The sequence below is a fragment of the Pistacia vera genome, unplaced genomic scaffold, assembly GCF_008641045.1.
Source record: "Pistacia vera cultivar Batoury unplaced genomic scaffold, PisVer_v2 Contig591, whole genome shotgun sequence".
Taxonomy (NCBI): Eukaryota; Viridiplantae; Streptophyta; class Magnoliopsida; order Sapindales; family Anacardiaceae; genus Pistacia; species Pistacia vera.
This window is the reverse complement of record NW_022196436.1, coordinates 579254-721572: the sequence shown is the minus strand read 5'-3', so window position 1 is coordinate 721572 and position 142319 is coordinate 579254. Positions and strand designations below refer to the sequence as shown.

The window sequence follows — 142319 nt, the reverse complement described above, 5'->3', positions numbered from 1 at the left end:
TCAGAGTCATTGCCAAACAACGACATTTGGCTAAGCTGGAAACTTGGTAAAGCTCTATGAGGTAGTTAAACTCATAGAGGTGATCCTGGGAATCAAAATTCTCATTGAATGCTCGCATATCAGACATTCTACACCTTGACGGGAGAGGAGTAGCTAACACTGCTGGAGAAAAGGGGGACGCTTCAACGGTTTGCCCACGCTCATTCTGCTGAGCTCTAAGCTGATCCAGAGTTGTTGTAACTCCTCAATCTGAGGAAGCAAAGCTATCTGGGGATCGCTTTTCGCAATGTAGGTTCGACCCTCACGATTGCGGTTGAGAAAATACCGTAGGTCAGACTCTTCCTCAATTCAGACAAAGCCTTCGGCATGCCTCGACACATGTTGGCTGGAGCCATGTGTAGGCATTAAAGGACCATGAGAGTTATCCCGACCCGTTTTGCTGCCCGGGTCATGGGTCAACTGGTCCAACCAGTTGGATCGGCCGGTTGGACCGATGATGTCAACGACAATTTTATTTTTAAAAAATTACATATTAATCCCTTAAATTTTAGTATATTACAAAAATTTCCCTTAAAAAGTTCAAATTAGTCCCTTAAATTTTTATTTATTTCAAAAATGCCCCAATAAAATTATCAATTAATCCCTAAACTTTTGACATATCTCCCAAACACCCCTATAAAATTACAAACTAACCCTTATAATTTTGAAATATTACAAAAACCCCCCTAAGACCTGAACCTGACCGGAGAAGCTTTCGGGTCCCGGTCCAATCAGTTCGACCGGTCGAACCGGTCTGATTTTTAAAACAGAGCTCGTGTATGGTGGGCATTTTCCCCGTGGTGATGGTCGGGACCAGCACGCCGGCAATGAAAGGAATCTCCCAACCTTGCACTCTTTCGAGGGTGCCAATGTGATGTGGCATGAGACGGCTCATGATGTGACATATCGCCAAGTCGTAAAGCCACAGGTATTCTACTTGCTTCACGATCAGCATTCATTGGTCCCTTTGAGCCCTTTGGCCCATTATCCACCACCTGCTTTCCCTTGTCTTTGTGCGCTGTAGTGCACGCAGCATGGGCTTTTGCCCGTTTCCATGCTTTAGCACGACCTACAGGCATATTTGGCGGTGGCACCGCCTTATCAGAATTGGGCAGTATGACCTGATTCAAATGGTCTAGCTTTCGACTAATCGTTTCGAGAGTATTGTTGAACCTCTCCAGGTAACTCCTCACAGCTGGATCGAGCTGTGAGCTTGAGGGAAAATCCGTCGTGGTATTCTGCGGAATGGGAGGTACTTTAGAAGAAGTATCGTCCTGTACCTGGGGGATCTCCTTGGGGTTGGGGCTAGTTTGCTCGATTTTGAAACCATGAGCCATTTGTCAGCAAACAGAGTTGGTTGATTAGAGATTCTTGATGAAGAGCGGATGCTAAATCACGTCCTCTTTTTAGCGTCAAACTGTTGATGCTTGATTTTGATACTAATGATTCACACGTGCAAAGTGCTAAGTTGGCTTAGAAATTACACATGAATGAAAAATGCAATGATGTAAATGAAAGATGATTTTTAAAGTGGTTCAGATGCTTAAAGCGAATCCTATGTCCACTGTTCTTTTTATATATATGAGGATACAGGAGGTCGTGTATAGTGTATAGCGAGCAGAGGCACAAGTGACTGATTACTCAGAGAGAATATCAAGTCAGTCTCTTTCTCGTAGGTTATTTGTGTTTTGAGAGTAAAATGTTACAATCAGAATGTGGGTTTCTTATCAAAATCCCGAAAATGAGAGGGGGAGCCCTCTATTTATAGTAGAAGGTTTCAAGGTAATGATTACAAGTTTGCAAGTAGGCAGGTGTAGTACAATTCCTACCGTGCTTCCCATTGGCTGATTACATAGCCGATATCCTCAAATCGCATAGGGCTTGGACAGGTGGATGACTCTCATCCACTCGTAGATAAAGCTTGAGTCAGCCAAGTTGATGACAACTATACTCTTTTTGTCTTCTGACGACGTGGCAGCAACTGGACAGCACAAAGTCTTCTTAAACTCTGATTGGTACTAGTTGACGTAAGCTCGCGTTAGCCCTGATTCTTTAGGCATAACAATATTTAAAGTTAATCACATAATTTATAGTCATCAATTTCATAGGATGACTCATAAAAGATCTACAATCAATACTTAATATCTTATACATGAATTTTTTATTTAAATTACCATGTTATAAACTTTAATTAAACTTCGCAAAATGTTAAAAAAAGATGGAGCGTGATCACAGTTTCCAGGTAGCGCGTGGAAAAGGAAAGGGATTGATATTGTGTCTGAAGAACAAACGACCAACTCCTTAACATCCGAGTTTCCCTTCCCAGATTGACTTGGTGCCATTAATCATTATTATATTAATTTTTTATTATATTTTATTTATTTATATTATTTAACTTATCCAAAAAAAGAGAATTCAACTTCATCTTCATTTGATCACTCCTTCGAATTTTTGTTTAGTTTCCTTCCACAAAAATTATTCCCAAAACATTTACAAACATTCCCTTTGTTGACTCAACTATTCCTTTGCAGCCGCTTGATTCATTGAAATTTGTTTTTGTTTCTTGGAACTGTAAGAACCCTTTTGAAATCTTGTTTTTATAAAGCAATTTATGGGGTAATATCATTGATTGTTTTGCTTTTGGTGCAATATATATTTAATTGATGCAGTTATTTATGTATTTTCCTTTTATTGTTCCTTCAATATAATGTTGTTTAATTTGATGTATTAATTTAATTTTTGTTTCATTTGTTTTCTTGTTAGATATTTATATTGGCTGATATAAAGGAGGAGGTAACAAAATGGCTGTTCTGAGATTGTAGCAGTGATTGATTGATGATTTAGATCTTATATTTGGAGGCTGGAGATGTCAATTCAGCACGAAAATTCTAATGTTGAGATTGTTACAGGTACTTTTTTTTGGGGGCGTCAAATGAAATTGTCTTTGAGCAATGTTATTTGTGAGAATATATATGTTTATTTGCTCTTTGTTTCTCTGCCCTTCAATACTTTGTAACTAATTGAACAAAAATTATGAGTGGAATGACCAAACATGATTTCTGTTGCCTGCCCAAGTGGGTATGGTGAAAAGGTTCGATTATTTCTGTGATTTTGTATAAATAATTGGAAGAAAACAGGTCGTATGAATTTATGATAGCTATACTGGAAATAAGGAATATGCTTGCTTCAGGATTAAGAATTTATTCTAAACGTGTCGGTTTTGGGAATGGTGGTGGCATTGTTACGGATACAGCCACTAGTTGTTCTAATGGTGTGAGAAACAAAGTTGACGAGCCTAAATAAATACAGGTTTGTAGCAGCGTATGGTGTAAAGATGAGAAGTTAATGCAAGTGCTAGAACTTGAACTGGTTTTTGAGTTTGGTTAAGTTTTTTTGAAAGGACATGGTTCTCTGCATTAATCAAGTTTCAATCAATGGATTTTGTTTTTTGGATGGGTTTTTTATTTGCTTACCTCTCCTTTCTTTTGTCATTATATAGAACCAAATCTCTGTTCTCCGGTCCACAATGGCTGTTGAATGTAATTGTTAAGACTTGAGTCCCAAAATCAACCTCCATTCTCAATTCTAATTTTCCGGGATATGCCCTTTGGATATTGATGGAAAGATGCATTGGCCATTACTTGAAACCATGCACCTATATGATTTCACAGTCTCTTCAGTGTCAAATTGTTGTGATCATTGCCATTGGATATGTTCTTGCAGTTTCGATGTTTCACATTTGTTAGTTGACATATAATCACGTTATTAAGTCGAAGAAGACAATCCATTGTAGTTACCTTTCAATGTTCAATAAGACAGTCAGTCATAGATCACTTTTTTTTTTTCCTTTTTTTTTTTTGATACCGAGAGTGTTCGGGCCAGTTTGTGCACAACTCAGCTAATCCTCCGAGGCCCTGAAGTTAACGATCAGGTAAGCCTCCAGTGGCCACCCCTATTAGCAGTTAAGGTGGATTGAACTCAAGATCTCTTGAGTAATATACCCAAGAGTCTTAGTTAATTGCTCGACCACCCGGTGGTGGTTAAAGTCATAGGTCCCTTTTGTTAGGTATACTTAATGATTTGATTGTAATTTGTTTGTTATGACAATTACAAGTTACAGTTGTTTTGTGATTATATAAATTATATGTGTGGAATTCGTATGACCAGGTTCTCGCCTGTGTGATCTCTTAAGTTCAGGAACACAAAGATGGAGAGGGCAAAAAGATCAACCAATAGATTCCGGTACCTTGAACTTTAATCTTAGGTTCTTTTTTCTTGTCTGGATCCATGTAGAGTAGTTGGCATTAAATCATATATGAATGAAATAGTTATTGCAAAACTGCAGATTAAATATATGAAACATGAAACCTATACAATCAGATATGAACATTCTGTATGATCTATTTATAGTGAACATAAAATTATAGAAGTTGCTAACATTACTTAGAAAATTAAAGAGTAAGTTCATTACCATGATAACATAAATCCATTTATTGACTGGATCTATATCCTGGAATTTGTTTTTAAAAATCCTGTATGATCAATAGCCTGGAACTTGTTTACATATACACAGGACCAAAGTGCCTACTGAGCTGAAGTGGTTAAATGTTAAAACCGTGTAAAAATATGTGCTTCAAGAGACCTCTAATGGAACCTGGCCAGGCTATGGATGGACAGGCCACCTGCTCAAACTAAATTTTGGGCTAAGAGTTGCCTTGAACTTCAGTTTACACAAGCCATTCAAGGCACACTGATCCAATTATTAGGCCAAAGAGGCCTTTTGGCCATTTCAGTTTGTATGCACCTCTATGTTTAATCTGGTACCTAAATTCTGGGACACATAAGGGCATATGCTTATTTGTATGGTAACCAAGGATGGACGACAAATAATCCTTTATAAAACCCAAGAGTAAAAATATATATCTTTTAATCTTCTACTGAAATTGCTCTATCTTAGATTGTAATTGGGGTGATAGAAGATGGTTCCACCATCCAAAACTATAGGCATGAAATCATATAACTTCCACAAAATCACGGAACAAGACTGAAAGCAGCCCAACGTGCAGGGTCTGTTCAGTATTATGGGAGTATGATAGCTTGTTATTTGGTTTTTATTGAGTTGAATTGTGTTTAGTTAGTTTGTGTCTCTTGTTGGAGCCATGAGATTTTAATTAAAGGGCTTTTGCCTCCACCGTTGGTAGTTCTTGTCATTAGCTTTTCTCTTGAGGTCTCTCCACTATTTGTTGATGCGATTGTATGATAGTTTTGCCTTCACTTAATTTGGTAGTGAATTATATCGTTAAAGTTATTTACTAATCGGAGGTTTAGATTCTTAATTCTCTCTATATCCAGAAACTTTTTCTTTTCATTCAACATTCTTACAAGATCTTAGACTAAATTATTTAGAGTCAAATAAATTACCAAAGACTCTAAACACTATTATTTTCCTGACTAATATTCCTTTAAAGAAGCTCTGAATTAGGTAATATTTGAAAAATCATAATGCAGGCCCTGCAGTAAGATCCTGTCAGAAGAAACTTGCAAATAATACATGCCATTATCGTTTGTATTTGCTCTTTAATTGAACATAGCTGCAAGACTGTTTATGTTCAATAAGCCTTTGATCCTCATGACCAACCATAAATGCTTTCTTTATTGCTTGTACTTTCTATACGGTACTGAAAATTTGTTGACATACACAATCATATGCTTGCCACCATTGAAGGAACGTGTGCTTATTTTGTTCTTCCGAAGAAAATCATCCTCTCTTTGGCCCTTCATTAAACTGTCCTGAGATAGAATTTTAATTAACCTTGTTGATCTATTTTAGTGCTTATTTCGCATTAACCAGGTGCACAAGGAAAGCTGGAGAATCTTTTGAGTCAATCCAGTAATAAGTTTTGTGCAGATTGTGGATCTCCAGATCCAAAATGGGTGTAAGTATCATGTCAGAATTAGACAAAATATTTTATCATTATCTTCTGTATTTCATTAATGTTTGAAGGTACACTTAGGTGTTACCATATCTTTACTATCAGTATTTTTTATTTATTTATTTATTTTTTCTATTTAACTTTTCCTGTGGTGTTGGTTGTTGGTGTTTGGATTTGATGTCTATGAAGTGTTCCCATGGATTATAGTAAGTGAATGGGTAAAATAAATTTAATTACACTATCACCAATCAATTCTACATATAGGTATACCACGATAAGCAATAATAATGATAACTTCTGGCATATTAGATATTTTTAAAATTAGATGCATTTTTTGGACCTTTACCTACAAGCTTTTTGTCATGTGGCTTTCTAGTATAATATCAATGCCAGGTTGACCAAATGATTTGTGTTCGAATTACCCCATTGCATTAATTAAATTATAATAAGTTGTGGTTATAGTCATGATTGTGTTTGGTCCATGCACAAGTGCACGTTAGAGGGCTTGGTACAAGTTAAATACTATTGTTAGGCTTTTACTTAACAGTTTAAACTTCTTTTAATTAAGTGGCTTTTCGAACAAATATGAATCTTGACATCATGGAAAATCTAGAAACTGTTTCGTCAATATGAATATGAAACGGATTGAATTATGCAGCAGCTGGATTATAGGTAAAGGAAATGTGAATAGGTATCTACTAATGTTTTTATAGTCTTATCTAAGCATTCTTGTATCTCCTCTTGTTTTTCCTATAGAGGCATTCATCTTATCTTGATATATTGGCAATCACGTTTTGTGCATTAACTTATGTTTTACTTATTCACAAACTATGATATTCAAACCCTCCTTTTTCTTCAGATGTTATAGATGTACCATCTCTAATTTTGACTTAGTTCGAGTCTGCAACTCTTAGATTATTCTTCTTCAATTGAATTTTTTATCTCACTTGGACACATTTTCAGCATATAATATAATGTACTATTCTTTCATGGCACTTGTTCTCCCTGTATTTTGTTCTTAATATCTTTCCCAATTTCTATGACAGTATCTCATATTATTGTGTTTTTTTTGCCCCAGAAAGTCCCTCACTTCTTTTGTTGCTTTTGCTTCATTGTATCATTTCATGCAATTCAGATCTTTGAGTATTGGAGTATTTATTTGTATCAAGTGTTCTGGCGTTCATAGAAGCCTTGGAGTGCACATATCAAAGGTATGGATTCCAATTTGTGGCCTCTGATCAGATCTTGTAGAATAGAGTTGCCACTAGTCAGCACGACTTTTCATCAGCCTATATGTGCATATGTCTTATATTTTATCAACTTACTACCTTAAGTGAACTTGAAAGAAAGACACAGCTGATATGTATGTTGTGCAGAGACTTACAAAAATGAATTTGCTATCTAATATTAACTACTTGAGGTCAAATTATGGTCTTATCTTCGTGGTCTGAAGTTTATAACGACATGTGGTTGAGAAGCTCAACTCTTTATAAATAAAATTTCATTATATTGTACACGACCAGGTGGAATCTGGATAAGAACCTGTTATGAACCTTGTCCAGCAGCTCACTGGTCAAATAAACTATTTCATTAATCAATAATAGAAGTTGTTAAAGTAGTTTTTATCCCATCAAATTTTTTCCCTAGATTGAGCTGGCTGATTTATTCTTCCCTAACATGGACTCTGTCTAATCGCTACCACAAGCCAGTTGTGTGCCAAGGTGGATTACAGTTTCTGGAGCTCATTATATATAGAACTTGAGATACGATAGCTCATTCTTGAAACTAATATAAGGGAATGAGGGTCTGTGGAGACGTGAAAAGTCTGGACATTCTTGTCTGTGTTTTATATTACAGTGTAAATAGTTTTAATAGATATCATCTATTGAAGCTTGACACATAGTGTGTCAAATCACTTGAGTCATTTATGTTGATATTTCATAGGATCCTGGTTTGAGGTTTCATTAAAAGTTCTTTCCTTCTGTCTGATCAATCGTGGAAGGCTGTTGTTGCTTCTCTCTCTCTCTTTTTCTATCATAGTTATTTTGCACTTAGATATCTCATTGATTTGAGATTATCTCAGGTCATATCAGTAAACCTAGATGAATGGACAGATGAACAAGTTGACGCTTTGGCAGAAATCGGTGGCAATGCTGTAGTGAACGAGAAATATGAGGCTTATATTCCTTATAATTTAAAAAAACCAAAGCCAGATTCATCAATAGAGGAGCGGTCTGATTTCATCAGGTATAGAAGTACAAATTTTTTCATTCCTTTCGTATGAGAAACCAAACCATTCTAATTCGCTATTGTATATCTTGAACACTCAGGAGAAAGTATGAGAAGCTACAATTTTCAAACTGTGATGATCACACACTACACTGCCCATTCCCATCTCCTCATAGACGTTCATCATCCTCCCCAGCTAGTTCTTCGGCCTGTTGCACTTTGAATGACAAGAAACAGTATGAAAAACAACCAACCAGACATCGTATTGGAAATGCATTTCGTAACAGCTGGGGAAGGAAAGAGACTAACAGTAAGCCGACAAAGAAGAACAACTCATTGGTAATGATTTTCTTTTTGAGTAATGCTATGTTTGTAAAGTCGTCATCAATTGTGGGATGTCAAGTCTCTCTTAGGAGTGAACTACTCAAAAGAAAATTCTGTAACAATTTTCTTTTAACAACTTTTTTCTAGAAAAAGTAGTTGTATACAGTATCAAGTCTTCTAACAAATGCATCTTTAATTCTTATGTGCGTTGTGTAACGAATCCCACATTGAAAACGTATTGGGGAGGTCTTGGGCTTATAAATGGGGGGAATCTTTCTACCTAATACGTTAACCTTTTGGGTGTAAAACTCCTAGCCCGTGACAAGTGGTATCAGAACAGATCCGATCCGTTTTTCGATGTCTCACCAAGCGCCCATGTAGGGGCGTCCACGTGTGATTGTAGGTCCACACAAGATTGAGGTGGACGGGTAGGCAAAGGGCTCCACCTGTGACGAGAGCGTCACAGGATTGGGTGAGGGAGAATGTAACGAATCCCACATCAAAAGTGTATTGGGGAGGTCTTGAACTTATAAATGGAGGGAGTCTCTCCACCTAATAGGTTAGCCTTTTGAGTGTGAAACTCTCAGCCCATGACAGTTCACTTTGATAAAAATAACATATCTAAAATTTAATGGAGTTGGAAAAGGAAATATTGTTTTTGGTGGACAAGCGAAGAGAGGAATCACTAAATAGCAGGATATTGTTTTAGATGATTTAAACTTGATCATGCTTCCAGTCAATCCATGTATAACTTTGTAAAAAAATTCTTAACTTGATATGTTAACTATCTGGGTTACCAATTTAGTTGGAAAAGAGAATGTATCACAGAAGTGAAGCAGAAAGTACTATATTTCTACATTTTATATTACTCACAATGTCTTAACTGCTTTTATATGGCTACTCAATCACAGTGATTTCAATTGCTGTTTACAGGCAAGTATGGTCGAGTTTGTTGGATTAATTAAGGTCAATGTGGTTAAAGGCATTAACCTGGTTATTCGGGATGTTGTAACTAGTGACCCGTATGTCGTCCTAGTACTGGGTCAACAAGTGAGTCTTTTTTATCTTCATAAAATCCTTAATGATGTTGTTATGTTCAACTGAAGCAGTAAACTTATTTTATCCTTGATCTCTTGTCACAGACGGTGAGGACACGTGTCATAAAGAACAATCTGAATCCTATTTGGAATGAAAGACTAATGTTGTCGATTCCAGAAAACATTCCTCCTTTAAAAGTGGTAAATCTACTTTACTGATTATGTGATTGAAAGTCGGGTAACAGCAGAAAGGAAAACATTCATAGAACTATCTGCTCACTTAAGTCTAATGCTGTGAAATTCTTGTAGCGCACATTGCAATTTTGTGCTGATATTAGTCAACCTTTCTTATTATTCTGTGCCAAAAACATGCTCTGCTCTCGTGGTTAAGGAAGGAAGAATACATCCTGCATTTACAAATTTAAATGCTACACCATGATGATAAGATGCACTTAGAAATGTTGTGAACAAATAATTTAAACTCTTAAAAATATATTATTGAGTTGCTTGAACAGCTAAGAAAGTGATGAATCTATAGAAATGCATTATTTTTAACTCTGCTCGTTGGCCAAGCAGATTGAATAGGTAGAAAACTACATCAAGTTTGAGCATGTTAAACTACATGATGTTCGTAGAATTAAAATAAAATTACTGTTCTTCTCACCTTTTTTTTTCTTTTTTTGGCTTGATTATTTGGATCCTTATCAATTATTTGATGCAGCTATACTTCTTTCTAACCCAACAATGATGTTTATAAGCTTTGTTATTTATTCTTCAATTCAGTTTGTTTACGACAAGGATAAATTCTCATTCGATGACTTTATGGGGGAGGCCGAAGTTGACATTCAACCCTTACTGGCTGCTGCAAGAGCCTATGAGAGTTCGACAATGTATGAGTCAGTAGATTTCAAGAAGTGGGTATCATCCTTAGTGGAAGAAGGTGTCATAAGTCTTGTAGATGGGAAGTTGAAACAGGAAATTATTCTGAATCTGCAGAAAGTTGAAAGAGGTGCAATAGAAATTGAGCTTGAGTGTGTTCCTCTTACTCAATAACACAGAAACATATTTATTGCAATTATAGAACTTGTACACAAATTGTATTCTAGTAAACTTTTTTTTTTTCAACTTTTTCTTAGCCTTTCTATTCACTGATAGCTGATAACTGAAAATGAATTCATAATTATACAATATATTATTCCTAAATTTGCCCATTTATAAAGTATTTTTCATCCTTTTTACTCAGAAGCTTTCTATTTCATAACGTTAGAAACTGTTTTCATTTTCATCATACAACTAAAACCACTGGAAATACGACCAAAAAATTATTTTCAGTAACTAGCCAATTCATCTTTATCAATTAGAGTGAACCATGGTTCTTGCCCTGCTCTGAAAGGAGTCCTACGGCTGAATAAGGTATTCTAGGCTTTATATTTTTTGCATTTACAGTATATGGGTACTGGCATTATAACCATTTTCGTCATAATAATTCTTTCCTTAAAAGACGAAATCATGCATCTGAAATTGAAGTTGCAAATCCAGAACTATTACAAAGCTTTCTTTGTAACAATAGTTTTATTTTTAAAAAAAAAAAAAACCAAGTAATGAAAAGGTTTTGAAAAGAGTGGACACATGTTTTTAATTTAATTACTTCATGTTCCATTCGTTTGATGAAGAGTAAACTTATTTGAATAATGGGGTAATTTTATTTGCTCTTTAAAAGAGATTGTTAAGAAGCAAGCACTATAGGAAGTTTTAAAAAGTAAAGGGATTTTTTTTACTTCTATTGGGGGATTTTTGATAATCTAAATGAGGGCTTTCAATAATTTGATGGGATAATAATATATGAGATTTACTGCTCCAGGTGGAATACTTGAAATCGTTAGAATTTGAAGTAATTCTTCATGTATTTTGTACGGTCTACACTAACCCACTACTTTGCATTTTTGTTTATTTGCTGTGTAGTTTTGTAACATCTTCACGAGGTTTGCTTAATGAAGGAATTGAGATTTGACTTGAGAAAATGGATGATGATCGGAGGGGAAGGAGCAGAGTTTATGTGGAGACTGGAAGGAGTTATTATTGTAATCGAAAGAGTCTTGTTGCCAAGAGTAGGGGTAGTTCTTGGAAGGAAAATGATTCTCTTCTTAGATTTACGTTTGAGACTTTCATTATCAGTTGAGGCAAGCGCTGGTATGCATTTGATTTTGAGAGATTTTTTCTAGATTGATTTGACTGTGTGAAAAAAAACAAACAAATCTCATTTTGCTTTGTTTGGTTTAAAAGAAATATGGACAAGTAAACAAAAAAGAAATTGAATACAGTAAATGTTCCTCAAATTCAAGACATTGCCCCCGGAATAGCTCTGCTGAAAATGACGAATTTAATCATAGCAAAGCATCCTAAACTAATCATTTACTACCATCCAATCCATCTTTACAATGGTATAAAACCAAACACAAGAAGGTTTTCACTATATGGCATTATACACAAAAGAGAAGCAATAAAAGTTTAAGATCAAAGCCTAAAGTTATATACAAATCATAATATGGTTGAGTAATTTGATATCAACAAACAAGAATCTGAACATTTGAATTAAAGTACCAATCCCTTCCGAAGGAATTCAGGATCCACAACCGGAACCTCGGGCACAAAAACAACCCCATTTAATTACAATACATCTTTTGCAATATTTGCTACCCCATTACAGTAACAAAGCACTAAAATATTTACATCCCATACAGGAGAAATACTCTCCCTACGTAATTTTAAGTACAGTAGACACATTATTTCATAGCACTGATCTGCGAGACAGTAAACATTACCTGAATGTTCCCGAGCTGGAGAACACAAAAGAAAACACACCTGATGAATCCAAAGAGCCATATTTGGATCCATACTTATATCAAGAGAGCTAAATGCAAACAGTAAAGCACGATGGCCATGGCGATCACAACTCACGAGCAGCAATCAGGGCACCTAATCAAGCCATTTTCATTACATTCCAAACACCGTTTAAGCACCTCTTCCTCTTCATCAAACAGTTTTCTACTCCCACTACAATTCCCACAAGGCACAAACCTCACATCACCACAACTCCCGCAAACAAGCCCCGGTTGCCGTCTCGGAAACCCTTCAAGAACCCTAGCCAATTCACCAGTTTCGTACATACTCTTCAAAATATCAGCTCCACCAATATACTTTCCCCTTATAAAAACCTGGGGCAAACCCACTTTCTTCCCCCCAAATACGCTCTGTAACTCCTTCTTATAGGCCGAATCCATCGAAATATCTCTCTCATCAACCCAAATTCTAAACCCTCTAAATATCATTCTAACCGCATAACAATCCTCATAAGTTCTTCTAATTCCTCTCAAACTCGTCAAATACACAACAATTCGATCTTGGGTACCCGGTAATCTAATCAAAGATTCATCATTATAACATAAAGATTTCATGGGTTTTAAAGATTTTACGTTTTGAGTCTCAGCTTCGATCAAATTTATAGGTTTTTCGGGTTTCTTAGACTCAAATAAACTGCAGAGTTGTTTGACCTTACCTTTGATAGAATTGCTAGCTGAGAAAACTGATCCCACAGAATTGTAAAACTTGTTGATGGAAACAGCTCGATTAAGAGAGGCATAATTGAGTTTAGGGTTAGAATCAACGGTGGGTTGCAAGGTAAAGGATCGATTAAAGAGTTTGCTTGAGATTTCGAGATTATTATCGGATTCCGCCATGGACCCAGATAAATAAACAATGGAATTGGACAAAGAATAAAGATTTTTTGTCCGGGAATATTTGGGAGAAAAATTTGTTCGGGGGAGAAAGGGGATTTGTGAAAAATGAAAGATTGTTTGGATGGTTTGTTTTGATTGTTTTTGGTTGCTTTATTTGGGGATTAGGATTGTTGGGATTAAGCTGTTTTTGTTGTGAGACATAAATGTGGACCAGCTGCTTAGCTACAAAGTTTAGAATTTTGTTGCCTTTTTCCCTTTTTCTTTTTTAATTACAAAACTTCCCTATGCTTTGTTCTAATTTTAAAACACCCTCAATAGTTTGACAATTTTTAAACCACCTTTTTTTTTTGGAAAAATTTATTGAAAAACAATAAGGTAAATGAAACCTGGACAGGGGTCTAAATACAGTAACTTCAACTGAACCTATAACGAGATAAATGTCAAATATCATGGTGAAATTCATTTGCAATAGAGTAAGGGGGTTTGTCCCACCATTGCAAACTTGAATAAAAAAGACAAAATTGATCAGATATAACATTAACTTCTCTAAAGATATGGGAGCACATATTTTTCATGAAAGAAAAGCAATTATAACAACTTTTGTGTAAGACCAAAAAGATCGAAAATATAATTAGATGAATTAATATAAAAAGTTAGAGTTAATAAATGTATATTAAATAATGATTAATGACAAAAGCAATAAAAGATTCTATAAACTCTTTGCATTCTTTATAAACATAATAATTGTATTTAGTATGTAATTAGTGAAGTCAAAAAAACCATACCATAAGAATTTGCCGTCAAAATACTTAGGAGTGAAATTTAAGAGAAGTTAATGATAATTAAATGAAACTGAAAGGGGAATGATGATAATTCGTATAATATTGGTGTGTTTAAATAAAATAGTAAAGGTGAGAGAAAGTCAACATAATAATTAGTTTTAATAAAAAGGAAAGGATAGTGGGTGATGGTGAGGTGACATCCTCCATGCCCATGGTCCACCGCCTTGTTTGAATGACGCGGTTTACCTTGCTCCAATTTTATTTTTCTAACTTTTTATTTGTCCACTTTTGCATCCTTATCACACTCTAACGTTTCACCTTTATGCTTAATTATAAGGGAGACGACTTATAACTACCTAATTTTTTTTGAAATGATAAGTTGATACCCAAAAGGTTTTGAAACGATAATGGATACCTTCCTCATGTTCGTTAGTGATTTTGGTTAGATAATAGTGAAAAGACTAAAACCCTGAAAGTTTAATTTTTAGTTTTTTAATAATTTAAAAACTTCTAAAAAACCCCTAGGTTTGCTAATTTGACTAACAGCACACAATATATATTTTGTAAAATAACAAAAACACCCCCGCCACCCCGCAGTCCAGATTCCGACCACCGCCGGAATCTGGCCGGAAAATTGTGTTATGACACAGACCCGTCGGATCTGTGTCGTAACACACCGATCTGGCCTTTTTCGGCCTCGACGGCCAGATCTGGCCTTTTCCGCCAGATCATCCACGGATCTGGCCGGAAAATCCAGATCGACGTGTTACGACACAGATCCGATGGGTCTGTGTCTAACACAATTTTCCGGCAAGTTTCCGGTCTCGACCGCCAGCTCTGGCCGTAGATCTGGTCTTTTCTGGCCAGATCAGCCACGGATCTTGCCGGAAAATGAAGTCTACGCGTTACGACACAGATCCGATGGGTCCTGTGTAGTAACACAATTTCCCGGCCAGATTCCGGCGGTGGTGGCCGGAATCTGGCACTGCGGGGGTGGCGGGGGTGTTTTTGTTATTTTATAAAATTTTTATATATTGGGCTGTTTAGTCAAATTAGCAAACCTAGGGGGTTTTTTAGAAGTTTTTAAATTTATAAAAAACTAAAAATTAAACTTTCAAGGGTATTTTAGTCTTTTCACTATTATCTAACCAAAATCACTAACAGAACATGATGGAAGGTATCCATTTATCGTTTCAAAACCTTTTGGGTATCAACTATCATTTCAACAAACCTTGGGTATGCATAAGTCGTTCGGCCTAATTATAATATCCTCTTTTATTTATTCATATTTGTTTATTTCGTTTTTCTTTTTGTGTAGTGTTAAACTTTTTTATTTCCTCCAGAAAGTATTAAAAACATCTTATCATAGATTTTTATAATTTTATAAGGTAGTGTTTAAAATTTTTTGTAATGAATTAATACGAACTGATCTAACGAAGAGAAAAATATAATATACCTTTATTAAAAACTATCAAAAAAACTGTTTTGATGTTAATCACCAGTGCGATTTAAATTAAGCAAATATTGCAATAAAAAATTAAACATATAGTTAATAAAATTTCAATGACAATATATATTTTGATTTAAATTCAAATTATGTTTTTAACTTATAATAAAACATCATGAATCATATAATTATATTAATTATTTACACTTTAAATTAATATTATATTAATCAGATTCAAATATTGAAATATATAGTTTCATTCATTGTAAAATTCTCTTTTCTCTTTACGTATTATAACCATTCATGAATTTTAAATTAAAATAAATGTATATGTTTTGGTAATTAATTGATTTTCTTTTATTACCCAATATTTTGTTGAAACTTGACAATTTTTATCTTGTTCATATCGTGTCATTGGTTGAATTTTCACAAATTGTGCCCTTAATTTCTAATATTTTTAAGATTTTAGAAATATATTTTAAAAATATAAAAGATATTGTTTGATTTTAAAATAAATTTTTTTAATTTTTTATTTTCCTTCTCCAGAACATAATCAATCTTACAAATAATAGAAAAATGTTAAAATAACACAGTTTCTTTTTGCGCTTAGAAAATTATTTTTATAATATATTATCACGTTTTTTTTTTTTTCTTTTATTAAAAAACATTATATTCAAAGTTTAAAGTTATTTTTTAAGTGATGTGAAAACTGATTTTTCATGTTATAATAAGGTGATTGTTATATTATGAGATTCTACGTTACACACTAACATAACAGAATTACAACTTAGGACATGTAATAACATATTGTAGGGGCAGGATTTATAAGGAAAGTTGGGTTCATTGTCAATTGGGCCAAAATTGGAATATTATTATTATTATTATTATTATCAGGGTGTCCGATTAGTTTGCGCACACCTCGACTAATCTCTGGACCCATTAAATACCCTACAAACCTAATGTTTCAAGCGTTACGAGCTCGTTTCACACTCAAAAGATTAACCTATTAGGTGGAGGGACTCCACCCATTTATAAGTTCAAGACCTCCCCAATAAGCTTTTGATGTGAGATTCGTTACACAATGTAAGTTACAAATATGGTAGATGGTCTCAAGGTTCGAATAAAAAAGTTAATGAAGAGAACAAATTTTCATACTTGCCAAATCAACCCGTTGGAGTTTAAAATTGGAATACTTACTGATTAAAAAAGCCAAGTCATTCAAATATAAAATATATTAATATTATTAAATAGAAATTATATAGGATATGATTTGTTAAATATTAATTAAATAGTTAAGTTTGGCTGACCTTGGATTATTGTTTAAAAAGTTGTTAGATATGTTATGTTGGTCAATAAGTTTGTGGTTATAAGTTGTAATTAATAGAAAAATATTATTGAAACCCACAAGAAAAGAGTGACGATATCTAATAAAAATATAATTCTAAATTGACATATCATTCCGTGTTATATACTTGTATCAACAATTTATGAGTAATACTACACCAACAATTTTTTTTTACAAACTTTCTCTTATAATCTTAACGTGGTAGCTCGCAATTAATTAGTAGGATCTATGTGGGATCTATGTACGATCCGTTATGAACTGATCAATTACGAACTGTCACGTCAAGATTGTAAGAGAAAGTTTGTGAGAGAGGGTTGTTGTTATAGTATTATTCATAATTTATTTATGTATCTTGTTATTATATATTATAAAGGTTCCTGATGAGTTGTAAATATAATGCTTCAAATGTCATATGATGATTAATAATAGTGATACCTTACGTTTATATATAAGAAGCTTCAAGAAATTTTCTCTAGAAGCTTTTTAACATAATAAAAGCTTTCTAATATACATAATTTATTTTTGGTATATTTTAACAATAAAAGAAATCTTATTTTGTGTGGCTTAATTACATCAAAAGGTAGTGGACGTTCACTTTTTTCTTATTAAAGATATCGAACTATTTCTTTTTCCTGTTAAAGGTATCAAACTATCAATTATTTTTATTAAATGTATCAAATTTGTACACCTTCAAATACTTTAGAGATGATCTCTAACACCCTTGAAAGTAAATGACGTAGATTTTTTTAATTTTAAAATGTGTATGTAGAAATTTATAAGGGTTGACATGTACATGTAGCGCAAACATGAACTTTTTAGGATTAATGTGTACATTTTCATATTTTAAATTCTTCAATTTACCCCTTCCTCCAATTTTAATTCGACAAAAAGCACAAAATGCACCCAAAATAACCAAAACCACCTGGAACGAAAATATTTAAATAACAAAATGCACAAAATGCACCCACTAATTTCATAAATGCAACAAAAGCCCCAACTCTGTTAGGCTATGAAAGGTAAAATACGTCTTTTCAGTTTTCTGTCTAATTTTTTTTTTATCATTTATCTTCTTTTTTTTATTCCTCTGCCCTCCCTTTCTTTCTTTTTTCTCATTTCCTTCCCCACTTATGCCCTTTCTGCAATCATCTTTTCATTTTCATTTTCATTTTCATTTTCTATACCAGTGAATCAAATCAAAACTCTAACACAAATCAAATCAGAACCTAATCAAAGTACAAATGAAACCCTACATCTAGCACACAATCACAAATCAAGCAAAAATCAAATTGGGTACCAAAAAATACTGAAAAAACAAACCCAAATCTTGAACCATTAAGAAATCCAAATCTTAAATCATGAGTGGTGGAAGAAGAAGAAGTAGGGGAGATGGAAAGAAATAGGGAAAACAAATACCGATAAAAAAAAAAAAAAAAAGAGACTGGGCAGAAGAAAATGAAGAAGAAGTAGTGGAAGTGGAAAGACAGAGAAGAAAATCTAAGGAAAGGCCTAAAAAAAAAGAAGCCTGGACAGAAGAAGAAAAGAGATAGTGAAAAGAAATAAAGAAAAAAAAAAAAGAAGAGATAATGGGTTTTAATTAGGACAAGTTTTCATCCTGATAGGTTTTATTTATTCTGGTTAGTTTTTATGGTTTTGATTGAAATAATAAAAAAAAAAGTTAATTTAAGATTTTTTAGATTATAAATGTCTAAGTCAGTCTTAATTGCTTCGTCAAAATATCTAATCAGCACACAGAAATTACCATGTTAATAATTTTTGATAGAAAAAAATATCATGTCATCAATATTTAAAAAAATATGAAAGTTTGATACCGTTAATGTAGGACAAACTTAAGGTTGTGTACCTTTAATAGAAATAATTGGATAGTTTTGGTATCTTCAATAGGAAAAAAAAAAAATAGTTATGTACCTTTAATAGGAAAAATTTGATAATGCCATACTTTATTATATAATTAAGTCTTTTAAAAGTTAAAATACTTTTAAAAATAATCTAAAACTATTGATATATGGAAATTTTATAAAATCACCAAACGAGTCTACTTAAATACTTGGAAACCCTTTTTTTTTTTTTTTTTCTTTTTACAATAATTTTATAGCTAAAATAGGTGCAAGTACAAATGAATTAATTAAAGGAAGTGATCTTTGATTAGTTTAAATTTTTTTAATATGATTTAATTAGTTAATTTTTTTTTAACATAATATAATTGTAAACATCTTTATAGTATTAGTGATACTTTATATAGTAATAATCTTTATATAGTCATAAAAAATTTTAATTTCAACTTGAGAGAGTTATAAATAAGAATAAACTTTACATTGTAATAAGTTATAATTTTCTAATTCTCGTGTTAAATATATGCTATGTTACATTAAAAGTTTAAGATGAAATAAAAATATTTATCTAAAGTTATTTGAGACAATGATTTATGTTTTAGAGTTATTATCACATCTTTTAACTTACGGGTATATAATAATTCGTTAGCATGGACACCTTCTTGTTGAAGTTCAAATATTTCTAGCTTCTCAAGTATATTTAGAGCTTTTTGGCACGAAACTTTTTGTATTTTCATACTATCAGCTTTAGGATTATTTTCTTTATTTTCTTGTCTAATTGCAGCAATGACTATTAAAACTATAAATTGAAATCCTAATACATGCTACTAAAGCGTGAATTATAAAATAAGAAATTAAAACAGTAATTTTTGTAACTACACATCTATTAAGTTATAACATTTTTATAGTAATAAATTAATTTAATCCCACCATTATGACTATAGAGCAATTTTATTGTATTATTGAACAAGCTTTGTCATCAACATATGTTCATGAATAGTTGTGATTTTTTCAAATTTTTAACAAAATATTATTCTAGTTAACTTAATACAATTAATTATAAATATTCTAAAATCATAAATCATATTCCATCTACAAAAATAGATACAACCTAACTTTAAAAGGTTTAAATTATCAACCAAATGTTGATTTTTAAAATTAAGTATAACAACTTAAAAGATAAAATTCATCAAAAACTCCGCAATATTTTTCTTATGGTTTGATAATGTCATAGAATATAACAATAAATTTAGTTTTAATTGATCTTGTAACTTTAGTTTTAATTGTTTTCAAATTATTAATGTATAATGTATGATCTATTAATAATTGCAATCAAATCCAAATCCAAACTGTTGTGCGGTAAATTCATACAATATGGATTCACGTCACGTATCACTCTATCTAAGATTTACTTCACTTGTAATTATCCAAGCTTGCTTGATACCAATCTTGACTCGCGCCAGTAGAGCCAATTCAAAGAACAAGGCTGCTATCAACCAGGCTGAGGAGACTTTTGTTGAAATTGGGAGTAAAAATAAAATAATCAAGCAGCATGGCAGTATTGGAAGACTTTGCAAAAATCAAACAATAATACTATGCTTATTCACGATATTACTAACCATTTTACTATCTTATGTAAATATAAAACATAGTACAGATATCATACGCATAGTACAGGTACCATATGTAATTTTAACAAAGGATAGTAAGATCGTGAGTAAGCATAGCATTACTCAAAATCAAAACACTTTGGACAATGTTGTACACTCGTCGGGCCAAGCTTTATTCTCGCTACTACAGACTTGTTGCTACCTTGAGTTGAGACCTCGAGCTACGAACTTGATGGCCAGATTTGCACTCACCAAAACATGTTCAACCTTCAACAACTACAAAATAAAAATCTAACTCAATCTTATTAGGCAAACTAATAATAACATTGACAAAATTTTATACCCTACCATACGTGTAATATGTTTTTGAGAAGGAGGCATATAAAATTGAGAGGTAGAAATTGATGAACTACTTTGATCTGAAGTTGAACCAACAATTTTTTATTTTGTTTGATAATCTTTAACTAAATCAATAGAAAGTTTTTTTAGCCCCCTAAATATGAAAAGAAGAATCATCACCATAAAGCAAATTCAGATAATATTCAATCAATTTCTGCTTAGACCTAAGATCTAACAAAATTGCCCACAACCAATAATACTTATCAAATTTTTGTATCATGTTTGATTCCATATTTTGTATCTCTTCTTAGTTAGATAAAAGCAAATCATCTAACGATAATCTAATCTCACAAACATGACCAAAAAACAAATTACAATGCATCATAAAACATCTTTAAATTTTCTTCCAAAATGGTGGCCAATTACTGATCGTTTTCAAGTGGCAAACATTATTAATTTGCCTTAACCTAGAGAAAATATTTTTATATTCCAATGCAATAGAAATCAACAAATATATGGAATTCCACTTAGTTTTGCAATCACTATTCTTACCACATATATTGCCCAAACGACGATCAAATTCGTCAAACTTTTCTGCCTTTTCGTGATGTTGTCCAAAATACAACAGTATCATAAATTCCATCAATTACATCACCAATCACATTTAACACTTCTTTGACAATGGAATTAAAATATGCACACAACAATGGATGTGAAATAGTTACCCACCAAAAAATTAAGTCATTAAAAGGAAGCTTCTCTAAAAGAAATTTAACGGTGTGATTATTTGTGCCATAATTATCTACTGCCAAGGCAAATAACTTATGTTCAATGTTCAATTCCTTTAAACATTGCATTAGCGTATCTGAAAGCACCTCAAATCATGAAGATTATGTGAGCATAATTTTATCTGAAAAGTCAAATGTTCAAACCTATGAAAATTAAAATACGAGATTGTTGGTTTATTTTTTAATATAGAAGATTTTATTAGGAATAACTGTTTTGACCATGTCTTCCTCCTCAAATGATGAAGATTATGTGAGCATAATTTTAGACTTAAAAAAACCAATGATAACTTTTATTCTCTTATCCAGCAGCAGATTTTTTTGGACATATTTGATTATTATTTGATTTTTTAGAGAGTATAAATGCGGGAAAACTTCTCTTGTTAAAAAGTAAGTTTTTATAAAACCAAAAGTTCTCTCTGTGTTTAATTATTGATTATTGGGCATTAACAAAGTAGTGTAAAATTCTATCTTCTTGCGTTGTGTAGACATAAGAAGAGTACAAAGATAATTTGGACTGTTGTATTCATAAGACGCGTGTCGGGGAGTCTGCTGCACCGAAAATTCAATCGCTAGAGGCACAAAATCATCTTAAAAGAGTGACATCTGTAACGTGTCTCATCCTAATCTGCCTTCGGTGGTATTGTTTCGGTATTTTGGGTTCAAGAGTTGAGGTAAATCTGTATCACTCCATAGTTTCTTTTATTAAACTAACAATTTAAGACGATTTCGAGATGGCTATGGAGAATGCTTCTGCAACTGTGACCACATCCAATGATCAATAAACCTTTTAAGTTTTATGGAGCAAACTTCAAATGTTGGAAATTAAAATTTTCTTTTATTGAACGCTGATGAAAGCTGCTTATGTGTTGGGAGGGGAGGGGAGAAACTAAAAGCAAAGCTTACACCAATTATTGCTAGTGCATCAGACATCGAAATTACCAACGTGACTGCTGCGTCCACAAGCTCTGTTGATGATGGTAAAATGATAAAATGGGAAGATGATGATTACTTGTGCAAAAATTATATTCTCAATTGTTTGACTGATGATTTATATGATAATTATAGTTGAACTTTTACTTCTGCTAAATCTATTTGGGAAGCTCTGCGAAAGAAATATGATTTAGAAGATGCTGGTAATACAAAATATATTGTGTCAAGGTATTTTAAGTTTCAGATGGTAGACGATAAATCTGTCGTGACCCAAACTCATGATCTTCAATAGATTGTGCATGAAATTATTGCTGATGGTATGGATATTAGTGAGCAATTTCAGGTGGCAGCTATTATTGACAAACTCCCTTCTTCATGGCAAGACTTCAAAGGTATACTATGACACAAGACTAAGGAATTTTCCTTGGAAAGTCTTATAACCAAACTTCGAATTGAGGAGGAAGCAAGTTTATCCGACAAGAAGGATGAGACAAACGAAAGTGAAATTTCCAAGGTACACATGACTTCTACTCCTAAGTGTAAGTCTAATACGAGGAATTTTCAAAAGAATCAAGCTGTTTTAAAACTACATCGACAGAATATGAAACAAAAGTCTAACTCGACTCATAGTGGCCAAATGAATAGAGATCCTCTAAACCACAGAATAATAAACTTGGTGCTTGCTTTGTGTGCGGCATTGCTGGGCATTTAGCTCGTAATTGTAGATTCTGGAAATGTAGTTCTATTGATCAGGCCAACATGATCGAAGAGCCTTTTGTGGCTGTGTTAATAGAGGTGATTTATGTTGGTGGTTCAGAGGGATGGTGGGTAGATACTGGTGCTTCTAACATGTGCTTTGATCGAGACTGGTTCAAAGTGTATGTCCCATAGGATAATGAAAGAATGGCGTTACTTGGCGATTCACATACTACTAGAGTTATGGGTACTGGTGAAGTAGAGTTGCACTTCACATCTGGTCGCACTTTGTTGCTAAAAGATGTCTTGCATACTCCTGATGTGAGAAAAAAGTTAGTTTCTAGTTTTCTATTGAATAAAGTTGGTTTTAGGCACGTTATTGAGTCTGATCAGTATATTATTACCAAAAATGGTACTTTGGTTGGAAAAGGGTATGCCCTTGATGGTATGTTTAGGCTTGATGTTGAAATGAATGCATTTACATCTTTTGTTTATATGCTTTCTTCTGTGAATGCTTGACATGCTAGACTTTGTCATATTACTGGTAAATATGTCACAAATATGGGTAGATTAGGATTAATTCCTAAATTGCAAAGTGAGAATTTTGATAAGTGTGAATCTTGTAGTATGGCTAAAATAACTAAAAGAACACATCGATCTATTGAGAGAAATTTTGAGTTATTAGGTTAATCCATTCATATATTTGTGAAATGGAAGGAATTTTAACCAATGATTAGAAACTCGACCCATATAGTGACCTGACAAGGCCAGTAGGTCACGGGTCGAGCGGTTTAACCGGTTTGATCGGTGGGTCAAACCAATGTCCAAATGTTTGAAATCTAACAAAAATACCCCTAAAAATTATTGTAGGTCTCTATAGGTTCGAAAGCTTGCAAAAACACCCCAAACACCACCGTCGACATCGGCAAATATGGCTTGTTTCCTGTGAAGACAACACTCATTATCACCACGAAAACACTTCCCTTAGCCTCCTAACCAAAACCCATCTTACCCCTCCCCCATTCGCTTCCTCAATCACCAGCAATAGCGAGCTTTTTCTAGTGACATTGTTTTGTGATTTTTGGTTGATTCACTCACCAAAAATCGATGCCGTTGCTACCATTCCACTCACCAGCCATTCCTTTTCAGACGCCCTAACATTCCAGCCTTTAATTGTTTACGGATTGATGTCTAATTTCTAGGGTTTTGCATGAATAGGAGATTTTGTAACCTGACTCGATGAAGGCACCGGGTCATGGTTGAATGATTCAACCAGCCGGGGTAGGCCGGGTTCCTAATCACTAATTTTAACTCGTGGTGGCAAGAGATACTTATTACTTTCATTGACGATTTCTCAAAATTTACATATGTTTATTTGGTTAAAAATAAAAGTGATGCTATTGATGCCTTTAAAACATATGTGAATGAAGTTGAAAATCAATTCGAAAGGAAGATAAAAAGACAAAGAAGCGATAGAGGTAAAGAGTATAATTCAATTAGTTTTGACTCCTATACTGAATCTATGGGTATAATTCATGAAGTTACACCTCCTTACTCACCATAATCTAATGGAGTAGCTAAACGTAAAAATAGAACTTTAATTGAATTGACAAATGCGATGTTAATTAGTTTTGGTGCTCTTGTTAATTTTTGGGGTGAAGCAATTTTAATTGCTTGCTATTGTTTAAATAGAATACCTCATAAAACTAATAATACTACTCCTTTTGAATTGTGGAAGAAAAGGAAACTTAATTTGAATTACTTTAAAGTTTGGGGCTGTCTTGCTCATTTTAGGTTGTCTTATCCTAAAATTCATAAATTAGGCTCTCCTGATATTGAATGTGCTTTTGTAGGTTATGCTTTAACTAGCAAAGCCTACAAATTTTTTTACCCAAAAAAATAATGTGATTGTTGAGTCTTTGGATGCTGAATTTTATAAGGATAATTTTCCTTATAAATTGAGAAATAGTGGGGGACCGATATGTTATGATACTGGTATATCTATACCAAAGAGTGTCAACGATCTTGACATTAGTGTTGAACCAAGGAGAAGTAAAAAGGGCAAGAGTAGAGAAAGACTATGGGCCTAATTATTATATTTATAATATTGAGAGTAATCCTACTACGTTAGAAGAGGCCCTAGTGTCTCCCGACTTTGACCTTTGGAGAGAAGCCATTAATAATGAGATAGATTCTTAATTTCCAATAATACATATAAATTAGTGGAGTTACCTCCTGGTTGTAAAAGTGTTGGTTGTAAATGGGTTTTGAAAAAGAAACTTAACCCCGATGGCTCTATTGATAGATACAAAGCCAGACTCGTTGCAAAAGGTTTCAAACAAAGGAAAGACATTGACTTCTTTGATACCTATTCACTAGTTAGTAGATTAACATCCATTAGAGTTTTGTTTGCTATTACAGTAGTACATAAACTCGTGATCCATCAAATAGATGTTAAAACTGCATTTCTAAATGGTGATTTAGATGAAGAAATTTATATGGATCAATCGGAAAGTTTCATAACCTTTGGTAATGAGAAAAAAAGTGTAAGTTAATGAAATCTCTTTATGGTTTGAAAGAAGCTCCAAAGCAGTGGCATGATAAATTTGATAGTTTTGTGTTGAATAATGGTTTCAAGATAAATGAAAGTGATAAGTGTATTTATTATGAATCCATAAATGATTTGCAAGTCATTATATGTTTGTATGTTGATGATTTATTGATTTTTGGCTCTAATGAAAATATTGTGTTAGAAACAAAAAGCTTGTTGAGTAATGAATTTGATATGAAAGATTTAGGTAAGGCTAATGTCATTATGGGTATTAAAATAATTAGAGATAATGAGAAAATGTATCTAGATCAATCTCATTACCTAGAAAGGATTTTGAAGAAATATAGGGTGCGTTTGGTTTCCTATTTTTATCCATATTTCCAATCCTATTCTCCAAATAATGTTTGGCTTATTCCAGAAATATTATCCTATTTTTTAATTACTTTTAGACCCCATAAGGTTATTAATTTCACTAAATACCCCTGAAAAAAAGTTTAAAAATTAACAAAAATACCCCCATCAACCCATACTTGCCAGATTCCGGCAACCACCGTCGGTGATAGCCGGAATCTGTACAACGGCCTACCTACTGACCATAAATGGCCGGAAGTTCACCGATCTGGCCTTTTCTGGCCAGATCCGTGGTCTGGCTGTCAGCGACTGCCAAAGAAATGGTCGTCGTTGATGGTCAACGATGGCCAAATCTTGGCCGTTGTTGACCGAAAATGACGGCCACATCTTTGGCCGTCGCGTCGTTTTGGCCTTTTCCAACCGTCGACGGCCACAGCAGGCCATAGATCTGGCATTTTTCGGCCAGATCCGTGGTAGATATGGCCGGAAAAGGCCATAACGACACATTACGGCACAGATCCGACCGGTCTGTGCCGTAACAAGATTTTCCAGCCAGATTCCAACGGTGGTGGCCGGAATCTGGCACTGCAGGTGGTGGGGGTGTTTTTATCATTTTATATATTAGGGTCTTTAATTAAATTAGTAAACCTAAGGGCTTTTTAATAAATTTTTAAAGTTTACCTCGTAATACTCCCCTATCCAACAACCCAATACTATCCCCAAAATCCTATCCAAAATACTAAACCAAACGCACCCATAAATATTCTAACTGTAATGGAGTAAGCACTCCTTTTGACCCTAATTTTTGACTTTTTCCGATGGAGCATGAATTTGAAATTGTTGATCGAAATGGATATGCTAGCATTGTTGGTAGTCTTAGATATGTTGCAGATTGTACTAGACCTGACATTGCTTATGCTATATGCTTCGTAGATTTACTTCTAAGCCTAATTTGAGTCATTGGAATGCTATTAATTGAGTGATGAAATATTTGAAAAAGACTATGAATTATTGTTTGCATTATAAGAGGCATCCTTTTGTACTTGAAGGGCATAGTGATTCTGGTTGGAACACCTTATTTGGTGATTCAACGTCAACCACCGATTATATATTTACCATGGGTGTTGGGGCTATTACTTGGATATCCAAGAAGCAACATATTATTTCACAGTCAACTATGGAAGCAGAGTTAATCTCTTTGGCTTCTGCTAGTGAAGAAGCCAGTTGGCTCAAAGATCTCTTATCTGAGATGATTGTGGGAAAAGCCAATTCCATCTAATTTAATTCATTGTGATAGCACTGCCTTTATAGGAAGAACACGAAATAAATATTATAATGGAAAATTGAGATCCATTAGGAGAAAACACAGTACTTTGAGATCTTACCTAACGAATGGTACCATAAATATGGATTATGTAAGATCGAATGAAAATTTGGCTGATCCATTAACCAAAGCTCTATCTTGAGATAAGTTTGGAATACATTGAGGGGGATGAGACTTAAGCCTATTAAAGATTAAATTAAATATTAGGATACCCAACCTAAGGATTGAAGATCCCGAGAACTAGGTTCAAAGGGAAAAATGAATCATAGAGTAATTTGTAGTACTATGCACATATGACTTTATTCTTTGTCCATCCCTATGGTGTGGTGCGTAAGAGCATGTGATGGTAGCGAAAGGTTGAGTATAATCTCTTAATAGTGTCTATAGCTCATTAGAGTGGGATGTTGGATTATAGGAGCATCCTTGAGAGACAACTACCTATATGAATGATGAAAGTGAGGTCGCTTTCCAAGAGAATCAGGCTAATTCTCTAAGACATTCATGAATTGGATAAAGCACATGGCCGTAAAAGTTCTAGCTTAAAGAACTCCTATGATACCTGAAATTTTATGTGTTCTAAGTAGCTATTGTGCCCATTGTTTTAAAACTCGGCCTGGCTGGTTAGCCGGCTGGGAGAGTCTAAAAATTGGAGGGCCTATTTGATCGAGATTCACTTGGGGTTGGACCTGGGGTACTGTAGTCACTGTTTTAAAAACTGGATCGGACCGGCTGGTCGGACCGATTGGACCGGGAACCGGCAGCTTCTCTGGTCTGATTTAGGTCTCAGGGGGGTTTTTGAAATATTTTAAAATTATGAGGGTTACTTTGTAATTTTATAGGGGTATTTTGGAGATATATCAAAAGTTTAGGGATTAATTGGTTATTTTATTGGGGCATTTTTGGAATAAATAAAAATTTTAGGAACCAATTTGAACCTTTTTAGGGGAATTTTTGTAATATATTGAAATTTAAGGGGTTAATATATAATTTTTAAAAAATAAAATATTGCTGACGTCATCGGTCCAACTGGCCGGTCCAACCGGTTGGACCGTGACTCGGACAACAAAATGGTTTGCCCTCCGGTCCAGGTTTTAAAACAATGACTGTAGTAACCCGCCAGTACAACCGTTTTTTTTTTTTTTTTTTTTGTTTTTAAACCAGGTGAATGAAATTGGCAAAAACGATGACTTTTGGCCAGCAAAAATGGTGACTTTTGGCCAACAAAACGGTGACTTTTGGCAGCAAACATGAATAAGAGTTAGGGGGTTTTAAAGGGTGGATCACGGTGAGTCGAGATGTGGTGTTTGATTAAGTTTTAGTTGCCAGAATTGCCAGAATTTGTCCAAGAAATGACGAAACCCTAGCTTCTGATTGCCGGCGATTGGTGGGTGGAATGGCTTGGGAACTTTGAGGGGTTTGTAGGGGAGTAGCTAGTGAGTCTAACAGTGGTGGTGGTTGAAGTTTTTGTCACTCAAAACAATCAGAATCTAGCAAAAGACAGTCGAAAAAACGTGTTTTCTGTCACCAACGATCGACAAGTGATTAGAGGGGATAAAGTTATGGTTTTGAAGAGGAAATATGGGGGTTCCAGTGGTGGTGACGAGGGTGATTTTGGGTGAGAAAATAGCTGGAAAAAGGGGAAAGAAGGCTGATGTCAACGCATGCTAGAAACAGTGACTATGCTAACATGCGTCGATTCAAAAATTTTGAAATTTTTTTTAGGGGACACATCATCGGTTTGACTCACCAGTCAACCCGGGACCCGGCTTCTCTGTCGGGTTTAGCCTTGGGTTGGTTTTTAAAATATTGGTTGTGCCCTTAAGTTGTCTTGGTTCAAGATGTGATCACTTTGGTACTAGTACAATAATTTTTTATGGACTAAGCAATTGTTCAAGCCATTGGCACCATTGTAATTTATAACATTTCTGTTTATACCTGGCTAATCTATAGTTTTTTTTTTTTTTTAATTTGTCTTTATTAAATAATAAGTGGGGGATTGTTGGTTTATTTTTTAATAAAGAAGATTTTATTAGAAAAAACTATTTTGACCATGTCTTCTTGCTCAAATCATGAAGATTATGTGAGCGTAATTTTAGACTTGAAAAAGCCAATATTAACTTTTATTCTCTTATCTAGTTGTAGATTTTTTTTGGATATATTTGATTTTTTAGAGAGTATAAATAAGAGAAAACTTCTCTTGTTAAAAAACAAGTTTTAGTAAAACAAAAAGTTCTCGCTGTGTTTAATTATTGATTATCAGGTATTAACAAGGTAGTGTAAAGTTCTATCTTCTTGTGTTGTGCAATTGTAAGAAGAGTACAAAGATAGTCTGGGCTATTGTATTTATAAGACGCGTGCCGAGTAGTCTGCTGCATCGAAAATTCAATTGTAGAGGCACAAAATCGTCTTAAAAGAGCAACATTTGTAACATGCCTCATCCTAATGTGTCTTTGGTGGTATTGTTTCAGTAACTTTTTTGGGTTCAAGTAGTTGAAGTAAATATGTATCATTGCATAGTTTCTTTTATTAAACTAACATATTTCATATACATTCAAACCAATATAGGGTTATGTTATTAAAAATTTGATAATTAATAATTAAATGAATTTGGACTTAGTACCTCAAAATATAACTTTTTTGTAAATTTCAGGAGTTGCCTACTGTTGTATGTGATTTTGCTAGAAAGCTCGCAGACCTCCAGAGCTTGTAGAGATGTAGTTTGACCCAGAATCAACTTGATCCAAGAACAAGCTTGACCCAGAATCAGTACAATCCAGAGTAAGCTTGATCCAATTGAAGCTCGTCATAGCGACCAATCCTAACAGCCGTTTGACATATCAAAGATAAGCTTTAATCTTGGATATTTCAGAAGGGATAAGATCAGCACCATTGGCAGCGCAATCTAAGCGCTCAATCACGAAGATCACGGGATTGCATGCCAAATCTGATCGCAATCCTAAACTTATCTATCTTTCCTTTTACTAAAACTTGTATAAATACCCCCTCAAACTATAGCAATTTATTCTAGGCATTCTATTTATTTCTCTTGTAAGCTTTCTAAAGCAATAAGAGAATAGTTGATGTAGGCTTAAGTTCTAACTTGCCGAACCACTTTAAAATTTGTTTGTGTTCTTTATTTTAACGCACTTTTATATTATAATGCTGATTTTCCTTAAATCACGCACACATCGATTTCGATTCCATCAAGGTCAATTGGATCTCTTTGGTTGGAACAAGTTTTTGTATCAACATTTTGGCATCAGAAGAAAGGCCCCTGACTAGCTTTCTTATTTCTGACAAAGGCAGGCAATTTCAATGAACAACTGATCACCTGAAATCCCCAATGGCTCGTACGAGATCCAAGGCAACCATTGAAAACAATGAAGATGTGAAAGCTACCCACCAAGAGGTGAATTAGACCACTGATCATGGCCAACCACCAGTACCACCGATGCAGCAGGACACCAATTAGTTGGGGGCATGAACCTCTAACCTAGAAAAGGGCCAACTGATGGAAATGATAAAGTCGCTAGTTGTACAGGTGGTTCAACAGAATGTGGTAGAGTTAAGGAATGAGTAGCATGCCAACTAAAACCTCAATTAGCCACACTTCACAGAGCCTACTCCCAACAGGCAAAATAACTCAGTTGGTGACCAATCTGGCTTGTCAGCAACAAGGAGCGATCATCGATGAGAATGGGCACATTTTACTCACGAGTGCAAATCTCAGGAATAAGTTAATCCCAGGAGGCAACCAAACAAGCAGCCCATGAGGGAGAATGAAACAACGGTTGTTAGAGGAATTCTCATCCTAAGTGATGAAATGTCTAGCAACAACATACCAGTTTTAATACATGCCAAAGAGAAGCTCAAACCTTGCAATCACACGCAGTCAGCCATGTATGCCAATCCGGCAATAACCGATGTTTCAGTTTTAACCAATATCACTAGCAACAAGCTAAGGAGTATGACAACACCTACTACCCCAGCCATCATGATTCCACCTCTCACACTAATGTGCAAGACAAAGTAGGCTCGCAAGTGATCATTCTCAAGGCTCATCCGCTCAAGGTAAGATTGAACAAAGCTTGCGAGTAGAATCCTCTGCATAATGAGGATTTAGATCAGGTGTAGAGAATGCTCAATGATCTGAGAGTCCACTAGAATAATTCGATGGAAGAGATAACAAGCTCTCCATTCATGGAGGAAGTCCATCAGGCACCACTTCCTTAGGGATTCAGGGTGCTAGAGAATAAGTTCAATGGGAAAGGAGATCTCAGAGACCACCTAGATACCTTCAACAGCCTGATGGAATTACATCAAGTCTTTGACTTGGAAAAGTATCACTGTTTTGCAATCACTTTTGTAGGAGATGCCAAGAGGTGGTACAAAAGGCTTAAGGCGAACTCAATCCAGTCATGGCAGTAGTTCTCCTCGCTCTATCTCTAGCAATTCCAAATGAGGAGACAGTTCGCCATGCCGCTCAGTTACTTGAGCAATATTCGTCAAGAGAAAGACGAATCTTTGACCTTGTATTTAACGAGGTTCTAGAATAAGTAGTCCAAAGTTGTAGACGCTCTAGAAGATTCAATTTGGACCTTATTGATCGCTGGAATAAGACCATAAATGGAGTTGTGGAAAGAACTCTAAAGTAAAAACTATGTAAGTTTGGCCAAATTTTACCATATGGTAGCCAAACATCAATGAGTTAAGAGCTCATAGTAGCCTTAGCCGATAGCTTTTCAAGAAGAGCCTCCGACTAGTGGCAAGACCGCCTATCAGATAAAAGGTGAGGCCAAGATTGAGGTGATAGGGACCAAAATAGGTTCCAGAAAAGGCAACGAACAAGTCATCATCGAGAGAGACAACCTTTTCCTCGATATGCAAAGTATACTCCTTTGGCGGAGGATGTAGCTCATATCTACGAGGTCTAAGGCTAGAAAGTCGCCTCCCCCAAAGAAAATGAAGGGAGTACCTAGTAGAAGGGATCGGCAAAAGTATTGCAAGTTCCACAAAGATATTGGGCATAACAACAACAATTGCAGAGCTCTAAAAGATGCAATTGAGAACCTGATAAAGAAGGGTCATTTGAAAGAGTTTGTCAAGGGAAACCAAGCTCCCAACAAGCAAAATGGCCAGAGTGGACAACCTCAACCACCCCTACTGGTCAACGATGTCATGGTAAGAATGATCTACGGGGGAGCTGAAGTTGTAGGCAACTTTAGGCATGCTCGTGGACAATATGCACAAGATGCTAAGACAGACTCAGTTCCCAAAGTATTGAGTAGCGAAACAAGGCCACCAAAGCAATCTAAGACAGAAAGTGAAGTAATAGGCTTCATAATAGAAGAAAGCGACCTGGTACCTTGCCATAACCATGATATGATCATAATCGTGACGAGAGTTGATAACGGTAGGGTTTATAGGATAATGGTTGACAACAAATTGTGGTCAACGTCATCTTCTTATGAGCTTTCCGAGAAATGAGGTTCACCGAGCAAGATTTGAAACAATGCCAATCACCATTGTATGATTTCACTGGAGACAACCTAGTTCCCAAAGGAACAATAGACCTACCTGTGACTCTAGGGGAAGAGCCCTAGATAATAACAATCATAGCAAAATTCTTGGTAGTTGGGCTAATGTTATACTGGGAAGGCCACTTTTGGATGACCTGAATGTAGTCTCCTCGGTTCGATGCTAGGCAATGAAGTTCCCCATTCTGGATAGAATTGGAGTGGTTAAAAGTTGTCAAAAAGATTACAGGGAGTGTTATAATAAAGCATTGACTGCAGCTCAAAAGTGGTCTCTTCCAAAGACCATGGTCATTATAGATATCGACCCTAAGCTCGGGCCCCTAAAAGATACAATTGATGCTCGCATCCATAAAGAAGAACTAACACTTGGGCTGACTGAGGAGCTACGCGAGGTTCCTATCAACAGGAATATCCAATTCGTATTCTGAAGATCGGAAATAACCTGGGCAATGAGTTGGTAGATTGGTTGGTGGGGTTCTTAAAAAGGAATCTTGATGTGTTCGCTTGGGTGCATGCAGACATGGTGGGGATCAGCCCTGAGGTGATGTGTCACCGGTTGAACGTCGACCTAAAAGCTCGACCATTCAGGCAAAAGAGAATGTTGATGGATTCTGAGCGATCTCAAGCACTCAATGATGAAGTTGATAAACTCCTGAATATCAACTTCATCAGGGAAGTAAAATATCTGGATTGGCTTGCCAACTCAATATTAGTGAAGAATCGAATGGCAATGGTAACCGGGTAGAGGTATAGCTGGATGAATTCAATCATTGCCTATTTGAAAGACAAAACAATCCCTAAAGAGAGAAATAAGGCTAAAACCCTCTAGGCAAAATTAGCTCGCTTCACCCTTATTAATGAGAAACTGTACAAGCGAGGTTTCAACACTCCATTGTTGCGATGTGTTGACCACGAAGAGGCAAACTATATCCTGAGAGAAATCCACGAGTGGATCTGTGGGAATCACGTCAAGGGGCAATCTTTAGCATACAAAGTACTTTGACAAGGATATTATTGGCTGATAGTTCACAAAGACACAACCGATTTTGTTTAGGAATTTGATAAATGTCAAAGGTTTGTCGACATTCCACGAGCTCCACCCTAAGAGCTCACAACTTTGACAAGCCCATCGTTGTTTGCAATTTGGGGAATTAATTTGATAGGCCTGTTACCTTAGGGAAAAGGGGTAGTGAAATTTGCAGTAGTCGCAGTCGACTATTTCACTAAGTGGGCAGAAGCTAAACCTTTGGCAACAATAATGTTGAACAAGCTGAAGGACTTTGTCTACAAAGTATCATCCGTAAGTTCAAAATCCCACACACTATTATCACTGACAATGGAAAACAGTTCGATTGTGATGACTTCTAATCATTTTGTGAGAGGCTTGGCATAAAGAAAAGTTTCTCAACCGCCTATCAACCTCAAACCGACAGATAGGTCGAAGCGGTAAACAAAGTGATCAAGCACACTATGAGAAAAAGCTTGACTCCCTTGAAGGAAGATGGATAGATGAGCTACCTGACGTCTTATGGTCGTACAGAACCTTGACTAGAAGCTCAACAAGCAAGACCCCATTCTCACTCGTTTATGGGTGTGAGGCAATGGCCCCGGTTGACGTTAGAGTAAGTTCATTATGGAGAGAAATCTTCAACAAAGATAACAATGAAGAGCTCCTATGCTTAAAGTTAGACCTAATTTAAGAGCATCGAACTAAATCCTAGCTAAGAATAGCCTCGTATTAGCGAGTGAAAAAATACTTCGACTCGAAAGTAAGAAACAAAAATTTCTAGGTTGGGATCTAGTCTTAAGAAAAGTTTTTCTCAGAGCAGAAGATGTGAACTTGGGGGCATTTAGGCCCAAATGGGAAGGTGTTTTTAGGATCTCAGATAAGCTCGCACCAGGAACCTTTCACCCAAAACATTTAAACGGCATAGCCGTCTTGCGAGCATGGAACGCCGAGCATCTGTGGAGGTATTACTAATGAGTAGCTTGGGTCTAGTTTGTTAGTTTTAAATTTATGATTTTAATTGTTAACGTAAGTTGTAAAGCCATTTTGTGGTCGATATGTTTTCAATAAATAACAAGTATTATTCAACATTCATTTTGTATTTTAAGTGTGCATTGAGATCGCAATTAGAATGGTTACTGTTGAAGAAACTTGAAGTTTAAAGCTCGAAAAGGCGACCTAGTTGTATAGCCAAGCCATAATTCAAGCTCAACAAGGGTGTATTCCCCAACCTGACAAAAAAGAAACTCAGATAACAATTGAGAAAAGCACATCAATGAGCAAGTAAAAAATAACTCATTGACTAAGACTTGAGACGAGCAACTAACGTTAACTCAACGTCGTTGCAAGAAAAGACTCTCAAGGTTTTGTCAAAAAGTTCTTAAGAAAGCGGACAACACATAATTTAAGAGCAAAATTTGATTTTATTAATTAGTTCGGTCAGACGGACTACTATGACTTCGTAAAGGAATTATAAATAGCAGTAGAGAAAAACCAAAGAATATACTTGCAAAAATTTCCCTTCATTAATTGTTCAACAAACATTACAAAGGGAGATGAAGGAAAAAAAATAACATTCAATAAGACTAGCACTATCAAGCCTAATCTAGTGCTAGAGTTGAAGGAGGATTTATAGGTGGCTTTTTCGGAGCAAGAGTGTCCTTTGCAACCTCGGGGATGTCAGTGGGAGCCGAGATTAGAGTAGGCGAGGTCGCATCCTCGATCATAAGCTTCTTATCGACCTCATCCTCACCATGCAAGCCTTTATTAGACTTGGAGCTGTTCAAATAGACAAACTCGAAGTCTGTAGCTTCTACCTTCATCCTCTCTACCTTTATTTGATATTCCAGAGGAAGAAAGGAGAAGTCAAGTAAGGGATGGGCCTCTGCACTGGATAAAAAAGACCAATGTATCTCAGGCATGTTGTGCGACGTCTTTTGTCAGATGATTAACCTCTGGTGTAGGCCTCTTCACAGTCCACTCGGGCAAGAGCAAACTCTCTGTCCCAAGAGGACAAGTCTTTCTCCAACCTTGTTGTTGGAGCCCCGTTGCTGCTATTAGTTTTTGGTTGCGCTCTCCTTGGCAACCTAGACTTGGGAAAGCTTAACAGTGAACACTTATCTGCGAACTCCCTCTCCTTGATAGCCAAGGCATTAGCTTGTTGTTTTTTTAGCTGGTTAGGCTCGTCCCTCAGCTTGGTAGCTATGCTTGTAGTACAAGAGAGCAGCTCATGAGGGGGCCATGATTTGTATTACTCATAGATCCTCACGGTCACAGCTCCCCTTACCACGTTTGTACCTATAGCGAGATGCTTTGGAAGCTCGTCGATCAACCTATTGATCTCGGCTTGAACTTAGCATCCATCTGTTCTTCATTGCAATGTCATGAAGAGATCCTCCTCTCACTCGCTGGCTCAAGGGCCTTAATCGTCGGAGCTGGTTTCTTCATGGCTGACCCTTCACAAGGCACAAGGCTTTAGCAACACCTTCTTCAAGCCTACTGTAGGCTTGATAGATTTCTTTTACAAGCCCTCTGCTAGCTTGATCATGTTCTTCTTCAAGCCTTCCTTTGGCTCAGGAACTTTCTTTGTCGAGCTCTTTTGAAGCTCAAGAGTGTTTTTCTTTGCAACCACCTTAGTGGCAGTTGCAAGCTTCTTGGAGCTTGGAGCCCTTTCAAGCTCACCCCCAGTCCTCTTTACTGGGGGTCACGAGGTTCCAACCCTTGCATGTTTGGTTGCAACCTTGGGCTATTTTTTCTTGGCAGTGTGAGCTGCCATTTTCTTCTTTAGGTTTTAAGGCCTCTTGGTCCACATGTCTATAGGAAGAACGAATGCATTAGCATATAAAGAAGAAGAATGTGAAAAGGTGAGCTATTTCACACTTACCTTTCTCAAAGATTGTTGGAAAAAGTGTCGAATCTAGGCAAAACCCAAAATTCTCTCAAATGAGGAAGCGTGATTAGCTTCATCACGTCGCGACAACTCTCAGGAAGGACTCTAAAAGCCCGTAATGGTCTTCAGTGGTCTGTGACGACATTAGTTTGCTCGACGTTCTTTGCAAAAGGAGACAAGGACAATTAGAAGTCGACCAATAAATACTTAACAATAAGAAAGAAGCAAGAATACTGATGGGCTTTATCGGCAAAAGAGCCATCGCCCCCAAAGCAATATAAAAAGTACTAGGAATCCCAATTTCCGAGCTTATTGGGGACATTGACCAACCCATCCAAATGGGTCTTTCTCGCTTTGAAGAGGTAGAAAGTGTCATCCTGACCTTTCTTCAGTTTTTACAGATGGACGAAGTCCGCTACAGAGAGCTCCCTTATTTTTTCTAAATTGTAGGTAATGTACATGCCTACCATTATTATATAAGAATTCCCCGTCAACTGAAGGGAAGCGACGTTGAAACAATCCAAAATGTCAAAAATGAATAGGTGAGGTGGGATAGACATTTCACACCTCAAGAGAGTCTCAAAGATCACCACCCAACCTATTGGGGGGGGGGGGGGGGGGGGTTCTTACACAAAAAATCTCTCAGAGCACGAAGAAAGTATTCGATCAGGATTGCATAACTCTCCCTTATCTGCTTAAGATTATTTATGGTGATCTACGAGGTTAGATCTTTTCTAAACCTAGATTAATGCAGGGCGCTCACATCAAGGGTTTCTTTGCTCAGGTTTAGCGAGTTTTCAGCCCCACTACTCATGGTCTGCTCATGAGCCTCAGCAGTGAGCTCATCCCGAGCTCTCTCCCCACTACCAACCGAAGTTGCTGGGGAGCCCTCTAAGAACATCCTTTCAATGTTAACATCATGGGAAAACATGCTTGACTAGCTCACTTGTGGATACCTGAAACATGAAGAAACAAGGGTCAAATGTCAAATAATGAGCAACCTATCCACACTTGCCTCCAGTTTAAGCATCTGAAAAGCTCTCATAAAAAGAGACCTAAAGCTAGACCCAAAAGCTTGAGCAAGCTATCAAGATTCTCAACAACCAACAGAGAATTTTGATGAAGGATTCTAGCGGCCGCTCTTCAAAATGCTCTTAAAACTCAAGTCAGAGGGTTTTTAAACTTGAAGAACTAACTCGGCCGTGACAATGGCCACCTCGACAGCTATAAACTTGAAGAAAATCAAGGAAAGTAGGTGCAAAGGGGACTTACTGAAATGCACATGATAGGAAGGCTTGCCAAAAAGTCGCCGTGAAAGCAAACTGTAAATGCTAGCAAAGAAGAAGAAGAGTAAGTGAAATGAAGGTTTTCAAGATTTGCAAGAATGGAAAAATAAAGGCAAACAACCCGTTTTATAGTGGCAAGCGGGAAGCCAAGACGGTGAGAGTCAATCTAAGCCATTGATTTGCAACGAATCTCAACCCTCAATTCACCGAGCAATCTTGACCGATCAATGGTTACACATGGCAACTATCCGTAAGGGGCGATCAATCGTTGGATTGAGTAATGATAACCGCTGGCACACGTCACCTTGACTCCATGAGTAACAACACATGTCGTTTTAGTTATGTGTGTGGCTAGCTGTAATAGTCCATGCGTGACAAAATGTAACTACAAAAAGTCGGCCACATTAAATGCGACGTGCTAGCACAGAAATTACCTTTATGCCCCTCATTTCACATTTCGAATTTGATAGCATTACAACAAGAAGCTAAGTCTCAGTCACATCGGGTGAAGCTAAGGTCGAGTGATGAAGCTCGGATAACCTCAATGACCTATGTGCGAGCTAAACCGGCGAAGGAATTCGATTTGAGCAACAAATCAAGCAACTTCAGTCTTCAAAGCTCAACATGATCTTCGAACATTGGGGGACAGATGTTTTGTGTGATTTTTCCAAAAAGCTCATAGACCTCAGAAGCTCGCAGAGATGTAGTTCGACCCAAGAACAAGCTCGACTCAGAATCAGTATAATCCAGAGTAAGCTCGATCCAGTTGAAGCTCATCATAGCGACCAATTTGAACAATTGTTCGATAGATCAAAGATAAGCTTCAATCTCAGATATTTCAGAAAGAATAAGATCAACACTATTGGCAACGTAATCTTAGCACTCAATCACAAAGATCACAAGATTGCATACCAAATTTGATCGCAATCCCGAACTTATCTCTCTTTCCTTTTACTAAAACTTGTATAAATCCCCCTCAAACTATGAGAGAGGGGTTAGCAATTTGTTCTAGGCATTCTCTTGTAAGCTTTCTAAAGCAATAAGAGAATAGTGGATGTAGGTTTAAGTTCTAATTTGCCAAACCACTTTAAAAATTGTTTGTGTTCTTTATTTCAACGCACTTTTATATTGAATTGTTGATTTTCCTTAAATCACACACATACCGTTTCCGTTTCTATCAAGGTCAATCGGATCTCTCTAATTGGTACGAGTTTTTGTATCAACACCTATAAATTGTGTTACGATCGCCATGTACCCCATAATTTGAGTGGCAACAATCCATACGTCAACTGTTATTGCAATTCTACCATTTGATTCTAATACACTCATTGCCTTCTCCATCTCCTATTTATACATATAATGTATTTCCTTTTTAATTCTATTACGTGACACTGGCTTTCATGATGGCTAAAAGGAAGATAAGACATCTTTAAACTCTTGATGTTCAGCACAAATTAAAGGGTACTCATGCATAACTATCATGTGTGTAATCTTTCTCTTGGTAACATTTGGATCAAAACTATAAGTAGAATGTTATGATCTGAGACTAATTATCAACCTTAACCAAATAATCAAAGTAACCAAAACACATACACACACACAAATCGAAAGATCAACACCAAAATTTTTACCGTGCTTCACCTATCCAAACAGGATAGACTACATTTACGTTGAGCTCCAAAATAAAGGGGCTCTCTGTACTAATTAATCAAAGACTACAAATTACAAACAATCACAGAACACACTTCGCTCAACAATCTCACCATTCTTCACTTAACACACACTGTGTAATTTCTACCAAAGAGAAACTCATACTGGAATCTCTAACCATGAAAGAAACGAAACCCTTAAAGAATGATCAAGCTAATTACTCAAGAAACTACACAAATTGAACAAGAAATGAAAAAACCCTAGTCGCTAATTGTTGAAAGTGAAAGTGTGTTGATTAAATGAGAAAAGGAATGCTTTTATATGACTGAGCGGGTGGCTTCATGGCAACTGTTGGATCAAGTGGTGAAGCAACTCTGTAGATCATTCAAGTGTAGAACCAATAAAACAACAGCGTACAAAACTAATTCACACAGCATTGTTTTAGGCTTCACATTTAACATAGACAAATTAATGTTTCCTCTCTCATCAACTTCTTGTTTCAAAGTCATCATATATTGCATAATTGAATATTGTTTTTGCATATTACATGACTTCATATGGTCATGCAAATGTAATTGGGGTTTACGTAGCAGAATAAAATTAAATTTTTTTCCCCAATGTTTATCGAAACCCAAGATCAAGGGTGTTTGATTATACATATTCAAACAACAAATAAATCCACATGCAAGGATTTAGAAAAGCTAACTCCAGTAGGCGACTCCTTCAAATTCTCTAAAATCCTTCGCAAGCCAATTCAAGGAAAGAATTGTGTTCTCGGTATCCACATGAAGGTAGGATCAAATTCAATTGATTTGTTTTCTAGAACAAAATCAATTGATTCAAGGTTTTATGAAAAGGACAAAAGAAGAATTAAGAGAATCTCTTAATTCTCTTTCAAAGGGGCGGCCAAAAACTAAAAGGGTTCACCAAACCCTAATTTTCAATCATGCTTTTATAGCATGAAAAAGCCTATTCCATATTGGAATAGGATTAACCCTGTTCCTTAGTGGAATAGCTTAATTGGTATTAATTAATTAATAATAATAATAATTAATTAATCAATTTACATATTAATATTAATATATAAATTTATAACTTTGCAAATTTAATTCCAATATAAATATTGGACATAGGCAACAACCTCAGCAAATTTAATTGTACGATAAAATTACCCAAATACTCTTTTGCCTAAAAAGACGATAATGCCCTTTCACCTAAAAGGACGAAAATGCCCTTATTCATTATAAACCTCGAACTGCCTTCTAAGTGTGTTGCTCCCTATCATGTTCGCAGTGAATAGTATCGTGATTAACTATCAATTAATCGTCTCACTATACACAGACCAAGATTGGCCTGTAGCAAGACATCATGGTCACCTAACATGAAGAGATTAGCGAAGAAATGATACATGTCAATGGTATGGTTACCGTGCAATCAAATCCTTTCATCATTTGTTATCCCATCAGGTTGAGGCATAGAAATAGTGTCAACCTCAGATGTTATTCTGATGCGTTAGAATCTGATTATTGGATTAACGACCAAAATAGAATTGGATTGAGCAACAACTCAATCCCACTATGACCATAGATATTTGTGTCATATCCATTTAACCAAATTGCGCAGTGGGATAACTTTCTCCCATACCTAGGAGTGATTAATCTTTTATTAATCCACCATAGCCCCAATATACTTCTCAATGCAACCAATCACTACTGTATTGATAGCCCTAGATAGGATTATGTTAGGCTAGTGTCAAACTACACCAATAGGTATACAAGATGCTTTGGTGATCTCAAATTTAAGGATCACATGCATCACCATCTGTTAAAAGATTTATTTCATAGACACTAGGGTTACCATCTATATGAAATCCTTTGGTGGGTTAGTCTAGTAAACTTGCAGACAACAAGAACCTATGCGTCGCACCAAGTTATCACCAAATGACTTTTACATATGAGATCTGTCACTACCTTTCTGTAGGGCCGTTCAACGCTATGATAGCTTTATCATATTATCTATGCCATTGGTCAGAATAATACTGAGGCTACATATATTTCTAGAATGGACACCATATGTGATTATATAGTCCTCACAATCAAGATTTATAACACTTGGTCTGCCGTCATAGTTTTACCATTCTAAGGACATATATCATTACATATAAGAATATGATTTACATGATATAGAAGAATGTCTTCATTTGATAAACATAATATCATGTAGAGTCAAATATGATTTGGCTATAGGGCATCAACTCTAACAATTTCACACTTGCACTATAGTCAATCATTTATGTGTATAACATCGAATGACGCTAAACACTTATCACGCTTTTACTGCTATAGAGCTTTCCTTAACCTTTTTTTTTTTTCTTGTTCGGATATTGAAGAATTAGGATTTTAGGGCTTAGGCTTTTTCCCTATTCATTTTTTTTTTTTAAGATATTAATTCATAATTCTCTTGAACAATGAGGCTTCCACTTTGATTGTTAACTAATTTCATTTTCATAATTGAACTCGACATTCAAGATACGCTGACTCGGATCCCAAATCATTTTTTGACTAATCTGTTATTTTTAATATTAACTATTAAAGCTACTTAATTGTAGAATTTTTGGTCATATGGTTGTTTACTTAGATTTTCATAACCTAGTTCCAACTTGCAACCAACCCTGATTCATGTTTTGTGTTTATTCATGATGGAGGGTATTGGAGAAATTTTAGCTTTTAAGTCAGGCATATTCTATTAGTTAACAGTTTAGAGACTTAGATAAAGCCTAGAGGAGATGTGAAAGACAATTTAATGAAACGTGAGACCATNGCAGCCGCCTATGGAGTTGGTACAAAATTTCTATCAATTACGTAGGCTGGATGAGGTAATTGTAGTAAAAAAAGTATTGAAAACCGCAAGAGAAGTTTTAGTTTATACAAAACGATAAAGATTAAGTTTATCATGTAAAATTAAACATTTCTACAGTGATACTCTATATAGAAATAATCTTCATGTAATCATAAAAAATTTTGATGTTATAAATTAGAATAAACTTCACATTATAGTAAGTCATAATTTTTCTAGGTCCTGTATAAATAAACTTGTCTCAACATAGTAATAATTATCTATATATTACCAAAAAAAATATATGCTATGTTAGAGTTTAAGATGAAATAAAAATATTTATTTAAAGTTGTTTGGAATAATCTTTTATGCTTTAGAGTTATTATCATATCGTTTAACTTGAGAGTAAATAATAACTCGTCAGCATAAACACCTTCTTATTGGAGCCAGAATACTTCTAAGTTCTCAAGCATGTTTAGAACTTTTTGGCACGAAACTTTTTTTGTATTTCTATACTATCATTCTCAGGATTATCTCCTTCCTCTTTTTGCCTAATTGTAGCAACGATTTCCTCTTCAGTTAAAACATACATGACTTTTTTATTATTTAGATGATCGAGTAAGAAATTAATATTCATTCCATTAATGCATGCTTTACCTTTATACCACTTGCACTAAGGATAAGTACTAAGTCAAAACAATAAGTTTTGTAACTATAACTTTATTAAGTTATATCCTTCTCAAAGTAATAAAATTATTTCGTCTCACCATTATGACTATAAAGATGTAATATTGTATATGAAAGTTAGTAATCAATACTCAATAAAAAACAATATATTAAAAAAATCGAAATTATCATAGAGTTACTGTATTTATAGTTCATGAAAATTTATATAGGAAAGGATCTAAATCGTGTCTTTAGAAATTTTGTAACAAGATTTAGTGGCGAATTTTCACCCAAAAATCAGCCTCTTATATAGTACGCTCTCCTTTGAACCAGCAAAACTCTTTATACATGATTAATTTAGAAATCAAACAGTGATTGGAGCATCCTGACTTGTTTGATGAGGTGGTCTTTGTATTTTTATATCAAGGAATTTTTACATCTAATCCTTTGCTACGCAAAAACGCTTCAAAACAATTTTTTTTTTTCCCCTCAGTCATGGATTGTGACGTTAATTAATGCTCATGTAGTTGACAAGATTATTAAAGAGTCAATCTCAAAAATGTTTTTGAGGGAATTATTAAAAGGCTATAGCGACAATTATTCCAAAAATCTATATAGAAAAACACTTGTGAAAAGGAGAAAAGGGATATAATATTTATACAATACATAAAAATCCAAAATAATTAAAAATTTGACTCTTAGTTTTATTAGTCGTCTTTGCATAATTGAACAATATATATCTAGCTTCTAGATTTTCTCTAGATTGAATAATGAATATTGTCAGAAACTAAGCTAAGATAGGCAAGAGATGCAATTGGATTGCCGAAGTATGTCAAAGAAGAGAATAAATATATTGAACATACCTTTGTATATTGAGAATTGTAACTTTACACTCATTTGTATTTATATAGTAGCTAATTAGCTAATAAAAGGAAATGTAATCAAAATAATAACTACACAATTAGTGGCAATCAATCAATTACAGAGAATCAGCAATAAACCTTATTGACATTTTAGTCATGTGCGTGATATCCCTTATTGAGAGTAATTGTAGCATTTTATATCACATCACTTGCCCTCAAGCTGGTGGTTTGTAGATGTTGAAAACTCCAAACATGTGAAGTAGGCATGAATGCTAATGACCACATAGTGTTTCGTGAAGATGAATACTGGTTGCTCCCAGTGTGAATGTGCATGGTTTTGATCATCCCTTCCTAGATTTTTTATCTCAAAAAGTGATTGTCAATCTCTATATGTTTTGTCATTTCATGGAATATAGGATTTGCTATGATATCATTGGCGGCTTTGTTGTCACAGTATAGGATGACAAGTTTTCCTATCTAGACTTCCAAATCTTTGAGTAACCCAAGAATCTTGACAATTTCACATGTTGTTTTTGTCATGTCTCTATATTCTGCTTCTGCTAAAGATAGTGACACCATTGACTGTTTCTTTGTTTTCTAGAAAATAAGAGATCCTCCAAATTTTATACGGAAACCAGTGAGTGATTTTCACTTCATTAGACATGTGCCCCAATCTGAATCACAATATGCTATGATATCCAGGTTTCCATCTCGTGCTAGAAGAAGTCTTAGGCCAGGACAACCTTTCAAGTATTTGGGCACTTTTTTTGGGTTGTGAATGAACTGACTTAGAATGTGAACAACATAGCTTATATCTGGACATGTCATAGTGAGATAAATGAGTCTACCCACAAGTCTCTGATAATGAGATGGATCTTTTAATTGAAGATTTTCTTCTAAGGATGATGTTTCATTATCATACTGCTGAGTTGTGAGTTTGGTGTTTTGTTCAATAGGGATAGCACTGGGTTTTCATTGAAAGCCGTCGATTTCTTCTCCGAAGTGTCAATCACCTTAGGATAATGAGAGACTAATGAAGAAGCGCTTTTCACCAGCGACACAATCATGGAGAAGTAAGGTAAAGGTTGTGATCAGAGAGAAACAGTTGACGCCATTGCAGAGTTTCTTGTAAAGAAAAATTTAATCATGACCTTACATTTATACAAGTGAAGATGTGACGACAATTCGTAAGTGTGTAAAATATTCAAGGGAAGTTATTGTACTTTCTAGTAAATCGATTTGAATTTAATTGTCGACAACTCCCTCAACTTTAGTTAAATGGGTTTCACTATCTAAGTTCGATTTTGACAAGAATTATACTTCTACTTTTGTGAAATTGATGCCGGTTGTTTCTCACATTTGGATAACTCTGTATATTATTAACACTTATTAGCCACCTGGAAATGAATCTGCGAATTACTTCTTGGGATATATAGCAATTGTGTGGACGACCATTCATCAATATACTAAAAGAGATCGATGTTCAATAAGCTTTGCATAAAGATTACACAAAGTAATTCTTGTTATAAATACATCATCAACAAGCTGAAAACACCAACGAATGGTGGGATCGTAGTATGACAATAATGATAAAGAACTTTGTGTGAGATCGTAGCATGACAATATTGATAAAATACTTTGTGTTTATCTACACAATCCTTGAAGAAAAATTGGAAATGAGATTGTTTTGGGTTACGCATGAACTGACTTAGGATGTGAATAGCATAGCTTATATCTGGTGGTGTCATAGTAAGATAAATGAGTCTACCCACAAGTCTCTGATAATGAGATGAATCTTTTAATGGAGGATCTTCTTCTAAGGATGATGTTTCATTATCATACTTTCAACAGAGATAGCATTGAGTTTCATTGAAAGTCATTGATTTTTTCTCCAAAGTGTCAACCACCTTAGGATAATGACAGACTAATGAAGAAACAATTTTCACCGGCGACACAATCATGGAGAAGTTGGGTAAAGGTTGTGATAAGATAGAAATAGTTGAAGCCATTGTGAAGTTTCTTGTAAAGAAACATTTAATCATGTCCTTGTGACATTTATACAAATGAAGTTGTGAAGGCAATTCGTAAGCATGTAAAATATTCAAGGAAAGTTATTGTACTTTCTAGTAAATCGATTTGAATTTAATTGTCGACAACTTCCTCAACTTTAGTTCAATGGGTTTCACTCTCTAAGTTCGATTTTGACAAGAATTATACTTCTACTTTTGTGAAATTGATGCCAGTTGTTTCTCACATTTGGATAACTCTGTATATTATTAACACTTATTAGCCACCTGGAAATGAATCTGCGAATTACTTCTTGGGATATATAGCAATTGTGTGGACGACCATTCATCAATATACTAAAAGAGATCGATGTTCAATAAGCTTTGCATAAAGATTACACAAAGTAATTCTTGTTATAAATACATCATCAACAAGCTAAAATTACCAATGAATGGTGGGATCGTAGCATGACAATAATGATAAAGAACTTTGTGTGAGATCGTAGTGTGACAATACTGATAGAGTACTTTGTGTTTATATACACAATCCTTGAAGAGAAACTAAAATAAGATAACTATGCTGCAACTGTATACTATTTTCTTACTATTCACTCTCTTACTAGCATGCATGCATATTGATTTTAGTACTTGTATTTGAATGTCTTTTTGTAATATTGACATGTTAGCAATTTTTATCATCTAAATTATTAAATTATTCTAGCTTCTCTTTCTTGTAATGGTTCAGGATATATTCAATCATTGGAGATAGTTTTAAGTCTTCTCTCAAAAATAGAGTGAATTTCGTTCGAGCAATTGTTATCAATAAGTTGGATAAAGCTAACATTAAGTTAATGCAACAAAACAATGGTAATGTGCTGATTTCCAACATATGTTGCAGTTAATTTGACATGGTTAGAAAAAGAATAATTTAAATAAAAAATGGTTATTTATCATATTCCAATTATTTTCATCTGATGCTTTACATGTTTATGTTGCAAAATAATTGAAAATTTTACTCTAGTTTTATTAGTCGTCTCCGCATAATTGAACAGTATATAACTAGCTTCTAGATTTTCTCTAGATTGAATAATAAATATTGTCAAAAACTAAGCTAGGAGAGGCAAGTGATGCAATTGGATTGCTGGAGTATGCCAAAGAAGAGAAGAAATTTATTGAATATGTCTTTGTATATTGAGAATTGTAAATTTATACTCATGTATTTATACAGTAGCTAATGAGCTAATAAAAGGAAATGTAATAAAAATAAACGCACAATTAGTGGCAATCAATCAATTACAGAGAATCAGCAATAAACCTTATTTACATTTTAGTCATGTGCATGATATCTCTGATTGAGAATAATTTTAGCATTCCATATCACATCACTCCCTCTCAAGTTGGTGGTTTGTAGATGTTGAAAACTCTAAACTTGTGAAGTAGGTATGAAGGTTGACAACTATCAAGTGGTTTTGTGAAGATGTTCTCTGGTTGCTCCACAGTTTGAACGTGCATGGTTTTGATCATCCCTTCATGAATTTTTTCTCTCACAAAGTGACAATTAATCTCTATATGTTTTGTCCTTTTATGAAATACAATATTTGCTACGATATCATTGGCGACTTTTTTTGTCATAGTATAGGATAAAAAGTTTTTCTGTCTAGACTTCCAAATCTTTAAGTAACCGAAGAATCCAGACAATTTCACATGTTGTTTTTGCCAAGGCTTATATTTTGCTTTTGCTGAAGATAGTAACATCGTTGACTGTTTTTTGTTTTCTAGGAAATAAGAGATCTTCCAAATTTTATATGGAAACCAGTGAGTGATTTTCACTTCATTGGACATGTACCCCAATCTGAATAACAATATGCTATGATATCCAGGTTTCCATCTCGTGCTAGAAGAAGTCCTAGGCCAGGACAACCTTTCAAGTATTTGGACACTTTTATGGCAACATCTATATGAGATTTTTTTGGGTTGTGCATGAACTGACTTAGGATGTGAATAACATAGCTTATATATGATAATGTCATAGTGAGATAAATGAGTCTACCCACAAGTCTCTGATAATGAGATGGATCTTTTAATGGAGGATTTTCTTCTGAGAATGATGCTTAATTATCATACTGCTAAGTTATGAGTTTAGTGTTTTGTTCAACAGGGATAGCATTGGGTTTGCATGCTAACAGTCTAGAGTCTGATACGAGCTCTAAGATATACTTCCTTTGGCTAAGGGATATTCTTGTTGAAGATTTGGCAATCTGAATCTCCAAGAAGTATTTTGGCTCCCCTAGATCCTTTATGCAGAGATTTCTGTTGAGATGCTCTTTCATGGTACGGATGGCGATTGCATCATTTCCTATAATTAGGATGTCATTTACGTAAATAATGAGGAAAAGGAAGAATGTACCTTTGTGTCATGGGAAGAGAGAGTAGTAATGCTTAGTTGAGGAAAACCTATGTTTGTGAGAGCCTTTGTCAATTTTGCATTCCATTGGCGAGATGTTTATTTTAGACCATAAAAGGACTTTTACAGGTGCATACAATAATCTTCCCCTGGTTGTGAAGTCCGCAAGAAAGTTTTATGTAAGTTTCCTTATGAAGATAGTCGTGGAGAAATGCATTGTGGACATCTATTTGATGAAAGAACCACTCTCGGATAGCAGCCACGAATAAGAAAGCCCAAACAATAACATGTTTTGTCATAGAAGAGAACGTTTCGTGGTAGTCAAAAACCCTCACATTAGGTGACCCCTTTTGCTACAAGTCGGGCCTTGTATTGTTCTATGGAGCCATCAACATGGTGTTTGATCTTGTAGACCCATTTGCATCTAATAGGTTTTCTATGAGGTGGTCGAAGAACTAAATCCCAAGTGTGATTCTAAGCAAGGGCATGTAATTCATCAGCCATGGCCTATCACCATTGTGTGTGTGGGACAACTTCAAAATAGCATGAAGGTTTTTGATTAATAAATATCTTATTAACACAAACCTTGTGGGCAGGAGAGGTGGTCATAACAGACATAATTAGAAGTGCCATAAAGGATACTTAAAGTAGTCTATATGCTGGGACAAACATAGTCAGCTATCTAGATAGGGGGTCAATAGATCATGTAGACTGTTGTGGAGTAGGTGTCAAGAGGAATCTCAAGAGGTTATAAGGTATTATCGATTGGAAGAATTTCTGTAATAGTGGGAGAAGAGTCAGAATTTGTGGATAGCTCCATATCAGGTACAAGATTTATGATAAACAAAAGTCTCGGTGGAAACACAGATGGATCGTCGTATAGAAAAGGCAACTGTTGCTAAGGATTAGTGTCGAATGTAGTAGGACTTACCATGAAAGGAAAGCTATCTTCATGAAATACAACATCACGAGAAATTAAGAATTTGTTCTCAGCTAGATTATACAACCGATATCATTTCTAACGCATAAGACCCATAAAAACACATCTAGTTGCATAAGGACCAAACTTATCATAAGCCCTAATGTTAGCAGAATAATATAAACACCAAAAGACTCAAAGGTGATCAACTTTCAGTGGCTTGCTAAACAGTAGCTCATAGGGAGTCTTACCATTCAAGACTCAAGTAGGCATCCAATTGATCAATTAAGTAGTTGTGACCACATATTCACCCCAAAAATCAATAGGTAAATTGGTTTGGTGTTTTAGGGCACGAGCTACCTCTAAAAGATGTAGGTGTTTGCATTCAACTAGGTCATTCTATTGAGGGGTATAGACACAAGAATTTTCATGTAAAATGCCAAGAGGTGAAAATAATGATGAGTAATGAGAATTGAAAAAATCACAGGCATTATCAGTCTGAATGCATTGAACTAATAGATTAAACTATGTTTGGACCATAGATAGGAAATTCCTAATTTGAGTGAGTGTTTGAGTTTTGCAATGCATGAGAAATACACGTCCCTCAAGAAAAAACATTGTTTAATGGCTATGATTTACTGAGATCCATCATGATTAAGAGTGTGGTAGAGACCCCAGATATCTATGTGAATAAGTAACGTTGTAATCGAGCCGAGTATCTAGCTACTCGAGCTTGGCTCGATTGCAATAGTATCGAGCTGGAGTCAATTGAGCCTGGAAAGCCAAATCGAACTCGAACTTGGTACACTATAAAGGTACTTGAGCTCGAGCCAGCTCTAATTCGGTAGGTACTTGAGCAAGAGTTGTTTGGAGTAGGCATTTTCTTTGATTTGTCACTTTTCTCCTAAAAACTTTTCCCCACCTGAATCTCTCTACTCCTCTATTATCATGTTTCAAAGCTTAGTCCCTCAGTCTCCAATCAACAACAGCAGCAACAATATTAATAGCAATCAACAACAATTCTAAAACATATTATCATTCTGGGAGCTAATTATACTTGAACTTATTGAGTTTAACAAAATTTGAGAATGAAAATGTAACAAGAAGAAGAACCACTCGAAGCTTGACGAAAAGACGAATTTTGTGGACAGTTTTATGATTTTTGCTTGTGGTTTGTCTTAGAGACACTAGGGAAGAAGATGAAGACGGAGAGATTATGAGATTTTTGTGCTGTGTTGGAGAGAAAAGTTGGTGAAAAACGAGTGGCTGTGAATGGGAGAAGAAAAAGGAGAGAAAGAGTGAAACTTTCGTTGCACACAAAGTAGGGCTAAAAAATATTAATAAAAATTTATATTAGGTTAAATATTTATATTAATATATGTGAAAGAAAGTCATGAGTGATTTTATACTTGACAACAGCCCAAGCCCCAAAATCTAAAACTAGCTGCCTGCACAGTTCCCACTTCCCAATGGTGTAATTGATAAATCTCAAACTTGTAGATGTAGACAAGGGTGTGTTGTCAATTGTAAAAACTAGAAAATTACATATTGCCCCCTAACCCTTCTTATAAGAGCTAGGCTCGCAAGCCTATAAACCGAGCAACATGTTGCTCAAACTCAGCTCGATTTGTATAATGAGTTCAAGCCGAGTTTTTTTTCAAGCTTTACACGAGTCAAGCCGAGCCTGCTTGGCTGACAACCCTATGAATCAGGGGAAAAATGCGTGTAGTGGTGGTTGTGTGGGTTGCAAATTTTTATTGAGATTGTTTTGCAAGAGGACTTATGGGACAAGTAGGTTGTGGAATAGACACACTATGACCTAATCGTTGATGTATAATAAAAAAAATTTTATTGAGGTTTGTATTACAATAAGAAAGTTTATTATCTACAATACAAGTTATTGAATTTTGAAAATTTTCAACAGAATCCCCTATCCAGTAATAAAGACTATTATGAACTTTACCCAAACTCATCTGTTTCCCAGTCAAACGATCCTGAAATTCACACATATTAGGGAAGAATTTCAAAAAACAATTATTATCTTGGCAAAGTTTGGAAATAGAGATAAGGTTAAACCGAAAAGTTGGAACGAACAAAATATTTTTAATAACTAAACGTTTTGTAAGATGGACGATTCCTAGTTGTGTAGCTGGGGCAATGGTCCCATTAGGCATACGTACAGAGGTGGATGATTTTGTGGATGTGTGAGAAAAGTGTTTGGGATTACAAGCAATGTGGTCACTAGCTCGTAAATCAATTATCTAGATATCTTCTTTAACAAAATTGAAACAATAAGATGTACCTACATAGGATGCCGTATTTGCCTAGGGAATTTGATTGAAAATCTGGAGAATCTGTTGGTATTGATCCGGGCTGATTATGGGTGTTGAGATCTTATTTCTAAAATTTGCATTTTGAACCACTTGATTTGCCATTGGATTCCCAAATTTTTCATTTTGAGAATGTCCGTGTAATTTCTAACAAGTATCATGGGTGTAATTTTTCCTTTGGCAATGATCACACCATAATTTGCCCCCTTTTTCGAATTTAGAAGGTCTAGGCCCATTAGATCCATTGTTTGAATATGGGCCGTTTGTTTGATTAAAATTAGGCCCATTGGTTTGATGAAAATGGGTTGAAGATATTGGGTCGTTGGATTGAGCGGTCTAATCTAGGTCATTCATGGCTCCATATAAAACAACATTTTCTCCCCTAGAAAACCTTAGCCACTCACAATTTTCCCCTTTGCCTTTTCCCATTTCACTCCTCACACCATCAGACGACAAACCCACCAGTTGCTACCATCCTTGTTGAGAAGCATTGAACGCTATGGGTTCAACACCATGGTAAAATTCTTGGGTGGTCAGCCTTTGGCTCTCATCTTGAATGGCCAACTGATAAGTTTGCTAGAGCGACGGTGGTAGTGATGTCGCCATCATTTTTGTTCTAAATGGCAGAAAGCTATCATTTAGACCCATTAGAAAGTGTATCCATCGTTCTTGATCTTTTACCTTTTTTTATTTGTTGAAGAATCAGTGCTAGCCCTTCAATTGGTTCTTCGACTACGTCCAATTCGTTCCATATCACCAAAAGGCGATTGAGATAAGATGTGACGAGGAGACTGTGTTGCTTGATTTCAGCCAAAGTTTGCCGCAAAGTGAAAAGCTTTGCGAGGTAAAGCTGGTCATACATCTCTTTGATATTGACCCACATCTCTTAAGCATTCTCTATTTGTGACAGTTTGATGGCAATATCCTGGGTCAAAGAGTTGCTGATCCATGCACAGACAAGAGTATTACACCAATTCAAACATTTGAGAAGATGAGGTTGAACGGGTTTGGGAAGAGTTCCAATGATGAACCCTTTCTTATCTTTCTTGATTAATGTTCACAGGAAATCTATAGCCCATGTTGGATAATTTTTTGATCTCGTGAGTGGTTGTTTGACGAGAACGATTTTAGATCCATTGGAGGCCAACAAGTAAAGGGGATCTCCTGGTTCTAATCAGTTGGTGGCAACTGGAACAATTTGGAAAATCGGGTAGGGATTTTGACTTGATGTGTTAGGATTAGGACTGTAAACAGAGCCGAGCCGGCTCTGCTCGACTCGGTTAAAGCTAGTTTGGAGCTCGACTCGGTTATTATCGAGTCGACTCAGCTCGAACCCAGTTTGTTAATCGAGTCGAGTTTGAACACAGTGAAGCTCAGCTCTTGGGCTCGTGAGCCTGGTCCGGCTCGAGTAAACACTATGCACTTACACATGGTGTTTTGGTGATTTTTTAAACCATTAGGTATTAAACTGATATTTTCTAGTGAAAAAAATTTTAAAAAAAGGACAGTTCCCCCCCCCCCCCCCCCCCCCAAAAAAAGTGCAAATTTGTATAATACGATACACCAAATCAATTTCATCTCCCACTTGCCCTAAATCCCAAATCGCAAACAAAGACCCCCAAATCGCGAACCAGACATGATTCCTCGTCGTGAAATCGATAATCTCCGTCGCCATCTCCGATCTCGACAACCGAAAAAAGAGGCCCGAAATCGCAAACACTCTAAAAATCTCTGAAACTTCCAGGTTAGTTTGCTGTGTGTGGAGTGTAGCTTGCTGGCACTTTTTTTTTATGCTTTTTGGGTGAGTTGGTACATTTTCTTTCTTAAATGTCTCTCTGCCTATTTGTTTCAAATAGGAGTAGTTGTAGATGCTAGAATGTTAGCAGAGATGGGGTCGGCTTGGTTGAAAATTGTTGGCAGGATCTAACAACTATTTGCTTTCTTAAATGTATCTCTGCCTATTTGTTTGAAATGGGAGCAGTTGTAGATACTAGAATGTTAGCAGAGATGGTGTGGATGCTAAAATGTTAGTAGAATGTTAGCAGAGGTACTGAGAATTAAAGAGCTAGCTAAAACAAAGTTGGGTTTACTTCTCGCAAGCATTTTCTTTCACTTTGTTCATTTAGTGGAGTCATTTAGGTATTCTTGTACACCTAGAAAATTTAATGGGTTATCATACTCAAATTACTTTAATGATTTAGCATCCTAGTCTTCGGGCTTTTTGGGGATTGATTGAAGTCATGAACAATCTATCAATTTATTTCACCAAAACATTTGCATACTAATAAGAAGAAGCAACTCAATATAGAGCATAATAATGAATCCTCGTCTGAAATTAATAATACTAATTCTCTCAAAGTTCTGAGGAATAATCTAGGTTAGGAAAGTGTGCACACAGGTGTAAGTTTCTGGTGTGTAGCTATATTTTTCTTTTTAATAAATTACGAAAAAGATGCCATGAGATTTAAGTTGGTCGCATGCTCAAAATGGGAGTGCAAGGAATTGAGTGGAGAAGGTGTTATTTCATTTTGGTTCTTTACGATTTCAAGTTGAACCCTTAGGAGTTCTTATCTGTGAAGTTAACTAGAACAAAGGCGAAGATTTTTTTTTTTTTTTTTTGGGGGGGGGGGGGGAGTTCCCAAGAAAATAATATTTTAGACAGTTTCTTTTTATTTTTTCATAATACGGGAAGGAATAATTCATGTACATGAGTTATTTGATGTCATTAGATTCTTGATAAGGGCATGGACATTGACACACATATATATATATATATAGTACTTATTATCCAACAAATGCATGAAGCATTCAATTCCAAAAACATTTTATATGTTTTTGGAAGTAAAAGGGATAAGTAAGGGTCGATGCCATGTCTCAAAAAATGATTAATAAAAATAATGCTTTTATTATTGTTTTTATACATGTGATGCTGGAGGAACAAAATAATTGTGATTTATGTTATTTTTATCAAATTTTAAATAATATAATTTCAATAATTTTATGGTTGCTTACTATTGTTCGATTGTCTATGATTTTTATTTTTCTGATACATGTGTCTAACACTAATAATTTTAAACTACCAAGCAATGGCTTTTTAGTTTGCTTAATGGTCTCTATTGGCTTTTTGAAGCCCTCCAAAGTATAATTCTAACCTATGAAAAATATAACAGATTTTTTTTTTTTTTAAATGAATATATATTATGTCAAGCAAATAACAACCACAAAAGAACCAGAATTTATTTTATTAAGCATGTCAAAAATGAACCAGAATTATCAATTATATATTATTTTAACTTTATGATATTGTCTAACGACAGTGGTTAATTCATTTTTTAATTGTAGGTATGGCATTGAGAGACAGTTCCTCAAGCACCCCTACATTGGATGACGTCAACGATTATGTTACGGTAAGAGCAATTGATCGGCGTAACATTTATGGAAGCACAGGTGGTACAAAGCAAAGTGTGAGTAGCCTCGAAAATGTTGAGGACAATGACAGTCCATTAGAGAGGAGGAAGAGAGTGAAGACATCAGTTTTGTGGTCAGAATTTAGGGAGGTGGTTCTCCCTGGTGGTACAAGGAAGGGAAAGTGCATTCATTATAAAACAAAGTTGAAAATGACTGCCAGTGGAAGCACAACACAATTCAATAGACATTTGAAAAGATGTGCGAAGAGAAAAACTCACTTGAGGCAACAACAAATAAATTTCCCCCCTTCCAGTTTTTAGGGTGGCTTAACTATCCTTCCTGCTCTACGGGGCCAATTCAGTATGCTAAAGATGAGGGAGCTTACTGCACATTGGGTGCTGATGCATGAGCATCCATTTTCTATTGTGGAGGAAGAGGGGTTAAATAACATGATGAAGTATGGGATTCTTGAATGGACTCTGATATCCCGTAATACTTGTAAGAATGATTGTATGAGAGTGTTTGAAAACGAGAGGCAGAAGTTGTTGACCCTATTGAAGGGTGTTAGAAAGATAAGTCTGACCACAGATCTATGACATTCAGGCAACCAGAGGATGGAATACATGGTCTTGACTGGGCATTGGATTGATGATATATAATTGGAAGTTTAATAGACAAGTGTTGAACTTTATTCATTTCCCTCCTCCCCGTTCTAGTGTTGCCATTACTGATGCAATTTTCAAGTGTTTGATGGACTGGGGAATTGAAGCTAAGGTCCACTCGATATCGGTGGATAATGCTTCAAGCAATGATGTTGCAGTAAAAGTGTTGAAAGATAATTTCCAAGCTACAGGGAAGCTCATATGTGGGGGCAAGATGTTTCATGTGAGGTGTTGTGCACACATCTTGAACCTGGTTGTTCAAGATGGTCTTTATCACATTAGACACATTATTGAGGACATCTGTGATACCGTGGCGTATATCAATTCATCAGAGAGTAGACTAAAGGTGTTTGCAGAGATTATTCAGCAGCGCTGATTGCCATTTCGCAAGCTTATTCTTGATTGCAAAACGCGATGGAATTCAACATATGATATGTTGACAACGGCAATGAAATTTAGGCGTGTTTTCCCTTGTTTGAAGGAGAGGGATTTGAGTTATCATTATTGTCCCAAATAGGAGGATAGGGACAAAGTTGAGAAAATTTGTTCAATTTTAAAGGTGTTTAGTGGTGCGTCAAATCTGATATCAATGAGTGATTATCCGACATCAAACTTGTTTCTAAAACAAGTTTATACAATAAAAATTATGTTGGATAGTAAGAGCCAGGATGGAGATGAGTTTATACAGACCATGATTTGGAAAATGAAAGAAAAGTTTGACAAATATTGGGGAGAATGTAATCTATTGATGGGTGTGGCTGCTATTTTGGACCCCAAACTGAAGATGAGGGTAATTCAATGGGCGTTTCCTAAGATGTATCCTAAGCCTGAAGAGCGGGCAACTATGGATGTTGTTCGAGATGCCTTGTATGAGGTATATAGGGAGTATGTTGATGCCAATAAAGCATTGATAGCTGCCTGTGCTTTTGCATCTACAGGGGGTGGAGTTCAAGTTGTTGGTGAGGGGTCAGGGGCAGCGACAGAGAGGGCAAACACGGATGATTGGAATGATTTTAGTGAGTTTCTGGATGTGGTTGAGACGGTTGAGCCAACGAAATCAGAGTTAGACTATTACCTAGGAGAGGGATGCCATAAATGTGTTGGCGACCCTATGGCGTTTGATGCTTTGACCTGGTGGAAGGCTAATTCAACAAAGTTCCCTATCTTATCTACCATGACTTATGACATATTAGTCATCCCTATTACTACGCTTGCTTTTGAGTCTGCTTTCAACGCCGGCAGTAGGGTTATTGACACGTACCAATCGTTGTTGACTCCCAACATGGTGGAGATGCTCTTATGTGGATGTGATTAGAGCAGGACATTGAATGGGGAGAAGAAAGGATGTAAAGTAGGTTATATACTTATATTGAATATTGTTTTTATTATATTTAGTTATTACTTTATATTTATACTAACTAAACTTCAATTACTCCTCCTTTGTCATTTTCAGGAAGAGCAGCAACCGTTGGAGATCAACCTTCCCTATCCCGTAAGTTTCTAGGATTTAGTGCATGGTTTGGCTGTGGTAGGAGGCATGCATAGGTAAAACTTTTATTCCTTTTTCTTTTGTTTCATGATTATACATATTTTTCTCTTTCATAGTTACCTTAAAAATTACTTACTAAATTGAACATTTTCTACAGGCAAGGGGAAATTGTGGTTTTCGTCAAAGACAGGCCTATTGCAGACTACTGGTGGATAGTGATTTTGATTGTTGGATTGTATTTTCATACCTTGGAATATTATTTGTATATATTCAGAACTGTTTTTTGATTTTGTAAAGTAATAGGCATTTTGTAATGTTCGAAACTATCATGGTTAATATGTAAATATGAAATATTGTACGCAGGAAGATTGCTATAAAAAAAAAGGAACTTGGCTCAATCAAACCTAGAGAAATGGTGGTTTGATCGAGCCTTATCGAGCTCGAGCTCGATATTGGGCTCGCGAGCTCGTTATCGAGCAGGCTCGCGAGCCGGCTTGAGCTCGACTCAAACTCGACTGAGCTCGAGTTCAAGTCTCAATTCTGAGGCTCGCCATGCTCGAGCTCGAGCTCGACACTGTTATAGACGAGCCGAGCTCGATAAGCCAAAAGCTCGGCTCGTTTACAGTCCTAGTTGGGATTCTGACCCATGAACTCGAATGGGATTTGGCGGTTTGGTGGGTTGGGCCTGAGCCGATTTGATGTGTTTGGTGGGTTGGGCTTGAATTTGAGTTTGACCCACTGAGTGGATCCTGGTGAGTTGGGCCGGTTTGGAGATGGGCTTGATCTTGTTGTTGTAAGGGCTCACTTGTGGTTGTGGATATTAGGTTGTGTTTTGGAATGGGTGGTGTTTTGGTTGATCCATAAGATAACAATCTGTAAGTTGATTGGTTTTGGGAAAAGAGAGAAACTAATCCAAGTGCCTTTGTTTTTGCAGGTTTTGGAAAAACTTGACTAGAGAGAATTGTTTGGCAGAAGTTGGATTAGGCTGCTTGCCCTAATACCATGTTAGAAACTAAGCTAGGAGAGGCAAGAGATGCAATTGGATTGCTAGAGTATGCCAAAGAAGAGAAGAAATATATTGAATATATCTTTGTATATTGAGAATTGTAACTTTACACTCATGTATTTATATAGTAGCAAATGAGCTAATAAACAGAAATGTAATCAAAATAATTACACATAATTAGTGGCAATCAAGCAATTACAGAGAATCAGCAATAAACCTTATTTATATTTTAATATTATTGTGTGCTTTGCGACAAAGAGCACCGATTGAAAGGTAATGGTCCTAATAAGTCAATTATTATATACATATGGATTAGTTTGTTTTTTATTTTACAAAAAGAAATTAAAATGAGTCACTTTAGATAGCAATTAAAGAAACAGATCTAGAGACGATCTTCAGATTAATGTAAACTGAATTATCCTTCTTCATTTCATGCATAAGAGAGCCAGCAAAAAACAAGCTTAACGTTTACAGGGAAGCAGACTTTAATTGATTAATTTAATACTTTCTCATCTCAGGGGTGAAGCAAGAAATTAAAGCAAAGTATAATCACTTGAATTGGAATTGTAATGGTATCCAACCCCATTGTGCTTGTAAGGAAACCAGATGGATAAAGTAGAAACAACACCAGCAATAAGAGGCAACCACTTCAAGAACGACTTCTTCTCCAAAGAGGGATACAAGCAGTTCAATATATTAGGATCCAAAAGAACGTACTAGCACGCCCAACACAATCAGAGACAACGAAGCATGACCGAAGTCACGAAGCTTTAGCTTGTAGTCCTCCGAAACCACTTCATGAGGCCAAAGGCGGCCACTAATGGTTACAATCCCGTACTGCGTTACATTACCTTCTTTTTAACTGTCAGTGAAGCTAGAGAAAACACAAAGAATGCCACACATGACAATGAGAATGATTGTTAGGGTTTTTTCAGTGGTATGGTAGATTGGCAGGAACCATTAAAGAGTTGAGGAACATGAACAAGAAGAGTGTTCCGGTTGGGAGGAGTTTGACAAAGTTTGCAAAGGCTGTGAATGTTGCCTGTGCGACCATTTTGGTGCTTGTATTGAGTGTATAGCATCGCAAAAATGTTGTGTTTGTATTTATAGAGGGAGAGAAGGAGAACTTGAAAGAAGTAAGCAACTAAGCGGATTGCATTCCTTTCAGATAAGCGTGTGAGAAATTTGACCCACGAAAACTAGAATTTATGGCCCATAATGAGATAACACGTGTAAAAATTGCTTTTTTCTCATATGATGTAGAAATAAAATTATTACATTTTAAACAAAGACTTGCAAGTATATAGTATATACAAAGTTGCATGTGCTATGCCCAATCTATTATCATTTCCATCAGTCAACCTCTTTGTATATAACAGTAATATTGTACAAATATTCGGATAAAAATGTTGAAATTTTCTTAAGGGTTATTCTTTTAATTTTGTTCTAATTTTTATTGGATTTGGCTTAGTCTTGATCATTTATTTTATTATTGCTTCGATAATTAGGTCGAATAGTGTTTATTTGAATTGTCACATGAACAACGGTTTGTTCATGATTTTGCAAAAAAGAAATTAGAATCGTTACTTTAGATGTATAGCAAAGACAGATAATTTAGAGATGATATTCAGATTAATCTTTCTCCATTGGACAAACAAAATTAAAAATGAATATGTATCAATTACCAACCATGGATATTCATACTTTTTTTTAAAACATTTTATATTTGATGAACATAAGCAAACGAAGACATCAATAACTCATAGTTAATCTACATTTACTTAAGCAAAGTATAGTCACTTGAATTTGAATTGTGATGGTATCCGATTCCATGGCGCATGTTAGGAAACCAGGCGGATATTGTAGAAATAATTCCAGCAACAACAGGCAGCCACTTCAAGAAAGAACTCGTGTCCAAAGAAGGATACAAGCAGTTCAATGTATTAGGATCAAATAGAACCAGCACGCCTAACACAATCAACGATAACAAAGCATGAGCAAAGTCACCAACCTTCAGCTTGTAATCATCCGAAACCTCTGCATGCGGCCAAAGGCGGCCGCTAGTGGTCACAATCCCGTACTGCGTTACGCTATCTTCTTTATAACTGTCGGTAAAGCTAGAGAAAACACAAAGAAAGCCGCAAACGGCGATGAGAATGATCATTAGGGTTTTTTCGGTGGTGTCGCAGGTACCATTGTTAGATATTAAAGTGTTGAGGAACATGAACAGGAAGACTGTTCCTGTTGGGAGGAGTTTGACGAGATTTGCAAGGGCTTTGAGTGTTGTTTCTGTGGCCATTTTGCTGTGTGATTATAGCAAAAAATATTGGGTTTATAGAGGAAGAGAACTGAACGAACCAATGCAAGAAACAACCTACCGAGAAGCGTTGCTTTCACATATCGTGTAAGAAATTAATCCACCAGTAGCATTTCTTGCCATGATGAAATACATGTATAAAAAAATTACTTTTCTTCTTATGAAATAGAAGAAAACTGAACTTTAAACAAAGATTAATTTTGTCAAAGTCTACGTTCAAAAAATTGTTCATCGAATCATAGAAGGATACGGGGAAGTCGACATATTCTGATAAGAGAAGGACAACGTACCAGAGATTCTTATTTTAGATTAAACACGGAGGCTATAGAAACTTTGCCTTCATAAATTTTTTAAAATAATCTTATAAAAATTAATGATTAATCCAGTGTCATAAATATAATAATCTAGAAATTACCTTTGGATGGTCGAGTGATTCGATAGAGACTTTTAGATATATTACTCAAGAGTTGCTGAGTTCGAATTCATCATCGAGTGCTAATAGAGATAGCCACTTGAACTCTTACTTAGCCGGTAGTTTCAAGATTTTTGGAGATTAGTTGAGGTGTACGTAAACTGACCCGAACAACCTCTCTCTCTCTCTCTCTCTCTCTCTCTCTCTCTCTCTCTCTCTATCTATATATATATATATATATATATATATAACCTTTTTTTAGTGCTTTTATTTCCTGGAAAATAATACAGTCACCGAAGTAGCGCACCGAATTCATGCACCGAATGACATGGCTCAATCCTGACCGTTAATTAATTATGAATTAATATTAATCGACGGTCAATATTTTTTCACGTCATTCGGTGTATGAATTCGATGCACTACTTTCGGTGACTATAGCATTACTCTTATTTCCCATATGTCTGAATCTTTGCAAAATGAGTATCAATTACGTCAGAGAATTAATGGATTGTGTAAGATTCATTAAGCACATTAGAAACATATTTTGGATACAATTAATGAAGTGTTAATGTAAACTTCCATATAAAATTTCATGGCATACTTCTTATTATGTTAAAAAAGATTATTTTTAAGTGTAAATTTAAAAGGATTTCATATGATTGTACTGTAGGAAAATTCTTACACATTAATTAAGTTTTTCGTATTTCAAATCTTTGTAATTTTATAATCTATTTTTGAAGTTTTATTCAGTGGAATATTAAATGAATGAAAAGATGATGAAAAAGAGTGATATATGAAGATAGGAGTATTTTTGTCCACGCAGAGATTATGTGGTCATTATCTGGTCGATAGTTCCAAGGTTCTGACATTTGGAAAATTATTTGAGGTGCGTGTAAGTTGATCCGAACACTCTCGATCATTAAAAAAAAAAAAAAAAAAAGATTAAGGCTCCATTTGGTTAATTATTGGGTAGTTTTTAGAGTAATATTTTGAAAAAAGTTAAATTAGGTGGCTATTATAATGTAGAATTTTAAAAATTAACAAAAATACCTCATATATTTATTTATTTACTAAACACCCCTATAATAAAATATTCAAAGTTAACAAAAACACCCACAACCCACTCATTAAATACACACAGCCGGCCACCACCGCCGAAGGGTGGTCGGAGTAGCCATATCGATATGGCCTTTTCCGATCAGATCCATCGTAGATCTAGCCGGAAAAAGTCAAATCTACGGCTAGATCTGGCCATTGATGGCCAGATCTGGCTGCATTCGACCGTCATTGATGGTCAACAACGACCCTATCTTGGCCGTCATTGACGACTGTCAACGGCCAAAGATCTGGCCATTGACAGCCACATCTTTGACCGTAGATCTGGCCTTTTCCGGCCAGATCCACTGTGGGTCTGGCCGGAAAATGCTAGATAGGCGCACTACCGGCCAGATTCAGCCGGTAGTGCGCCATTACACCAGATTCCGGCCAGCTTTTAGCAGTGGTGGCCGGAATCTGGTAAATTTGGGTTGCTATGGTGTTTTTGTCAATTTTTTTAAAAAAAATTGGGGGTTATTTAGTTAAATTAATAAATTTAAGGGGTTTAAAAGAAATTGAATAATTTATAATTGTATTTTGAAAATAGGTGAAGCGAACACAAATTTTGTGTTAACTTTATTGGGAAAACTAATATATGTACCAAACGAGCCTAAGTGGCCAAGTTGTGATGCAGTTAATATATGTTGTCATTTTGCTATTGTTAACCCCAAATTTGGTCATTGCACCTAATTTAATCATTTAATTAGTTGGCTATGCTTGGTATTAAGATGAAAATAGCATGCAAGTAGAGAATGACTGGACTTGGAGTTTGGTCAAGCACGTTGTCATTACTCATTATTATGCTGAAAGCTATGCTTCAACAGTAAAATTACGTGCAGGAAAATGTGTTTTTTTGATGGATAATCTAAACAATGAGAGTAAAAAATTAAAATCACTATTAAACAGGATCATATGGTAGTCTTAAGAACTAGGAGCGGGAAAAGTTCAATTATAACATCAACGTGTTTATATATTGTTGATGCGTGATTTTGACACCAACAAAATGGAAGTGTGAAATGCTGAACTGGTTCAGAAGACACACATGAATGCAAGAAAAAAAATAAGAGTAAATGCAAGAATATATAGCATTCACTCTCTTGTACTATCATTTGTAAGTCAGTCCGCTAACGCGAACTGACTTCTATCATTAATACAAACATCAGTGGCCGTAGAACTTAGCATCCGAACCACTTTAAAAGCTGTTCCTATTGCATTTACTCTCATTTTTTTTCTTGCATTCACGTGTGTTTTCTGAGTCAGCTCAACATTTCACACGTGCGTTTCGTTGGTGTCAAAATTACGCATATATAATTCATTACCAATCTTATGAACTAATAATTCTGTGTGTTTATGAACTAATCATTTATTTGATGGCAATAAATGTAAAAAAAGTGAATATATAGTACCCGGATTCAATAAACTGTACATATACAAAATCAAAATTATATTATTTCAAAACACAAAATTTATTAAATACGATTTAATTGAAGAAAATAAACTAATATAAAAGAATTAACTGAAACTAACCTAATAATTATAAAAGCGATAAGTGGAGATGCAGGGGATCGAACCCTGTACCTCTCGCATGCAAAGCGAGCGCTCTACCATTTGAGCTACATCCCCATTTGTTTTATTTTTGTACAATTTTGTATAATTAACTGGAGATAAATATTGCCTACTATTCGTCCTATTTGGATGGTTAAATTATAAACAAGTATTATCATAATGTTTTTAATATTTAGTAAATTAATGATAATCCCAGAGAGTATATAATATACTTTAGAAACTCATAGGTGCTTTTTTTGTTTCACCATCTTTTGGAGTGTATGATAATAATAACCCGCTAATAAAACAATTTTACAGCTCTTTATGTTAGACTTGATGTATCGTGTTTTTTTGTGTAGTGTAATTTTATTTATATGCTATTAATTAATCACGAATATTTGTTTTTCGTTGTGTAATCTCTTAAAAATTTGATGAAAGATTATTCACACACACATAAGAAATAAATATAAATTAAATTATTATATTTATTTATAATAAACGTTAATAAAACAAGTTACTAAAATATAACAAATTTTAGAAGTATAAATTAACTCTCAAACATAATTCAAATATTTTTTTGAAATTGTACATGCGCTCGAAGACGACAGCTTCGCACAAAACCAAGACTCAATAGTCGTAGGGGACACGACCCACAGGTCTCATTAGTTGACTTCACAACACACTCGAAGTTAATGGTTGCCTTTATACACCATAGTATAAAGTTTAGCTCAGATGGTTGAATGAATCTAATCCAGCAGTTCAAATTTAATCAAATTCAATCCATGAAAATAATTTCATACATGTAAACTTAACAGATACAAAGAAGATGACAAGATGAACGTAAATAATAATTAACTTCGTAGAGAAAATCAAGAAAGCAAAGTATAATCACTTGGAATGTATCCGAGTCCATGGCGATTGTTCGGAAAAAATGAATACATAACGGTAACGAAACCAGTGACAAAAGGCAACCATTTCACCAACAAAGCCCTCTGAGAAAAAGAGTAAAAGCACTCAACTATGTCAGGATACAAAAGAACCACAACCGAGAACACGACAGCTGACATGAGAGCATGAACGAAGTCAGAAAACCGTAGCTTGTAATTTGACAAGTTGGCCGATGTAGAGTGATGTTTATGCGGCCAAAGGCCGGTGGTGGTGACGATCCCGTAGTGGATGTGGCCATCACTGTCTCTGTAACTATCAGTGAAGCAAGAGAAGACGCAGGAGAAGCCACAAAAGAAAACCAGAACGGTGGCGAGGCACTTGTTGATGGTGTCGCAATTGCCTTCGTTTGTTAAGAGAGGACAGAGGAAGAGGAACGTGAAGATTGTCCCGGTTGGGAGGAGCTTCACGAGTTTTGCAAATACTGTGAATTTGGCCATTTGTGGTTTACGGATTTAGCAGGAAAAGATTAATATATCAAAAGAATATTGAGATAATATATATGAGGAGAGAGTTGGTTGTATATATATAAGCAGAGACTCGAGCATTTGCTTTCAAATAATGTATAAAAAGAAAAGGAAAGAAAATTACAGGCCAGAAGGATCTTAAACATTAAAAGGGTTACCTTTATGTGAAGTTAGATAGCTTTTAAACTACTCAAAACAGAAAAATATGAAAGGCAAAAAGATATCCAGTCAGAAGGTAATTTTCATTTTTGGTTATTTAATTAAGTTTTGAGAATCTGGTTGATCACAAAGAGAGAAGACGAATTTCACAAGCAATTTGATAGATTATCTTATCCCTTTTCAGAAAAGGATAATATACCAGACATAAAAGAAAAGACCGTTATATATATCCATAGGATCTCTATTTTGTAATATGCCAGTTGAAATTTATGTCTTGCAAGAAAACTATTACGAGAAATATTAAAGTTGAGAATTTCAAAGAAAACCTTCAAGAGAATCTATAAACCATATACTTGCAATGAATTGAATAAATATTAATGGAACAAAGGGTTATCGTTTTGTTTTTTGTTTTTTTGTTTTTGGTAACAGAGGTGTTCGCATCAATTTACACATACCTCAACTAATCTTGAAGATCCATTGAACACTCAAAAAAACCTAAAAAACCACGTAAACCACAATATTATTTTAATAGGTGGCCTCAAAATTTAAACTCAGGAACTCAATGAAGAGAACAAACTTCTTTGACCGTTATGTCAACACCTTGAGGTTGTTATCATTTTGTTTCCATTCTTCCACTAACTCAAATTAAGCATTTAAAAACCTAAATTAACTAAATCAAGGAGAACTTAGCATCCAAATATAGTGAGAAGAGAAATTATATATATTCAACAAAAGAAATTATTTTTCATGTTCTATTTGGTAATATAAGGAAAACATTAAGTATGTAAAAAACTCTGATACATGATAAATGAGTTTAGGTAAAACTCATTGTCAAAAGCTAGTTTAAGGATGGAAAAAATCGAACCACATATATAAACCACCAATTTGATGATATGAGACAAATTCAGTTTCTAACAAAAAGCCATAGGTTATTGGGTTTTACCTTGTCTCTTAAAGGTAAATAGTATATTAAGCTTGTTGTGCATCTATTTCTATTCCAGGAAATTCTTGAAATTGTGTGTAGAGTTGTTCTTTTAAAAGAAAATATTGTCATTTGGGTAAAGAAAATTCTTTCATGGCGATCAAATTATATCAACTGTCTACACTACTCATTCTTTCAATAATTATTTGTTCTAATATTCAAGGTTAAATCATGAAATATGTTTTCGTTGCCACTGGAACATTATATAAATACATTTAGACAGATTAATACACAATATAATAAGTTAAGAAATAAGAACTTCATTATAAAAAATCAAGACATATATGACACTCTTTCCTATTCTTTATAAATTAATCATGATACAAAGTTCAGACAAGTGAAAAAAAAAAAAAATCAAACAAATTTAATTTGACAGAGGGAAATTAAAAAAAAAAAAAAAAGAACAATTTTCTCGGAAAATTAAAAGAAGGGACAAAGGTTTTCATTCTTTCTCGGCGACCAACCAAACTGAATTTAGACGCATTATTAATATGGCCTAAGATTTATCCTCCGAAGAAGAGTCACTTGAAGAAGATGAAGGGTACCCAATTCCATGGCGAGTGTTAGGGAACGCCATGAACACCCCACCAGAAATGACACCAATAACCGGAGGCAACACCATCAGCAAAATCTTCTCACTGGACTCAAAAGAAGGATAAAAGCACTCCACAGTGTTGGAGTCCAAAAGAGACACCACACCGAAAACGATGATGGAAAAGAAAGCATGGACAAAGTCACCAAACCGCAGCTTATATTTCGACAAGTCCACCGAACCCGCGTTAGTGGAGGGCCAAAGCCCCGTGGTGGTCACAAATCCATAGTGAGTCTTGCCATCGCTGCCTTTGTAGCTGTCCGTGAAGCAAGATAAAGCGCACGACAAGCCGCAAAGGCCGATGAGAAAGCTGGTTAGGTACTTGTTCACAGTGCTGCAATTACCATTATTGGTTAACACTGGGTTGAGGAATTGGAACACGAAGACGGTTCCTGTTGGAAGGAGCTTGATAAGGTTGCCAAGACCTGTGAAGGTTTTATCGGAGATAGAATTAGAACTGGAGGAAGAGACCATCTTGGTTGATGAACTGATCTTTTTGGACTTTGGTTATAGCTAGAACGTTAAGTAGTGGGAAAATATTCTGATGAGTTGAGCGTAAAGTGTTTTAGCGAGTATTTATAGAGAGAGATGGAGATGAATGTGCATACATAAAGTTTGTAAATAGTAGTGGGGAAGAGGTTGCTTCTACGTAAAATGGAGTTTATCGGGGAGGCGAGAATGGTTTTGCTTTTACTCTAACGGAAGGTGTGGGCTTCATGCTAATCCAAGCTTAAGCTTGCAGGATTGAATTTGTCTAAATTCTTTATTGAAATAAATGTGTTAGTTATTATAACAGTTGGAAACAACACAACAAATTCTCTATAGCGACTTCTTCAATTAAAGTATTTTATTTATTTATTCTTTCTGTATAACTTAATTTTAAGAATCGTATTTATACATGGAATATATATCAAGTTTTCCATTTCAAATACTGTGTTATTACATCAATCGTTATCATATCAACTTATCATTTATAACATTATACTATTCAGAAGAAAATTTTGAATACTATTTCAGATATATGATATTTAGAAGAAAACTTATGTCCGACCAACTAAATAATCCACCCCTAGGCCTCTTGTAATAAGGTTATCATGTATGGGATTTAAAAAATATATTCAAACTTATAAATTTAGATCAACTACCTAAATATTTATGAAGATTCAATCCTAGCAAGATCGTTATAGTGTACAAATTAAGCAAAATACAAGGATATATCTTATTATCATTTTTTTTTGTTAAGTGATATATCTTATTATCTGTCGCAGTATATACTATATAGATATAATGTTTCGTAGAAAAACGGAAATTGACCTATTTGACCAACTTTGGGTGTCAAAGTATTATTCATATATATACTCTACTGTTTAAGATAACTCAAATGATTGTTTTTGGTTAAAAAAAATTCTTTTAGCTGGAATGTTAGAATTTATTTGACAAGTCAATTTCGCCCAAAAAAAGAGGAAAATAGAGATTGAAGTCGAATAGGGTTCGAATGAATTCGAGCACTTTTTTTTTATGACTGGGAGTGTTCGGATCAGTTTACGCACACTTCAACTAATCTATTGGGATCCTAAAAAAATCGGAAGTCATTGCAAAGGATGTGGAGAAACACGGAGGAGTATCCGTAGAAGGTGTTTCTCGCTCATAGCGGGTTTCCACCGTGCCGTCTGGGAGGGTCTGAAAAGTGCAAGTGGTGGTCTGCACTGGCTGATTAGTTTCAGCCGTAGGATGAAGCTTCTCATAGGCTGTGAGCCAGCGTTCTGGCATAAGAGTCGGTCGAATATGAGCTCCAGTTACCCCTATTAGTACCTGAGGAGAGACTTAAATTCAAGACCTTTTGAATAATATACCTAAGGGTCTCTATCGACGAGCACTTAAGATTCATTAAGTCATACTATTAATTTGTTTCCTTTTTTATGTACAAAACACATTTTTAGCATCCCATAAATCTTCTACAACCACATTATTTCAGAAAAACCTTTAAGTCATGATAAACAAATTATAGAGGCAATAGACAGAGCTCTTATTTGTATATGTTGATGTTGGGTTTTGACACCAACGACATTTTATGTGCAAAGTGTTAAGAAGGTTTTAAAAATTACACGTGGCTAATTATGAGATTGATTAAAGGTCAATGTTTTCAAAGTTGCATGCAAAGACTTAATATAAAAGAGACGATAAGAATTTTTTTAGTGATTCAAATGCTTAAAACGATTCCTACATCCACTGTTTTCTTGTATATGAGTGTTCTTGGTGATTAGTCAAGTTACAAGAGGTCACGAACAGCGAACTGAATTACAAGTATTTGGTATTCAAAGAGAATATTAAGTTAGTCTCTTTCTCGTAAGGTGCCTTTGCTATTTGTTTTATTGAATTCAAAGTGTCTGATCCTGATTTTGTTTGGGGGAGCTGCCTATTTATACCCGCTGAGTTCAAGGTAATGATTATAAGTCTGCAAGTGAGTATGTGTCGTACAAATCATTCCTTGCGTCCCATTGATTGATAATTTAGGAAATATCCTTAAATTAAATGGGATTTGGATTGATGTGCAAACCAAATTCATTCACAGACAAAACTTGAATTGCTGAATTGGTGACAACTATATTCTTTCTGTCTTGGGCCGATGTGGCAGACTCTAGATGGCGTAAAGCCTTCTTAAACTCTAATTGGTGATTACTGATGTAAACTTACGTCATCCCTAATTTTGTAGGCATAACAGTATACTTGATTGTTTGGTAAGCAGGTGACTTGACAAATAAAATCTTTGTTGGGTTGCTTGTTTATTGAAGACTAAGAAATTGATTGAATGGTCAAATCTAAACGTTCTTAAAAAAATAGGGTTTAAGCTTCAATGTAACCCTGAAAAATTGGTCAAATAAATTGATTTCTCTTTACTGAGATTGAAGCCGTCAAGGCGCACGTGGCATTTAAAAATAAATAGCAGCCTACGTTTTACTTGCCCAGAATCCTTTTCCTGGATATAACCTTCTTCAAGGTGAACGACATAGTATATATAATTATAAACATTAATAAAATAAGCAGTAGTCTTGAGCTAATATACGTATTTGTATTTCGCAATTGGCATTAGTTTTAGTACAGGGCCTACAATTTTACGTATAATTAATACAGAAATCATGGTGGGATGCATTGGTTTAGGTTCAGTTAATTATAGTAAAAAAATCACTTTAATTCGCATACAAAGCACGTTCAAAATTAAAGAGGAATAGAATCCAGTTTTGACTTCAAGCTCTGCTGCATGCGTGCTTATCTACCAGTCTTGTTTATATCCAAGTATTAGCAGACTTAACTAATTATAATAAACAATACAAAGGATGATTCTGGCCTAACTCTAAGCCATATAACTGACGAATAATCAAATATTTTAACACCAAATGACTGGTGGATCAATCCAAAAATGGATTAATGTTTTAAAGTTTTCGGGAAACGACAATTTCATGGTCAACAGTTTGCTAATTGACAAACTAAAATGCTCATCAAGCAGATTACGGAAAGAACTCTACTTGTCCAGTCCAGTCCAGGTACATTTAACCTCCATCCCCAACGAATTAATCAATTCATATAGTCATAACATGAAATAAAAAATTAGAATGAGGCATCCAATCAGGATCTACCCCATTTCTTGTTCTTTAGTTTGATTTATGTTAGATAAATGTAGAAATCATCATTTATGTTCGTGAGACTGAGACGAGATGAATGCCAAGGCAAACGTGAAGATGGATGTTCAGCTACCAGTCTTATATACTTGTTGCATTGAATCTGGAGGAATTCAGCCATTTCTGATAAGGAAATTACTTACAAAGAAGGATGCCGTGCTTTGAATGTGGGTGTTGAATCAATTTCATTTTGTGAAGGTTATCTAATTCTTTTGAATTGGAACTGCCTTACCAATCAAGGCAAACTATATTAATTAATTAATTAATATGAATGTTTGGTTTCACTTATAAATTAAAGTAAGTTGATCTAGTTTTGATAACCTGGAAACATCAGTATGATGGTTTATTTGCTTGTAAATTATTTGTATTGGAGAAATATTATGCCACTACCTAATCTCATAACCTTCTCTTTCAATCCCGACGTGTCAGTTAAGTTGGTAACTGTCACGTCAGCTCTCACTACACCTAAGATACTAAATGACTTTGAGTAGACACGAACAATCATTTCTTAGGGATGAACGATTGTTCCTTTATAAAGAATGGTTATCTCTTCATAAGAAATTGTTGTTCCTTATGAATGAACGGTCGTTCATTCCTAAGAAACGGCCGTTCATCTCTAGAGACAAACGATCGTTCATATTTAGTCAAAGTTATCAGTTAACGTGGTAATGTCAACTTTGCTACTACGTTAGGATTGTAATAGAAAGTTGTGAGATTGGGTTATAAACATATTGATTCGTAGTATTTTTGTTTGTATTGATAGGCTGATTCGTTTGATTACTGAGAAATTTGAAAGTAGTCGAATGTATCTGGTACTGATACTCCCATTGTTCAATAAGATTTCACCCTTTTAACGGACTTTCATAGCCGTTTGGTTAATTAATTTCATTTAGTTATTATACTTGTAAGATTTATTTCTTTCGAATATCCTTGTACATTGAGTTGGCATTTCCATGGATTGGGTTTAAAATGTTAATTGGGCCAGGTCCGAGACAGATTAAAATCCAAAATATTAGGTCCATTGTATCAGCTAAGAGATAATTGAATGTTGAGGTGAGTGAGTATGATGATAGATGACCATAGACTTAGCATTTAAAGTTTTCTAAATACTATATGCTTTTTCTCTCAATCCGTGCACTCTTATTGTCCGATAATAAGAAAATCTTCAATGAGTCTATTTTAGTAGCTTTCAAATCGATTAATGCCCTTACTCTTCACCATTATTATATCTCAAACCACTTCACTTCAAGTGTTATTGAAATATAATCTCACTCAAAAATTTGAGTTTTTTCTTCATAAAACTTGCTTTTTGTGATAATTTTAGTGGTGTAATTGTAATAAAATAAATTAATAGTGATTGAAAAGTAAAAGAGCATAATAAAGAGAGGAGAAATGAAAGCTTTATAACTTTCTCTCAATTGTATTGTGTACAAGAGGATGAAATGGTGCAATTCATAGCCACTTAAACCTATGATTCATTGCCAATAGACCAAGTGTCTTCAATTTAGAGATGCATGGATCATATGTTCATTTGGCAAGCAAGGTGGCAAATGGTTGGAAAAACACATCTTTTATAACACTTTCCCTTAGATTTCCATCATTTACCGAAATTATCTAACCTTACTCAAGAAAAACTCATAACAAAACCTAGCAAAGATTAATTCTATAATGAACTGAAAAATAGTGTTGGCGTGCTTCTACTACTTCATTAAAACCTTGTCGGAAGCTAATGGGACAAAACATGGTCAAGGGAAAAATGTATAGTGCCTATATGTCCAATACAATAGTCATTCCAAACTCCCCTAATCGATGCTCTCCCTAATTAATGCTCTCCTCATAATAGCAAAATTAACTTAGTTACTTTAAGTCTTGCATACCAATGTCATATACTAAATTTTTAAATGTTAATGTCGGTAAGATCTTAGTGGATAATTTGCAAGATTATCACTAAAGTTTTGTTTGACATAAATCTCTCGACTCTGCTCGAGTTCGTGAGTGTAAAAGAACTTAGTGAAATATATTTAATTATGTCTTTTTTTATATATCCTCCTCTGATTAACAAATATGATGTATTGTATTCATTTATATTGTAGAGACTAGGAGTATCTAGGTGCATGGTAACTTGCATGTATTCTGATGATGGATGATAAATCTTAATTAATCGCATTCTCGGTTGGCTTTATGAAGCATAAGAATCTCGAAATGATTGGAATAAGTACCAACCAATGTTTGTTTTAAGAACGTGTCTTGAGTTTTAGGGAGAACATCTCCTTTCAATGGTCATTTTGTTCTTTTATAAGATCAAGAGTTTTATATCTAGAGAAATTGCTCTCCTAAAATTCATTTTAGGTGGTAGAAAAAATTTGGACTTTACTTTATCCTATAGGCAAAGTAATTTTCTCTCTAGATTTGCGTCTTGTAGATGCATGTCATAACAGGCATTCTGGCACCAAAAACAATAATAAAAAATATAAATATAAATGCGATAATTATAAGGAAGATAAATTGCATAAAGATTAAAGAATAATAAAATGACATATAACAAAATTGGCTGTAATAAAGGAAAGCAACAATTAGAGTTAGAACTTCGGTTATGATATCATAATTTTGAAACTTAAACTTCAAGTCCTAAATTTTGATTTCTTTAGACTTTAGGCCTTTAATTACTATTATTTATGAACTTCAAGTTGGAATTATATTTCAGTTCCTAAAACTTCAAGTTTGAATCCATATATCAAGACTTCAGGTTCTGACATTTGAAACTTCATACTCTAAAACAAAACAAAATTTTAATTAAAACTTCAAATTCATGATTGAAAATTGATTCTTAGAACTCAATTTTCGTTTATCATTTCTATTTAAAAACTTCAGGTTTCCATAATTTCTTGTGTCTCAAGTAATATAATACAACTCAGAAAAATAATATGTAATGCAATTAAGTCATTAATAGCAAAATTAGCAACATTAGCAAATGTATAAAAAATAAGTCAATTAGTTATTCAAAAACATTCTCAAATATATTATTGTTAGAACTAATCGTATTTTTAATATGGAATATCCATTGAATGTATAATAATTGAATGATAAACCGTTCTCATGTGATATATGATAATTTTAGTGTTAACTATGATAAAAAACAGTAAAAGAATAAAATAAAAGACTGAAATAAGAGGCTCTCTCCATTGTTATGTGTACAGGTGAATGAAATAGGCTAAATTTATAACATCCACACCGCATGAAACCTATAATTATTGCCAAGACAAGACATAAATGTCCTCAAGTAGAGATGCGTAGTCCATATATCCATTTGGCATGGTAAATAGATTAATTTACGAACATTTCAATTAATCTTTAAGATTTTTAAATCTATAAATTATAATATTATAAGATATCACATATGATAAATATCCAAATAAGGTTAAACAAAAAAAAAAAATAATAAAATAACAAACTTGTTAATAAAACGTCTTTTATAACACTTGTCTCTCATGGTCATGGTCATGGCTTTCTTTCTTTCCTTTCCTTTCTTTTTAACATTTTATATAAACAGACCTAACCAATAAAACCAACAAATAAAGGTGATAAATTCAAAGCACCCCACTCTCCACCATCACAAACCTACACGTATCTACCTAAATTAATGCTCACTCACAGTTGTTAGCCATCCGGCACAAGAGATCCTAGTGATTCATCTCGGTTGTTGTAAAACTGACCAGACACCCAGTCACACACACAAACAAAAAGTTGTTGACAAAATTTCACACCCCTCACGTACCACCCCCAGCCCTCTTCTTGCCTTCCTACCAAAAACAATCCTCCTCCATTTCCTGCCACTAAAACCTTCAACAGATAATTCAAACCAAAAATTTCAAACACATAAATCAACATACGATTTCTCCATTTGCAGGATAAAAGTTTTCAATTTCTTCTTGTTAATTAAAGTGGAATCACTTGGAATGTAAAGACTGAGCTGCGAAACCCAGGAACTGAAGATACATCATCAGTATACACTATCTACAACAAAAATAATGAAAACCCATGAACAATTTCTAAAACAAAGGGAACTCAGATAATATCAACTCTCACTGCTCGTTTTTTTTCCCTAATTTTATCTTCTTACCTTACAATACAAAAGGAGATTATTTACAATCTCTTAGCAATTTTAATTCACAACAGAGCAGACAACAACATTTCACAGCCACACTTCCCAAACACTATTTTTTTTTTTACCATATTACATTCAACCCCCTCTTCTTCACTTTTCTTCCATTTTACACGCCCCCTCAAATCAAACCTCCTAATTTTACCCCATATTTCCACATATCGACTATTCGCCTCCGTTTTTTTCCCTTGTACTTCAGATCTTCTCCTTCCCGTTTAAAAAAATATCGGGAATTTCGGACCTTGAAAATCCAGAAGAATTGACGGAGACGAAATTAAAAGTTAAAATCAAGTCGGATCCGCGACACGAAGCTGGATCTCATAATTCGCCGAAGCAACGCTTGATGTCTCGGGTTGCTGAGTCATCAACTGAGATCTGTTTCTTAAAAAACGACGGCAAAGGAAGCGAACTCGGCTCCGGAGACACCGCGAAAGCCGATCCGGCATAAACGTCACACTCCCGTCATCCTTCCGGTGCCACCGTACCTTCCTTCTTGATCTTGGAATCTAGCGACTCTCCACGTCTCAACATCATCACCTTCTCCGCCAGCAGTCATCTTATTTTCACTACTTCTCACAGTCTTCGATCATCAGAGTTCGACCTCTTGATCTCATTTTCGAATCATCTGAAACCACGTCGATCTCTTCGACATCGACGGCTCTGATTGAGCCCGCTGTCGTCTCTGTCCGGTTTCTCATGTCGACACCGCTGGTTTCCAGTTCGGTCTCGTGTTGCTGTTGCTGGAAAATTAGGGTTAAAATATCCATAGTTTCTTCGACGAGAATACAAACCCGCCGGAGGAACTCTTATCCGTTCGATCAACAATCCTGAGGCCGTAAAATTTCAGTCCCCATAATTTAAAGTAAAAAAAGAACAAAATAGAAAGAAATCTGAAAATCTATAAAAAGACTTTTGAATCTCTTTTCTTCCTTACTTCCTGCTGTTTTCACCTCTTCTTCTTCAAAGCTAAGAAGAGGAGGTTTTTTTTTTTTTTTTTTTTTTTCAAGTTTTATCTGATCTGCTGTGTTTTGCAGATTGGGAGGTTGTTTGTGATGATATATATAGGGGGAGAGAAGAGGAGAGATAAAATTGTAGGGACAGCTGGCACCGACCGCGTGAGAAGTGGGGCCGGTCTGAACAAGGATGGCTCGGGCCGCTGGTTTGATTAAAAAGACAAGTAGCTGATGACCTTTACCTGACTGGGTCTTTGTGCGTTTTGTGTGGGACCTACAGTGGAAAAGTCTACACGGAAACCGTTAGGCGTTAGCTCTCCGTTATTGGCTGTCCGCTTCTGAGTTTTGAATAATTGGAGTAACCGCGTTGGACGAGGAGGGTTTGTTGTCGGTTTCTGGGTTAGGAAAGGAAATTATTATTTGGTAGCGGGGTCCACAAGTGGCGTAGGGGTAACATTGGGATTTTGAAATTCGGGGGTAGGAGTGACGTGTACATTTGATTGTGGTTGGGGTGTGCTCTTAGTCATAGTAAGGACGGTTTAAGTCAGGTGTTTATAGAAATTAAAAAACTACTTTCCAAAAACAATTTATCAATAACACTATTTATGCTTGAAAAAGTATGGCTGACACAAAGTTCTAGGATGGTCAAAACTTAAGAAGATTTCATGGTAATTCAGATGTGGGCACATAGTGAGTGGCATGCTCCTATCAATACAGTAGGTAAACACCATATTCACGAATGACTGGAAACCATTCACGTGTTTGATCCCTGCACAAGTCAAAAAAATTATTCGGGTAGGTGAGCAATGGGACACAGAGAAGGATTTGTACTGTATTCAACTCACTTGTAAATTCAGTAATCATTACCTTGATTAGTCTCATTATAAATAGAGGTTTTCTCTCTCATTTGCGAGATTGACTAATTTCACTATAAAATAGCATCCTCTCTCTCTCTCTCTCTCTCTTGCATTCTCTAAGCTATAACTCAGTTACGTAGAATTCGTTTTTGAGCATCCAAACCACTTTAAACATTATTCTTCACCCTTTACTGAATTAAATATTTCCATAATGATATGTGATTTCTAAGCTCGCTTAGCATTTCTCACGTGCGAATATTTGGTGTCAAAATAAAGCATCAACACTATTATTTACAATAATGAGTATTAATAAAAGTCATGGTTGATATAAGTTTATATTATGAATTTGATTGGGTAATTTAAAATTAATCAATACTTTAATTAGTGTAATGATTTAGCGCTTAAAGTATCATTGTTATTAAATTAATGTATAATTTATTTTGTTTGAATCGTTCCTTGCTTTAAAAAAGAATTGCAATCTTGCATTTCATTTCACTCATTATTGTACGTTCTTTTAATTAAGTATTTAAAAGAAAAAAATAATGAAAGATGATTGTGACAATAGAATAGAGTTTGCATACATGTATTGTGTTGGATTAGTGAAGGATTATAACTTAATAAATTATGCTACTTTAATGGAGACATGTACATTTTTGTTTGTAAACTATATATATATATTTTTTCATTTGAAGCCCCACCTAAAGATAATGCTTGACATTAAGCAAATCTTTAGGCTAGATACGTTTCTTAATTTTAATACTAACAAATCGACATTGAATCTTTTGAATATTGAACCAACAACATTTTCCCAAGTCACGAAACAAACCTAAATAATTAGTAAAAAATTGTACCAAGTCTTTCCAATTTTTAATACTTATATATAAATCAATACTAAGTCTAAATAATATCATATATTAAAATAATAATACGTATCTCAAGATATCTGATAAATTTCATATTCAAATTTTAAAGTGATGAGTTGCCCGATGATATGGATATATCATTTAAAATAATAGTTATTATCAAGGTTCTAAAACCTGACCCGGGGGTAATCTGGCCAAGCCATCAAGTCACGGGTTTTACGTGTGGAAAGGTCCGACTGGCGGGTCAGACTATGACATCATGCATGACATCAGCAAAAAACAAAAAATAAAAAAAATGCATATTTTAATTTTTAATGGTTTTTTTTTTAATTTTCTTCTCCACTGGTGTTGGTTTTGTCGAATAAAAATGGGGAAGAGAGAAGAGAAAAGCTAAAAATGGTTACTTTTAATTTTTAATTATTTGTTAATATTTGACCGTAGCAAACTCGGGTTAAACCGATTGGATCGGTGGTTCGTTGGAAAAAACCAATTCAATTGCGAGTGGAAGTGGATCAATTTCTAATTTCGGTTTTTAACATGAACCAACCCGGTCTAGCCATTGATTCCCAGTCGAACTGGTTCAACCGGCCGGGCCGGGCCGGGTCGGGTTTTAAAACATGGTTATTATCAATTTGAAAACGTTTACTTTAACAGCAAAAGGCTAAATGGTAATACCCTTTTAAAATAACTATTTTAATTAAATTTTATATATAATAATATCTTATTTAGAATATATGTTTGAATTAGTAAAATTAATTTTTTAAATAATTAATTATATGACATAAAAATAAAATGAAGATAAATAAGTCCACTTATTAAAGATAAAAATCATTTACTTTTTAAAGTGATAAAGAAACAGTCGGATCCGGCCCGACACGAGAGCTGGATCTCATAATTCAGCCGAAGCAAACGCTTGATGTCTCGGGTTGCTGAGTCATCAACTGAGATCTGTTTCTTAAAAAACGACGGCAAAGGAAGCGAACTCGGTCCGGAGACACCGCGAAAGCCGATCCGGCATAAACGTCACACTTACCGGTCATCCTTCCCGGTGCCACCGTACTTCCTTCTTGATCTTAGAATCTAGCGACTCCACGTATTAATCATCACTTCTCTGCCAGCAGATCATTCTTATTTTCACTACTTCTCACGCTCTTCGATCATCAGAGTTCGACCTCTTGATCATCATTTTCGAATATCTGAAACCGACGTCGATCTCTTCGACATCGACGGCTGATTGAGCCCGCTGTCGTCTCTGGTCCGGTTTCTCAGTCGAACCGGGTTTCCAGTTCGGTCTCGTGTTGCTGTTGCTGGAATAATAGGGTTAAATATCATAGTTTCTCGACGAGAATACAAACCCGCCGGAGGAACTTTATCCGTTCGATCAAACAATCTGAGGCCGTAAAATTTCAGTCCCATAATTTAAAAGTTAAAAAGAAACAAAATAGAAAGAAATCTGAAAATCTTAAAAGACTTTTGAATCTCTTTTCTTCCTTACCTAGCTGTTTTCACCTCTTCTTCTTCAAAGCTAAGGAAGAGAGGTTTTTTTTTTTTTTTTTTTTTCGAGTTTTATCTGATGTGTGTTTTGACAGGTTGGATAGGAGACTAGGAGTATCTAAGATGCATGGTAACTTGCATGTATTCTCGATGATGGATGATAAATCTTAATTATACGCATTCTCTGTTGGCTTTATGAAGCATAAGAATCTCGAAATGATTGGAATAAGTACCAACCAATGTTTGTTTTAAGAACGTGTCTTGAGTTTTAGGGAGAACATCTCCTTTCAATGGTCATTTTGTTCTTTTATAAGATCAACGAGTTTTATATCTAGAGAAATTTAGCTCCTAAAATTCATTTTAGGTGGTAGAAAAAAATTTAGGACTTTACTTTATCCTATAGGCATAAGTAATTTTCTCTCTAGAATTTGCGTCTTGTAGATGCATGTCATAACAGGCATTCTGGCATCCAAAAACAATAATAAAAAATATAAATATAAAATGCGATAATTATAAAGGAAAGATAAATTGCATAAAGATTAAAGAATAATAAAATGACAATAATAACAATAAATTGGCTGTAATGAAAGGAAAGCAACAATTAGAGTTAGAACTTCAGGTTATGATATCATAATTTTGAAAATTAAAACTTCAAGTCCTAAATTTTGAGTTCTTTAGACTTTAGGCCTTTAATTACTATTATTTATGAACTTTAAGTTAGAAGTTATATTTCAGTACTTAAAACTTCAAGTTTTGAATCCATATATCAAAGGCACAATCAAGACTCCAGGTTCTGACATTTGAAACTTCATACTCTAAAACAAAAATCAAAATTTTAAATTAAAAACTTCAAATTCATGATTGAAAATTGATTCTTAGAACTCAAGGTTCATTTATCATTTCTATTTACAAACTTCAGCTTTCTATAATTTCTTGTGTCTCAAGTAATATAATACAACTAAGAAAAATAAATATGTAATGCAATTAAGTCATTAATAGCAAAATGTAGCAACATTAGCAATATGTATAAAGAAATAAAGTCAATTCGTTAATTCAAGAAACAATTCTAACAAATATATTATTGTTAGGAACTAATCGTATTTTTTAATATGGAATATCCATTTTATGGCAACCATATAGTATACTTATTGAGATCAAATAAACTAGTAGGAGAATAAAATAAAAAAGACTGAAATAAGAAGGCTCTCTCCATTGTTATGTGTACAGGTGAATGAAATAGGCTAAATTTATAACCATCCACAGCGCATGAAACCTATAATTTATTGCCAAGACAAGACACAAATGTCCTCAAGTTAGAGATGCGTAGTCCGTACATATGTTATTATGTCCATTTGGCATGGTAAATGGTTTAAAAGCCACGCCTTTTTTTCTTTTTCGAGACCGGATCAATTTATGAACATATCAATTAATTCTTAGGATTTATAAATTTAATATTCTAGAGTAAATCACATGTGATAGATAATCCAAAAAAATCAATAAAAATAACAAACCTTCCTCTGAGGATAAAAAAAAAACACATCTTTTATAACGCTTCACGGTCATGGCTTTCCTTTCCTTTCCTTTCTTTTCTTTTTGACATTTTATATGAACAGAGACCTAACCAATAAAACCAAACAAAATAAAGGGTGATAAATTCAAAGCACCCCACTCTCCAACATCACAAACCTACACGTATCTATCTAAATTAAATGCATCACTCACCAGTTGTTAACCATCCATTGGGTAGTCAAGTCGTACAAGAGGTCCTAGTTGATTCATCTCGGTTGTTGTAAAACTGACCAGACACCCAGTCACACACACACACACACACACACACACACACAAAGTTGTTGACAAAATTTCACACCCACTGACGTAACCACCTCTTCTTACCTTACCTTACCTATACAATCCTCCTCCATTTCCTGCCACATAAAAACCTTCAACAGATAATTCAAACCAAAAATTTCAAACACATAAATCAACATACAATTTCTCCATTTGCAGGATAAAAGTTTTCAATTTCTTCTTGTTAATTAAAAGTGGAATCACTTGGAATGTAGAAGACTGAGCTGCGAAACCCAGGAACTGAAGATACATCATCAGTATACACCATCTACAAACAGAAAATAATGAAAACCCATGAAACATTTCTAAAACAAAAGGGAAACTCAGATAATATCAACTCTCATCTGCTCGATTTTTTTCCCTAATTTTTATCTTCTTACCTTACAATACAAAAGGAGATTAGTTACAAATCTCTTAGCAATTTTTAATTCACAACAGAGCAGACAACAACATTTCACAGCCCACACTAATCACATGCCCAAACACTATTTTTTTTTTTTTTTTTTACCAATATTACATTCAACCCCCTCTTCTTCACTTTTCTTCCATTTTACAGCGCCCCCCATCAAATCAAACCTCCTAATTTTACCCCATATTTCCACATATCGACTAATTCGCCTCCGTTTTTTTACCTTGTACTTCAGATCTTCTCCTTCCCGTTTAAAAAAATATCGGGAATTTCGGACCTTGAAAATCCAAGGAAGAATTGACGGAGACGAAATTAAAAGTTAAAATCAAGTGTCGGATCCGGCTCGACACGAGAGCTGGATCTCATAATTCAAGCCGAAGCAAACGCTTGATGTCTCGGGTTGCTGAGTCATCAACTGAGATCTGTTTCTTAAAAAACGACGGCAAAGGAAGCGAACTCGGCTCCGGAGACACCGCGAAAGCCGATCCGGCATAAACGTCACACTTACCGGTCATCCTTCGCGGTGCCACCGTACCTTCCTTCTTGATCTTGGAATCTAGCGACTCTCCACGTCTTAAGATCATCACCTTCTCTGCCAGCAGATCATTCTTATTTTCACTACTTCTCACCGTCTTCCGATCATCAGAGTTCGACCTCTTGATCATCATTTTCGAATCATCTGAAACCGACGTCGATCTCTTCGACATCGACGGCTCCGATTGAGCCCGCTGTCGTCTCTGGTCCGGTTTCTCATGTCGAACCGCTGGTTTCCAGTTCGGTCTCGTGTTGCTGTTGCTGGAATAATTAGGGTTAAAATATCCATAGTTTCTTCGACGAGAATACAAACCCGCCGGAGGAACTCTTATCCGTTCGATCAAACAATCCTGAGGCCGTAAAATTTCAGTCCCCATAATTTAAAAGTTAAAAAAGAAACAAAATAGAAAGAAATCTGAAAATCTATAAAAAGACTTTTGAATCTCTTTTCTTCCTTACTTCCTAGCTGTTTTCACCTCTTCTTCTTCAAAGCTAAGGAAGAGAGGTTTTTTTTTTTTTTTTTTTTTTTTCAAGTTTTATCTATCTGCTGTGTTTTGCAGTTGGGATGGTGTGTTTGTGATGATATATATAGGGGGGAGAAGAGAGAGATAAAATTGTAGGGACAGCTGGCACCGACCGCGTGAAAGTGGGGCCGGTCTGACAGGATGGCCCGGCCGACCGGCCGCTGGTTTGATTAAAAGACAAGTAGCTGATGGCCTTTACCTGACTGGTCTTTGTGCGTTTTTGTGTGGGACCTACGTGGAAAAGTCTACACGGAAACCGTTAGGCGTTAGCTCTCCGTTAATTGGCTGTCCGCTTTTTGAATAATGGAGTACCGCGTTGGACGAGGAGGGTTTGTTGTCGGTTCGGGTTAGGAAAGGAAATTATTATTTGGTAGGGGGGTCCACAAGTGGCGTAGGGGTAGCTTGGATTTTGAAATTCGGGGTAGGAGTGACGTGTACATTTGATTGTGGTTGGGGTTCATAGTAAGGACGGTTTAAGTAGGTGTTTATAGAAATTAAAAACTACTTTCCAAAACAATTTATCAATAACACTATTTATGCTGAAAAAGTATGGCTGACACAAGTTCTAGGATGGTCAACTTAAGAAGATTTCATGGTAATTCATGTGGGCACATAGTGATTGGCATGCTCCTATCAATACAGTGGTAACACCATATTCACGAATGACTGGAAACCATTCCCGTGTTTGATCCCTGCACAAGTCAAAAAAATTATTCGGGTAGGAGCAATGACACAGAGAAGGATTTGTACTGTATTACAACCACTTGTAAATTCAGTAATCATTACCTTGATTAGTCTCATTATAAATAGAGGTTTTCTCTCTCATTTGCGAGATTGACTAATTTCACTATAAAATAGCATCCTCTCTCTCTCTCTCTCTCTCTTGCATTCTCTAAGCTATAACTCAGTTACGTAGAATTCGTTTTTGAGCATCCAAACCACTTTAAACATTATTCTTCACCCTTTACTGAATTAAATATTTCCATAATGATATGTGATTTCTAAGCTCGCTTAGCATTTCTCACGTGCGAATATTTGGTGTCAAAATAAAGCATCAACACTATTATTTACAATAATGAGTATTAATAAAAGTCATGGTTGATATAAGTTTATATTATGAATTTGATTGGGTAATTTAAAATTAATCAATACTTTAATTAGTGTAATGATTTAGTGCTTAAGGTATCATTGTTATTAAATTAATATATAATTTATTTTGTTTGAATCGTTCCTTGCTTTAAAAAAGAATTGCAATCTTGCATTTCATTTCACTCATTATTGTACGTTCTTTTAATTAAGTATTTAAAAGAAAAAAATAATGAAAGATGATTGTGACACTAGAATAGAGTTTGCATACGTGTATTGTGTTGGATTAGTGAAGGATTATAACTTAATAAATTATGCTACTTTAATGGAGACATGTACATTTTTGTTTGTAAACTATATATATATATTTTTTAATTTGAAGCCCCACCTAAAGATAACGCTCGACATTAAGCAAATCTTTAGGTTAGATACGTTTCTTAATTTTAATACTAACAAATCGACATTGAATCTTTTGAATATTGAACCAACAACATTTTCCCAAGTCATGAAACAAACCTAAATAATTAGTAAAAAATTGTACCAAGTCTTTCCAATTTTTAATACTTATATATAAATCAATACTAAGTCTAAATAATATCATATATTAAAATAATAATACGTCTCTCAAGATATCTGTTAAATTTCATATTCAAATTTTAAAGTGATGAGTTGCCCGATGATATGGATATATCATTTAAAATAATAGTTATTATCAAGGTTCTAAAACCTGACCCGGGGGTAATCTGGCCAAGCCATCAAGTCACGGGTTTTACGTGTGGAAAGGTCCGACTGGCGGGTCAGACTATGACATCATGCATGACATCAGCAAAAAACAAAAAATAAAAAAAATGCATATTTTAATTTTTAATGGTTTTTTTTTTAATTTTCTTCTCCACTGGTGTTGGTTTTGTCGAATAAAAATGGGGAAGAGAGAAGAGAAAAGCTAAAAATGGTTACTTTTAATTTTTAATTATTTGTTAATATTTTATCATAGCAAACCCGGGTTAAACCGATTGGATCGGTGGTTCGTTGGAAAAAACCAGTTCAATTACGGGTGGAAGTGGATCAATTTCTAATTTCGGTTTTTAACATGAACCAACCCGGTCTAGCCATTGATTCCCAGTCGAACTGGTTCAACCGGCCGGGCCGGGCCGGGTCAGGTTTTAAAACATGGTTATTATCAATTCGAAAACGTTTACTTTAACAGCAAAAGGCTGAATGGTAATACCCTTTTAAAATAATTATTTTAATTAAATTTTATATATAATAATATCTTATTTAGAATATATGTTTGAATTAGTAAAATTAATTTTTTAAATAATTAATTATATGACATAAAAATAAAATGAAGATAAATAAGTCCACTTATTAAAGATAAAAATCATTTACTTTTTAAAGTGATAGGAAAGTAATATGAGCGGACCTTGATTAATCGGTCCCCACCTAAGAAAATAAAGGGGAGGAGGAAACAAATCTTGTAAACTTTTGATAGAATATGGGGCCCAATTCTTTATTTTCTTTATAAAAAAAAAAAAAAAAGTATTTAATTGGAAGTTTGTAAGGAAGCAATAATGCAGTTGTAGTGTTGTCTTCTATTCTACTCTTTATCTTAATAAATAAATACATTGGGAAAGTGTCATGGAAACATCTCACCTCCTGTAATAAATTGATTAAACCACTAAAGTTAAAGTTGATGTGGGAAATGAGAATCATGGAAGCTTTGTAAAAGTATATGCCTTTTAATTATCAATAAATCTATCCTTACAAAGAAGTCTACAAAGAAGCTTACAAAGTGAAGGAAAAAACAAAGAAAAAACGGAAAAAGAGAAAGAGAGAGAGGGAGAAATGATGAAGATGAAGGGTGTAGGTTAACTTTGTATGTCTCCTTTGTAGGCTTCTTTGTAAGACTAGTAATGCTGTTTAATTATTAATGAAAAATGTGCTTGCCCAATCTTATCATAAATTTTTTTTCCCCTATTAGTTTATTAAATATCTATATTACCCTCATTTTTTAAATTAAGGTTATAAACTTAATCGTAAAAGGGTTATCTCATCAATTCGCTCACATATATAGTCAGAAAATTAATTTAGAATTTGTTTTGATTAATTGAGTATCAGGATTTTGGTTAAAATTTTGATTAACTTGGCATAAATTTATGATTTTGGATGAACTTTTTAGGACTAATTTTCTTTAGATTTGATTATTCTCTTAATTTGTTCCAATTGATATTTTCCATAATTTTTTTATTAATTAATTTTAAAAATATTTATTCTTCTTATAGTGATTTAAAACTAGAATTTTAGTGGTCAAACCAAGACAAATAGAAAATGAGATGAACCGAGACTAACTTTGAGATAACATTGAGTGTTTTCAAAATCAAAAGGGAGAAATATCCTTCAGACACTAATAATGGTGACAAGTGGCATCTGGGCTTTTATAGGGCCGACAGTTCTAGAATCTTAAAAGATTATTTGAGGTATACGTAAACTGATTCAAGCATTTTTGATAAAAAAAAAAAAAATGGGAGTAATGTCTTTTCGCGATAAATTGAGGGTCAAAATGTCATTCCAACTTACTACATTTATGTAGTGTTAGTATTAGTTGACCTGCCATTTTCGTTGAATATGCCTAATTTTCCAGGACCCTTCACTTGTTTCTCAAGTTGTTTCTTTGCCTACTCGGGTCCAGGTCACAAAAATTGACCAAATAATATGAAAGTAGAAGGAAGGAACACGTCTGGCGTATCGGTAAAGATTAAAGAAAAAGGAATGAAGTAAGAAAGAAGTTGTGTTAAGTCAAATTTGAATGGCTACTAATTTAATCATAGGTGAAGATGGGAAAGCTGAAGGAACCTGGAAATTCTTTGTAATTTAAACAGTGGAATCAGAAAGCTTGTTCATGATCACGACAAACCTTAACACTGCCAGGATGTGCCACACAAAGATGTCCCTTACTGTATTGGCAAACATAATATTCAGATACTGTTTCTGCATAATGTCCTTTATTTTAATAAACACTTGCTTTACTTATGCAATTCTTCAATAAATCAACTGCTAATTCTTGCAAATAATTCATAAATGAAGATTGTATGAGATTAAAATAACCCATATTTCTGATTTGATTAGATCCTATTCCTAAAGAACTGAATTTAAAAACCACCACTTGGTAGTCTATGATAAAAGAGTAAAAGGGTCAAACATGCGTTCTTGAGTTTGAGTCTTCCCAAACACTAATAGGAGTAACCACTAATAGGAGATTTATCCGATCGTTTACTTCAAGGTCTTGGAAGATTAGTTGAGGTGCATGCAGACTACTTGGACATCCTTGGTCATATGAAAAAAAAAAAAAAAAAAAACTGAACTTAACCTAGATTAATATAAAGCTTTTCTGAGATTTTTTTTTTCTGTGAATGAAATAGGTGCCTGGTTCATTGGGTTGTGCAGGGACAGGAATAACTTGATAATGATTTTACGTATGAGTTGAGTGGTGTTGGGTGTCCAGTCCAAGATCTTTTACAATGTATGATGCTTATTAGACACATGAAATTAAATAAATAAAATGATGACCGATTGAAAAACAACAACCACAAACAATATCACATTAACTTGATGTAGGGCCTCTTCAGATGGAATCCAATGACTTCCTTCTTCCTTTATATACCAGTCGCAGTCAATGACAGTCAGTCATCAAACATCTGCGTATGGAAGCAGACAAACTACAGAGCTAGAGCCCACAAGCCATTGATTGTTTTTTGTTTTTGGGCCGTTTAGAACTGTTTTGAGGTACCATTATGAGGCCCAGAACTTTTACACTCTACCTCTGTTGGACAACGCCATCCACTGGTTCCTGAACACTGAAATTCAAAGCTGAAGCGTCACGGAAACAGCCTCCTCAACCTCTTTTCATTTATGGCATCAACACCTTAAAATAGGAGAAGCCATTGTAATTGTGTTCTATCCTTTTGTGCTGCACACAACAAAAAGTTATATACGTAAAGTATGCTAACTTTTGCAAATATTGTATTTATAAGAAATGGTCCTTAAAAACGTTAGCCCATGAAAAGGCTTAAAATTATTTCACCTTCAAGTTTGACCTGCTAATGTTTGATCCCTAGTGTCACGCACTTAACTTCTTTGCTAAGTTCGTGCGGCCTTAACTCGTCGGAAATGAGTTAAGCAGCCTAACGCTCACACAAACTCACAGGCTCAATAGTATGTAAACGATAGAGAAATGTAGAGAAAATCTAAACTCTGTATTTGATGGAATTCAAGTTATGAAATTTACATGGTAGAGTTGGCTATTTATAGGCTCAAGCTCCTCAAATTAAATGTGACTAAGCTACATGGGTGTCGAGCATTGGTGCAGCCTTGGAAACGAAACTCGTGGGTGGCGAGCATTGGAGCAACCTTGGAAACGAAGGTGCTTAATCGCTGAACCTAGCTGCTGAGTCGTTAACTTAGCTCTTAAGTTTGCTTCACCCTGAAGTATACTTAATCAGTAAGTAACATGCAGCATGCTTGGGCAAGCAGGCTGGTCGTGACACTAGGCTCTAAAACATGACAATTTGAAACTTGATTTTTAAATGAAAATTTTGGGAGTTGATAGAAAGCTTCAAGGGAAGCTTTTCACCAACTCAAGACTTTCGTTTCAAAACCAGGAGAGAGCAGCCCAAAAGGTCTCAGCCACCCTTATTTTACCTCTCACCTTCAATTCAACTTTTAATCAATGGTTGTGTTATTGTAAAAATGATGTAATTGATATTATTTTATTCTCCGTCGATCTTTATTTCCTTTACTAATGTAATATTATTGATGGACCTCAATTAACAATAATTGAGCTAACTAAACTCTAAATTTTCATTAGAATAATACCTTATCTACAACTCAATCTTACAACATTTTCTTACAATCCCAAAGTAACAGTTAAGTTGACAACTGTCACGTTAGCTCCCATCACACTTAAGACATTAAATGACTTTGACTAAACATGAACGGTCATAAAGAATGACTATTCATAAAAAATTATTATTCCTTATGAAAGAACAACTATTCTTTATGAATGGAACAATCATTCCTTATGAATAAACGATCATTCGTCCTTAAGGAACGATTGTTCGTCTTTAAAGAATGGTCGTTCATGTTTATTCAAAATCGTCAATTAACATGATAATGTCAATAGAATTGTAAGAGAAAATCATGAAATTGTGTTGTAAATGTAATATTTTTGTTTTCATCAACGTCTGTAAGTAACAATGGGGAGAATGTCACTTATTACAAATGTTATGGAATCACATCAATTCTCTAAACCTCAGGGTCTTTAATTTTTTTTTTTTTTCAGTCCCCATAAAAACAAAACCAAAGAATGTGCATGAGATGAGAGGAGTAGGAAGAGGACACACAAGTTGAGGTAGAAAGAGAGAGCAGTAATGTATAGCTTGTCTTTAGTTGATTTCTATCTTTTCTCCAACCACATATTCCCAACTGCACAAAACAAAGCCATGCCCTTCCCTATTTTCTATCCATCCAACACAACAACTTACACAACATACTATATTATATTACTTCACTTACTACAACAGTGTACAACTTGTTGTACTTAGCTTTTCTTCCGTTAATTATAACAATAATTAAATAATTAAAAAAAGCAAAAAAAGCAAGAGAGAAGAAATGCTAAGCAAGGAATCGAGTGGATCCACCTTCGATCTACACGAGGAGGTTTTGCAAGTGTTGCCGTCTGATCCTTTCGAGCAACTCGATGTGGCCCGCAAAATCACTTCCCTTGCTCTCTCCACACGTGTCTCCGCTCTCGAATCTGAGTCTTCTGCTCTACGCGCTCAGCTTGCCGAGAAGGACTCCGTCATCGCCGACCTCCAAGCACAAATTGAATCCTTTGACTCTTCTCTCTCCGACATCACCAATAAACTCTCCCAGGCCCAGCTCGAAAAGGTCCCACCATTACACTCCTCCGTCCGCCTCTTTCTTTATTAATTATTATTTCTATGCTTGACTTTTGTTCTCCTTTGTTTCAGGAGAACTTGATTAAAGATAACGCATATTTGGCCAACACCGTTAAGAAGCTACAGAGAGATGTCTCCAAGGCATGTTTTTTGTTTTCAATTTTTTGCATTTTTTCGATTATGTTTCGAATTTTATGATATGAATTGTTGTTTTTGTGTGTGGACAGTTGGAGATTTTTAAAAAAACTCTTATGCAATCACTTCAAGACGATGAAGAAACAACCTCGGTAAGTTTTGTTTACTGATAAGTTATTGTTTTTGCTTTTGAAATGAGTTGTTTTCTGTGGCAATGCGTTGACTTCTTTGACTTGGATTTGCTACAGACTAGAGCTACACACATCATTGCCAAGCCCACGCCCAATGGTATACGGGATTTTGTTGATTTTCTTTTTACAAAATGTTACGTTGTAGCTGCTTTACATTGCTTTATGTATACATTTTATTCTCAATGGTTTTCTGTTACGAGAAAATGTACTTGTTTTGGTGTTTTTAAGACGGGTTGCTAATGAGGGAGAGTTTTAGATGAGGCAGGCGCATCACTTCATCAAAATATTTGTTCAAAAAATTCATCTTAAGTGCATTCATTTTCACTAATAACTGTAGTGTTGGTTAATGGATGAAAGAAAAAATAAGTACATATATAAATGTGAGTTTAATGGACAGTTGCATGGATGCAGTGGTTCAACGACCCAAGTTAAGACTTCTCCTACAAGATTGGTGTGGTAGCGTTTGAAAACTTTTAAATCTATGATGGTTTTCAGTTTCTTTTGGGACTTTCTTGGCCATTTTAAAGTGTTCAAGTCATAAAAGATTATTGTCATGCGATATCTAGTTGAATATTAGGTGCATGTTTAATGTGATGCATTAATATTTTTGTGTGTTCCTATCCCATTGCATAATGCTATTTGCAACAATTAGCTGATTAATGTTATCTGAGTCGCCACTGCAATTTCTTTTTCTGTGTGTCATTTTTTGGTTGGTATGGAGTTGCTTAACATATTATAAATTTTCTGGTGTTCGTACCCTGATAGATTTGTGATGATCTATGACTCTACTAAACATGTGGACTATGAATTATTTGGTTGACATTTTCATAAATCCTCGATTCAAAGTTCTTTTCTGGTTTGTTCCAGAAGATGATGCCACCCTCCTGCGTTCAAGATCTTCTCCAATGAAGAGCCAGTTTTCAGAAACAGGGATTTCTTCATTTAATGAGGATCGTGAGACAGATGGTATACCAAAATTTTATGCCAACTATAGATTTCAACTCTCAACGAGAAATTTGTCCTCGATGCTACTCTACCTCACTTTATTTTATTGCTCTCTTTTCTTGAGTTAATGAGTCTGTATTGCTTGCAATTAAGCGCATTACAAATGGTACACCTTCTTTTTTTCTTACTTAATTTTGTTATTGTGGTAGCCTCAAGACCTGGCATATCTCACAGGCTTCTGCTAGCATCCCAAACAAGCACACCTAGGCTAACTCCTCTTGGGTCCCCTCCAAGTCTATCAGCTTCTGTATCTCCCACAAGAACATCTAAACCAGTTTCTCCAAGACGACACTCAATTTCATTTTCTACCACAAGAGGCATGTTTGATGATAGGTCATCTATATTTTCTTCAAGCCCATACAGTTCCGTAAAGGGCTCTGACACAGGACCACATACTGGTAAGTAGAGAGCGTTTTTTTTAGAATATGACTGTGGAGTTTCATGTTTTAAAGGTTGAATGTGGACCATAATACCATTTCAAGAGGGTGCAGTCTTTAAATCTCTCACATTCCTTAAAGAGCATTTGTTCAAAGAAGGATAAAAAGAAAAAATTGAGAAAATCAAACAATGTGGCTAGGGCTCTTTGAAATTTCATTTATGCTCATGTTCATTTTGCTTCAGTATAAGCTGCATCGTTTTTAATGGGTTTTTACGGCAGTTCTGATTGTTGCGTTGATATTGGATTTTATTCCAATAACTCTTATTAGCTTCTGGTAATAAATTGTGTGTAGCTAATAGTTCTTTTAAACTGTGTCATCTTTTGGAAGCTATGTTATTGTTTAGCATAAATTTACAATCTGGAATTCATAATTCCACATGTCTTTCTTTCTTTCTTTTTTTCTTTCGTAATTATTTTTAGTGGACAGATCCAATGGTATTTGTTCAGTAGCTGCTTAAACCTCCAGAATTCTTGAAATGGTACCTAACAACACAAAAACCAATTTCTTTTTTTTCTTTTTTAGCATAGAAGTTCCTGAATCTAGTGCTTGGTTTGCAAGTAGCTTAACTTTTATTGACACTAAGAGTATTTAACAAAACCTCTATTATGTTATGTCTTTCTCTTTTTTATTTTGTATTTTATTTTTTCAGGGCGAACTCGAGTTGATGGGAAAGAATTCTTCCGCCAAGTCAGGTAAAGACTTTCTAAGGTTGGGAAGTATAATAATGAAATCCATAATTTATTTAAAATTAAATGCTCACCGGATCAGATTTAAATCAGTGAATAACCAAGTGTGGTGCAATTGAAAAAGGTTTGTGCTTCTAATAAGTAGTGCATGTGCTATTATCCCAGTATGATATAAGAGGTGATTTGCACATATGCATGGCAACATAGAAAATTCATTGTAGGGCGACAGTTATGTGCACTGTTGCAAGTGGATACTTGTTTGTTGGTACCTTGAAAACTTGCTATCAAACTTGATGATGATCTACATCTTATAACTGGCTTCAGAGTTGTTTCACCAGATTATTTTAAGTACTGTTGCTTGGATTAAAATTTGTCCTGCCATGTAATTTTGGGGCCATTCTTAAATACTGGCATTATATACATTGCCCTGCGAGTTTCTCATCATTTTTTGTCATGCTCTGTTACATCCAGGCCCGTCCACTTTTGTGGACCGTACTAGTATTGGTATTAACCTATTTTTGGTGCAAAAGATCAATTTCAATTTCCTGTGCTCGCAACTGAACTTTTGACCTGTACGGACTCAGGAGTTGAACACTTTCTTTTGTTTTATCAGGAGCCGATTATCATATGAGCAGTTTGGTGCGTTTCTGGCTAATGTTAAGGAATTGAATTCACATAAACAGACAAGAGAAGTAAATGACTCGCTCTCAATAACTCTTGTGTTTTATAAATTGCTACTTCGATCAATTTACATCTCTCCCTCTTTTTTTTTCAGGAGACTCTGCGGAAGGCTGATGAGATTTTTGGTCCAGAAAACAAGGACCTTTATGCAATATTTGAGGGATTGATCACCAAAAATGCCCACTGAACTTTTTTCTGTAAAGTAACTCATAATTCAAGTGCATTGACACTTCGTATGAATAATCTTGTAATTTATATTGTATGAGGTTGAGTTAATCTTAATCTTAATCTTCTTGTCAGCAAAACATTTATTTAACACATGTTGTATCTATTTAATTGACAAAAATACAAAGATAAGCAACTTATGAAATAAGGGAAGTCATGGAATAAATAAATTTAGCTCACTCGTTGATCCAAACTGTCAGGAAAACCATTTATCTTCCTTTTTACTCCTCAAAAGAAGAAATAATTCCATTATGAGTTAACTGACTTTTTTCAACTCAAATAATGGCTTAATGATAATTGTTCACTTATAGACTTTTAAAATACTGCTTTACAACTTAAATTTATATTTTGGTGACAAATAAAGAGTAAATTCGGTCTAAACTGTTGGGATTTTTGAAGGGGAGACTAATGAGTCTTTTGGTGGTTGAATGTTAGATTTTGGTGATTGTGATTGATCGGTATTTGACATGAGAGAGGTGATTACACAAACTCTAATCGCTCGATTGCTGACGATTGATGGAGTTGACGAGAGTAGGGTTTGAGGAGTTTTGGTGAGTGATGATCAGAGAAAAGAATAGTGGTGTGGGATGGTGTGGGGTCGTAATAAGGTTGGAATCAGAAACAGAATATAAATTTAGATAGAAAAGTAGCATTTTAAAAGTCTGTGGATAGGAAAGTGCCATTAACCCATTATTTGGACGGAAAAAAGTCTTTTACTCTTCCATTCCAAACAAATAATACTGAAAAAAAATAAGACAAGGCGTGCAAGTAAACCAATAATTGCTCTAAAATAGTAAAATCTTCCCCGCAAGATAGGCTTTTAGCAACTTCAAGCAAGGCTTTATCCTTTATGGAAATGCTCTTCTTGTACTAGTAGGGAATCAGGAGCCTGCATAATCGGAATAATGAAAAGGAATCAAGGCTTTCATAGAGGTGACGCCATTAAAATCAACGGCTTAAAATAAATCATGAGCTTTAATGAGACTTGGTTAAGTGGTAGGCATGTTTTTTTTTTTATTGCAAAGTTGTAATCTATTGATTTTAGGTGGGACCGTTATTGACCCATTATGTGTATTTTCCGACTATAAAATACACGTGTCAAAAACCCATTACATGGAACCCAGTTTTCCCGGACTAGCTTGTGGAAGACTCCATAGTATCAAACGTGCTTGCATACAAATTTTACTAACTAATTAAATTAATTAGCTCAGTTGGTTTCTTTATCCAGATAACTAGATTTGATAAACATGGAAGAATGACAGAAGAAAAAGCCGATTTTCAAGCATAGAAATCAGGTCCATTGTCTAAATTTTATTGCATATTAAAGAAGCTAAGTCAATTTATGCCAACCGCTAACTATACCATTTCTTGTCTCTGTCCCTCTCTCTTTCATACACGCATTAACAAACCACACACTTTAATTCCCATTTCCATTGGCCTCTCTCATTTTGGTTTCTCAGGCCTCTCTGGTTTTCCACCTCAGAGGAGGAGTTATGGAGTTTCATGATGCCAAAGAGACTTTTGACTCACCACGGTTTTTAACTTCCCAATTTTCCATACATTTTTAACAATGCATCATTCATGTACATTTATTGATGCCATGGTTTCAAAGTTTATAACATTGGCTGCTTCTGTGTTTCCATGTTTAAAAATTCAGAAATATTCATTCATATATAAAGAAGCTGATGATATATTTTTGTTTTCTTTAGATATTTGGTATCAGAGTTTTCCCTTATTATATGTATTTTGTAATGTGTTCTATTTCCTTGTAACGATTGAAAATTCGTATTGGCAGGGTTGATTCTCTTCACTCCACTGATGAAAATGTTATCAGTGAGACTTATGACATAACCAGCTGTGATAATATTGAAAAGAAGGCCGCACGAGTTAAAGGCAGAAGAAGTAGAGCCGGGTGCTCTGACTCTTGGTCATCCCAGGGTAAAATTTCTATTTCTTTTATGTCCCTCTCTTGAGATATTTTATCTTGTAATAATTCTTCATATATGCATGTGCTAATGTTACGTTTCTGTCACATTTGAATCAGACTTTTCTTCTTTAACCATGGAGATTGAGGAGGGAGTAGACGAATGCTATCCAGAAGAAGCTCTTGTGGAAGGCATTGATGAATGCTCTGAAGTAGTAGAAGGTGTTCTGGATAGCTTAAGAAGCGTAGAATCTGAAACAGCTTGTTCCAAGGCCAGTACTTCTTCTGACTCAGAAGATCACCACCACCACCACAACAATCCTCCACATTGGTCTGGCTTCTTTGGTTTGTTGAGAAAAGGATCTGGAATTAAATTCCAAGCTTTCCCTTCTCGGAAAAATGTCCCCAAGCTCACCAAAAGAAAAACAAAAAGAATTAGAGAGACCACCAGTCTTTTACTGAATTCTCCTTTGGATGCTGAACTATGCCATTTGAAATCTTCCTGGAAGAACTTTTCATTCTTGGACCTTCAAGCTGCAACCAATGGCTTCAGCCCTGGTTCGTACTTGTTCCTTTCCTTTTCAGAATTTAATGAAATGTGCTCTTTTTAAATGTTGTTGCTAAAAAACCATTTGATTTGTGAAGAGAATTTGATTGGGCAAGGAGGCTATGCTGAAGTTTACAAAGGGGAATTGTCAGATGGGCAACATGTTGCAATAAAAAGGCTAACTAAAGGTTCCCCTGAAGAGATGACAATGGACTTTTTATCCGAGCTCGGAATTATAGTCCATGTTGATCATCCCAATATTGCTAAATTGATTGGTTATGGGGTTGAAGGAGGAATGCACCTTGTTCTGCAATTATCGCCCCATGGGAGCCTGGCATCGTTACTTTATGGTTTGTTTATCAGTTTCCGGCTTTCTAAATTGAAACCTTCTGAAGTTTTCGTTCAATAAAATTTATGTTATTGTTTCTTGCTCCATGTCTACAGGCTCAAAGGAAAAACTGGATTGGGACATCAGATTTAAGATTGCTGTGGGGACTGCCAGTGGCCTTACATATCTTCATGAGGGGTGCCAAAGAAGAATCATCCATAAAGATATCAAGGCTTCCAATATATTGCTCACAGAGGATTTTGAGCCTCAGGTGACCTTTTAAACCAAACGATGATCATCAACCCTATTCAAATAATGCAACATCTAACATGAAACTTGAAATTTGATCCAGATTTCTGACTTTGGGTTGTCAAAGTGGCTACCAGATCAGTGGACTCATCACACTGTATCCAAAGTTGAAGGCACATTTGGGTTCGTTGCTCAAATCTTTACATGAATTTATGAATTTCATAGATATCTGTTACTTCAACTTGACTTCATTTTGTTTTGTCACCACAGTTACCTTCCTCCTGAGTTATTCATGCATGGGATAGTAGATGAAAAAACAGATGTTTATGGCTATGGAGTACTACTATTAGAGCTCATCACCGGAAAGCAAGCTGTAGACGGTTCACAGACAAGCCTCGTGATGTGGGTATGTTATCTAGTCTATGCCACAATTTCATCATATATTAATCAAGCTGACATGCTATTATCGAATTGCACTGATAAAGCAAACTCTGTCAAATATTTACAGGCCAAACCTTTGATCCAAAAGAATAGCATGAAGAAGCTGGCAGATCCTGCACTAGGCGACGCCTATGACTTGGATCAATTGCAACGGTTGGCCTTGACAGCTTTTATGTGCGTGCATCAATCTTCAAACCATCGACCCCAAATGAGCCAGGCATGTTAATTCCTTCAAATCCCGAGTTAATTTGTAAAGGAATGATGCATTTTAATCAGATTTTGTTTTACTCGGTTTTGCAACGGGTGCAGGTTGTGCAACATTTAAAGAGTGCAGAAAGCATACTGGAACTTGTTGAAGAAAACCTCAGTTCGGAAAACCTTGTCAGGACATACTCAGATCAGGTTCTTGATGCTGATGATAACAGCACATCGAAGTACTTAAATGATCTCAATCGACATATGGAGATCGTTCTGGGGCCGTCTACTGATAGTTAAACCCGCATTCATCTTCGAAAATTTCGGCCCTCGAGTATTTCTGGATTCTTGGGAAACTGAGAAACCAAACCAAAGCAGTTCGGAGATTCACATAAATGTTCCAGTCAAGTGAGAGAGCAGTGCAGAATCTATTTACTTGCTTTTCAATTTAGTCTTCGAGTTCTGTCTGTGTAAGCAAAATATGCGGAGAAGAGCAGCTGAGATTGATCATAAATATATAATTTTGTGAACCAATTTTATCAGGAAATTTGTGTCTATTAGGATTAGTAGTTACTACAAACTTTCCTTTTTCATTTTGTGTGTGGAACAGATCAGAAAAAAATAAAACAAAAAAAATTTAATCATTGTTTCTTGTAAATTTAGTTTTTTTTTTTTTTAATGGCTAATTTCGGACTTTTGATTATTTAGGCTGTTTTTTCCTTTCTAGGTATAATATAAATGATTTGATTTTGAATTGACCCACTTGTCTTTTTTTTTTTTCCCCCTCTTACGTGCACCTCAATTATTCTTTCGACACCCTAGAATTATTGATTAAATAAGAACTTTAGTGATTATCCTTATTAGCATCGAATTTAAATTCAAGTCTTTTAAGTAATACATCATAAAGTCCCTATCAAACTACTTAACCACTTAGAGATAGTTAATTAACCCATGTCGACTTTTGAAAACACTGTAAACAATTCAAACTTGGCTAGAAGATTGGAGTGTTTCCAATGCTTTCTTCATAATTCAGAATTGCTAGAAAATTAACACAATGTAATAATGTCTGAAGGTAATATTATTTATAAATGCAAATAATTTTTTTATATAAAGTAAAAATATATATATAAAACTTAAAAGTAAATAAAAATAAAAAGAAAAATGCTATCCTTACAAAGACTCATACAAAGAGGACTACAAAATGACATCATCGAGAAGAAAAAAACAAAGAAAAAACAGAAAAAGAGAAAGAGAGAGAGAAAAAAATCATGAAAATCAAGGGTAGAGATTGTTTTTGTATGCCCCAAATCTAGCATTACTCAAATAAAAATGATTTATTCCTTCAGATAATTTCTAACATCTTACTTAAAAGAGAAATTATAAAAAATGGCCCGAATGTAGGGTGGGAATTTTAACTAGCCCCCAAGTGTGGAAAGTGTTTCAATGACTAGCCCACCCCCAATTTCCCTTAATTTCCAGAACGAAATTGCCGCCATAGTAACTTCATTAACCCTTCAACCAATTTCCAAGCATTCAAAAGCTCAATCTCTGGCAATTAGTAGCAAATCGTGTTCTTTTGACTCAAAGGAGACATTATTGAACCATTTTGAGGGTGTATTGTTGCTTTAAAATCTCGAAAAAAGAGAGAAATGTATGTCATGTTATTTGGAAGTTATATATGTCTACTTTGGTTGATGGATTTCAAATATATGTGTCCTAAACATGTAAATGAAGGTTTTTTTTTTTGTTTTTTTTTTCATTAGATTGTTGTTTTTGTATGTTGTATGAACTTAGTATTGAATGGACATGATGCAAATAGATGGTTTTAGGTGATTTTCACGATAATAGGGTAGGAATATCGATTATGTTGGTCATAGTCGATCGAAATTCGATCCAAAGGTCAAAGATGAACAATGACTAACACCCATCTATCGGTCATTATTGGTCACATAAGGGTTATCGACCGACAAATGACCAATAGCAGGTTGTCGATTTGGGTCGGTTAGCTAAGGTTTAGTCCAAATGATCGACACTCTATGTCGATCACTGTTGGTCAATGTCAGTTTTGAGCTTTGAATTTCATTCTACTTGCATTTTTTTTGTTACAGAATTGTGGTTTGATTAACCATTGACTTTTTGGTGGTTTTTTCAGGAAAATGAGGAACTTGGTTCATGCTTTTGTGAAGTATTGAGGACAATAGGAGACCCAAAGTAATGAGGCATATTAATACGTAGAATTCAACAAAAAAAGCCCTAAGAATACCTAGAGAAGTGAATTATGAAGACTTGCTAAAGTTGTTATATATAGAAATACATATCAAACGAGGCAAGAATATTTTGACCTTGACCGTGAAGTACATGCAAGTTGTTGAAGAGTACCCCATAATGATCAAGAATGACAATGATCTAACATTCTTCATTGACACGCAACTGGAAGAGCCGATGAGATACCTTCCATTACATGCATCATTGGTTGATGCGCCATTAATTTATGTTTCTTATAACAACTGTATCAACACTAAGGCATCAAATACAAAATGGAAGCCAATATTGAATCAAGCAAGTGTTAATCCAATGAATGAGGTGTGTGGGGTTGTTGAGCCTATGACACTGTTAATTTCACTAGTCCTTTTCAGATGTTTTTAGTAGGTATGTTTGTGGGATAAGAAAAGGGTCTTGACCACAATAAGCTTATCACCATGTTGATCGACTATCTCCATGTTGGTTGGCTACCATAGTTTCCCACTAACATAACTTTCTAAGACCATCTCTGGGGACCTAGTACCCCTTTTTGATACCTCCTAAAAACATTTAAGAAGGACTAGTGAAATTAATTTTGCAAAAACTCAGCAAGATTTCTTATTCCAAGGATCCACATAGTGGCAATGGAAGAGCATACTAACTTGTAATATTTAAAACAATAGGGGCCTCGCTGTTATTTTTGCCACTTTTAGAGAGCTACAATATTTTGGAAAGTTAAAAAAAAATTGGCTTCAAACGGCGTCGATTTGGATTGCTTAAAGTTGTGGTCAACTGTGCGAATTTACCAGCTTGGTGTCCAGTGTCCTAGTGACAGTTAAACGACTCCGATTGCTAGGCGTCACATTTTAAACATCTTCCTAGAGAATTTTGACATTTTCCCGGAAAATCTCTCCATTTTTCGCACTCGATCTGAGATACACTCATGCCTACCATGTCTCTCTCTCTGCATCTCCTCTTCGTCGTCTCGATCTCGTTTCTAATTCACAAATCTTCCGGCTCCTTCCTGGCCCCTCCTAGCTCCATCATCAATCCTTCTAAAGTCAAACAAATTTCATGGAAACCTAGGTCTCTCTCAATTTCTAATCTCGTTGTTTTAATTATAAATTATAATGTAATTGCTTTAGTTTCTAATGGTGTATCAATTTGATGACTCGCAGGGCTTTTGTTTACGAAGGTTTTCTCACTGATTTAGAATGCGATCACTTGATCTCTCTTGTGAGATTTTTTTGAATGAGGATTTTTTGTTTAACTATATTTTATTCTATTTGTTTGATTAGTGACGGTAGTTGTTTTGCTTGGTTCGGTAATTTTGTGATTAGGCAAAATCTGAGCTGAAGAGATCAGCTGTTGCGGATAATTTGAGTGGAGAAAGCAAGCTAAGTGAAGTTCGAACAAGTTCGGGAATGTTCATTGCTAAAGGAAAGGTTGTCTCTTTTATTCTTCTTCATCTTACCCAGCCTTTAATTATATGTACACATGATTTCTCATTTGTTATTGTTAATTTATTACTAATTAGTAGTTATTCATGTATAATTATAATTGCCTGCATTTTAAGCATAATGATCAGAAGCACGAAATTTCGCTTCTTTCCTAAAATGGTTTATGATAATACTCTAGCTTTTGTGAATACTCTTTTTTTGTATGAAGCAATTTCCTAGTGTGCAAAGACTATTTATTGTGGAGAATGGTATATTAAATGCTGGTATTGTGCCTTTTTTTTTTTCTCTTTTTTTTTTTCAAAGATTCATTGAACTCATGAACTTACCATCTTGTTCACTGAGAATAATTTAGCTTGAGATAGTGGGTAAACTGTATATCAGTATGCTTTTTTTACTTGGAATAATTATTTGCATCTTCATCATATATTGACAATTGACATAATCTTCTTATGCTTATGTATTTCAGTATCTATTAATTATATGTTGGTCTTTGGGTTACTTCATTTCTTCTTTGTTTTGTTTACTCCTCACCCATCTATGATAAGTTGAAATTAAAAACTGTTTTGGATGCATAAGATGTGTCTTAGTGTTCTATTGATAACTGGAAGGAAGATTCATGGGCAGCAAACAAAGACATATACAACTGCTTTTGATCATCAGTTATTTCCCATTATGCATTTATAAGCCTTTTCTCCTTTGTTAGGATGCTATTATTGCTGGCATAGAGGACAAGATTTCAACATGGTCGTTTCTTCCAAAAGGTGTGCCATACGCTGAAGATGCTCTGCATTTTTCTTTTTTGTTCTTTCTTCTTTTTGGGGGTAATTCACAATATTGTCATTTGGTGATCAAATTACACATTGATCGTGAAAGTGGTCCACTTAGAGAAAGATTTTGGGTAAAGTTGTTAGTTTCTATTACGTATTCTGCCTTGTAATCATTTTTTTATTGGAAGGGAGGAAGCCGATGCTTTTATTGAATTAGCCTGTATGGTTGTGAATGAATATTGATAATATATTAAAATTGGCTTGTCTAGAAAGTGTTTTACTGATGCTTCAAAGGAAATAAGAAATTGCACAAATCTTTATACAGTGTTATCGGTGGCCTATATTCTGTCTTAGTGATAAGTGGCTTGATCATGAACACCTTAAGTATTCATTTCTTTTATTCTTGAAAACAAGTTACTTTTTCTACTCCAAAATTGTTTAATAGAATAAAAGAAACCATTTCTTTATCTGTCACTATTATTTGTTACCAATAATAATGAGATTCTTTCATCTTTGTAATATTTGTAATAATGTACATAACTACATTTTTTTTTGGGGGGGGGGGGGGGGGCGTGGATAGGATCTTGCATAACAAGTGTTTGTATTGCTTGATTTTCAGAAAATGGGGAAGACATACAAGTCCTGAGATATGAACCTGGACAGAAATATGATGCACACTATGACTACTTTGCTGATAAGATTAATATTGCTCGGGGTGGCCATCGTATAGTTACTGTTCTCATGTATCTTACTGATGTTGCTAAAGGTGGTGAAACAGTGTTTCCCAATGCAGAGGTTAGTTGATTTGTTTTATTCATAATTGCTGCCAATCTTCTGTCAGATGCCTTGTATCATATAGTCATTGGCAACATTGTTTAGTTTCCTCATTTGCTAGGCTCCTTATGAGAATATGATTTTTGTTTTCATATGCCTGATGTGTGTATGATCTAACGAATGAGGAACATGAAGGTATGGGACTATGGGTGGTTTGTATTATCATTTTAAGTGGATGATAGCACTAAGGGAATTTCTACCAACCTCTTCTCCTTTTACAAAAATTGATTGGTCCTCTTTTTCTGCAAAAATCTGCAAACAGGAGCCTCCACGTCGCAGCAGAACTCCTGCAAAAGAGGATGACCTCTCTGAATGTGCAAAGAGAGGAATTGCAGGTAGGCCTCTTGACATGTTGTAAATGCTTTTATGTATTGTAAATGTATTGCTGCATTTGAAGTGACTTGATATTCTTTTGAACGTCTTTTATCTTGACCTTGAAAATTCATAGTGAAACCACGAAAAGGAGATGCTCTTCTTTTCTTCAGTCTCTATCCTACTGCCGTTCCAGACACAAACAGTCTCCATGGTGGATGCCCAGTGATTGAAGGAGAGAAATGGTCAGCAACAAAGTGGATTCATGTTGACTCATTCGACAAGAACGTTGAAGCCGCTGGGAACTGCACAGATATGAATGTAAGTTGTGAGAGATGGGCTGCTCTTGGTGAGTGTACCAACAACCCAGAGTATATGGTGGGAACTGCAGAGCTTCCTGGCTATTGTAGAAGGAGTTGTAAACTATGTTAGCCTTTAATCTGTAGGCTTCTTTGGGTGGATTGTATTTGTTTTTTCCCTTGCATCGTTCAAATTTTGGTGAAATGTCATATTACTATTATTATAATTTTCTTTATGATGATTATACGCAATATTATAATTTTGTCCTGCCTGTTTTCTTATGGTTTTGAACTATATTGACTTGAAATGTTGAGATTGATCTTGCTATTTTTTGCCCGCCCTGAGTCATTATCACAGGGATTAAATTCCATTGACATCTAGCCCCTTCTGGGTATGTTAATATCTTATTTGGCTCGTGGTAGTTGCGTAATAAAGATTTTTTTAAACAGTCAAAAGTATCATTCTATTAATTCGGCTGTAGCACATTTTCATATACTTGGATTTCTCTGTCTTACTGGGAAATAATGAAATGATTCTGATGGTGCCATAACTTAGCAAATTCAAGGACCACAGTCAGATTCCCATCACATTGAAAGAAATGACCCTATTAAATTCAGCCAAAAAGACCCATGCTGCAGTCTCTGTCTAAATCCCAATGCCAATTGCCAACTGGTTAATGCTACTGCACGCAAGCTCCTCTCATGTCTCATCTTCAACTTAGAAATGAGGATATGTTGCATGAAAAATATTCAAACCAATTCTCTTTTTTATCTCCCAAAGTGACAATGGGTTCTCAGTAACTTTAAAGCAAAGGTTATTGACAGTCAATGAAAAACAAATACCAGCTATCAATTTGGTTTGAAACATTGATAACATCTTTTAGGTTGGACTGACCATTTTCACGACTGGTTTTCTTCTGAGAATATATTATTATTATATTACTGAATAGACACTTTCATCAAATTGGCTAAATATTGGTTACCAAAGAGAAGAATAATTAATGGTTCTACTGAAAGATGATGAAACCAATCTTTGCATGATGATATATACGAATAATTAAAGAGAAGAATAACAGCCATACACCTCATTTCACCTACAAATGAAATCAAAACATATTTTTTATAATACAGAAAATGATAACGAATCTCAATCTCTCTCCTTGCTTATGCTTAATAAAAAAAGAACCAGAGGCCAAACCGGCCAAAGTCCACGGAGCCATTTTTTTTACCTTAAAAGAAAGAAGGGTTTCTCAAAGGCGTCGTATCTTTTCATCCAGCTGTCCCTTCTGTGTCCATTAATCCCCCATTAATTAAAAATCAAGATTAGCTGTATTCAGATTGGTTGTGGCATTGCAAGATTCTTTCAACCATGAATAATATTATAAAATTAACTGTAAACGTGCAGAGTTCAAGAAATATGCTCGCAGAAAAATACTGGTAAGAAATAATCCATATATATCAAAAAGCCTCAAATCAGCAATCATGCCTTGCCTTTTGGATAGTTGGGATTATTCAACAACCCAGCTACTTTAACTCTTTATCTCAAAACCCCATTCATTATTATTATTATCAAGGACTCTTAGAACATTCTTAAATTCCATATTATCATCCGAGTAATACTATATTTATACCATTTTTTTATACTATTTTGTAAACATCATAATATGACATATGCTACAATCACACAAATTCTATTATAATACTAAAAATTTAAAATAATTAAAAATTTGTGTGGTTGGTCATATGCCACATCATGATGTAATGAAAATTATGTAAAAGAGTGATGTAAGTATAACATTACTCTTGTCATCCAATATTTTTTGGATGAACGGAATGTTTGGGTCAGTTTATACATACTTTAACTAATCTTTTGACACCTTGAAATGAACGATTAGGCAAATCATTTCAGTGGTTACTTTTATTAATGTCTAAAAGGACTCGAATTCATAAACTTATTAGACCCTTTTGCTTTTTTATCACCGAGCCATCCATAATGGTTTCAAAAGATAATTGAAAACAGCCTTCCATTGGTTCCCCATAAAGGGGTCTCAAATCATTCAACTAAACAAAAAATTAAAATAAAAGTGAGTGACCACAAAACTTAAGAATCATATACACCTTAGTGGCTGTAGTGTCAATGATAAGGATTGTTTTTTTGTTATATTATCTTGATTTGCCATCCCAACAAAATTTCCAAGAATAGAAAACCAATCAGAAAAAGGAAATAACTAAATAAATAAAGATATATAAGGAAAAGACTTGTAAATATTCCATAAGCAAAGTGGTGACAGCTCTATATTTTTGGAAATGGAAAAGACTGATTAATGATAGTAACTTTGGTTTAATTATCTTGTTTACACTTTACTGGACCATTCTTTATTTTTTTTCTTCTTCTTTTGTAGGTGACACAGTCAGGAAGGAAGGACGGACGGACCAAGACTTTTCTTTTAATCTTATCTGATTAACAGTGATGCTGATGCATGCCCCAACAAGTTTACCTGAATTCAGATCTTGAGAAGAGAACCTATAGCTACCTATTTCATCAAAAACATTTACAGATTTATGTGAAAAATTATAGCTTTACTAGTGTTTAAGCTTTTCCATAAAATTTTCATGTATTCAGAAACTGACCCTTGTTTCTATTCTTCATCCTTACATGAAATTCGCTGAAATTAGAAATTTTTAATTATCTTTAATAGAAAAAATATTAAAATTTGTAATTATTTTTACGTAGTCTAAAATCATTTTAATTTTTTTTACTTTTATGCAAAATGTTATATATAATCAATATTCTTAAACTGTTTTAAATAAATAATTAGGAGGTTGTTCAAACATTTTCATATGACTAGAGGGTCAGTAGATTCTTGAGAAAGAATAGAAGGAGAAATTATCTTTGGATGATCGAGTTGTTCGATAAGGACTCTTAAGTATATTATTCAAGAGGTCTTGAATTCAAGTCTCTCTTTGATTACTAATAGGAATCGTTATTAGAATTTTTACTCAATTAATAATTATAAAGTTCTGATGAACTATTTAAGATACACATAAAATAACTTAAACATCCTGGTTATTAAAAAAAAAAAAAAAGGTGGGAGAGGAAAAGAGAACAAGTACTCTTTAACTGTAATGGTAGATATATGAAGAGCATACAAACTTAAAAAGATGAATTATTATATTAATAAAAGACTATTATGGTAACAGAGTTTAAAAAAGGATAAGTTTACAGCCAAAAAAAAAAAAAAATGATGGATAAAACTTAAAAGTATTGTAAGTTGAAAAGGTGGTGGAGAGAGAGCGAAAAAGATGGCAGGGGTCCTATTTTAGAAGCTTAAATGCTTAATAAATGACGTAAATGGCAGGGTGATTCTCTGACAGAGAAAAGAAAAGAGAGAAGCACAAATCCAGAGAAAGATAAGAAGAAAGGTGCAGTAGAAGTAGACTCAAAAAAATAGCTAGTAAAAAAGTACACCACCAAAGCGACAAATCTTTGGATTTTTCATCTGCTCTACGCATTAAATTCATCAAATCACTTTCAAGGTTGCAAGCATTTATACCCCCTTTTCATTGTGTAATTATTCCACAAGATCTCCAATTTTTAACCCACCGGCTTTATTGGCTCATAGCTTTAAAAGTAGTGTGTATTTGTGTGTAGGGAAGAAGAGTAACAGAACAAAAGCTAAGGCATGGATGTGGGTCAGATGCAGAGAAGGCTGCTGGACTACACTAAGTCCTTGTTCATGGAGGTAAATAAACCACTAGAATATAAAATATGCTATCGGATTTTTGGTTTGTTTTGTTGTGTTGGTTTTGNTAAAAGTATTGTAAGTTGAAAAGGTGGTGGAGAGAGAGCGAAAAAGATGGTAGGGGTCCTATTTTAGAAGCTTAAATGCTTAATAAATGATGTAAATGGCAGAGTGATTCTCTGACAGAGAAAAGAAAAGAGAGAAGCACAAATCCAGAGAAAGATAAGAAGAAGAAAGGTGCAGTAGAAGTAGACTCAAAAAAATAGCTAGTAAAAAAGTACACCACCAAAGCGACAAATCTTTGGATTTTTCATCTGCTCTACGCATTAAATTCATCAAATCCCTTTCAAGGTTGCAAGCATTTATACCCCCTTTCATTGTGTAATTATTCCACAAGATCTCCCATTTTTAACCCACCTGCTTTATTGGCTCATAGCTTTAAAAGTAGTGTGTATTTGTGTGTAGGGAAGAAGAGTAACAGAACAAAAGCTAAGGCATGGATGTGGGTCAGATGCAGAGAAGGCTGCTGGACTACACTAAGTCCTTGTTCATGGAGGTAAATAAACCACAAGAATATAAAATATGCTATCGGATTTTTGGTTTGTTTTGTTGTGTTGGTTTTGATTTAGTGTTGTTTGTTTTGTTTTTGGGAGAGAAGGGTGTTTTGGATGGTCAGTTTTTACAGCTTCAGCAGCTGCAAGATGAAAGCAATCCAGATTTTGTTGTTGAAGTGGTCTCTCTCTTTTTTGAAGATTCTGAGAGGCTTCTCAATGATCTCACCAGGGCTCTGTAAGCTCTCTCTTTTGATTTTACTTCTGGTTATGGTTGATTCTAACAGTCTTATCTGATTCTAACCAATCTTTTGCTTTGTTTTTTATATTTGGTTGCATAGAGATCAGCCAAATGTGGACTTCAAAACGGTTGATTCCCATGTTCATCAGTGGAAGGGTAGCAGTTCAAGGTACATACAACTAAAACAACAAGTTCCCTTCTTTTCTTTATCCAAATAAAACACAAGACAAAATTTTCTGTTTTTGTTTCTGATCTGTGTTGTGGAGCCATTTGATCCTACATATCTAGTATCCAATACATTCTTCAAACCCCACCAAAGAAAATAAAAGAAATATTATTGACAATAAACTTAGTTCAGATCTGAGACAGAACAACTAAAATTTAAATGTAAAATCGTTTCTTTAACCTCTTTGGTTCAATATTTTCTGTTAACAAGAAATCAATTACTGTGTTCAACAGCATAGGAGCATCGAGAGTTAAAAATGGTTGCATTGCTTTCCGCAACTTCTGTGAGGAACAGAACATTGAAGCGTGAGTATCTTTTCGTCTAGTTTTTTCTTTGTTTTTAGAATTAAATCTGGAGACTGCATGAAGCCATGAAAAGATTGTTGGATTGATTTACAGGTGCCTGAGGTGTTTGCAACAAGTGAAACAAGAGTACTACCTTGTGAAGAACAAGCTTGAGACTCTGTTCAGGGTGAGTACAGTAGATTTTTGGTTGAATTATTTTACTTATTCTGTATTTCATTAAATATATTGTTTTTTTAAATGAAATTATTGGTGGTTTGCAGATGGAACAACAGATTGTGGCAGCTGGAGGATCAATTCCCATTCTGGAATTAAGTTTTTAAAGTTCATCAAATCGAATGGAAAGCAAGTAAATTTGGTGGGATTACTGTAGAGTAGCTTTTGTAATCCCCTACTATTGCTTCTTCTTTAAGACTCTTAAGTAATCAGCCTGTGGTTTGTATGAATATTTTCTTTAAAAAAAATGGGAGAGATTTCCATCTGTTTCCACGTTCTATTATCATATTTCTCTTCTATGACCACATCCTTTTTTATTTTCATTTCCTTAAGTCAAGTATTTCATGCACTATCTAAAATATATATTCAGAAAAAAATTATGCAGAAGACCAACTCGTTTCACATTAATTTGTGCAGGGTGTCCTGCTTTAATTTTGTATCAGAAAATACAAAGTTTTGCTTACCATTTTCATTACTGGGAACAAATCCCATGAAAATAGGCTACACAGCAACCAAATAACAAAAAAGATTTAGTTCAGTACAAGCATGGGAGTTTATAGTTGGCATTTGTGGTGGCCAAGATAATAAAGAAATGGAGATGCATGGTTCGTAATTTCTTTCTTGGTTTAATAAATAAAATGAATTAGACAGCAAAGTCTTCTGCAATTTTGGGGACTTGGGAAATCAGGTCAATCTCAATTGGTTGGGACTGTCTCTCTGTTGTGCCAAGGGATTCACAAAAACTTGGAAATTAGTGGGAGCATCCCTGCCCCATCTTCAGTAATCAGTCTTGTCATTAAAAAATTTGGCAAATTTTCATGCTGATCAAAGTTTGGTTTTGTCAAGACTCAAGAACAAAAGGAAACCACTTGCTTGACAGCCCAGCAAACAATGATAAAAGAAGAAAAAGAAATGTGAAAGGTTTAGGATTAGGATTAGGATTAGGCGAGGTGAATCTTCAAAGGTTCTTCAAACCATCTAATCAACTTAATTATGCACACTAATTAAGCATCTTTGACCAAGTGAATAGTTTGCCCCAGAAAATTTACATTACAGTGTGTGAAAGCTCTGGCAATTAAAGTTTCCAATAAAAAAAGATCAATTAATTTATTGGATTATTAATGATGGCACCAAGTTCTATGTATCAGGCCTGGAATTTAGTAAAGCATTTCATTGCATCAGATAAAGAAATAATTAAACATGTTCATGTAAAATGCTGATGTATGACTTTATATGAGTACTTCTTTTTGGCATTTGGGAACTTGGTGTTGTGAGAGTTTCTATTTGGAAGAAGAATCTTAGCAAATATTACAATTGAAACTGCTCTATTTGAAGAAAGAAAATCAATTCCTGTTTTCAGAGAATAATTAACCCAAAACCTCTAAGTTAAAATCCCTGTTTTATTTTTTGGTTTGGTTCTCCAAATTCTTCTTTGTTCATCAAAGCTTGCTATCACAGCACTCTGCTTTTTGTTACCAAGTCTATATGCAAATATGTTATAGTAAGCCATTGGGTCCAAATTATCCAATACTTTCACAAGTTTTCCTTGCTTCCTGTCAACCAAAATTTGCCCATCTTTGGATTCAACACCTTCAGCAAAAACCCTGATTGATTTTACTTTAAAAATTGGGTTCAGAGATGAATAATCATGAGCCAACACTACTGCACCAAGAATTTCCCCTAAGAATGTATCCTGTAGAAGAATTATATTAAGTCATAGTATATAATGTAGGAGTCTACAAGATCAGTACTATACATAATTGAACTTAAAACAAGAAGATTTACCATGTGACTGTATCGATGATGGGTTCGTTGCAGACGATATAGCCTTGACAGCAAATGCCGAGCAAACCCAGTTTCAGGTGTCCTGTTTGCAAGGTGCAGACTTCTGAGGACACTAGGAAATGAACTGACTTTACGCTGAATGCCAAGTGGAATGAGTGTGATGTTTAGGGCGGAGTTGAAGACTCTGTTTGCAGCCAAAGGGTCAAGAAACATATTGAATTCTGCATATTTATTGGAAGGAATGCTAAAGACATTTCCTGTGTCTTTGTAATCAAGGCTGATGTGTCCTCCAACAACATACACATCCTGCAAACAGATTTGACATCACTAGTTAATGCTATGCATCCCATTTTCATACTTGATGTCAAGAAATGGTTAGATGAACTTTTACTTTAATGTCTTATCAACAAAATACCATGCTTCATTAGCAGGGAGCAGGGGACATCTGCATACCTGAATTAGAGAGGTCGAATTTTCCCTTGATGAAATAATATTGGCTAAATTAGTCAGGGGTCCATTGGTCAATATGGTAATCTTGGACCCCGGATCAAGAGTTTGTGCTATGGAATCCCAAATTTCCAATGCTAGAGGTTGTCTAAGTTCTGGGTGATCAGTATCCCGAGGAGCTCCATATTTTACAGAGTTCTCTGCTGTATACCTTGAACAAAGCTCAAAATTTAGTACCAAATTATCAAACACAAAGATTCATAGAAGAGAAATGTAGAGTGTATATACCTTCTAGGACTACGCGGCATATCACGAGCGAGCCCATATAGAGTGTCTGAGTCTAGAAATCCACCACTTCCTTTTGGGATGGCTTTAGCATACTTGCAGTCTCCAACGCTAGTGACATGTGGATCAGATTGATTCATTGCAAATACATCTCCTAGGCCAACTGTAATGTCGTCGCGACCCATCATATGCAGTAGATCATAAACTGCATCAATCGTTGCAGCATTTGCCCAGCCAGTTGGACTTACTATTATTGCCTGGATGAAAGGGCAAAGACCAAGCCCATCAATTCCATTGTCATTCAGGGGAAACCTCTTTTATGTCATATATTACTGGTAAGAAACATGTTCTCATTTTCCAGATGCAAACACTTAGATAAAACATTTCTGGGAAAATGAATGCTCTTGATTCTAAAGAATTTGCCTAAGATACCATTCATGTTTTATATTTTGACAGAATATCTAGTCATGCATCAATCTGATTATCATCAACCACATTTAGCTTTCTACTTGGATTGATTAGATGAAATGAAATCAAAGGAAAGTAAATTGATTAATGTTAGATACTTAAGATCCACTAGAGCAATAGTCCTTCGGTTCTTCTCTTTAACAAGAAAAATAACTTTTATGAAGTCAGTAATAGCATAACTAATCTTAGGGGTCAGTCAGTGAAGACAGAAAAAGTGGTCAGCCACGTACCTTGAGATTGATAACTTCCACAGGAACTTTTAGGAGATAGAATAGAGCTAGGAAATCTCCAGCACTCATGTCCATGTCAAAGACAACAGGCTTCCCCAGCTTTTTGGCACCAAACTTTGGTTTGTAAAAGACTTGTTTGTAATAGGGGAATTGTGTTGTAAAATTGAACCTTCCACTGTGTTGAGAGTGATTTAGAACCTTATCAGACAAAATACACAAAAAAGAAAAATTGTTAGTAAGATTATATCATATCCAACTTTTGAAGAAAAACTGATTGAATAAACTTACATCCAGGAAACTTTTGTAAAATTCTCTGTTAAGTTTGCTTCCAGCATCTTGACTAGGTTTTGCCTTGGTAGCAACAAGAATGCGCACAGCATCACAGCTATTTACCTCCTCTGTGTATCCATCCTATTTGATTGTTCAGAAATAGACTTGAATTCATTTTTTACCATGTCAAAATCAAATAAGTTGAAAAAGAGGACTCAAACATGAAAACTCTTTGTTGCAACTGCTTAAAAATTGTTGGTTATGCTACCACAAATGGGAGAAAGATCACCTTGCATTTCCCTTTGCCATTCTTGACAATGCAAAATGGATCTCGAAGTCCTGTTTGAACATGACCACTATGAACTCCACCTTTCTTTAGATTGAACTTGGGAACTATACGCCGATCGAAGAAAGGATTCGATCCATCAGATATCCCATAAGGTTTATTTGAAGTAACAACAGTTACATTCATGTACTCCATTTCTGCAAATTCATTCTGTCCATTATTTTTGTGTGAATTACGCATAATTGAGACTGCCACACCCGATGTAAAGGAGTCCCACATGAAGTAACTCTGCAAAAGATTGGTTAAGTCACAATCCAATATTGCTCTAAAAGTAAATGCAAGTTGTATAAACATTACAGGATTCAGATGAAAAATCAATCAATGCAACTTGAAAGCGAGCAACAAATTACCATGTAGAATCGATCATCAAACCAAGTATCACGAACCATTTTCAAGGACTGGAAGCAATATTGTGCCTCATAAGTACTCTGGCTTTGCTCAAAAACTTCATAGAATTTCTCACTTATGGGGATAGTATTCGTAGCATCTAGAGGGACAAGGGTGACCGGAATACCAGAATGAAACACCTGCAGCAAATCCAAGCCATTTCTAGTCTCTTCAGACACCAGTAATGGAAATAAATTGCCACTTGTTAACCGATTTTCTGATTACCTGATATGCAGCAAAAGGATCTCCAAAAATATTGAACTCTGCATAAGGGTTACTGGTGTAGCCAGTGTTCAAATTTCCAGGGTCACCACACTGTCGAGGCTGGCAAGAAGTGCTGGCATTTTTTGGGCAACAACCCGTTGGATTTCTGTACCTCACACCACCACCCATAACATAAATATGCTCAATATTTTTCCTCAAATGGGGGTTCTTCATTAGGAAAATAGCAATATTTGTATGAGCTCCTGTCATTATTATAGTAATAGGACCTGCAGATACTTTATCAATCAACACTTGCTGTGCGGTATGTTGTCGAAGAGGCAAATAGCTCCTGCTGCCCTATTGTCATTAACAAAATTATCATCTAAATGTACAGATGTAGTTATGTTGATGCAAAAGACAAGTGACAGATTTTCAGATACAAATTTTCCTGGAATTCAATTGAAAACCATTCAATTAAGCGCAAGAAGCATAGAATATTAATTTTCGCTCTGAAAAGTCTATAATTTTATACCTGGGGAAGGAATCTTTTTCGTATGCCGAAATTAGAATCAATATCTAATCTTCCTCTAAGACCTACAGGAATAGCCTGTCTGTATCTGCAATATCCTGCTGTTGTATTGCCCTGTTATAAACATTTGACAAGAAACAAACGGGCACATTTTAAGAAACAGAACAAGAGTTTCAGAATCAGGCAATTAAGTCCTTTCATTTCCCAATGCAAGTGCAAATTCATCATGTATGCTAAGAGGCTATCCAATCAAGTAAACAACCTGATCAATAATTGGAAGATATCCACCAACATCTGAAAGTATGGTTCCATCTTCTAAAATTCCACCTTCTCCTCCCACTCCGACTGAAATATCGTCGCGGTCCATCATGTAAAGAATGTCATAGATATGATTCACCGCGTGACCAGCATTAGTCCATGCATTTGTGTTGATGGTGATTGCCTGCGATGTTACTAAAAGTCATGGCATGTGGGAGAGCTGCTTTTTGGTAAGCATTTCTCCATTGAACTACATTAGCATTGAATGGCTTGAGTCCACAAATTATGACCGAGTCCTCAAAAGGCAAGATTCTTAACAGTAAATATTGGCAAGATATTGAAGTCACAATAATTACAGTCTACCTAAACCAAAAGTAAATAGTAATCAAGTAATTACTAATCCAGCATTAACTTGAGGAAAAAAGATTATAAAAGAAGATTGGCCTTCACTCATTGCTACAAGACTAAAATGAGTGGAACTGAAAACTTTCATAAAAATCCATCCAAAAGCTGAAACGTTTAAAATTTTCAAAAGTGTTTGATCATTTTTTGGTGACATAAGCTTGTTGCCGGCACAACTGGGTTACATTATAAGTTTGAAACAAGAATTGTTACAATAATTAGAGCATTAATAGAGAGAGTTTATTCACCTCCAGTTTGAATTCTGATCGGTTAAGCTTCAAGAGGTACAAGAGACCGAAGAAATCATCGGTATCAACGTCTGTATCCATAAGAATTCGATATGGCTTACCCTCCACAGTATAGAAATCATCTCCAAGCACAACAAAAATTCCTATGATCAATGTTATAGCCAACCAGGAATTGTTTTGCCACAACATTTCTAAACTCTGCTCAAATCACAACCCAGAAAGCTTGTCCCTCCAAACTATAAAAAAGAAAGCCAAGCCAAAATAAATGCTATGATCATCAACTCATTCCTGAATCACAGGAATCATAACTCAAAGTGTAAAAGACAGAACATAAAGAGATAGAAAAGGAAACTGCAGAATAAAGAACCTTCTTATATATAACAAATGAAATCATTAAACTGATACACACACACACACACACACACACACACACATATATGGAATAAAGCACGTGATCACGAAGGTAAAAGCACAGTTAAAACCCTCAGTACAGAAGAAGAAGAAGATGAAACAAGTAAGATGCAATGTTACAAGTACAGGATAAAGATTCTTGGACTTAAATATTAGAAAAGATTTGGAGAGCGAGATAAAGTAATATATATATATAAATGTTGAATGATTTTGAAGAATCATAGTTGCTGTTATAGGCCTTGTGGGCACTGGTCAAAGTTGTTTAAGTCATCTAGCCTTTGGTTTATACCACTTTTTATGTCATTGCTTGTTTAATACTGAAAAATGACATGTTTTGACGTTTATTATTATTGCTGCTTAAATTTTTAGATAATTGAGTACCTTTCTTCACAAATAGATGAGGAAAGCCGGCGTTTTGAGCTATCTGAAAGCACTTCTAAAAGTCTGAGAATCACTTCCTGAAATATACTGAATTTAGATACAAAAAGACAAATGCCCCAGTCCATAAATTGTGGTTAAAAGAAAGCAGAACTGCGGCAGTATTACAATGTCAACTACATCAACAAATTAACTTTGAGATAGAAACCCTTGTGGATTAGAAACAATCCATCCATTGTAATCAACCACAATGAATCAACACTATCAGATGCATATTACTTAATGGGATTATATTTTGTTGGGTCTCCCACTACAAGCACACAGCCATCAAGTGTGAAAAAAGAAAAAATTTAAGTGCTTTGTACAATCGTTTATTTTTCTTGGCGTGCTTTGACTTCTGTTGATGATTAATCTTTCCTCTAATTGATCATTATTTTCTATTGTTTATCTCTGACTTTTGTTTCTGACAAAATTCAGCAGCAACCTGCAACTACTTCATCTTGAAACTGTATGGTCTGTGATTGCTTATATTAAAAAGAGAAAATATTGGATTAAAAATACTATTCACACTTTATTGGATTGATCATGCATGTTCCATAACTTATATATTCTAGATTTAGATTTAATATATTTTTTTATAAGTAAACAATAAAGAAAGTATAGAGTTAATATATAAGTGTGGGATCCATGCATAGATATGATTGACCAAAAATACCAGACCAGGGCAGGGAAATAAAACAAGTTGTCTGTGTTTAGATTAATCCCCAAATAAAATCATCTTTGTAATCTTATGATGGCAAATCGAGAAGATTGTGTTGTCCACAGATTGATCAATCTTTTTACATTTGGATTCGCACATTTTAATAACTATTTTTAAATTATTAACAAGGTTGTAATTACAACTGTTTATCTTAATTACAAAAGTGGTATCTATCTCCACTATGCACTCAATTTTGGCTCCAACAATACAAGGTTCAAACACACAATAATCAGAATTAAAACAGTAAGAACAAGACAATAAGGGTGTAAACTAACCTTGTGTTCATCGTTGAGTTCAACTTTGAATTCTCTTTGCACTAACAAAGAAAATAGTATATACACTTAGTATCACAGAGCTCACTCACCTTACAAATTATGAATTACACAAAATAGAATGGAGGAAATAGAAATCGTAACCCCAAGAACCCTCGACTCTCTCCTGTATTCTACGCGTTCTGTATGCTCACTCTTATAGTTTTCACACTTTGCAGTCATATAACACATAAGGTAAATATCATGTCTTGGAACTAGCAAATATAAGTGTCTTTGATGGAATTGTAAATGTAATTGCTGCATAGTAATTGCCAAATGTTTTAAACATTGCAAAATTTGGACTCCCGATGTCGATGAATTGGAAGTTACAAATTAAGTGGAGGAAGAAAATCAAAAAGTCAAAGTACAATTGAGTGATTATATTTGACAACTTAATTACAATAATCGAATGGATATTAATATCTTTCTCAATCATCCAAATGAACAATAAGTCATATATGCTTTATTTAATTATTTAACAAAATTATTTGAGAAAATAAAGTATATTGTTTCACAATTCCATTTTTAGAGAGTATATTAAAATATAGTAATTAATGATAAATCCATTTATATTTAATGAGAATTTGGAAATATGTTTTGTCAAACCAAAAAGAAAACAATATTACTATATTTACAAAGATTTTCATACAAAGTTGGGTGATAAAAAATGTACGAAAGAGTGAAACAAAAAATCAAACTCATTATATTCATTCTTTTATTTATTTTTTATCACATCATTTTGTATAGAGGGATCTTTATAAGATTTATTTGTAAGTGTAGTATTACTATGAAAAAAAAAGAAAAAAAAAGTTTTAACATGTTGTATTTTAAGTATGTAATACAGTAAACATAAAAGGAGAACAAAAAATTTGGTATAAATATGAAAAAAAAAAATAAAGAATCAAGTGGAGCCAAATGCGCAGCCTTGTTCCTTGGTAACCCTACAAAGATAAACCCCGTGAAGATTGAAATCTTTGGGTCCGCTACTGTTTTATTCATATTATTAATAAAGCAAATATAATCTCAATCAAATAATCCTGAAAACGAGTGATGAAGTGGTGGAATATGGAGGAGGGCGGGTTAGCGGGGGATCTCCGTAAGAATGTACAAGTGTAAAGACAAAGAAAGAGGGAAAGGGATAAAAAGGAGAAGACGTAAAGTTGTGCTTGTGTTGAGAATCCAATCCGAGGAAAGTGAAAGTGACTCTTCAACAGTTCGTAAACTTTGATGATGTTTCTATATCTATACATCCACGTGGGCAATACGTGTAAAACTTTGATTTGACATGTTATTCTATGCCCTATTTTTGCCACTGTTTTCCAAAGCAAAACTTGGTGCTTTCCTACGTATTCATGGTCGAATTGTGGGTTTCCTGCGTGGATTGTTCTTTTTTCTAATTAATTATTCAACAATCATCCCTACTCAGTCGACATTGTTTTAGTTTCTGATGGTAAGTTTCGACGGTTACAATCTCCTTCAATTTATTCATATTTACTTATTAACCACTATTTCCATCCAAATTATCATTATATTTCAATCATATATTGACTCTATTGGTTTACAAACTGAATAATACAAAGGAGAAAACGTAAAAGTATTCTCACAAACAAGTTTTTAGAGAATGATTACTAAAATATTTCGTCTTTCTTCACTTGTATTACTTGTTTACTTGTCAGTAACCGTTAACAAAGCTAATATACAAGCTGATTATATCATCATATACATCATAGACATGCTAACTTTGCAAAGCATTAAATGCTAACCTAATTTACAGAGATATTTACAAGATATTATCACAGAGTCATACGTTCTTAACTACTACAAAATCTGTCAGACTTAATATTCCTAAAAGTCAGTTAAACCACTCCAGGTAATTGACCAACTCTGACACCTTCTAGATAGGCTTTGAATCATCGACCTCTTTCAGGTCGTATAATGCTTCTGATCACATGCACATTTGGTCGCATGGATTCTTTCTTGTATTGCTTCCAAGTCGCATTACTTCCTGGTCGCTTCTTCCAAATTGCATGCCCTTTAAGTCACATGCTCTTCAGATCGTTACCGATCACATCATCCTACAACTCGCATCCATCTTATATTGCACATTTGATCACAAGCTTCAGATTGGGCAAGCCTTCAGATCGCATTCTCATGTTTCCAGCAAGATATCACTTGCTTTAATAGACTCCACAAACGAAACTATATATTCTTATTTGATTTAAAATATATAAATACAAGAGACATACAATGAAGGCATCCAATACACATCAAGTCAAAGAAGATGAATCCTTTAAAATAACCCTAAGTCCTATAACTGGTCCAGGCATTTTTTTTTTTTTTTTTTATAATCAGGATTTGCGCCAGTTTACACATACCTTAACTAATCTTCAGGGTCCATTTAACACCCTACAAGCTCAAAAGACCAGATAACTCCATGCATGATTTAACCACTACTTAATATAATTTCAAATTCAAATTTTAATATATAAAGTAGTTTTTTCAAATGGAATGACTCGCATGGGTTAGATTGAGGAGATTAGTATTTGTAATTTGACTTGAAGCAGTTGACTTAAAAGGGTTTTCAAAAGAGTGAATTGCTTGATTTAAGATGTTGATGATGAATATTTAAACTGTAAAAAATCCTTGTTTGAATAAAAAGAGGAAATCATAAAAGTGGTCAAGAAAATTAAAGGAATGAAGAAGAGATTGAGTAACTTAGTTATCCTTTGACCATTATGCAAAGATGATAGAATCTTTAATTTGAATATTTTGTTACATGAGCACATGGATTGCAATTGAAAACAAAAATTAAAATTAAATAAAGAGTTGAATATAAACTTCAAGGATTTGTGGGTATGATAGAGGGATTTGATGAATGAAAATTATGGATGAAATTAATCTTACATTCCCAAAACCAATGTGGTATTGAAAAAGGGTATTGTTTCCCAACCATTGAATGAGCATTTTGGGTTTTGAGATCTGAGATTTGAGTCCCACTTTTCTTTTTGCTTTTGTGAATATTGGTGGGGTATGAAAAGTGCAAATTTATACATATTGGATAAGTAGAATTTGTGTTAAAGGTGACTGGAAGATTATAGAAACAAATTATTTAAAGCCATGTGTTGCACCAAAAGGTGCTTTCCTTTCCACCACTAATACAATTTGTTTATTTTGGTCAAATCTCACTTTTTTGGCCTCCTTAATTATGTATTTTTGGACACATTCAAAGAGTTTTGGGACCATAGAAATAAGAAAATGTGTCCATCCCCCATTATCCTTTGTTACCAAACACTTCAAAAAACTTTCTATTCTACCTACTACTAAGTATTGACGGGAGAATTTTATGAACTAATCCTCATATTTAGTTAATAGTCATTCTTATTATGTTATTTATGCAGGAATTGTTAGAAACTACCCCTAAACCCTAATGTCATAAAATAAATAGTTAACGGTCTCGAATAAAATAGAAATTTTAACATATTTGGACAATATTAGGGTTTGGAGATAGTTTATGGCGATTTTTATTTTATACTTTCATAAGAATATATAAAGTATATAAATATAAAGATAGGTAATCAGGTTTATGTAATGTAAGTATGATGATTACGACTAAATCATGGATACTTCTAAAGGAGGCAAGTCAAAAGCTTAATTATTAAATCAAATCTAATCATCAATTCATCCTTGGGTATTGCTCCTTATTCAAATCTCAACAATTAATAACATCATTATTATCATTGACTTTCTCATTTAAAACTTGTTAGGGGCGTTTGGTTAGGGGTTATCAAAGTTTATTAGGGTTAAGTTATCTTATATTACTTGATTATCATATTTAGTTGTCAAGTAATAGAAGATACCGGTAATCTTCAAACACCAATAATGATTACTATTGGTAATATTGGAGGTAATCTGACTATCTTCATTTTCTTAGGTATTTTAAGATTACTAGGGTTATCTTTTTTTGTCATAATTATATCCTTTATTAATAAAATTTTAGGACAATAATACCCTTATTTTTAAATTTATTTACATAAATATGGATTTTACTATGTTACCCCAATTAATTAACCTTTTGAACAAAATTACCCTTAAATTCAAACAAATTGCAGCCCACCCACCTACCGCTGGCAACCATCGTCGCGGCCAACCGTCGTCATCGCCGGAACAATGCACGAAAGGTCGAAAATGGCCGTCGTGCGCCGATATGGCCATTTCTGACCAGATATATGGCCGGAAATGGTCAGATCGTGCTAGATCTAGCCGTCAACGACCAAATCGATGGCCTTTGACTGCTAGATCAACGGATCTGATCGTTGACGGCCAAATCTGTCATCGATCTGGCCGTCGACGACCAGATCTATCACAGTTGGTCATTTCTGACCAAATCTCTGGTTGGAAATGGCCATATAGCGCACGGAGGCAATTTCCTACCTTTCGTGAGCCGTTAGGTTGCTGACTGTCGGCAGCCTACGGTGGTTGCCGACAGTGGCTGGGTTGTGGGAGTTCTTTGTTGATTTTTCAAACTTTTATTATGAGATTGTTTTTGCTAAGTTTTTAAATACAGGAGGGTTATAATAATCAATATTAAAAAATAATATAAGAATAATATTTAATTAGAGGACAATTCAGTAATTTAAATAACATACCCACCAATTTATTCCTCCAAACCAAATATATTAATATAACATACTTATCAATTAACCAAACACATTTTCTTAAAGATTTCTAATAATCTTCAAGGTAATCTAACTTTTTATTAATCCAACATTTCATGAACCATGTCCAAACACCTCTTAATGTATCAAAAACGAATGAGTTTAGTAGTTTTATTGATACATTCAATGAATGTGTTGAATGTATTTGACGGTCAACATTGTAGAAAACTCTTATCATCTTCCAACCAAAAACTTGAAGTTTCTGACGATAGTTTTATTGATAATGAATGTGTTGAATGTACTTGAAGGACAACATTGTCGAAAACTCTTATCATCTTCCAACCAAAAACTTGAGCTTCTGTCAATGATAGTTTTATTGATACATTCAGTGAATGTGTTGAATGTATTTGAAGCTCAAAATTGTAGAAAACTCTTATCATCTTCCAACCAAAAACTCAAGCTTTTGTCAATGACAAGAAACGAGAATCTCAAGGATTATTATGAGCATAAAACACCGTTTTCCATTTTTTTACCCCTTGTTCAATCATTTCCACCCTCTAAAAAATATAAAAGAGCTAAAGATCTTAGTTAATCCAAAGATTTTTTTAACTCATCGATTAAGTGAAACTTACAATCCAATAGAGTATTACATCATTTATATCATAAACGAAGGATTTACGTTATCTACAAATAATACCTTTGTGATATCATAGATTTTTTTTTTTTTTTTAGTACAATCAACATTCTAATTATTAATTGCACGTTTGAAATATTAAGTCTTTCATCGCTTTTTCAAACATTAAAAAAAAAAAAAATTAATAGAAGTTACATTATAGGGGGGAGGAAGTCCTCGATTTGATAATACTTTCAACCATGCATATCAAAAAACATTTCTAAACGTGCCTTAATATAACCCACTCAATAAGAAAAAGAGTTTTATTAATATTTAAGTACGTATTAGGATAAAATTATAGAATGGGAGAGCCTTTTGGGTAGATGATTAAAGCTTCACTCATGAAGATAAGGTTTAAGAATGTATATCACTTCATATTTTGCTTTCTTTTCTTTTCATTGGCAGAGAGAGTCTGTCATCTGTAGATTAGGCATGATAGAATTTCAAATTTCAATGGGGCCTCATCCTCATTCGTCAACCTTGAGTCTGAACAATGGGGCTTCATTCAATATAATCAACACAATTATAACCCAGGCCAATCGATCAACCTACACTACAATAATAGAATTTCAAGGCCAAGTAGTACTTGTTGTGGGACATATTCTAGTTTCTAGCTACAAGGTTCAATTTGTGAAAGTCAGTTGTCATTTCAATGTGCTTTTGGCTGTTGATGAAAGGAAGTAGGGTCATTGTGTATGGGTTGGCCCAAACGGAACCTAAAGGCAAACCATAGCTAGAAGTGGAAGTGGTGATTGAACAAGTGTGTGCGGTAGCATTCATTCTAAAGATAAATAATTTGGTTTCTGACTTCACATCATGAATGGAATTTGAAGGAAATGATGGAAATTGACGTGGCAACTGCAAGCACTTCTTTGATTACCCAAATTTTGGGTCCTCTTTTTTGACGTGTTCAATGCTGCTTGCTTATAGCATGCAGAAGAATCTTCACCTAAGACTACAATTGCCTAGTAGAATATTCTTTGCTAATTCATTGTGATTCTTAATCATTCAGGGCAACGTTTCTTTTCATTCCTGATAGGTATAATTTGTATAGTTTCAACTCTGGAATCTTAAACAAGCCCAAGATCAACCAACCTTCCCCAAGCAGCCTGAGATAATTTTAGGCCCAGCTCATCCAACAATTTTTTGTTTACTTGAGACTGACATATTTTCTGGAGAATACCAAGAGACATTGCAAGATACAGCACTTAAGCTATAATGAGTTGATTGTGGCGATCTAGACAGAAACAGAAGAAAGGAGTGAAACAACTTAATATTCATCTAACAAATGGCAAGTTCTTCAAGGGTCCGAAGACTTGACTGACAAGAGATTTACTAATAGTAATACCACAAACACATCTCTTCTCAATCATTCCTGAGTTTAACAATATCGACAAAATCAGTGCTATTGTAGACATTTTCAGTGCCTTTGCAAATCTATAATTGTGGCTGCATGCTCTCATCCTGGGATTCAAAGACCTGATAAAAGTTATAAAAGACCTCATAAAATGCACTGCCATACACATATCTTGAAGATATAATGGAACACATAACACCATTTCGAAAAGTGGTCAATTAGAAGAGAAGAGGCAGTAAGCAGTAGAAGAAAGGATGATAAAAATGGATACGGCAGTCCTCTTCTAGTAAATAAGTAGAGCCTTCCCATTCCATTTATAACATAGAAGAAAATCACAGAATATTCAAATAAACTCTATAGTTTGATTGGGATAAAGATATGTCAACATCAATTCTAATATAAAAACGCCCAACCCTCTTTTGACATGCACAACAGTTTATTTCAAGCAAAACTTTATAAATGATTCAATTAAAATCTTTAGAAACATAGTAATTTAACATTTTAACTTCCCAATGTCACTCCACTTCTTTGCAATGCTCCTAAACTGTAAGAAACGTGAGCCCAAAACTATTTCAACTTCATTAAACATGAAAGAGGAGGGTTTTCTAATCAATTACTGTGTCAGTTACAAGAGCCTTAGTCTGACATTTTTATCTCTTAATTCCGTCATTTATTTAAGAAAGCTGAAATATGAGTTACAAAAGCCCTTACGGTCACTGCACACCTTCTATATCGCCTTCATTATCTGCTGCATGCTTTAATTATTTTGCTTGTGAACAATGATAATGCCTCCGTACTATTTTATCTTAAGTAAATTACTACTTCTCTAAGTTACATTCATAATACCTTCACACCCAGACTACTGTTACTTGAACCCCTCAGACCAGGTAAACAGTACATGAAGTACCAAAATATAGAAATTCTATGACTCAAGAGCAATATTGCTTAAGAGAAACATTCCTAAAATTCAACAATAGAGCTATTTTTTTTTTTTTTTTAAAGGTATGGTAATTGACCACCCCTTGATACAACTCGAACTCAAGACCGGAGGCCCATTTCAACCATGCGCCTCTATATCCATCCGGCCACAAGTGGGTGGTTACAATAGAGCTATTTCCAATATTAAGATTTGTAAAGAGTAGAAATGATGGAAGAAACACAGAATCTACATCAATCTAGCTGGTGGGCAACAAATTTACGCACCAAATGACCTTAAGTAAAAGAACTTCAACATAATACATAAGAAATAATAAGTATTTCGACATTTAAATTGCAAAACAAGGCTAAAATCACAGCACACTGGCTAACTGGAACAGAAAAAAAAAAAAAAGGAAAAGGAAAAAAAATTGAAACATCACCAAAGAAATTAAGTATTTAACCCAACGAATGAACTAACAGGATTAGGTGCAAAAAGATTTAGGCTTTACGAGAGCCACCTAATGGCAGTAGTGAATCCTCAAACATCCAAGAGCGCATGAACAAAACAAAAATGTAAAAAGAAAGCAATCATTATAACACCTAAAAGGATGTATAATGTGGCCACGCCATGTACAAGGCTGATCAGAAAGAACACATTATAAAGAATGTTAATTTTTCACAACTTCCATGGTAATTAGCATTTAAGTGCAGCCTCTTCTGCCAAATGAATAGAATCAGAAAGCACAAAGTTTTCATATCCACCAAATGCTTCCACTCACTAAATACATTGCTCTCAAATATCATGAGCATAAGTTCTATTCAACAAACATTTTTCAAATCAAATTCCATGTATGCCAATTTAAAACTTCAACTAAGTACCTGATCCAAACATACCAATAATCAAACATTGAAGAAGCAAAATTGAGCACACAATTACGTACCTGAATCATTATACAAAATACCCATTTTTTTTCAATAGTACTATAATCTATATTTACATTAATTGCATTGTACCAGATTTCAGACAAATTCCCATTAGCAAGCTAACAATGAGCAGTAAATCCCACAAAATATCAAACACTAATTATATTAAAAAAAAAAAAAAAAAAAAAAAAAAAAAAAAAAAAAAACCCAGTGGATGATATAAATAACAGGACTCACTACTTAATTGTGACATAATAACATATAAGTAACACTTAAACACAAACAAAAGCTTAAAAAAGAAGCCTACGAGTGGCACCGATTCTCTTTCCCCCAGAGTCTGACTCACCCTGCCACCATCCCACCGACTTCTGGCCTGTACACTATCTGACTTATACCTGAACATCAAAACGCGAGGTTTCAAGAGACGGATTACATTGATTCAATATAAAATTAAAAAGTAGAATGATTGAATTTGAAGTAAACCTTGCTTTACAGTTTGTTTGTTTTCACGGATCTCTTGAACGGTGGCCGAGATTTCCAGTAAAGAGGACGACCCACTAGAACAGTACGAGGATGACATGACTACCATTACTATGCGAAACGACATTCAGCTGTTGATGATGATGCCATTTTTATTTTTTTTTTCTGTTCATTTGATTCTCAAGCGGCCAAGTTGTTCTTATATGGGAAGGGTTCAACTTTTTCAGGTGGTGTGATATTGCCACGTCATATCGTCTTTTCAGATTCTATTGTATAGTAACAGGATAAAATATGATTTTAATTAAAACTACATTTATATAAAAATAAAGTCACCACTCACCAAAATACATTTAAGAGTTTCATAAAGTTCACATTAAAAATTTAATTTAATTTAATAATCATTAAGTTGAAAGAAATAAAAAAATAATTATAATAAGGCCTGACTTTATGGACTAATTAACATTTGGAGGGTTTGGTTAGGAAATGTTGGATTACTGAAAAGTTAATTACTTGAGAATCTTTAGGAAAATGTGTTTGGTGAATTGGTGGGTATATTATATTAATGTTTAGTGAGAGAATAAATTGGTGGGTATGTTATTTAAATTATTGAATTGTCCTCTAATTAAATATTATTATTATATTATTTTTTAATATTGATTATTATTTGGATTATTATAACCTCTGTATTTAAAAACTTAGCAAAAACAACCCCATAATAAAAGTTTAAAAAATCAATAAAACACCCCTACCATCCCAGCTATTGCCGGTCGCCGACAACCTAACGGCGCACGGAAGGCAGGAAATGGCCTTCGTGCATCGTATGGCCATCTCTAGTGGCCAGACATGACAAATCTGGCTATCAACAGCTAGATCAATAGCCGTTAATGGCCATCAACAGCCAGATCGATGGAGTGGCACGATCTGGTCGGAAATGACCATATCGATGCACAACGGCCATTTTTGGCTTTTCGTGAGTCGTTCCGACGACGGTTGGTCACAGCGGTGGTTGCCGGCGGCAGGTGGGTAGAGGTGGTGGCCTGGATGTGCTGTAATTTGTTTTGAATTTAAGGGTAATTTGGTCCAAAAAGTTAAATTAATTGGGATGAAATAGTCAAAGTCATATTCATGTAAATAAATTAAAAAATAAGGGCATTATTGTCCTAAAATTTTATTAATAAGAGATAGAATTATAACAAAAAAAGATAACCATGGTAATATTAAGATACCTAAAAAATTGGAGGTAATCAGATTACCTCCAATATTACCAATAATAACCACTATTAATATTTGAAGATTATTGGTATCTTATATTAGTTGACAACCAAACATGATAATCAAGTAATATAAGATGACTTAATCTCAATAAGCCTACATAATCTCCAACCAAACGCCCCTTAGTGTAATTTAATATTCACTAAGTTAAAAGAAATAAAAAAATAAATAATAAGTCATGTAACTTTATGGACCGATTAACTATCTCTAAATAACCGAGTGATTCGATAAAGACTCTTGGATATATTATTCAAAAGGTTCAAGAGTTCAAGTTCCTCTTCGGTTGCTAATAGAGATAGCCACTGAAGCTCTTATCCGACCAATAATTTTAGGATCCTGAAAAATCAATTGAAATGCGCATTAACTGACTCAACCACCTCCTCTCATTAAAAATAAAATAAAATAAAAAAGGAGCCTTATGGACCAATTTAGATTGTTTCTTAAAATACACATTTGAATACTATCCAGCGCCACTATTGCATTCGAGTGTAATTGTGATGAACTACAAAGAGTCTTTACAAATGCGAGTGGGCTATTTATTTACACTAAATTTTATGTAAAACAAGAAGGGAAACCTGTAAATGTAAACATTTAACTATACTAAGTTTTTAACTCCACTCATTCTGAGGGGTCAACCACGATTCAACAATAACAACACAAGTAGTCATAAGTTATGATCATCTTCGTACTATCCCAAAGATCAAAAACTCATCTATAGAAAACTCTTGTCCGACGCCCACGAGCACCCGGCTTTGCTCGTTGTACTTCGGCAGCTCTGCCAGCTGGCCCAGGGAATTGCCATCTCACAATCCTATGGTCCCAGGAGGAGCTCACCATCATTGGGTAGTATGGGTGCCAACTACAATCTCTTACAGGAGCTCCATGAAACTTGAGTGTTGCAACTGCAGCTCCACTTAACTATAAACAATAAGAAGTTAAAAGCAACCTTATAAGTATTGACTAGAGCTCAAATCTGACTATTTATAAGAAGTTGCAAGAGAAGGCAATATATAATATGAAAATTGAGTGATAAATCTGTGCACATACCACATCATAAATGTAGACACAACTATCACTAGATCCAGTGTAGATGTACTTTTGACCAGTGCTGCAAAAAATCGTTCGACAGAATAAGCATTAGTAAACGGATTTGGAGATTGTCAGTGCAGCATCATTCAATTTGGTAATCAATTTCAAACCAAACAGGCGAAATCCATTACCTGTACTCTGGGGAGAAGTAACAGCGAATCAAAGTGCGCAAGACTGAATGTCCTTTATATGTGGCCAATGACTGATCATTGGAATGTTTAAAATTCCTTTTATGCTCTGGATATTCCATCCATCTGTAGTCCCAATCAGTAAATCTACGCCTTGGACAGCTGGTTAACAAAAAGATTTAGAATATCAGAAATTCGAACTTCTGCAGAGAGTGGAGGCTATAACTTAGCACAACCAAAAATTAGTCATCATCTCTGATGAACTAAATTTTTAACTCAGTCTTCTTGCAAAATACAGAACTCTAAGTCAAAGAATAAAGATATATTAACAGAACACAAAATTAACTTATGGTTATATTATAACCACCGCATGCTTTGATTAGACATAAATTATTACATGATTGAAAGAACCCACAGAATTAAGAATGAAAAGTTCACGTTTGTCTATGTTCATCTGGCTGTTATTTCCCAGGATCATCCACCTTCTTCAGACTACATTTTCCATAATTTCTTAACATTCCAAACAAATAAATAATCACCAAAACTTGATTCCCCAAGGAATTATTTTTCCTTCCATATTCTCCACCAACAGAAGCAGCCCTAGTAATCGATGTTTTAAGAAAAAAATAGTGAACTTGAGAAACATGAATCAGGAAGGTAGACCTACTCTCTGGTGTTGGTGGACATCTTCCGTATATCCCAGAGTTTGGTACTCTGATCTTTTCCATTTGAAATTAAATAGCGCCCATCCCTACGGCTGTCAATGAATGTAATGCCTTCCAGATGTCCTATCAAGACCCCACTTGCTTGTCCCCTTGTAAAGCAGCGCCTGTCCCACACCTAAACAAGCTAACAGATAAGGGGTAAAAATCCTAGAGTAAATGAGTGACTAGAAGGTGGTGAAATAACTGCCTTGACTATTCAAAGATCGCCACAAACGCAATTTTCTAAATGCAACATAAAAGGCTTGGTTTCCAAAGCTGAAGAAATAAATAGAGTTACCTTGCAGAGGTTATCATCACTTCCAGAATATATGATATTGCCAGTTTCATCCGCAAAACATACTGTGTTAACATCCGACTGCAAAAAATTGCAAATTGGATAAAAGGAATTCAAAATATCAGATTGCAAATGTATATGTATCTCAAATTGTCACTTTGACCAGCTATGTACCTGATGCGCATGAATTTGAAGGCTACACCTATTTGCTAGGAGATCATAAACATATATATAATCGTCATTGCCTGCAGCAACAAGCTCTTGCCCATCAGTAGAAAATTTAACAGAGAAGATCCCAAATTCTTCGTCTTCGCCATCAACAGAAAAATCTAAACCTTCATGAATCTCCTGCACAATGCGAGAGAAGAAACTTCAGATATGAACAACATTTCATAAATGAACCAACAGGTAGCTAGTCTGATATTTCTTTGCTTCAATAAAGAAGAAATGGCAAGTTGTTAACACTATGCATCACACTGAAAAAAAAAATACAACTGCTTGAGCTTTAAGGTTTTAAGCCACTTTACACATGCTTGCACACACACAATCAAACAATTGAAAACTGAACTTACAGTGAAATACATGTACCTAACAACAGTTTTAACATAAACTGGAACTTAATTATCATACATAATCCTTCAAAAGTATGGGTTTGGCAACATTCAAGGGAAACAGACACCACTCTTCTAAATGCAGGGTATGCAGTTAGACAGAGCACCTAGTGAGTCTGCACTAGGAGGTTCTATTCCTCAAATCACTTGTTCGAACAAACTTTATAATATCGACTTGTACTTGATTAAGTTAGTAGTCCAGAAGAAAGGGTTACTGACAGCATGAAATCAAGTTTACTATAACAGCAAAAAATATGGGAGCGGTTGGTTACATCTATGTATAAGCAAAAACCTAATATACATCACGGATTCAAAAAATAAATTGAAATGTAGACAGTCCACCCAAAATGAATAGTCCAATATTGTATTTGCCTATGCAATTTGGAAGTGGCATGCAACTTCTCAACTGTTGTTCATCACAGTTAAACATTCTAATAGCATCCACAAACATATTATAAAGACAGTCAATAAAATAGAACTAATATAATAAAAACGAAAAATCTGTGCATGCACTACATTTGGCACATGAAATCTGCATAGTTCTCTAAAACTTATAGAAGGGCTGATTAAACTAGTTGGTAACCCTGTCAGATATAACTTGTGGTACATACCGTGACGTTTGCAACTGACTCGGTTGCCCCAGATCCAACATTTACAATATGAGCAATAGTATTCACACTAGAATAAACCTGCAAAAATCAGATTAACAAAGAAAGTTAATCTATAACAAGTCCAGTCTTCAATTAAAATTCTCAGTTGATCCGTAAAAATGACTGGCAAAGAGATAAACAAATAAAAATTCAAAGGTCCAACAGACAGCAGTATGATTGAATAACAACTCTATATAAGAACTAAGAAGCCAAACCAAGTATCCAAGATATTCTGATACAAAGTCTCCAATTTGCCACAAACAGCATCCAAAGATACTTTGAGGGAACCAATGTAAAAATGATGCGATCACAAAAGAAACTAAATAAAACTAAGGATATTATAAATTGTTACTAAAATTGTACTAGTATCTTCCCTTGCTCATACATAGAGGGTATGTCAACATTACAAGAAACTCTTGTACATTTTGGTTACTGTGATAGCTAGATTAAATATAGGATTTAGAGGTCAGGTTCAAAAAAAATCTTGATGTCTAATTGCCATGTTCCTAACTGCATATCAGGGTAATTTAAAAAAAAAAAAAAAAAACAAAACAAAACAAAAAGAAGACTTAACTACTCAACAAGTATAAGGAGAAGAAGCCATGCTCAATCTAATCAAACCAATCTAAGTCTTTACAAATTAATTATGTCTCACTTCAATTGCAAATTTCATTTCCCATCCCAATCATACACCCACATGCTTCTTTTCCAAAGACAATCACATAATTACAAGAAATTGTTGATCTGGTGAAAGAGATGCATCAGTAATAGTCCATCTCATGTGTTTGGCTTCAATATCCTTCCGAACTTTCCAATTCCTATCCACATCATATATCCTGATGTGACCTCCCTGTTTAAGAAAAAAATGCACAAGATTTAAAAATAAGGTTATAAAGACTTGTGCACCGTCCAATAATACTAGGAAGTTTGCTTAGAACACGATTTCAGCCCCAGCCAGAGATGTGAAACGTCATACCTGAGATCCAGCAACAAAAAGAGAACCATCAGCAGAGAACTGTGAAATGTATACAGGTTTCTTCAGCTGGTCTACACTCCAAGGGCCACTAAAAGGAAAATATTTGCTTAAAACATGAGATTCATCTGCTGCTGAGAATCTAGTTCTACCAGTATAATTGGCTTCCCGACCTGCCAACATTTTGAAAGTCGAAACTGGTAATCTCAACCTATCAGTTACTGTCCAACTGAAGCGTTTATTGGGTGCTGATCTAAGCTTTGTCAGTTGAACAAAGTCCTTGTAAAGCTCAACCGGATCCTCCTCCTCCTTCTTACCTTTAACAGGATCCTTACCGCTTTGCTGACTTAAAGAAGGGCCAATTGGAGCATCTTCATCATCTAAAGTTTCAACAGGTATCTCATAACAACTCATTCTGTATCAAATGTAAACTTCTACAGACTCGATGCTTCAGCTTCAAGCCGTCAGTGTTATCTACAACACGAAATTTCTAACCCTACAAACAAAATGATCACCATTTAGACCATAAATGCCACCACTTCTTGATCAAAAACACAATATTCATGAGCTCAAAAAGAAAATAAAACTAACCAAACCACTCACATAAATCAAAAATCCAAACATAATCAATTAAAAATCAATTTCTAAAAAAAAAAAAAAAAAAAAAAATTCCTTTATCAATGAGAAAGTGAAGTAATAACACAGACCTTCATTAATTCAAGAAACCAACCCATACATAAAAATCACAAGAAAAAGAAACAAAAATACGAAATTTATAATTAAACAGCAATGACACACTGTTACACCTTCATTAATTCAAGAAACCAACAGAATCTACATCAATCTAGCTGGTGGGCAACAAATTTACGCACCTAATGACCTTAAGTAAAAGACTTCAACATATATACTAGAACATAATAAGTATTTCGACATTTAAATTGCAGAACAAGGCTAAAATCATCAGCACACTGGCTAACTGGAACAAAAAAAAAAAAAAAAAGGAAAAAAAGGAAAAATTACACTCACCAAGAAATTAAGTTATTTAACCCAACGAATGAACAACAGGATTAGGTGCAAAAAGATTCTAGGCTTTACGAGAGCCCACCTAATGGCAGTATGGGGCATCCTCAAACATCCAAGAGCGCATGAACAAAACAAATGTAAAAAGAAAGCAATCATTATAACACCTAAAAGGATGTGTATAGTGGCCACGCCATGTACAAGGCTGATCAGAAGACACAATTATAATAATGTTTATATTTTCACAAATCTTCCATGGTAATTAGCATTTAAGTGCAGCTCTCTTCTGCAAAATGAATAGAATCAGAAAGCACAAAGTTTTCATATCCACCAAATGCTTCCACTCACTAATACATTGCTCTCAAATATCATGAGCATAAGTTCTATTCAACAAACATTTTTCAAATCAAATTTCCATGTAATGCCAATTTAAACTTCAACTAAGTACCTGATCCAAAACATACCAATATATCAACATTGAAGAAGCAAAATTGAGCACCAATTACGTACCTGAATCATTATACAAATATACCCATTTTTTTTCAATAGTACTATAATCTATATTTAACATTAATTGCATTGTACCAGATTTCAGACAAATTCCCATTAGCAAGCTAACATGAGCAGTACAAATCCCCACAATATCAACACTAATTATATTAAAAAAAAAAAAAAAAAAAAAAAAAAAAAAAAACCCAGATGGATTGATATAATAACAGAGACTCACTACTTAATTGTGACATAATAACATTATAAGTAACCATTAAACACAAACAAAAGCTTAAAAAAGAAGCCTACGAGTGGCACCGATTCTCTTTCCCCAGAGTCTGACTCACCCTGCCACCATCCCACCGACTTCTGCGCCTCGTACACTATCTGACTTAACCTGAACATCAAAACGTCGAGGTTTCAAGAGACGGATTACATTGATTCAATATAAAATTTAAAAGTAGAATGATTGAATTTGAAGTAAACCTTGCTTTACAGTTTGTTTGTTTCACGGATCTCTTGAACGGTGGCCGAGATTTTCCAGTAAAGAGGACGACCCACATAGAACGTACGAGGATGACCATGACTACCATTACTATGCGAAACGACATTCTAGCTGTTGATGATGATGCCATTTTTTTTATTTTTTTTTCTGTTCTTTGATTCTCAACGGCCAAGTTGTTCTTATATGGGAAGGTTCTAACTTTTTCAGGTGTTGATATTGCCACTCATATCGTCTTTTCAGATTCTATGTATTGGACTATAAGTACGTATTAACAGGATTAAAATATGATTTTTTTAAAACTACATTTATATAAATAAATTAAGTCACCATAAATACATCTTAAAGATTTTTCATAAAGTTCACATTAAAAATTAATTTAATTTAATAATCATTGTTGAAAGAAATAAAAAAAAATATTATAATAAGCCCTGTAACTTTATGGACTAATTAACATTTGGAGGCGTTTGGTTCAGGGAAATTGGATTACTGAAAAGTTAATTACTTGAAATCTTTAGGAAAATGTTTTGGTAATTGTGGGTATATTATATTATTGTTTGGTTGAGAAGAATAAATTGGTGGGTTGTTATTAAATTATTGAATTGTCCTCTAATTAAATTTATTATTATATTATTTTTTAATATTGATATTATTTAGATTATTATAACCCTGTATTTAAAAACTTAGCAAAACAACCCCATAATAAAAGTTTAAAATCAATAAGCACCCTACCATCCCAGCTATTGCCGTCGCCGACAACCTAACGGCGCACGAAAGGCAGGAAATGACTTCGTGCACCGTATGCCATCTCTAATGGCTAGACGGACAGATTTGGCTGTCAAGGCTAGATCAATGGCCTTAATGGCCATCAACACGCAATCGATGGAGTGGCACGATCTGGTCGGAAATGGCCATATCGGCGCACAAGACCATTTTTGGCTTTTCGTGTGTCTTTCCGACGATGACGGGTCGCGGGGTGGTTGCCGGCGGCAGGTGGGTGGAGTGGTGGCCTGGATGTGTTGTAATTTGTTTTGAATTTAAGGGTAATTTGTCCAAAAATTAATTAATTGGGATGAAATGAATGTCAAGTCATATTCATGAAATAAATTCAAAAGAGGCATTATTGTCCTAAATTTTTATAATAAGAGATGAATTGTAACAAAAAAGATAACCATGGTATCTTAGTACCTAAAAATGGAGGTAATCAGATTACCTCCAATATTACCAATAATAACCACTATTGATATTTGAAGATTATTGGTATCTTATATTAGTGACAACTAAACATGTAATCAAGTAATATAATAGACTTAACCTCAATAAGCCCCATAACCTCCAACCAAACGCCCCTTGTGTAATTTAATATTCACTAAGTTAAGAATAAATAAATAAATAATAAGTCATGTACTCTATGAACCGATTAACTATCTCTAAATAACCGAGTGATTCGATAAAAACTCTTGGGTGTATTATTCAAAGGTCCGAGTTCAAGTTCCTCCGCGGTTGCTAATAGAATAGCCACTGAAGCTCTTATCCATAATAATTTTAGAATCCAAAATAATTGAATGGCATTAACTGAACCAACCTCCATCATTAAAAATAAAATAAATAAAAAAGGAACTTTATGGCCATTTAGATTTGTTCTAAAATACTTGAATACTATCCGCGCCATTATGCATTGAGTGGAATTGTGATGAACTATAAAGAGTCTTTACAAATGAAAGTGGGCTATTTATTCACTAAACTTTATGTAACAAGAGGGGAACCTCTATATGTAACATTTAACTATACGAAGTTTTTAACTCCACTCATTCTGAGGGGTCAACCACGTTCAACAATAACAACACAAGTTCTAAGTTATATCATCTTCGTACTATCCCAAGATCAAAAACTCATCTATAGAAAACTCTTGTCCGACCCCACGGCCCGGCTTCGCTCGTTGTACTTCGGCGCTCTGCCAGCTGGCCCAGGGAATTCCCATCTCACAATCCTATGGTCCCAGGAGGAGCTCACCATCATTGGGTAGTATGGGTGCCAACTACAATCCTTACAGGAGCTCCATGAAACTTGAGTGTTGCAACTCAGCTCCACTTAACTATAACAATAAGAAGTTAAAAGCAACCTTAAAGTATTGATAGAGCTCAAATCTGACATTTATAGAAGTTGCAAGAGAAGGCATATATAAATGAAAATTGAGTGATAAATCTGTGCACATACCACATCATAAATGTAGACACACTATCACTAGTCCAGTGTAGATGTACTTTTGACCAGTGCTGCAAAAAATCGTTCGACAGAAGCATTAGTAAACGGATTTGGAGATTGTAGTGCAGCATCATTCATTTGTAATCAATTTCAAACCAAACAGGCAAAATCCATTACCTGTATCTGGGGAAAGTAACACGACTCAAAGTGCGCAAGACTGAATGTCCTTTATATGTGGCCAATGACTGATCATTGGATGTTTAAAATTCCTTTTATGCTCTGAATTCCATCCATCTGTAGTCCCAATCAGTAAATCTACGCTTGGACAGCTGGTTACAAAAAGATTAGAATATCAGAAATTCGAACTTCTGCAGAGAGTGAGGCTATAACTTAGCACAACCAAAAATTAGTCATCATCTCTGATGAACTAAATTTTTAACTCATTCTTCTTGCAAAATACAGAACTCTAAGTCAAAGAATAAAGATATATTAACAGAACACAAAATTAACTTATGGTTATATATAACCACCGCATGCTTTGATTAGACATAAATTATTACATGATTGAAAGAACCCACAGAATTAAGAATGAAAAGTTCACGTTTGTCTATGTTCATCTGGCTGTTATTTCCCAGGATCATCCACCTCTTCAGACTACATTTTCCATAATTTCTTAACATTCCAAACAAATAATAATCACCAAAACTTGATTCCCCGAATTTTTTTCCTTCCATATTCTCCCCAACAGAAGCCCCTAGTAATCGATGTTTTAAGAAAAAATAGTGAACTTGGAAACATGAATCAGGAAGGTAGACCTACTCTCTGTGTTGGTGGACATCTTCCGTATATCCCAGAGTTTGGTACTCTGATCTTTTCCATTTGAAATTAAATAGCGCCCATCCCTACGGCTGTCAATGAATGTAATGCCTTCCAGATGTCCTATCAAGACCCACTTGCTTGTCCCCTTGTAAAGCAGCGCCTGTCCCACACCTAAACAAGCTAACAGATAAGGGGTAAAAATCCTAGAGTAAATGTGACTAGAAGGTGGTGAAATAACTGCCTTGACTATTCAAAGATCGCCACAACGCAATTTTCTAAATGCAACATAAAAGGCTTGGTTTCCAAAGCTGAAGAAATAAATGAGTTACCTTGCGAGGTTATCATCACTTCCAAAATATATGATATTGCCAGTTTCATCCGCAAAACATACTGTGTTAACATCCGACTGCAAAAATTGCAAATTGGATAAAAGGAATTCAAATATCAGATTGCAAATGTATATGTATCTCAAATTGTCACTTTGACCAGCTATGTACCTGATGCGCATGAATTTGAAGGCTACACCTATTTGCTAGGAGATCATAACTATATATAATCGTCATTGCCTGCAGCAACAAGCTCTTGCCCATCAGTAGAAAATTTAACAGAGAAGATCCCAAATTCTTCGTCTTCGCCTCAACAGAAAAATCTAAACCTTCATGAATCTCCTGCACAATGCGAGAGAAGAAACTTCAGATATGAACAACATTTCATAATGAACCAACAGGTAGCTAGTCTGATTATTCTTTGCTTCAATAAAGAAGAAATGGCAAGTTGTTAACACTATGCATCACACTGAAAAAAAAATACAACTGCTTGAGCTTAAGGTTTTAAGCCACTTAACACATGCTTGCACACCCACAATAAACAATTGAACAAAAACATTTCTAAACGTGCCTTAATATAACCCACTCAAATAAGAAAAAGAGTTTTATTAATATTTAAAGTACGTATTAGGATAAAATATATAGAATGGGAGAGCCTTTTGGGTAGATGATTAAAGCTTCACTCATGATGGATAAGGTTTAAGAATGATATATCACTTCATTATTTTGCTTTTCTTTTCTTTTCATTGGCAGAGAGAGTCTGTCATCTGTAGATTAGGCATGATAGAATTTCAAATTTCAATGGGGCCTCATCCTCATTCGTCAACCTTGAGTCTGAACAATGGGGCCTTCATTCAATATATAATTCAATCCACAATTATAACCCGAAGGCCAATCGATCCAACCTACACTACAATAATAGAATTTCAAGGCCAAGTAGTACTTGTTGTGGGCAAATAATTCTAGTTTCTAGCTACAAGGTTCAATTTGTGAAAGTCAGTTGTCATTTCAAAGTGCTTTTTGGCTGTTGATGAAAGGAAGTAGGGTCATTGTGTATTGGGTTGGCCCCAAACGGAACCTAAAGGCAAACCATAGCTAGAAGTGGAAGTAGGTGATTGAACAAGTGTGTGCGATTAGCATTCATTCTAAAGAATAAATAATTTGGTTTCTGACTTCACATCATGAATGGAATTTGAAGGAAATGATGAGAAATTGACGTGGCAACTGCAAGCACTTCTTTGATTACCCAAATTTTGGGTCCTCTTTTTTGACGTGTTCAATGCTGCTTTGCTTATAGCATGCAGAAGAATCTTCACCTAAGACTATCAATTGCCTAGTAGAATATTCTTTGCTAATTCATTGTGATTCTTAATCATTCCAGGGCAACGTTTCTTTTCATTCCTGACTAGGTATAATCTTGTATAGTTTCAACTCTGGAATCTTTAAAAAAGCCCAAGATCAACCAAACTTTCCCCAAGCAGCCTGAGATAATTTTAGGCCCAGCTCATCCAACAATTTTTTGTTTACTTGAAGACTTGACATATTTTCTGGAGAAATACCAAGAGACATTGCAAGATTACAGCACTTAAGCCTATAACTGAAGTTGATTGTGGCAAGATCTAGACAGTAAACAAGAAGAAAGGAGTGAAACAACTTAATATTCATCTAACAAATAGGCAAGTTCTTCAAGGGTCAGAAGACTTGACTGACAAGAGATTTACTAAATAGTAATACCACACAACACATCTCTTCTCAATCATTCCTGAGTTTAACAATATCGACAAAATCAGTGCTATTGTAAGACATTTTCAAGTGCCTTTGCAAATCTATAATTGTGGCTGCATGCTCTCATCCCTGGGATTCAAAGACCTGATAAAAGTTATAAAAGACCTCATAAAATGCACTGCCTATACACATATCTTGAAGATCATAATGGAATCACATAACACCATTTCAGAAAAGTGGTCAATTAGAAGAGAAGAAGGCAGTAAGCAGTAGAAGAAAGGATGATAAAAATGGCATACGGCAGCGTCCTCTTCTAGTAAATAAGTAGAGCCTTCCCATTCCATTTATAACATAGAAGAAATTCACAGAATTATTCAAATAAACTCTATAGTTTGATTGTGATAAAGATATGTCAACATCAATTCTAATATAAAAACGCCCAACCCTCTTTTGATATGCACAACCAGTTTATTTCAAGCAAAACTTTATAAATGATTCAATTAAAATCTTTAGAAACATAGTAATTTAACATTTTAACTTCCCAACTCGTCACTCCCACTTCTTTGCAATGCTCCTAAACTGTAAGAAACGTGAGCCCACAACTATTTCAACTTCATTAAACATGAAAGAGGAGGGTTTTCTAATCAATTACTGTGTCAGTTTACAAGAGCCTTAAGTCTGACATTTTTTATCTCTTAATTCCGTCATTTATTTAAGAAAGCTGAAATATGAGTTACAAAAGCCCTTACTGGTCACTGCACACCTTCTATATATCTGCCTTCATTATCTGCTGCATGCTTTAATTATCTTGCTTGTGAACAAGTGATAATGCCTCCGTTCTTACTATTTTATCTTAAGTAAATTACTACTTCTCTAAGTTACATTACATAATACCTTCACACCCAGACTACTGTTACTTGAAGCCCTCCACGACCAGGTAAACAGTACATGAAGGTTACCAAAATATAGAAATTCTATGACTCAAGAGCAATATTGCTTAAGAGAAACATTCCTAAAATTCAACAATAGAGCTATTTTTTATTTTTTTTAAAGGTATGGTAATTGACCACCCCTTGGTACAACTCGAACTCAAGACCGGAGGCCACTTTCAACCATGCGCCTCTATATCCATCCGGCCACAAGTGGGTAGTTACAATAGAGCTATTTCCAATATTAAGATTTGTAAAGAGTAGAAATGATGGAAGAAAACAACAGAATCTACATCAATCCTAGCTGGTGGGCAACAAATTTACGCACCTAAATGACCTTAAGTAAAAGACTTCAACATATATCTAAGAACATAATAAGTATTTCGACATTTAAATTGCAGAACAAGGCTAAATCATCAGCACACGGCTAACTGGAACAGAAAAAAAAAAAAAAAAAGGAAAAAGGAAAAAAAAAATTGAACACTCACCAAAGAAATTAAGTTATTTAACCCAACGAATGAACTAACAGGATTAGGTGCAAAAAGATTCTAGGCTTACGAGAGCCCACCTAATGGCAGTATGGGGCAATCCTCAAAAATCCAAGAGCGCATGAACAAAACAAAAATGTAAAAAGAAAGCAATCATTATAACACCTAAAAGGATGTATAATGTGGCCACGCCATGTACAAGGCTGATCAGAAAGACACAATTATAATGAATTTATATTTTCACAAATCTTCCATGGTAATTAGCATTTAAGTGCAGCTCTCTTCTGCAAAAATGAATAGAATCAGAAAGCACAAAGTTTTCATATCCACCAAATGCTTCCACTCACTAAATAAATTGCTCTCATATCATGAGCATAGTTCTATTCAACAAACATTTTTCAAATCAAATTTCCATGTAATGCCATTTAAAACTTCAACTAAGTACCTGATCCAAACATACCAATATATCAAACATGAAGAAGCAAAATTGAGCACACAATTACGTACCTGAATCATTATACAAATATACCCATTTTTTTTCAATAGTACTATAATCTATATTTAACATTAATTGCATTGTACCAGATTTCAGACAAATTCCCATTAGCAAGCTAACAATGAGCAGTACAAATCCCCACAAATATAAACACTAATTATATTAAAACAACAAAAAAAAAAAAAAAAAAAAAAAAAAAAAAAAAAAAAAACCCAGATGGATTGATATAAATAACAGAGACTCACTACTTAATTGTGACATAATAACATTATAAGTAACCATTAAACACAAAACAAAAGCTTAAAAAAGAAGCCTACGAGTGGCACCGATTCTCTTTCCCCCAGAGTCTGACTCACCCTGCCACCATCCCACCGACTTCTGCGCCTCGTACACTATCTGACTTATACCTGAACATCAAAACGTCGAGGTTTCAAGAGACGGATTACATTGATTCAATATAAAAATTTAAAAAGTAGAATGATTGAATTTGAAGTAAACCTTGCTTTACAGTTTGTTTGTTTTCACGGATCTCTTGAACGGTGGCCGAGATTTTCCAGTAAAGAGGACGACCCACATAGAACAGTACGAGGATGACCATGACTACCATTACTATGCGAAACGACATTCTAGCTGTTGATGATGATGCCATTTTTTTTATTTTTTTTTCTGTTCATTTGATTCTCAACCGGCCAAGTTGTTCTTATATGGGGAACGGGTTCTAACTTTTTCAGGGTGTTGATATTGCCACGTCATATCGTCTTTTCAGATTCTACTGTATTGTGGACATATAAGTACGTATATATAACAGGATTAAAATATGATTTTTAATTAAAACTACATTTATATAAATAATTAAAGTCACCATAAATACATCTTAAAGATGTTTCATAAAGTTCACATTAAAAAATTAATTTAATTTAATAATCATTAAGTTGAAAGAAATAAAAAAAATAATTATAATAAGCCCTGTAACTTTATGGACTAATTAACATTTGGAGGCGTTTGGTTCAGGGAATATTGGATTACTGAAAAGTTAAATTACTTGAGAATCTTTAGGAAAATGTGTTTGGTAAATTAGTGGGTATATTATATTAATATGTTTGGTTGAGAAGAATAAATTGGTGGGTATGTTATTTAAATTATTGAATTGTCCTCTAATTAAATATTATTATTATATTATTTTTTAATATTGATTATTATTTAGATTATTATAACCCCTGTATTTAAAAACTTAGCAAAACAACCCCATAATAAAAGTTTAAAAAATCAATAAAGCATCCCTACCATCCCAGCTATTGCCGGTCGCCGACAACCTAACGGCGCACGAAAGGCAGGAAATGAACTTCGTGCACCGTATGACCATCTCTAATGGCTAGACGTGACAGATTTGGCTGTCAACGGCTAGATCAATGGCCGTTAATGGCCATCAACAGCCAGATCGATGGAGTGGCACGATCTGGTCGGAAATGGCCATATCGGCGCACAACGACCATTTTTGGCTTTTCGTGTGTCTTTCCGACGATGACTGGTCGCGGCGGTGGTTGCCGGCGGCAGGTGGGTGGAGGTGGTGGCCTGGATGTGTTGTAATTTGTTTTGAATTTAAGGGTAATTTTGTCCAAAAAGTTAAATTAATTGGGATGAAATAGTCAAAGTCATATTCATGGAAATAAATTCAAAAATAAGGGCATTATTGTCCTAAAATTTTATTAATAAGAGATAGAATTGTAACAAAAAAAGATAACCATGGTGATCTTAGGATACCTAAAAAAATGGAGGTAATCAGATTACCTCCAATATTACCAATAATAACCACTATTGATATTTGAAGATTATTGGTATCTTATATTAGTTGACAACTAAACATGGTAATCAAGTAATATAAGATGACTTAACCTCAATAAGCCCACATAACCTCCAACCAAACGCCCCTTGGTGTAATTTAATATTCACTAAGTTAAAAGCAATAAATAAATAAATAATAAGTCATGTAACTTTATGAACCGATTAACTATCTCTAAATAACCGAGTGATTCGATAAAAACTCTTGGGTGTATTATTCAAAAGGTCCCGAGTTCAAGTTCCTCCTCGGTTGCTAATAGAGATAGCCACTGAAGCTCTTATCCGATTAATAATTTTAGAATCCCGAAAAATTAATTGAGATGTGCATTAACTGAACCAAACACCTCCAGTCATTAAAAATAAAATAAAATAAAAAAGGAACTTTATGGACCAATTTAGATTGTTTCTTAAAATACACATTGAATACTATCCGGCGCCATTATTGCATTTGAGTGGAATTGTGATGAACTATAAAGAGTCTTTACAAATGAAAGTGGGCTATTTATTTGCACTAAACTTTATGTAAAACAAGAAGGGGAACCTCTATATGTAAGCATTTAACTATACGAAGTTTTTAACTCCACTCATTCTGAGGGGTCAACCACGATTCAACAATAACAACACAAGTAGTCATAAGTTATGATCATCTTCGTACTATCCCAAAGATCAAAAACTCATCTATAGAAAACTCTTGTCCGACGCCCACGAGCACCCGGCTTCGCTCGTTGTACTTCGGCGGCTCTGCCAGCTGGCCCAGGGAATTGCCATCTCACAATCCTATGGTCCCAGGAGGAGCTCACCATCATTGGGTAGTATGGGTGCCAACTACAATCTCTTACAGGAGCTCCATGAAACTTGAGTGTTGCAACTTCAGCTCCACTTAACTATAAACAATAAGAAGTTAAAAGCAACCTTATAAGTATTGACTAGAGCTCAAATCTGACTATTTATAAGAAGTTGCAAGAGAAGGCAATATATAATATGAAAATTGAGTGATAAATCTGTGCACATACCACATCATAAATGTAGACACAACTATCACTAGATCCAGTGTAGATGTACTTTTGACCAGTGCTGCAAAAAATCGTTCGACAGAATAAGCATTAGTAAACGGATTTGGAGATTGTCAGTGCAGCATCATTCAATTTGGTAATCAATTTCAAACCAAACAGGCGAAATCCATTACCTGTACTCTGGGGAGAAGTAACAGCGAATCAAAGTGCGCAAGACTGAATGTCCTTTATATGTGGCCAATGACTGATCATTGGAATGTTTAAAATTCCTTTTATGCTCTGGATATTCCATCCATCTGTAGTCCCAATCAGTAAATCTACGCCTTGGACAGCTGGTTAACAAAAAGATTTAGAATATCAGAAATTCGAACTTCTGCAGAGAGTGGAGGCTATAACTTAGCACAACCAAAAATTAGTCATCATCTCTGATGAACTAAATTTTTAACTCAGTCTTCTTGCAAAATACAGAACTCTAAGTCAAAGAATAAAGATATATTAACAGAACACAAAATTAACTTATGGTTATATTATAACCACCGCATGCTTTGATTAGACATAAATTATTACATGATTGAAAGAACCCACAGAATTAAGAATGAAAAGTTCACGTTTGTCTATGTTCATCTGGCTGTTA

The 142319-nt window shown here is 34.8% G+C and overlaps 15 protein-coding genes, 1 non-coding gene and 1 pseudogene across 25 annotated transcripts in view; 6 read left to right on the top strand and 11 right to left on the bottom strand.

Moving 5' to 3' along the window:
* Positions 1-2475: 2475 nt before the first annotated feature.
* On the top strand, positions 2476-10684 carry LOC116109924 (probable ADP-ribosylation factor GTPase-activating protein AGD11). 5 transcript variants are annotated; one of them, XM_031396158.1, is made up of 10 exons: positions 2476-2610; positions 2803-2948; positions 4237-4281; positions 5891-5975; positions 7051-7183; positions 8056-8219; positions 8303-8540; positions 9459-9575; positions 9668-9763; positions 10346-10684. In XM_031396158.1, exons 2-10 carry the CDS (start codon positions 2906-2908, stop codon positions 10613-10615), a joined length of 1191 nt encoding a protein of 396 aa, XP_031252018.1. In that variant the 5' UTR covers positions 2476-2610; positions 2803-2905; the 3' UTR covers positions 10616-10684. The 5 variants fall into 5 exon arrangements, with proteins under 5 accessions (XP_031252018.1, XP_031252019.1, XP_031252017.1 ...); XM_031396159.1 differs by having other exon boundaries at positions 4207-4281; positions 7108-7183; XM_031396157.1 differs by having other exon boundaries at positions 4207-4281.
* A 1358-nt stretch (positions 10685-12042) lies between these two features.
* On the bottom strand, positions 12043-13472 carry LOC116109925 (uncharacterized protein At5g39865). Its single transcript, XM_031396163.1, has one exon. The coding sequence runs from the start codon at positions 13297-13299 to the stop codon at positions 12517-12519; it is 783 nt and encodes a 260-aa protein (XP_031252023.1). The 5' UTR covers positions 13300-13472; the 3' UTR covers positions 12043-12516.
* An 18802-nt stretch (positions 13473-32274) lies between these two features.
* LOC116109944 lies at positions 32275-32799 on the top strand. The gene has a single exon (XM_031396179.1). It carries the CDS (start codon positions 32275-32277, stop codon positions 32797-32799), a length of 525 nt encoding a protein of 174 aa, XP_031252039.1.
* Positions 32800-60046: 27247 nt separating this feature from the next.
* On the bottom strand, positions 60047-60568 carry LOC116109943 (protein DMP2-like). The gene has a single exon (XM_031396178.1). The coding sequence runs from the start codon at positions 60566-60568 to the stop codon at positions 60047-60049; it is 522 nt and encodes a 173-aa protein (XP_031252038.1).
* A 3075-nt stretch (positions 60569-63643) lies between these two features.
* Positions 63644-63716, bottom strand: TRNAA-UGC. Its single transcript has one exon. It is a non-coding gene; the product is annotated as a tRNA-Ala (tRNA).
* A 791-nt stretch (positions 63717-64507) lies between these two features.
* On the bottom strand, positions 64508-65023 carry LOC116109942 (protein DMP2-like). Its single transcript, XM_031396175.1, has one exon. The coding sequence runs from the start codon at positions 65021-65023 to the stop codon at positions 64508-64510; it is 516 nt and encodes a 171-aa protein (XP_031252035.1).
* A 1408-nt stretch (positions 65024-66431) lies between these two features.
* On the bottom strand, positions 66432-67407 carry LOC116109963 (protein DMP2-like). The gene has a single exon (XM_031396207.1). The coding sequence runs from the start codon at positions 67255-67257 to the stop codon at positions 66688-66690; it is 570 nt and encodes a 189-aa protein (XP_031252067.1). The 5' UTR covers positions 67258-67407; the 3' UTR covers positions 66432-66687.
* Positions 67408-81125: 13718 nt separating this feature from the next.
* On the bottom strand, positions 81126-82126 carry LOC116109960. The gene has a single exon (XM_031396201.1). It carries the CDS (start codon positions 81955-81957, stop codon positions 81409-81411), a length of 549 nt encoding a protein of 182 aa, XP_031252061.1. The 5' UTR covers positions 81958-82126; the 3' UTR covers positions 81126-81408.
* Positions 82127-88641: 6515 nt separating this feature from the next.
* Positions 88642-92547, top strand: LOC116109952 (uncharacterized protein At4g15545). Of its 3 annotated transcripts, none has more exons than XM_031396191.1 (9): positions 88642-89136; positions 89220-89288; positions 89375-89434; positions 89531-89570; positions 90344-90439; positions 90628-90876; positions 91568-91610; positions 92218-92296; positions 92380-92547. In XM_031396191.1, exons 1-9 carry the CDS (start codon positions 88858-88860, stop codon positions 92470-92472), a joined length of 1008 nt encoding a protein of 335 aa, XP_031252051.1. In that variant the 5' UTR covers positions 88642-88857; the 3' UTR covers positions 92473-92547. The 3 variants fall into 3 exon arrangements, with proteins under 3 accessions (XP_031252051.1, XP_031252050.1, XP_031252052.1); XM_031396190.1 differs by having other exon boundaries at positions 88644-89136; positions 90341-90439; XM_031396192.1 differs by lacking the exon at positions 90344-90439 and having other exon boundaries at positions 88644-89136.
* Positions 92548-94003: 1456 nt separating this feature from the next.
* Positions 94004-96800, top strand: LOC116109941 (receptor-like cytosolic serine/threonine-protein kinase RBK2). Its single transcript, XM_031396174.1, has 9 exons — positions 94004-94044; positions 94306-94448; positions 94555-94992; positions 95080-95331; positions 95426-95580; positions 95662-95741; positions 95829-95964; positions 96067-96216; positions 96309-96800. The coding sequence occupies exons 1-9, from the start codon at positions 94004-94006 to the stop codon at positions 96492-96494; spliced, it is 1581 nt and encodes a 526-aa protein (XP_031252034.1). The 3' UTR covers positions 96495-96800.
* Positions 96801-99260: 2460 nt separating this feature from the next.
* On the top strand, positions 99261-102375 carry LOC116109956 (probable prolyl 4-hydroxylase 4). The gene is made up of 7 exons (XM_031396196.1): positions 99261-99521; positions 99614-99671; positions 99776-99880; positions 100599-100656; positions 101282-101457; positions 101759-101831; positions 101945-102375. The coding sequence occupies exons 1-7, from the start codon at positions 99379-99381 to the stop codon at positions 102238-102240; spliced, it is 909 nt and encodes a 302-aa protein (XP_031252056.1). The 5' UTR covers positions 99261-99378; the 3' UTR covers positions 102241-102375.
* A 3709-nt stretch (positions 102376-106084) lies between these two features.
* Positions 106085-107672, top strand: LOC116109947 (histidine-containing phosphotransfer protein 1). 2 transcript variants are annotated; one of them, XM_031396182.1, is made up of 7 exons: positions 106085-106201; positions 106316-106406; positions 106509-106639; positions 106743-106811; positions 107102-107173; positions 107267-107339; positions 107434-107672. In XM_031396182.1, exons 2-7 carry the CDS (start codon positions 106347-106349, stop codon positions 107491-107493), a joined length of 465 nt encoding a protein of 154 aa, XP_031252042.1. In that variant the 5' UTR covers positions 106085-106201; positions 106316-106346; the 3' UTR covers positions 107494-107672. The 2 variants fall into 2 exon arrangements, with proteins under 2 accessions (XP_031252042.1, XP_031252043.1); XM_031396183.1 differs by lacking the exon at positions 106085-106201 and adding an exon at positions 106218-106231.
* Positions 107673-108542: 870 nt separating this feature from the next.
* Positions 108543-114100, bottom strand: LOC116109948. 3 transcript variants are annotated; one of them, XM_031396185.1, is made up of 13 exons: positions 114038-114100; positions 113246-113481; positions 112600-112779; positions 112341-112451; positions 111830-112165; positions 111568-111744; positions 111161-111445; positions 110890-111012; positions 110602-110799; positions 109907-110160; positions 109625-109829; positions 109172-109477; positions 108543-109079 (listed from the first exon to the last, which is right to left on the bottom strand). In XM_031396185.1, exons 2-13 carry the CDS (start codon positions 113432-113434, stop codon positions 108768-108770), a joined length of 2676 nt encoding a protein of 891 aa, XP_031252045.1. In that variant the 5' UTR covers positions 113435-113481; positions 114038-114100; the 3' UTR covers positions 108543-108767. The 3 variants fall into 3 exon arrangements, with proteins under 3 accessions (XP_031252045.1, XP_031252044.1, XP_031252046.1); XM_031396184.1 differs by lacking the exon at positions 114038-114100 and having other exon boundaries at positions 113246-113825; XM_031396186.1 differs by lacking the exon at positions 114038-114100 and having other exon boundaries at positions 108596-109079; positions 112600-112815; positions 113246-113324.
* An 11685-nt stretch (positions 114101-125785) lies between these two features.
* Positions 125786-130336, bottom strand: LOC116109959 (LEC14B homolog). Its single transcript, XM_031396200.1, has 9 exons — positions 129838-130336; positions 129592-129711; positions 128823-128900; positions 127775-127948; positions 127604-127681; positions 127269-127441; positions 126605-126763; positions 126432-126492; positions 125786-126302 (listed from the first exon to the last, which is right to left on the bottom strand). Exons 1-9 carry the CDS (start codon positions 130246-130248, stop codon positions 126093-126095), a joined length of 1464 nt encoding a protein of 487 aa, XP_031252060.1. The 5' UTR covers positions 130249-130336; the 3' UTR covers positions 125786-126092.
* Positions 130337-134322: 3986 nt separating this feature from the next.
* On the bottom strand, positions 134323-136764 carry LOC116109940 (annotated as a pseudogene).
* Positions 136765-138855: 2091 nt separating this feature from the next.
* LOC116109938 lies at positions 138856-141112 on the bottom strand. The gene is made up of 3 exons (XM_031396173.1): positions 141100-141112; positions 139332-139499; positions 138856-139240 (listed from the first exon to the last, which is right to left on the bottom strand). Exons 1-3 carry the CDS (start codon positions 141110-141112, stop codon positions 139134-139136), a joined length of 288 nt encoding a protein of 95 aa, XP_031252033.1. The 3' UTR covers positions 138856-139133.
* A 77-nt stretch (positions 141113-141189) lies between these two features.
* LOC116109951 (LEC14B homolog) overlaps positions 141190-142319 on the bottom strand; it is a 5149-nt gene continuing 4019 nt past the window's right edge. The window contains exons 8-10 of the mRNA XM_031396189.1: positions 141859-142017; positions 141686-141746; positions 141190-141556 (exon numbers count right to left, since the gene is read on the bottom strand). Of these exons, the coding sequence (XP_031252049.1) occupies positions 141347-141556; positions 141686-141746; positions 141859-142017 (430 nt within the window). The 3' untranslated portion in view covers positions 141190-141346. The remainder of the gene's footprint in view (positions 141557-141685; positions 141747-141858; positions 142018-142319) is intronic.

What these genes read in the sequence shown, in the direction of transcription:
- LOC116109924 (XM_031396157.1), top strand. Translation starts at nt 2,906, where the DNA reads ATGTCAATTCAGCACGAAAATTCTAATGTTGAGATTGTTACAG. An exon ending in TCTCCAGATCCAAAATGGGT is followed by an intron (nt 5,976 to 7,050) that starts GTAAGTATCATG and finishes TTTTTGCCCCAG; the next exon opens with AAAGTCCCTCACTTCTTTTG. An exon ending in GAGCGGTCTGATTTCATCAG is followed by an intron (nt 8,220 to 8,302) that starts GTATAGAAGTAC and finishes TTGAACACTCAG; the next exon opens with GAGAAAGTATGAGAAGCTAC.
- LOC116109925 (XM_031396163.1), bottom strand. Translation starts at nt 13,299, where the DNA reads ATGGCGGAATCCGATAATAATCTCGAAATCTCAAGCAAACTCTTTAAT.
- LOC116109944 (XM_031396179.1), top strand. Translation starts at nt 32,275, where the DNA reads ATGAAGGGAGTACCTAGTAGAAGGGATCGGCAAAAGTATTGCAAGTTC.
- LOC116109943 (XM_031396178.1), bottom strand. Translation starts at nt 60,568, where the DNA reads ATGGCCACAGAAACAACACTCAAAGCCCTTGCAAATCTCGTCAAACTC.
- LOC116109942 (XM_031396175.1), bottom strand. Translation starts at nt 65,023, where the DNA reads ATGGCCAAATTCACAGTATTTGCAAAACTCGTGAAGCTCCTCCCAACC.
- LOC116109963 (XM_031396207.1), bottom strand. Translation starts at nt 67,257, where the DNA reads ATGGTCTCTTCCTCCAGTTCTAATTCTATCTCCGATAAAACCTTCACA.
- LOC116109960 (XM_031396201.1), bottom strand. Translation starts at nt 81,957, where the DNA reads ATGGGGACTGAAATTTTACGGCCTCAGGATTGTTTGATCGAACGGATA.
- LOC116109952 (XM_031396190.1), top strand. Translation starts at nt 88,858, where the DNA reads ATGCTAAGCAAGGAATCGAGTGGATCCACCTTCGATCTACACGAGGAG. An exon ending in CCCAGGCCCAGCTCGAAAAG is followed by an intron (nt 89,137 to 89,219) that starts GTCCCACCATTA and finishes CCTTTGTTTCAG; the next exon opens with GAGAACTTGATTAAAGATAA. An exon ending in TGCCAAGCCCACGCCCAATG is followed by an intron (nt 89,571 to 90,340) that starts GTATACGGGATT and finishes GGTTTGTTCCAG; the next exon opens with AAGATGATGCCACCCTCCTG.
- LOC116109941 (XM_031396174.1), top strand. Translation starts at nt 94,004, where the DNA reads ATGGAGTTTCATGATGCCAAAGAGACTTTTGACTCACCACG. An exon ending in CCTGGCATCGTTACTTTATG is followed by an intron (nt 95,332 to 95,425) that starts GTTTGTTTATCA and finishes CCATGTCTACAG; the next exon opens with GCTCAAAGGAAAAACTGGAT. An exon ending in CAGAGGATTTTGAGCCTCAG is followed by an intron (nt 95,581 to 95,661) that starts GTGACCTTTTAA and finishes AATTTGATCCAG; the next exon opens with ATTTCTGACTTTGGGTTGTC.
- LOC116109956 (XM_031396196.1), top strand. Translation starts at nt 99,379, where the DNA reads ATGCCTACCATGTCTCTCTCTCTGCATCTCCTCTTCGTCGTCTCGATC. An exon ending in CAAATTTCATGGAAACCTAG is followed by an intron (nt 99,522 to 99,613) that starts GTCTCTCTCAAT and finishes GATGACTCGCAG; the next exon opens with GGCTTTTGTTTACGAAGGTT. An exon ending in TGCAAAGAGAGGAATTGCAG is followed by an intron (nt 101,832 to 101,944) that starts GTAGGCCTCTTG and finishes GAAAATTCATAG; the next exon opens with TGAAACCACGAAAAGGAGAT.
- LOC116109947 (XM_031396182.1), top strand. Translation starts at nt 106,347, where the DNA reads ATGGATGTGGGTCAGATGCAGAGAAGGCTGCTGGACTACACTAAGTCC. An exon ending in CTAAGTCCTTGTTCATGGAG is followed by an intron (nt 106,407 to 106,508) that starts GTAAATAAACCA and finishes TTGGGAGAGAAG; the next exon opens with GGTGTTTTGGATGGTCAGTT. An exon ending in AATGATCTCACCAGGGCTCT is followed by an intron (nt 106,640 to 106,742) that starts GTAAGCTCTCTC and finishes TTGGTTGCATAG; the next exon opens with AGATCAGCCAAATGTGGACT.
- LOC116109948 (XM_031396185.1), bottom strand. Translation starts at nt 113,434, where the DNA reads ATGTTGTGGCAAAACAATTCCTGGTTGGCTATAACATTGATCATAGGA. An exon ending in ATCTTCCAATTATTGATCAG is followed by an intron (nt 112,452 to 112,599) that starts GTTGTTTACTTG and finishes TGTTTATAACAG; the next exon opens with GGCAATACAACAGCAGGATA. An exon ending in TGGAAGTTATCAATCTCAAG is followed by an intron (nt 110,161 to 110,601) that starts GTACGTGGCTGA and finishes CCTTTCATCCAG; the next exon opens with GCAATAATAGTAAGTCCAAC.
- LOC116109959 (XM_031396200.1), bottom strand. Translation starts at nt 130,248, where the DNA reads ATGAGTTGTTATGAGATACCTGTTGAAACTTTAGATGATGAAGATGCT. An exon ending in AGTCAGTTGCAAACGTCACG is followed by an intron (nt 127,949 to 128,822) that starts GTATGTACCACA and finishes CGCATTGTGCAG; the next exon opens with GAGATTCATGAAGGTTTAGA. An exon ending in GTGTCTACATTTATGATGTG is followed by an intron (nt 126,303 to 126,431) that starts GTATGTGCACAG and finishes TATTGTTTATAG; the next exon opens with TTAAGTGGAGCTGCAGTTGC.
- LOC116109938 (XM_031396173.1), bottom strand. An exon ending in CAAACAAACTGTAAAGCAAG is followed by an intron (nt 139,241 to 139,331) that starts GTTTACTTCAAA and finishes TTTGATGTTCAG; the next exon opens with GTATAAGTCAGATAGTGTAC.